The sequence below is a fragment of the Dromiciops gliroides genome, chromosome 1 (assembly GCF_019393635.1).
Source record: "Dromiciops gliroides isolate mDroGli1 chromosome 1, mDroGli1.pri, whole genome shotgun sequence".
In the NCBI taxonomy this organism is placed as follows: domain Eukaryota; kingdom Metazoa; phylum Chordata; class Mammalia; order Microbiotheria; family Microbiotheriidae; genus Dromiciops; species Dromiciops gliroides.
Window position 1 is genome coordinate 518,795,984 of NC_057861.1, and position 144,179 is coordinate 518,940,162.

The 144,179-nt window shown below is 36.5% G+C and overlaps 1 protein-coding gene and 1 pseudogene across 1 annotated transcript; both read right to left on the reverse strand.

The window, feature by feature from the left end:
- Positions 1-10,729: 10,729 nt before the first annotated feature.
- LOC122731679 (retinal dehydrogenase 1-like) lies at positions 10,730-80,139 on the reverse strand. The gene is made up of 13 exons (XM_043971935.1): positions 79,981-80,139; positions 66,391-66,495; positions 51,461-51,601; positions 47,813-47,942; positions 45,560-45,621; positions 43,471-43,599; positions 42,538-42,651; positions 36,548-36,650; positions 33,881-34,065; positions 28,163-28,327; positions 22,077-22,234; positions 17,970-18,044; positions 10,730-11,334 (listed from the first exon to the last, which is right to left on the reverse strand). The coding sequence occupies exons 1-13, from the start codon at positions 80,089-80,091 to the stop codon at positions 11,262-11,264; spliced, it is 1,551 nt and encodes a 516-aa protein (XP_043827870.1). The 5' UTR covers positions 80,092-80,139; the 3' UTR covers positions 10,730-11,261.
- On the reverse strand, positions 58,513-59,278 carry LOC122737305 (annotated as a pseudogene).
- Positions 80,140-144,179: the final 64,040 nt, after the last annotated feature.

Here is a 144,179-nt window from a genome sequence, read left to right on the forward strand (position 1 = left end):
TCCTTTCCCTTCCTTCCTTCCTTTCTGTTTCTCTAGGAATTTTTTCTAAGCCAATCAGCCAAGAAACATTTACTAAGCACTTACTATGTATGTGCTAATTACTGTGATAAGCACCAGGGAAACAAAGAAAAGCAAAAACAAGTCCCTTTCCCTCACAAATCACATTTGAATAAAAAACCAAATGTGTAAATAACTGGGTACATATAAGATCTATTTATTGACAGAGCTACATAGATATAGACACACGTGTCTATACAAATATATACACACAACACACATGTATGTATGTGTGTATGTGTGTGTATATGTGCATGTATATGTATGTATGTATAGTTCCAATAGGTGGGAGACCAGGAAAAGGCTCCTGCAGAAGGTGGGATTTGATTTGAGGCCGAGGTAAAAGGGGGAGAGCAATCGATGCCTCAAGAACAATCAACACAAAGAGGGATGGGAGAACAGAGCATCTTTTACAATGAACAGCAAAGTAGGACAGTGCTGTTTGATCATAGAATTCACAGAAGGGATTCAAGAGTAACCTGAATAGGTAGGAACAAAGTTGTGAAAAGTTTTAAATGGCAAACAGGACTTTATAGTTGTTCCTGAAAGATCCATTGTGGCCTTTTGCTTCTTGTTATATCAGTAAAGAATGATTTGTGACTAAAATAGGATTTATACTTAAACTTTTTTGAAGAAATAAAGTTCTTTTTGATTCATATCTAGAATTGTCAGACTGGGGTGATTTCCAATAAGGCATAATTCTTTTCTTCTTCGGTCACTTTACTTCTTGAAAATGATGTTTGATGTAGAAATCACTTCTTGAGAGGTGTCCATTTCTTTTAGCTTTGGTAATAATTTTTGGTTTTATAATAGCAGTAGGAAATAAGAACAACAACAACAATAACAAAAACCTGAGTCTCCTTCAGGCCCAGGGCCATTCCCCCTATAGACAATCTTCTTCAACTCAGAAATCATCCTTATCTTAAACTGCTACTTTGGGAATCCTTTGTCCTGGGGCCCACTTTTCCTCATTCCTGACTTCTCAAACCATCATTTTAGGAAGGACGCTTAGCCATATTTTATCTGACTCTCACCTGGACTCATCTTCCTGAGTTCAAATCCAGAGTCAGATACCTGGACAGGTCAATTAACCCTATTTACCTCAGCTCCTCATGTGTAAAAAGATTTGGAGAAGGAAATGATAAGCCACTCTAGTATCTTTGCCAAGAAAATCCAAAATGGAGTTATGAAGAATTGAGCAAGACTCAATCATGAAGAATTAAACAGGACTTGACAACAACTATGCCGACGATAAAGTCAGATTAAAGAGTTTATTGTTTCCTCTAGTATCAATACTCTTTCCCTCCTCTCTCCTTCCCTCCTTCCTCCCAGCTCTCTTCTCTTTCCCTTCCCTTTCCTGCCTTGATCTCCCTTCCCTTCTCCTCTTCCCTTCCCTTTTCTTCTTCCCTTCCCTTCCATTCAGTTCCCTTCCTTGTACTGGCCTGTGATTTCATTGGTGTAGCAAGATCTGAGGAAGAAATTGCCCCTATCACTGTATATGTCAGAAAATATTCTATAGCTTTGTTCTATTGGCTTGGAGCTCTGAAGCTGTCACTTACCAAGGGTCACATACTAGTATCTGTCAGAGGGCAGGACTCGAACCCAGGTCATTCTGACTTTGAGGTAAACTGCTGATTCACTCTGCTGTGATGTGGCATTTGTTGCTATTGTTAAAATATAGTGAAGTTTATTTGTTAGTTTTTATAATCAATAGACCTTTATAAATCAGCATCTTCATTATGTTACCTTTTGAGTACATCTACTACGTATAAAACTTTACTTAAAAGTGAAATATCATTTCTAGCTAAGAATAAAGACATAATGCAGGTGAGAACAGTCATTATCAAGTACCATGCCCCCTCCCCTCCCCCCACCCGGAGTTTTGTTTTTTTCTGATTCAGGTGCCTCTCTATTTCAGACTCATTTTATGTTAGAAAACAAAAAAGCTGCTCCTATGAACTCTAATCTCATACTGAGACCAGTTAAACTACATGGTGTATCTACTTTAATACTTTAAATTTTAATTAGTACTTTAACTCATTATCTCTTTTGTCTTATTTCAGTACTAAACAAAATCATGGATTTAGAGGTGGAAGGGATATTGGAGGTCATATAGTTCAATACAATAATTTTTACAGATCAGAAACCCGAGAGCATAGCTGTAAAGTTACTTATTTAAGGTTTCACAGGTAAGAAAGGGCATATTTGGGATTCAAATTTGGATTTACTGATTCCAAAGCCAATACATTTTAAATATTTTTTCCAGTTTCAAATTCTCTTCCTTCCCCTCCCCCACCTAATGAGAAGGCAAGGGGAAAAAAACCAAATCTATTGTAAATATGTATAGTCATGCAAAACACATTTTTACATTAGCCATGCCAATACATTTCCCATCATCTTACTGGATTGCCTCTGGGATTCATGATTTCATTGATGCCGTTGCTTTCTTCAGTGATGCAGATTGTAAACCCTCATACCTGAACAGTTGATTTTCTAGAGTTGTTGTGGTTTAATAAAAATTGTTTGATGCCCAAACTTTTCTGGTGATGGGCTATTTCTCTATGCTTCACACTTACCTGGTTAGACCTAAATAGACAGAGAACCTGTTTGCCAGATATTGAGCATGTACTACTCTACAATTTATACTCCACTGGGACAAATGTTATGAATTGTGGGTAACCCCCATGACATGCTAAAATAGCATGTTACAGGGAAGGATGTTTTTGTATTACACTCACCCGAATCATAGTTATTTCCTATCTAAAAATGCCATATCAGTTTCTGTTGAAACGTTTTTCTTGTCTTCACAGCAATGTAATTTATCACATCCTTTCCCTTTCCTTTCTTGCTTCCTTCCTCTTATTTTTTTTTGGGGGGGGGCAATGAGGGTTAAGTGACTTGCCCAGGGTCACAGCTAGTAAGTGTCAAGGGTCTGAGTCCGGATTTGAACTCAGGTCCTCCTGAATCTAGGGCCAGTGCTCTATTCACTGTACCACTTAGCTGTCCCTGAATTATGTTTTACAGAATTAAGTGCTACAATATATACCTAAGGCTTTTCAAACAGTAATGATACATAAATCTTAGCTATTAGTTTTATGTCCTGTTTCTCTTGATATCATCTATTTTATTGATTTTTAAAAAAAAATTACTTTCATTTCTGTACATATCTTCCTACTTCCCCTGCCTAGAGACGTTTTTTTAACAAAGAAAAAAGAAAGAAAAGACAGTTTAGAAAAACTAAGGACATCATCAATCAAGTCTAACATGGTATATTCTGCTTCCATAGTTCCCCCCTCCCCCCACTGTAAATAATGAAGGAGTATTTTTATATCATATTTCTTCTTTGGGGCCAAGCTAACTTGGTATAATTATATTGTAATTTATTACACATTATATATAATTATAGTTGGATCATATTTATAATTACACAGGTTTAAGTTTTTATTATTGCTATTGTTGTTGGAATTAATATCATTCTTACATATATTGCTTTCCTGGTCCTGCTTACTTCTCTTTATATTGGTTCCTATGATTTTTCCATTCATCTTTTCATAATTTCTTACAGCAAAGAAATAGTCCATTGAATACAACTTGGTCAGCAGTTCCCTAATTACTGAGCATCTACTTTCTTTCCAGTTCTTTGATACGAAAAAAAAAATGCTGCTCTAAATATTTTGATGGATGTGGAGACATAATCAGTGACATCCTTGAGTATATGCCTAGTAATGGGATCTCTGGGTCAAAGGGTATGGACAATTTAATCACTTTCTTAGCAGAATTGCAAGTTGTTTTCCAGAATGGTTGTACCAATCCACAACTACACCAACTCTATATTGATATATTTTTCTTTCCACAATGCCTCCAACATTCACTATTGCCATCTTTTGTCATTTTTGCCAATGTGCTGATTATAAGGAGAAACCTCAGACTTATTTGTATTTGTAGAAATTTCTCATTTGATTATTCTGAATTATTATTACTATTAGTAAATTAGTATTAATAAATAATGGGGACAAAACCAGGAGAGATGATGTGATCCGATGGGAAGAGTGATTAATTTAAAGTCAGAGGAGCTGCATTCAAATACTACTTACTCACTTACTACCTTTGTAAATTTGGCAAGTCATTTTAACTCTGGGACTAATTTCTCTGTATAACCAAAGGGCTAGATTAGTGAGGTCAAACTTAAGTAGAAAGAGGGACAGTAGTAATTCATATCTAAGGACTTCTGCTGGCTATATATTGACAGTGTTAAAATGTAATGTTATGTTTCGTTTATTTTTAAAATTTTATTTTGTGAAATATTTCCCAACTGCCTTTTAATCTGGTTCAGGTCACAATTAGGAGTATTAGGTGGACTGTGTCTTTGAGACCTCTGCAATGTCCTCAAAAGTCACAACAATTCTGTGAGGTAGGTGCTATTATTATCTATTTTGTTTTTTTAAGAATTGAAGAAATTGAGGTAGTGCAAATGTGACTTGCCTAGGGTCACACAGCTTAAGTGTTTGAAGACACAATTGAACTCAGGTCTTCCTGACTCCAGGCCCAGTACTCTATCCACTGTGACATATATAAGTGGAAATGGGCTGTCATAAAAGGCTCCTACTGCTTTTGCCTTTTAAGCTAGAAGAAAATATATATGGAAACTACATATGTATATTAGAATGTATTAGAATTTATCATCATTATAACTGTCAAAATTTGGTATCATATGATCCGAAGTATTGCCCACAGGCTTAATAAAACAAATGTAAAACATATTTTCTGCATAATCATTTAATGTCTTATACACTGATGCCTTTATTTTAAAAAATATTTATTTAAATATTTTTTTATTTTAAATATTTATTTAAATATTTTTATTTAAAAATATTTTTAAAAATATTTAGCTTGTTTCTGGTTTTTGTCTAGCTTATTCTCTGGCCAGGCCTCCTTGTTATACTTTTTGGGAGGCAACATTCTGGTTGGAACCCATAACAAGGGTATCTTACCCAGCCAGTAAATTATCTATTTTGTACATTATTCAAAACACTTGCCATAAAAGTGGGGCATGGTCTGGTCTGTGTGTTATCTATGCAGGAGTGGGAGGTATGGATCCTAAAACTGAAAACTTTTATCCCCAGACAAACTATTTTACTAAGTTCTAATGTTTGTTGTGGCTTCTTTTCTAGGTTTCTTAGTTCCTCAGAGTTCTTTCTTCAAAGTGATAATTAGCTTCAAATTATTGATAAGCCAATTCATTTTTAAAGTACTAATAATCCATGTATGTTTTTGAACTGGGACTTAATCTTTTTTCAGGGTCAAAAACCTAATTATTAGAATCTGTTCTTGGTATGTTTTGATGAAGCATTCATCCAGGGAAGACTGTGCAAAGCTCTAAGATTTGTGCCTCTCTAGGAGTCTGGGGTCATACAACATCATACTGAGTGACTGGAATGGACTTCAACACTATGGATATTATTCTTCCGAATGTTTTCGAACCCAAGAACCTTGCTTTTTTCTGTGTATCTCAAGTGCTTAGCACAAAGCTTATTACTGATTAAGCACTTGCTAACTCTTTATTTGACCAACTGTCATATGCCATTGTTCATTTTACTGCACTTGAGTTACAGAATCAAGAAGGGGCTAACAGACACTATTATCTCTGGTGTATTGGAGGATTAATGTGTTGGGCATATAAATATACAACATATTTATAATTTTGTCAGGCGGGTGAACTCCTGTTGTATGTACTCTCTCCAGTAATACAGAATACAGCTCATTTATGCCTAAGGAGAGGTTTTATGGTATTGCCTGAGAACAAGATGCTTAGTGACTTGTTGAAGATTACACAGATTGTGTCAGGGTTGAGATTTCAACGCATATCTTCCTGACTTCCAGGGCAGCATTCTATTCCCTAAACTTTGCTGCCTCTATCTGTACAAATTATTTTTGCAAAAAGTATTTGAAATCTTCTGGGGGTATTTAGGAGTTATTACTTCATTTTAAAATGTTTAGGTATATCTAGACCAATAGCTATACAAATTTTTTTTTCTGCTCTACAGACTTTATTGGGTCAAGAACTGGACAAGTCACAAGTGTACAAAATGGAGCTCACACTATCCCAAAGCAGGGGCTGAGGGGGAAGGAGGGGGCAGGAGGCAGTTACTGGCCTTTCAGGGAAGTGCAGAGACTAGGGGCTCTGGCAGCCTACCTCCCACTCCCCCACCACTGGGAGAGGGTCAGAGGCAGGGCCACCCAAGAGACCCCAGCCTAGCTTTGGTCACAAAACTCAAACAGAGACCAGAGCTGGGCTGGGACAGGCAAAATGAGGGTTTGAAGACCACTGTGTTCATCCCCTTCTTGGTAGGGTCGGTCCAGACCTAGTCTAGGGGCTTGTGCAGGGGGTGTGCAGTGATGCAGGATAGAGGAGACACCAACGGGGATGAGATGGGGCAGGTGGCCCAGCGTGGCTCCTTCCCAGGGGGCACCATGTTTTAAGCATCCATCACCCATTGTTGGTAAGCACAGAATACTGAGGGACAAGGCAGGCAGATGAAGACGTTGGCTTGTTCCCTGTTTCTGAAATCTCAAGAGCATAAGATTCTTGCACATATTCCTGGAGTAGAAGACATTGAGTGAGTGATCATTGAACTTCAGACTCAAAGTAGTCATCTCAAACATATGGAAGGAAAGAAATAAACATTTATAAATGCCATCTATATGTTAGACACTGTGCTCAGTGTTTTCTAAATATCATTTTTAATGTTATTATTTTTTGTTTTTCTTCTATTAGGTTGTCCTTTCCTTCTGTATATCTGCACTCCCAGTCTATTGTTCTTTATTTTGTTTCTTTGTTGAGGCTTGGCCTTGCAGATTCCAGTTTTTCTATTCTGCTCATTATTTTTGCTATGCAGGTCATAAATTTTGCTTTCATGATACTTATCTCTTTTAGGCCACTCAAAAACATTACGTTGTGTTTCCATGTTCTCCTCAAATTCCACAAAGTTCTCTATCTCGACAAGTATTATATCATTTTCTGTTACTTGGTAGTATTTATTTATAAATACTTGAACTAATTTACTAAATCTGGAGTCCATATTTCCTTTCATTGTTAAGGCTTTTTCTGTCAATTTATAGGTTTAAACTCAAAGTCTGATATATCTTCCTGAAATCTTTGGTACTTTCAAACTTTTTTTTCTCCCTTATTTTCCTTATCATTTACCTCCCTTTTGATTGTGGTTTCTGCTGGGGCTAGAACTCAAAGCATTTCAGCTTCTTCCCACACTGGACAATTCATAACCTAGGTCTCTGCCCCATTTTTTTTTTTTTTTGGCATGGGTAGAGCTGGATCCAGTTGTCTACTATGCTATTTTCCTCAGGTTGGTATGGCGCTACATTGTCACAGTGTCCTGTCTCATTCCCCTGTTTCTCCACTCTTTGGTCCAGTATCAATAGTTCAGAGTATGTTTTCCCTCGCACCAGCAGTTCTGAGCTTTACAGCACTGGTGCCTCCAGGTTGCAACCCCTGATGAGCTGATACTTCTGAAGGGCTATGGCCAAGCTGGCTGTCAAGGTATAAGCAAATTTCTGAACCCTAGAATTAGGGACTCCATGATGCTGGAATGAGGGAGTGGTTAGTAGGGTGTAGGAATAGGTTTTGTTGTTGTTTTTTGTTTGTTTGTTTGTCTTTTGCAGGGCAATGAGGGTTAAGTGACTTGCCCAGGGTCACACAGCTAGTAAGTGTCAAGTGTCTGAGGCTGGATTTGAACTCAGGTCCTCCTGAATCCAGGGCTGGTGCTTTATCCACTGTGCCACCTAGCTGCCCCCTAGGAATAGGTTTTAATGTAAGACTATGCCATGTCTTTGGGTCTGCTAGTGCAACCTCACCTCGAGTAGTGTGAAATATGGAGGAGGGTTGCGGAGTATTAGTTCTTGGGTTTCTGTTTTTACCTTTTGGGTTCTTGGTGTCTTAAACCATGGAAATAACTGAAATTTCTTTATTGTTGGATCTAATATGTTTTGGGGAGGTCTTAGATCTTGTGGAAATTGAAGAAAATGTAGTGGTGGCCTAGTAGGCCTGGGTCCAGTTAGGGATACTCTGGCTGTGAAGAGGACACTCTGACCATGAGAAATAATACAGTTGATCAGCTTGCTGGGGTGAGTTAGAGATTATTCTTTCCTTGGAAAAACAAAGTAGTTAATTAACCAGATAGTGGTTAGTCAAACAGGTAACAAAGCAGAAATGTCATAGATACCCAGAAAGTTGGGTGCCTTGAAATTTATAGAGTCTAATTGGGAGCCGGTTGTGTTTGCTATGTGATTAGGACCAGATAGTGACATAATCTCAAGTTAGGAATGTGGCATATTTACTATTTCATGTATCCCATGCCCCAGTAGCTACCATCCTCATTCCCCAAACAGCTGTAACTTTTCAGTCCTAAATCTCTCCCCTCACCCTCCTCTTCTCCCCTCTATAAAACTATCACCTTTTCCATTGTTCTGTGAGTTGAAGTTTAAACTTCTTCTCCCAGCCATACCTCTGTGTGCCAAATAATAAAAACTTTTACTTAAATTTTGATTGGCTCGTGTGTGCTAATAACTTTGATAGAGGGATATTTTCAGATCCAGTTTTGCAGTGGCAAAAATATATATTACACTATCTTGTTGCTCACATGACCTAGAAGCCCAAATAGAATCTTCTTTGATCCTTACAACAACCTTGGGAAAGAGGTATTATTATTATCCCTGTTTTATAGTTGGGCAAACTAAGGCAGAAGTTAAGTAACTTGCTTGGGTCCCACAGTTAGTATCTATAGTCAGATTGGAAGTCGGGTCTTCCTGACTCCACACTCAGTGCTCTATCTAGCTGCCTCACAAAGTAGCATTTTCACAATGAATGCTTACCGTAGACCTGTTACCATTACTGGAAAAGCATCCAATGTTCATCTGACAAGACATCAACTTCACATATGAAGGACAGCAAGGCATTCCAGTAATCACCCTTATGTCTACCTTGCTCCTTACACCTACATGGGTTTTTTTAAAGTTCCAGTTCACTGTGAATTCTGGGTCTCATACTAGGACCTTTATCCACAGAGAGCACTACTTTTCCCCCAATCCTTCTGTAAGCATAATAAAAGGGTTTCAAATAAAATAGCAGAGTTAAAATCTTTCATTATTATGCTTAGAGCTGCATATTTCAAGGTTGAAGGCATTAACATTTTTAATTGTCGACAAAGGTTTTCATGGTGTGTTGGGCATGACAGGAAAGATATGTGGCTGACAAAACTTTGGCAGTAACTTTTGTGTTAATATTTATTTTGACATCCTCTTTTGCATGTAAATTCTTTGGCTTCATTGGATGGAATATAATGAAATGGACTCTCTTCCTCTGAAATAAGCTTTAGTTAATGAGAATGAGCTAAGGCAGTTCATCTAGTTTCAAAAGAACTTTAATGTTTTGTTTCTTTTTCCCCCTCTGTTATTGTATTCATGTCTGATAAAAGAGCAGTTCCGGAAAATGTGAAGAGCTAAAATGCATGCTGTGCTAAGCAATGATATTCAAGGAAAACTAAATGCATCTAGTTTTAAATCTATGACTAGGAACAGAGATATCAGAATATGGTGGAAATGGCCCTGCTTGTGAAGTCAGAGCATCTGTGTTCAAATTCTGCTTCTGGGCAAATCACTTACCCTCTCCCTGCCTATGTTTTTTCATTACTAAAATAAGGGGGTTAAACTAGATGACTTATGGCATCCCTCCCAGCTCAAAATCTAGGATCTTGTGAATTCAGCCACTCTGTCTGCTTAAAGTTTAAGACTGAATTCTCAAGGTGTGATACTTCACATAGGATAAATACAAAGTTTTAACAATAAGAAGTTGTAGGTGTTTATAGGAAAACCTGTGGATAGGCAAGTAAGTGAAAGCTATGTGCACTACTGGTGCTCTGATGAGAGCTTCTCAATAATTCTATTTTAAAGTATTATCTAGGTTGGTATCTAATCCAGTTGATACCACCCTGTCTTTGTCCCCAGAATTTCTATAGATTTGGTATCAGGGTAAAGGGGGACAATGTGGAACCAGAGTATCCGGTTTAAAGTTATGTTACTTGCCACCTATGTGAATTTAATGACCACTTAATCTCCCTGCTTTATTTCTCCATCTTTAAAATGACTAAGTTGGGCTAAATTATTTCTGAAGTCCTTTCCAGCTCTAGATTTGTAAAAGTCTGGGTACCTATGAAGAATGTCAGTTTTATAACTTGCACTGTCAGCATCTCCAGTGCTATTTCTCCATGTTCCCCTCTCACCAGTTCCCCTCAACATTCTTCATTCTGGCAATCATAAGACTTAGGTAATTTTTTTTTTGGTTTTGCGGGGCAATGAGGGTTAAGTGATTTGCCCAGGGTCACAAAGCTAGTAAGTGTCAAGTGTCCGAGACTGGATTTGAACTCAGGTCCTCCTGAGTCCAGGGCCGGTGCTTTACCCACTGTGCCACCTAGCTGCCCCTGACTTAGGTAAAATTTAAAGAAATACTTCATGTGGAAAATCTTTGGGACCTGTGCGTTAGACTAAAATAAAACAAATCCAATTCCATCAAAAATGTCTTGAGTTACTTCCCACATAGATCTGTTCTTATAATTTCAACACATACAAAAGATTATGTAAGATTGTTTTTAATGGAGTTTATATTCAGATTACAGTTAACCAGTGCAGGCCTTAAATTACTTCATTAGGCATGGGTTTGATATCTAAGGAAACATCTGCAAAGACAAGAAAGAGTTCACAGCACAAGCAAACTAACTACATCTATTTGGTTGTTTAACATATGCAGAAAATGTCAAGTAAATCATTAATAGAAACAAAAAGCAAAACAACTGGTCCTCTCACATTTTTTTAATGGCTCAAACTCTATAAGAAGCATGTACTAAGGAAAACTCATGACTGTTCTAATACTTGAGAGATCTTGGGTCAAAATCTCCCAGCGTTAAGTGGAATGTGATTCACTGTGTTCACATAAGCATCAAAGGCAAAGGAGTCTTTCAGAATAAAGCACATATTCTAGATGTTACTTATTACTGCTAATGTGACTAAAGGTTTATTTTACTTTTTTTTCTTTTTGAAATGAGGAATATAATGATGCTGGGTGTGAAAAATTTCACAATGTTGGATAAGAGCTACTTGGCCACTGAAGATACACAGCTCCATCTCCTGCAGCATTCTTAGGAGTTCTTCTCGGAAATCTTGACTGTGACAGTCTTGACTTCAGTGTATTCATGGAGACCATATTCTCCCCTAGAGGCAAAATAATAGCATGTGAGATATCATTATCTATAAACTATAGTCAGTGTCTCAGTGTGAATTTGGCACTGTTCATTAGGGCAGGTATGAGACTAGGTGGGGTAATGACTAGAGGGTAAGTTTTAAGAGTCAGGAAGACCATGTTTCAAGCCTGCTTCTGACTCATGCTAGCTGGGCATCCATGTCCAAGTATACCCAAGCAAGCTTTAAGGGGAATAAATTACAAATGAGTTGATTATCTGAATCAGTAAACTATTTCTACATTGGGAGTTGCCCATTTTCACAAAAGTATAGGTATGAATAGAAAAGTATTATTATAAGTGATTTGAGAAGTAATTTATGTTCTCAGAAGCAACAAGTACTAGGTGTGCTATCTGACTTAATAGACCCTTTTGCAAAAAGCTATAGAGAAACCAGTTTGGAGTTTTTAAAGAGAAATTAAGGCTTAGAATTAGAAATTAGAAAACAGACACAACCAAGCACTACAGCTATTTGTACTTCACTGGATCCAAAATTGTCATTTTAGGAAATATTTTCAAAGTGAAATACAATGGCATAACTAGAAATTTTTGTCACCTATAGCCAAAATAATTGGCAGGACATAGCAAATGGGAGAGGGGTGAGATAATATTATGTACCAGAAGACAGTCAGGGATTGTTTAGCTGTATGTACTAAGAGCAGTATAACTGTAGATTGTTACATTGGGAGAATGTGTGGGCTGCTCTGTTGTGCTCATTCTAATTTCCTGGAGCATATAACCTAGCCTACACACAAACCCTTCGGAAGCAGGGGTACAGGCTGGGAGACTGTGTTACATGATGAGGTTTGGGGACAGCTCTCTGTAGACAAAGGGTTCTTAACATCTTTTTGTGTTGTGGACACCCCCCCCCCCCCCCGCAACTTTGACAGTCTGGTGAAGCCTAGAAATCTCTTCTCACAAGAATGTTTTTAAATGCATAAAATAAAATACAAAGGAAATAAGAGGTCAATGAAAACCAAGATACAATTTGTTTCCCATCCAAGTTTACAGACCTCCTGTATTTATCCATGCATCTCATGGAGGTCTATGGATCCAAGGTCAAGAAACCCTGCTCTAAACCATGGGGTGGGTATAAATGCACACTTCTGCTTATGTTGGTGCCTGGGGCAAATTCCCCAGCAAATTCCCTTGCTCTGGTCTCTGGACAAATGGAATTCTACAACAACAGAAAGCAAAGTACACATATTTTTAGGTGATTATTAAAGATGAGAAAGCTTGATTTTCACCATAACTGAGAAAACATTTTTAGTTATTTGTAAGTTATCATTAAGTCCTTGTTCAATAAAAGGTGACCATTCAAAAGAAAAATTTAATTGCAATGAGAATTAATTAATTTCCCATATTGGTTCAAAAAAACACTACAAAATGGAAACAGCAAAGCAGGAAGAACATCATAATTATAAAAAAGAAAATATTGTAAAAATAAGACAGGGGAAGGAAGCAATATTGGGCCAAATCTAGAAAATTAAATTTGAATAGGGATTAATACAGGTTGGCTTTTTTTTTAAATGAACTTCACAAAAATAAAATGGAGTGGGCATGGATAGCTAACAATTAGTCTGAGAAAGATCTGAGTTTTTATTGATAAAAAGCTCAATTGTAAGGAAATGTAGAAATATGGTAGGCAAAATTATTAACACCAGCTCTTAGGCTGCATCAAGTGAGATGTAGTTCCCAGCACTAAGCAACTGATAAACCCAATGGGCTTTGTGGGCTCTAGAAGTATTAAGATCTGGTATTATGTTTTGGTACCACATTTTAGGAAGAACATTGTTAAACTAGAGAGCACCTAGAGGTTGGTGACAAACGTGTTGGAAGGTCTCAAGATCATGCCAAATGAACTTGGCTGCTAAACCTTCCAAACTTGGTTCCCGGAGGAATTTACACAGTGGCACAGAAGCTTGAGTTTGAACCTAATTCATAGGAAGCTTTTCTCCTTTAAGTTCTTATTCAAGAAGTTGCTTAAAGCAACTTTTTTAGTTTTTCAAGAAACTCCTGATATGGATTGAAATGCTTTGGACTTTTGGTCTCTATTATTTGATTTTATTGTGCCTGGTCATTATGAATTAGCTAAATGGTACAACTGTGAATATTTCTGAAATGATGAGTTTATTCATATGCTAGTCTTTAGGTCCTTGGTATACTTATTTACCATTTTACATTCAGTATTTTCCAGATTTCTCATGTGAGATGAACCCAGAATCATAACACTTTAGAATTGGAAGGGACCATAAAGATGACCTCATCAAATCCCTTCATTTTAAAGATAAAGAAAGTGAAAGATACAATACAATCTGTTTTACTCTGTTATTTTATGATTATCCAATTAATCTAGAGGTCCAATCTGAAGAGTAGAGAGGGATAGTTTGAAAATGAACCCAAGAGGCAAAGCCAGGCCTTGAGCTAGATAATGCAAGTTTAGGGAGTGGCACATGGTGGGAGGAAAATATGGGACACAATAAGCAGTAATCATTATTCTTATTCTTATTATTTCTTATTATTAATTATTTACAGATGTATATATCCTTAATGCCCCCAAATCTTGATCTTCGTGGTGTATAGGTATTTGTTATATAAGTCAAATTTCATGTGTTTTAATAAAGGCTCAAAACTCCATCAGACAGTGACAAACAGAAGGTACGATTTTTAAGTGGGAGTAAAGGATTTGGGAGGAACAGGGGTTGGGATGGGCAATTTGAAAACTGTCTAAGGCACAGAAATATCTTCTTTCAACTTTGTTCAGAAGGTATATTAAATGATGTCTCACTGGATTTGGTCTGTGATGGTCTTCATTTTTTTTAAAATTTATTATTATTATTATTTTTTTAGTGAGGCAATTGGGGTTAAGTGACTTGCCCAGGGTCACATAGCTAGTTAAGTGTTAAGTGTCTGAGGTCAGATTTGAACTCAGGTCCTCCTGACTCCAGGGCTGGTGCTCTATCCACTGTGCCACCTAGCTGCCCCGTCTTCATTTTTTTTTAATGAACAACTCAAATATTGGTATTGAGGGCTTGTTAATTTAGATTTCAGATAAAACCTAGGTCAAAATTATAAGCAAGGTAGGACCAGAATTCACAAAGTACATTTCATATCTTTTAGACTGTTGGTTGAAGCAATTCACAAATGTGAGGACAAAGGGGATGAGATTGTTCTCACAATATAGTTCAAGGGATAGCTTTTTAAAAAAATTTTTAAATCATAGTTCCTTGAAAGGTAGGGGCTGTTTTCATTTTGGTCATTTTATTTCTAGCATCTAGAATAGTGCTTAGAGAATAGTTTGTGCTTAATAAATAATTGTTTGGTTGATTTGCATGACAGCTAAATGCATTAACTGGGGATTTGATATGCACAAGTCAATCCACTATACTTGGCTTTAAGTCATTTCACTTAAAAGTTAAATAAATATTTATTGGTAACTACGAGGTTTTCCATTTTATTACGTCTTTTCTTTTAAATCAAATGTTTTCTTTTAAATCAAAATCACATAACATTTATTATTTTAGAATGCCAGAAGGGACATTAGAGATCACCAAATACATGGCATAAATAGATATCCTAAGGCCTGGAAGGGTCACTTGACTTGCCTAAGGTCTTACAGTTCAGTGCCATAGCTGGAACTAGATGGCAATCTTCCTGTTCAAAGTACTTTCCTCGATAGCCCTGTACCATTCTACCTTCACGAAGATAAAAAATTTAATTATATTCCATTGATTTAGTAATTAGCTGGTGTTAATTGTAGAAGTGTGGTCCAGTGACTCCTAGGGGTGTGCGGGTGGGGAGTGGGGTTAGCATCAGAGTCAAGAAAGCCTGGATTCAAATCCAGCTGCAAATGGATATTGGTTATGTGATCTTGGGCAAGTCACTTAATTTCTCAGGGCCTCAGGAAGTTGTATAACTATTTCTAAGTTTACAAAGAAGATGCTTATTAATAGCAATGGATGGTAATTGTCGTCCTGAAGTTCCTTAGAAAAGGGCTTCTTAAAGTTTTCCTACTTGCAACCCCTTTTTTCCTGAGAAATTTTTATGCAACCCCAGGTATATAAGTATATTTTATATATATATATGTGTATATATATATATATATATATATATACACACACACACACACACACACACACACACACATATATATATATATATATACAATGTCTTACTGTTGCCAAATGTTTTGTGACCCTGACATTCAGTTATATAACTTCAGATAATGTTGCAACTCCCAGTTTAAGAAGCTAGGCCTTAGACTCGTGAAAGAGCCAGTTCTCTTTATTCCCCCACCCTCATTTCTCTCTCTCTCTCTCTCTCTCTCTCTCTCTCTCTCTGTATTTATATCCTGTCACCCCAACTAGGTTTTAATTTCCACAGAAGAAATGGTGTTTTATCACAACTTCTTTTGTGTTTCTACAGGGCTAACTACTTTGTTTACTATAAGGAAGCCACAGACAATACATTCCTTTTTTTAATTAATAAAGTATTGGTGTATGATAAACCTAAGGGGACTAGAGCAAATTGATTTCAATATTATGTTCATAATACAGGCAACTCTAAGAAGTTTTATCACACATAATTTACATCTCATGATATACCAATTAATTTTTACCATGATAATTTTCTATTTTTTGCAAGAATAAAATAATTTCTGATAAATTGAAACTGACTAAAGTCTGAGATAACTGAAGTGATTTTGTAATTAGTTTACTTTTAAAAGGTAGACATCATGGTTTGAGAAGGACCTAGGGTAAAATAAAGGGTAAAGTAGCTTGTGATAAATTCCTTTGAGAGAAGTACCAGTAATAGTAATAAAAGCTAGAATTTATATAGTACTTTAAGTTTTGAAAAGTAATTTGCAAATATTATCCTCACAACAAACCTGGGAGGTAGGTGCTATGAATAGCCTCATCTTAAAGATGAGGAAACTGAGGCAGAGAGGTTAAGCAACTTGTCTAGGGTCACACAGGTAAGTATCTCAGTTGGCTGTGAACTCACATCTTCCTGCTACCAGGTCTAGCACTCTGTCTACTGTGCTACCTAGCTACTTTATTGTATATGGCAAAGTAAGGCATTTTCATGGGTCAAATTATGATACAGATGAATAGATCTCCAAGGTTCATTCATCTAAGTTTTGTATTCATCTTTAATCAAAGCTATCACAGTGAATTCACTTTATGTGTGGGCATGTAAAACCCAACAAAATGAATAAACAAAAAAACCTCTCTGGCTCTAGAATTCAAGGAATTAGGTTCAGATTTGAGCTTTGCCATTCGAAAACAGTAGGGCCTTTGACAATTCTAAATTTTGGGGGCCTCATTTTCCTCATCTATAAAATGAAAGCATTGGATTAGATGTCCCCTAAGGTATCGTCTAATTCTAAATCTGTGATTCCATATATTTATAGCCCAAAATCAAATTTAGGATGAATAGGGAGTGGGGGAGATAATCAGAGGACAATATATTAAAAGAACTTTAGACATCAAGTCTGAACTATGTTTTTCATATGAAGAAACTGAGGCCGAGGGAGGTTTAAGTGACTTCTAAAAGGTAACAAAGGAAGTAAGTGATATATACCCATTATCTGAACCTAGATTCTTTGGGCACTCCAATTCCAGCAGGCTTTCTATGCAAACTCTCTGGAAAAATGTCACGAAGTCAATTATATCACATATACATGCATACATATCTCTGTGTGTATAACAGGCAAATATATATGTGTGTGTGTGTGTGTGTGTGTGTGTGTGTGTGTGTGTGAAAATGGTGTATCTTTCTTGTAATCATGAGTTTATATGGAAACAAAAATTGTATTTTTTGTTTTAATGAATATGAGTATTTAGTACCTATATTTGGTCCAAAAATATGTGTTTATGTATATAGCAGATAGGTGGCACAGTAGAGCTCTGAGCCTAGAGTCAAGAAACTCATTTTACTGAGTTCAAATTTGGTCTCAGACATTTACTAGCTGTGCAACCCTGGGCAAGTCACTTAAACCTGTTTGCCTCAGTTCCTCATTTTTAAAATGAGCTGGAGAAAGAAATAGCAAATCATTCTAATATCTTTGCCAAGAAAACCCCAAATGAGGTCATAGAGTCAGAAACAACTGAATAAAACTGAATGACAGATATATGTATATTGCATGTGTTTACATATGTGAATATGTATATATAATATCTAAATACATATATCTATATGCATGCATGTAAAATATAAGTGTTTTTATACTCCTTTTTATACTAAGGGGAGGAATCTAAAATTTCATGAGTTATTTTGAAAATGGATGAGAGATGGGGCAATTAGGTGGCACAGTGGATAGAGTACCAGTCCTGGAGTCAGGAGGACCTGAGTTCAAATCCGGCCTCAGATACTTGATACTTACTAGCTGTTTGACCCTGGGCAAGTCACTTAAACCCAATTGCCTCACCCCCCCCCCCCAAATGGATGAGAGATACAAGTACATGTGAAATTAATGACAAGATTTTTTCCTAAAAATCCAGGAACATGGGGATATCTACAGTAACATGGAGATAAATCTTCAATATGTATCATTAGAATTATTTGGAGATACCACAAAAAAAGAAATGCCAAAAAAACCTTACTTACAATTCTCGTCCATTCCCAGACATCTTGAATCCACCAAAAGGGCTTTGAGCAGAAACCACACTATAGCAGTTCACCCTGAAAAGGCAAGAATATTTTACACTTATTTCAACTGATCCAATAGTCATTTATTTGGTGTATCTTGAGATTGGTTTTACCCATCTATTCTCTCTCTCTCTGTGTCTCTCTGTCTCTGTCTCTCTCCATCTATCTATCTATCCATCCATCTATTAATTAATTCCTTTATTTATTTGGACTGGACTTGAGACTTCTTTGGTTACAAGTAGTGTCCTTGAACTCCCAAGTGAGGAAGCTCCTGCTTCCAATGCACATACTGACACATGTTTTGCAACTTAGAGTTTTAGAGAGTTGCCCGAGTCCCTGAAAGGTCAAGAGTTACACAGCAATTATGTCAGAGGAAAGACTTGAACCCAAGTTCTTTTGCAATTGCCCAATATGCCATAGAAAGTAGGATTCGGCTTTTAGAAAATCTGAGGTGATGTATGGGGATAGAGGTCCTTAATGCCTATAATATATAAACTATAGATATTAAAATATCCTTGATGTTTGAGTAACTGACCTGCTGGTACAAATTCTTTTGAGCCATTTCTCATGCATTTTGCAGTACAAAGAGTTTACTTTTCAATTACTTCATTCTTTGTAATTGCTAATTATATTAATCCCCCCATCCCCATCATATATACTTTGCACACATTAAAAAGCTCATCTCTACCAGAGATCCTGGTATGTTGAGAATAACAAAGGAGCTTGACTCAATTATTCAAAAAAGAAAAAAAATAAATTCTCTACCCTTTTTCCAGTTACTCTATGAAGTTACAATAGGTAGTTGACAGCAGGTTACAAGTAATTTTTGGGCCTCCCTAACAAATTATACACCCTTTTAAAAAGAATTGGACCATTCATAAATACTTGAATGGATATTGGGGATGTTCTTTCAGCTAAAACAAGTGGAAGGATTGTCTTAATTGTTACTGCTTTGAGTTCTACAGATACATCAACACTTTCTTTTGGCCATGTTTGTCTTCAGTTACCGGATTCACTTTAAAAGCAACTATCGGGGGCGGCTAGGTGGCGCAGTGGATAAAGCACCGGCCCTGGATTCAGGAGTTCCTGAGTTCAAATCCAGCCTCAGACACTTGACACTTACTAGCTGTGTGACCCTGGGCAAGTCACTTAACCCCCATTGCCCCACAAAAAAAAAAGCAACTGTCTATTCCACAGTTTTAAGACAGAGAAAGGGAATTCCCCAAAGAAGAAATGGTCAGCAACACCTTCGATCTCAAAGTCAGGAACTTTGTGTTTCTAGGGTTCTTCTTTACATCTCAGAGCTACATCTCCATTGTGATATACAAGAAATGAAATCAATGGGTAGAGATTAAACTACCAAGGCATGAAAGATTTGACTTCAAATGACAAAACAGTCTGTTTCTGAAAATAATATACATATACATATACATATATATACACATATACATATATCACTGAGTTTTTAATACTGTCAAATTATTTGACCAGGGATTTAAATGATATTAGGTATAGTTGATATTTTATATCACTCTGCTTTATCTGGCAGGCATATATTATCTCCTGTTATCAAAGATTGTATCATTTTAAGTTTGGCATCATTAATGAACAAAGGGGGAAAAAAGTATTCATTCCTACATCTGTGCCTCATGTCCGGGAGTCATGTTAGTATAGTCAGGTTAGAAACTTAGAAATGTTATAGAAGTTTGATTTGAACCCAGATCCTCTGGTTCCAAATACAGCACTCTTTGCACTGTAATATAAAAGAAAGGAAACATGGGGAGTCCACTGAGAAGGTAAAGGGTAAGGATGATTTTGAAACATTAAGAAGATGATGGAATCAAATGAAAAAAAATTCACTATGATGGAGAGACAACGTGTGTAATACTTTTCAAGGATAGAAAAATCTTTTGGTTCCAGGAACTCCTTAGCACAGGGATTTGAAAACTAGGAGTTGGTACTCTGACCAAGAAGGAAGTGAATTGTGGACTGCTGTTGTCACTGTATTTTTGTTGTTGTTGTCCTTGGATAGAAAGTCTTTCTGAAATGTGATGGGACATGATTGTGGAGGAGAGTATGAAGGCAATCTTCAGCATAAATAGGGACTCCTGAGATAAATGGCCACTTGTACTAGCCTAAGGCAAAATAGAAAATGAATATGCAGTAGGTCTTTTGAAATGGCAGTGAGATCTCAAAATCAGTACACTTGGTGAGAGTGGGCAAGTTGAACAAGAAACTGATCAAGCACATAATGTCACTGAATAATATGCTCTAGGAGTATAACTGAATTTCAAGTTACACGACCTTCCTTGAGATTTTGACTCTACTCTTTACAACCTGTGTAAACAGAACATCACTTTGCCTGTAGTCTGTAAAATGTAGGTGTTGGATTAGGTAATCCCTGAAGCCTGACACCTCTAAAAGACAAAGTAACCAGGAAGAAGAGAGTACAAGTCCTACCTTTTACATACTGGCTGTGACACTGAGAAAGTTATCTAATCTCTCACTGTTCTAGGCAATTCTCTTAAAAGTAGCAGTGAAGGGGGCAGCTAGGTAGTGCAGTGGATAAAGCACTGGCCCTGGATTCAGGAGGACCTGAGTTCAAATCCGACCTTAGACACTTGACACTTACTAGCAGTGTGACCCTGGACAAGTCACTTAATCCCCATTGTCCTGCAAAAAAAAAAAAGAAAAAAGAAAGACAGAAAGAAAGAAAGATAGAAAGAAAGACAGAAAGAAAGAGACAGAAAGAAAGAAAGATAGAAAAAGTTGCAGAGAAGGTGCCAGTCTATCTTGATAAAAGGAACTGCCTCAGTGGGAGTGCTTTATACCAATAAAATCACAAAAATTATATTTATTATGTATGTATATATATATGTGTGTGTGTGTGTGTATTTATATACATATACACATGTATGTGTATTTAATGTTATATAGAAGAAAGCTGCCTGAGCATAAGTACTGTGCCATATGTATTTTTTTCTTTAGTATTTTACTTTTTCCCAATTATATGTAAAAACAATTTTTAACATTCATTTTTAAAACTTTGAGTTCCAAATTCTCTCCCTTCCTCCCCCCTGCTTTGAGAAGGCAAGCAATTCAATATAGGTTATACACATGTAGTCATGCAAAACCTTTCCATAGTAGTCAGGATCTGAAAGAAAACAGACAAAAAATTCAAGAAAAATAAAGTTAAAAATATGCTTCAATCTGTGTTCAAACACCATCAAGTCTTTCTCTGGGGATAGCATTTTTCATCATGAGTCCTTCGGAGTTGTCTTAGACCATTGTATTGCCGAGAACAGCTAAGTCATTCACAGCTGTTCCTCTTATAACATCTCTGTTACTTTGTACATAGCACATTTCACTTTTTATCAGCTCATATAAGTCTTTCCAGGTTTTTCTGAAAGCATCCTGCTCGTTATTTCTTATAGCATAATAGTATTCTGTCATAATCACATACCACAATTTGTTCAGCCATTTCCAAATCTGTGCAACATATTTTGCTAATGCCTTCCACAACATTTAGCATAGTGCTAAGCATGTAATTGGTGCTCATAAATAACTGTTTGAGTTTTTTCTGGTTGTTCCAGGGCTGTGATTTCATCAGTTACAGACAACTCCCTTGTTTCGAATTGCCCTCTGCTGGTGGAGAAAGGCAACTCCTATTGTAACAAAATTTTAAAGTAGTTCTTGGGACATAAGAGGTTAATTGTCTTCCTACCCAGCTATTATTTGTCAGAGCCTGGTCTGGAGTCTCAGTCTTCCTGACTCCAAGGATGGATCTCTATCTATTAATACAATTCTGCTTCTCTAATAGTTGAAATTAAACAGCAAATTTCAGGAAAACATTTTCAAGAAATAAACCACACAGGGTGAACAGACCTCAATTTAATTATAACATGTTTCATCAATAAAATTATCAGTAGCTCAGAAAACACAGGAAGGCCACATTCTAGAATGCCACCTGGTCTGAAAGAGAAACAAATTCGATTCTATAAATGTCCAAGTTGTTCTGTTAATGTCATTTGATCCCAAAGGCCACATCAATAATGTTTGACTCACCAGACTGTTCCAGCTTGAAGGGCAGAGGAAACTGTGATGGCTTTATCCAGGTCTTTGGTGAAAATGCCTGCGGCTAAGCCATAGTTGGTGTGGTTGGCCCTCCTGATCACTTCATCAATATTTTTAAACTTCATAATTTGTTGGACTGGTCCGAAAATCTGCTCCAGGCAAAAGAGGAGAGATGAGGTGGGGAGGGCCTTAGAGGGAAGCTTTTGGTCTATGATCCTATACCTCAAATTTGCCGCATTTGCTTCAGAATTAAAATTTCGGTTGGAAATACATGTTCAAAACATTCCTTCTCTAAATTATTTTATAAGAGCTTCACAAATACAAACAAAAAGCCATGGAAAACAATGTCTGACCTCCTAGGAGAAGATATTCATTGAGGTGTCAAATTATTTTAACTATATAGCAACTATTTTTGCAATGATTTTAACTATTAGACTGAGCATGTTTTAGGATTAGGTAGCTAGCCTTGATCAGTAGCCATAGCCAGATGTCACATTGCCAGCTTTGTACCAAGGGAGGAGGAAGCTATTCAGGCAAAACCAAGGAGTGACTTGAATGTTTGGAGCTCAGCGCCACACCTCAATTCCCTATGGTTCATTAATTCCAAATTGTTTGCATGATCCAATCAGAAGGAATATTGACTTATGCTTACTAATCAGAATGATCATGGACAAATCAGTTCATCTCTCTAGGTCTCATTTCTTCACCTGTAAAATTAAAAGATGGGACTAGATAGATAGATAGATGGATAGATAGATTTTTTTTTTGCAGGGCAATGAAGGTTAAGTGACTTGCCCAGGGTCACACAGCTAGTTAAATGTCAAGTGTCTGAGTCTGGATTTGAACTCAGGTCCTCCTGAATCCAAGGCCAGTGCTTTATCCACTGTGCCATCTAGCTACCCCCATGAGGTATTATTTCAAAGGTGTTTGGAGGGAATGTTGGGAGAACACCTGTGACTAGATTATTAAAGGTACTTTCCAGTTATAAATCTTATGGTCACTATGATCATACCCTTGATGAGGTCTTTTTCTTCCGTTGATATTTGTTTTTTTAAATTTGATGGGTAATTATAATCAATAAATGTTAATGGTTAAAAAAAGCACTGGGACTTTTAGATACTTGCAGAAATTACTTTGAGCTGCCTCTTTGAGGTAACAAGTCATTTGCTCTGACAATGAACAGAATGAATCCTCAGGTATTTGTGGTCAGCCACAGGTTTTGAGGTTCTCCCTGTCTCTTATCTTTCAGGTGGGCTAAAACCATTCTGAACCAAGATATTAACCTTTTTTTCCTTTTCCTGCTGGAGTCAAGAAATGCGAATATACAATTGAGAAAGGAACAGACTGAGGAAGGAAAGGGATTTGTGAATTTTTACAAAATGGTCCAGTTTGTAACCCTTTCAAGTTGAGTCAGTAGTTGTTTTCTATAATTCAATCTACCCAACCCTTTCTGTGTTTTTCCATTTACTTTGTCCAGTTTGTTATAAAAGAGATGTGACAGCACGATTCCATGAATTAACAGTAAGGGGAAAATTCCCTGTGCAACTCAGAACATTTCCCATCCCATTCTCTCCCCTCTTTAGGCGCTGGGGCAGTGGGAGCATCTCCACTCTGCCACCCCCCATTCACACTGAGATATTTGTGATTATTCATTTTTGCCTTTAACAGTGGCCAAGCTCATCCAGTTCCATTCTGGTTAAAAAGAACCTGTTGTATGCCTTGATTGTTGGTGATTGTGAAATCTGTCTGTGGTGAGGGTATATGAGGGTTGCTCTCAGGAACAAGGGAGTTGCAGAATGATTTGGAAGAATTTTCCCAGTTGTAGCTTTTCTTTCCTCTGGCTCCAGGGGACTCCTAATCAGAGCTTTGTGATCTCAGGCATGAGTGAATAAGATGACTGTGTACAAATCTCCCTCTGCCCATGTGACCTTAAAAGATCAGTGTACCTCTTTATTTACCTTACCAGGAGATAGGGTGCAGAGAACGATGAGAACAGCCCTGACATGGATTCCTATAGAAGATTTTGGAAAACCTCCAATTTGGAACTAGAGTTAACCCTCCATTTGGTGGCATTAGAGAATCTTAAAAGCTATCAAGCACAGCCCCACCTGTTCTCACAGGAAATCCCTTCTGTGCATAATTGCCTCTTTATGGATTATCCATAGTATAATTTAAATCTTTGATTGGCTTTTCCTCACCACCAGATGAATTTCTGGATTACCTCTTAGAAACTTTTAATTGGTATTCATTCAGGTAACACAAGCACATCTTGGTACTTTTCCAAGAGAAAAAAAATAGTTTGGAAAGCAAATCTGCTGTGTGTGTGGCTGAGGCTGGGGGTGTGGGACTGATTAATGTGTCTGAGTTACCCTAGGCAACACTTGAGGAAGAGGGTTCATTTTCCTTATGTGAAAAGTAAGAAACAAAGGTCCACAAGTCTTGTATGTTGCATATGTTTTCAGATTTTTGTCAATGTATCGATCTGATGTTTTTCACCCCTTTCCTTCCTTCCTTTTTTTTTTTTTTTTGCTTTTAAACTATTACTTGTCATATGAGATGGTTCTGTGGGAGAGGAAGAGGAAGGATACTGGGGAAAATGAAGGTAATAAAAAATATATATATAAATACAAATTTGTTTTTAACAAATGTTAAAAATGTGAGTTAAATAGGTGATGTTGAAGGTAATTTTCAGCTCTAAAAGTAAACACGATGCTTTTGAATTATGCATTACACTGATCTCCTACGTTTGTTCAAAAATGGACAGAAGTTTTCAAACAACCATACCAAGGAAACAGTTGCTGACAATATGGGAGATTACAGAGACAGAATGTTGCATGTATTATCAGAAAATGATTTTATTAATTGAATTTGCTGGTTTTCCTTTGTAATAAGGGAGGGGTCAATGACCATGGTATTAAAAATAGGTATCAATAAAACAAAGAAAAATACATATTGTGGCCTCATTATATAATATGTAAAACACACATTATATAATATATTAATATATTATATTATGTACATACATATATCAAAATATAACTGAAATTGAAATGGTATGATAGAAAACTACTTCTAAAATTATGTATAGATATACGAACCATATAAAATATACTATATAGTGATAATTTATTATATATACAAATGACTTCTACAATAATACATAGATATAAAAACATAATTCATTATATAGAAACTACATTTAAAATGTTTGTAATATATTATATATAATGACTTCTAAAATTATATATAAAAGATATATATATAGCACAGATACTAATATATGCTATATTTTATATAATTAACAATATATGATATTTATATTGGTATTTATATTAATTCTAATATGCTACATATTATAATCTTATATAATTTACTATATTTAATGTAGTAAATTATATAAATGTATGTATACTATATAATATATATAAATTATACACATGTATATATACACATGTCTATGTATCTGTGTATATTTACTTATGTGTGTATATAAAACAGATTGCATATATATTTTACTATATATGCATATACACACTTGCTTTTAGAATTCGTTTTTTCTTTTTTTTTCTTTTTTATCACATCCTTCCAAATTCAGTTTAGGTCTGACCCACAAGTAAGAAAAAGCCAGGCTAATGATTCACAGGAATCTAAGCTTTCTTTGAACAAAGGTAAAGACCATCTATAGGGAAAAATGATCATCTCTGAAAGAGAAATGAACTTATTCAAAGGATTCACTAGAGTTGACTGCCACTGTAACAGAGAGAGCTATGATAGAGCCAAATTAAATGAACAGCAAAAGCAGTGTAGTCTAATAAAAAAAAGTCAGGAATGACTAGGTTCTCTTTCATACTGTCACCAATTATACATACATATATATATATATATATATACACATACATATATATGTTTATGTGCGTGTGTGTATGACTCTGGGCAAGTCACTTTGTCATCTCTAAGCCTTGGTTGTCTCATCTGCAAAAGAGACAATACCTAGTTTGCCTATCTAATAAGGGGACAAAAATATATGGAGAATTAGTCATTTTACCTGTTTTGAGAAGTATTAATAAACTTAAAGTTAATAAGTTCATTATGGTATGGATACTAGCTAGCCTCAAAGTCAGAAACATCTGATTTCAAATCTTGCTTATGATTTATTAGCTTTTGTAATGGACAAGTCCCTTAACTTTCATGTGTTTTAACCAACTCCCTAGGATGTACTTATGAAATTATAATAGACTGGTTCAGGTCTGCTTTGGTAGAGGGAATTCCTAACACTGGTAAAATCACAGGGGGCAGCTAGGTGGCATAGTGAATAGAGCACCAGCCCTGGACTCAGGAGGACCTGAGTTCAAATGCAGCCTTAGACACTTGACACTTATAGCTGTGTGATCTTGGGCAAGTCACTAAACCCTCATCCCCCCCCTCCAAAAAAAAAAGAATGTAAAGAATATAAAATCACAGAAACTTCATCAATTTTTGACAGCTTACTGGATAGGGAAACAGAGGGATATCACCACTTGACAGATAAATAGTTGAGACATAGGGATAGCAAAGTGAGTGGCACAAGGTAACCCAGTGTTAACAAGTTAAAACTGCACCAAGACTTTTGGAACGCCCAAAATAATTTCTAGTTATTATTTTTATATTTTTTTTAAATGAGAGTATTGGATACACTGACTTCTGAGTCTCTCTGCTCTAGATCTATCATCCTATGGTTTTAAGAGTGTGATAGGGCAGCTAGGTGGTGCAGTGGATAAAGCACCAGCCCTGGATTCAGGAATTCCTGAGTTCAAATCCGGCCTCAGACTCTCCAGCCTCAGATGCTTGACACTTACTAGCTGTGTGACCCTGGGCAAGTCACTTAACCCTCATTGCCCCACCAAAACAAAAAAAGAAAAAGAAAGAAAGAAGAGTGTGATAAAAGATAAGAGATAAAACAAATAATTCTTTGGGAAAAGAATGAGTAAATAAGACAAGGATGGTTATAGAGGAGAGAAAAGGAGGGGGTATTCTCCAAGGATTTTGGTGAATTTTACAAGGAAGATAAAACTAATGTTTTCTCTATATTCCTGTTAGATAAAACATGCAAGCTACTCTATAATCATTAGAGTGCTGTTACCCCATGATTATCATTTTTCTTATTAGATAGAATAAGAGGAAGGGCAAGCAGAAACTTTAGTTGGATAGATGGAAAAACCATTTGACATTTAGGGTGATGTGAACACTAGCCTAGTAAAGGCTGTGAAGTGTTCGTTATTACAGATGCTGCAGCCACAAACAAACAAGCAATTTGTTCTGGTTGGCTTAATTATCTGATAATCTGAAGTCAGTGCATTGGATGAGATGGCATCTCTAGGTTCAATGGGACTTTTTCTTAAAGGTCTAGAAATTTAGAGACAGAAGCTTCTCAGAACATTACACTTTTTTTTTTTTAAAGTGAGAAACAATCTTATTTATTCATTGGTACATTGCAAGTTGGAGAAACACTGCAGTGATGAAGAAAGTCAGTGTCGGATCAACCAAACTCCTTATTTTCACAATATCCATTTACAAGGAAATTATAATAATATTCAACACAGCCTAACACAACATTCTTGGTTTTCTGATTCTTAAATGGGTTTCTATGTTTCAAATGATACTTCACAAACTAAGGCCAAACCGGCAATTACCTTCCTGAAGGGAGGTGATTTAAAGGTTCCCCATTATTGAAAAGGAGGCAAATCCCTATGACATATATTACTTTTTGTGACTTCTTAAGTATTTTTTGGTTTTCTTTTAACAGGTGGAGAGTTCTCCTTTTTCTATTCTGCATATATATTTATATGCAAATCTGGGAATTGCCATATGACAATTAGTAATTATTGCCAGGTGGTTTGGGGGTGCCCTTGTTTCCCAGCCTAGATGACAATAGCTAAAACCACATCAATGACTAAGAGAAGCAAATTGAGGTGAAACAAGAAGTAGAGAGAAGCATCTACTAGGAAAGTTGTGCCTTGAAAATGGACCCTTTGTGTGCAAGGGTATAGTGAAAAGAGAAAAAAAAGTAATTTCAAGAACAGAATGTAACCAAGTCTTACCTCTTCTTTGGCAATGCGCATCTCATCAGTAACATTAGAGAAAACTGTGGGCTCAATGAAGTAACCTCTTTCTCCCCATGGTCCTCCTCCACACTCCAGTTTGGCCCCTTCCTTCTTCCCACTCTCAATGAGGTCAAGTATCTTGTTGTATTGTTCTTTATCAATCTTCATGAAAATATGAAGGGGTGGGACAGATTGAAGGTGAGAAAAGAAAAAGAAACAAACTAATAATTCAGTCCTTCCTTGAACTTGCAATTCAAAAAAGAAAATATTGTTAAATACTAAATGTTACATCAAAATAGTTTCCTTGTCCTGAAGTTTAACTTCTTTTATCCCTAGAATTAATTATAAATCTTAAACTACTACACAAAATATTAATTGTTAACATTGTTGATAACACAAATGTGAGTGTTGAGAAAATATATGGCTAAGTAATTAAAACTGGTCTGTGACGGAGAGTTAAACTAAGGGTGAAAAGATGCGTCGCATTTAAACATCCTTGTTTGGTTGGTCTTTAGTAAATATCTGAACGGAGCAGTTTTGGATTCTAGCCCATCTTATACTAAAATCCTAATGGAAACATAATGATATAATTCTTTCAAACTATAATTTAGCCAGAGTCTATTACAACAAGCTCAAAATGTGGAATAAGAAAAAAAATCAGTTATTCAGACTTTACTTTTATTTGGCACAAGAAAATTAGAGTAATTTTAACCTGGGACTACAATTTAGTTAGTTCCAAGGTGTTTCACTCCCCCTGTCCCTAGATGAGTTCATCTAATATTTCAATGAAAATGAATAAAATAACATTTATTCATTGACACATTTTTATTGTTTTCTATTTTAAATTCTAATTATTATAAATAGCAAGTGTGTATACACTATTTACTTGACAAATCACTTCATGTCTTTATAGCTGTTCATTTCAAGTCTCATGTAAAGATAAGTGGCAAGATCATATTTTAATATTTTTGAAAACTCAGGCATAATTCTATTTAGAATTTTCAGAATGTGTTTACTGATAAGAGCCAGTCAGTTTAGGAAGTTGAAAGTTTGTTTTCAAGAAGTTCACTTTATCAGGTACTTATTCAATACTTTCTTTACGGCATTAAAAACAATGAGGCCTGGGTGTGGTGATGCACTCTTGTTATCTCTGATAAAGTGGGAGGCTTAAGCCTCTGAACTGCTCTTAAATTGGGAGTTCTGAGGTGTTAGCACAGCTGAAGCTGAGTGTCTATACTGAGTCCATCACCAATATGATGAAGCCATAAGGTGGTAAGAGCACCAGCCTTCCCAAGAAAGGGCGAGCTGGCCTACATAGAAATGGAGTAGGTCAAAGCTTCACACTTATTGGCAGTGAGATCAGCCCCATCAGTGGCTAATACACTATTAGCCTGGGCAAAATAGACCCATCCCTCAAAAATCCCCACAAACAAACAACAACAACAATGACAAAAAAACCCACCCCCCCCAGCACAATAAAAATGCATTCAATATACATATCTTCATTATTTGTTCTTACTGTGGGAATAGAAATATATATTTTTTACATTATGTAATTCACGTCAATACATAAGATTGCAAGAGAGCCAAAGGATACATGGCAGGCTTCCCAAAGCAGGACCCTCATGGATCACTTTCTCCTTTCACTTTCTCTATTCCACCACCATTATTAGCATTCAGGAAAACACACAATAAACTCTATACCCATGAATACAACCTTGCATTTCCAGTTTGGATCTTTTGGTTATGCTCTACCACCATACTATCACTTTCCTACAGGATGTCACTTCACAATAAACAAGCAGAATCATTGGGGACATAAATTTAGAACTACAAAGAGCCAAGAAGGTTATGTAGTATTAGCCACTCATTTACAGTGGGGAAACCAAGACCAAGATAGGTCCAGTGTTATATGCAAGGTCACAAGTATAGTAAGTGGGAGAGCTGGGTATCAAGTCTAGTATGTTTTTGTTTTTCAAGTTTATGTGAAGTTTATTGTCACATGTAATAGCTAGAATGCATACATGTAGTCTGAATGCATTCATGCCGGTAGCCTGCATGAGACTACTAGGGGGCAGCTAGGTGGGGCAGTGGATAAAGCACCCACCCTGGATTCAGGAGGACCCAAGTTCAAATCTGACCCCAGACACTTGACACTTACTAGCTGTGTGACCCTCGGCAAGTCACTTAACTCTCATTGCCCTGCCTCCCCCCAAAAAAATAAAAAGGAAAAAAGGAAAAGAAGAGAAACTACTAAATTCCATTAAATTACCCATTTTTATACCTTTGATTAAATAATTCTGGCTTCTTGTCTTTATCAAACATTATTCCCCAATTGACATAATATGGACAAAAGTCCGTTTTCTTATTGTTGAAGACATTTTGTTTTTTCAAAAGCTCAGGTCCCCTGTAGAAACTATCTTGCAGTTTATCAGCAGCTCTATTTTCTCCTTTCACTGTTTTGTTACTTTGTGGTTTGGCACAAATTGTTTTGCTTTATACAATTCTGTTATGCGCAAAATTTTAAAATTTCAGAGCTTAAGTGGTTGGATCAGAGTCAGACAGTTATTTAAAATTTGAGGTAGGATTCAAACGTAGGCCCTTCCATTTCTAAGGTTTGCAAAGAATGAATGAATTGCAGTTTGTTTTCTAAACTGACATTACAGAATTGTGAGTTAATAGATTTGAAGCTGGAAGTAATCCTGGAGGTGATCTAGTCTAATCCTCTCATTTTCAATAAAGAATACTGAGGCTCCATGAGGTTAAATGACTTGCCCAATACCACGTGATAGTAGATCTGAAATTTGAACCCAGGTTCTCTGACTTTATACCCACCATTCTTTTCATTCTATTACACTGCTCCCTTCATTCTGCAGACTAGTTTTGTCAGTTGTATTTCAGTCATCGGTATTCTTTTATGGTCCCGGGCTATAAATATTGGAGACCTGTTTGAGTTTTTGCTTTTCTTCTTCCCCTCAGCTATTCTACAAAATGTCCTTCATATCTGGTCCTTCCTCTCCATCCCTGTTATCATTCTAGTCCAATCAGCTCAAACCTAGATTATTGCAACAGCCTTCTCTCTCTTCTCTAATCCATTCTGCATAAAAGGGAGCTTGTCATCCTAATCTTTGTAAAACACCACTTTCATCATCTTTACTGTTTACTTCATCAAGTAAAAAATCTTCATCTTGGCTTTTACTTTCAAACCCCTTCATAATCTTACCACACCCTTTATACATGACTTCAGTTCTCACCACTCCCCCTATAAGTACCCCCTTCTCCAGAAAGGCCAGCCTTTTTAATGACTCTTAAATATATACCAAGCTGTTTGGCACCTCTTTGTTATTGCTCATGATATTGCCCTTTCCTGGAATGGTCTTTCATGTGTTTTTGTCTTTACAAAGCCCATCATTCCGTGAGGCCCAGATCAAATCTATCTCTCTGACTAGTCCAGCCGAAATTGATCTCCTGATTTTCTGAATTAGATTATAGCCTCCTTGAGAACAGGAAGTAGAAATGAACACTGGACCTGTTCAAATCTGATCCCCCCAACTTGAGTCATGGAACAATTTCAGGATCTTCCATGAGTACAGACATGTCTGAGACATTTCAGCATGAGCTAGATCTGGGCAAGATCCCTCCTGAGGCTCAGGGACTCAGGTCCTCCTGATTCCAGGGCTGGTGCTCTATCCACTATGCCACCTAGCTGCCCCCGAGGGAGTCATTTTAGAATACTAGGATTGTGGGTAAGTGAATGGGCTATTGGATGTCTCATATAATTGACATTCCATATTCAGTTTCAGGTAGACATAGGCAATTCACAGTGCATTGTCTATCAAGGTCATTTGATTTTGCAATTTTTTTGTGGTCAGATGTAAAAACGAAACGATAAAATATTTATCTTTTGTTTGCACAGTGGAAAAGAGTCTTGAGAACTGACCCATCAAATAGGAGGATGAAGCAATAGGCCAAATGTTCCAGGTGAATGAAGTCTCTCTTTGTGATAAATTCTTTCCCACAAAAACAACAAAAGGTATTTTTAAAATGTGGGGAAGCCCTAGGGGTGTTTCAGGATCTTTTACTTTTTTTGGTCTCAGTATACTTATTGGTTTAAATGCAATTTATGATAAAATCTTTTCATTATTTTGGGGGATTAAGGTCTAATGAGCTGTTAAATCACCAGCCTATTGACAGACAAACTCTTTGTTTCTTAGTGAACTATATCTTCCTTTTGGAAGCAATAAAACATTTGAGTTATCTTCTTTTAATTCCTATGGATCTCCTAGTCTATCTGGTGGGGGGAGAAACATGTTATGGGTTCTACAGTCAGCTATCTTGGGCTTGATGCTTTAAGTTCGAGAAATTCTTTTTCATTTCCCCATATACATCTTTAAAATATATACTCTGAAGAAATCAAAGTTAAACAAATTCCATTGAAAATACAGATGACAGGGGGCAGCTAGGTGGCACAGTGGATAGAGCACCTGCCCTGGAGTCAGGAGGACCTGAGTTCAAATTTGGACTCAGACACTTGACAGGTACTGGCTGTGTGACCCTGGGCAAGACATTTAACTGCAATTGCCTCACAAAAACCCCACAAAAAAAACAAAAAAGAAAATACAGATGGCACTTTCTTCTGTTATTTGTCCTGATATAGTAGATCAAATCATAAAACACAATTAAGAAATACCTTGACTCTCTTATTTACCAGATTTGGTCAAATCAGTCAGCTCCCTTGAAAAGTGTTTCAGAAGCAACACAGTTGCAAAATGGCAGAGGTAAAATGGAAATAAATACTGTTTCATTGGAAACATTTGCATATGTTGGGACCATTAGTTTTCTATGTATAGACTCTACCAAATCCTAAGAGTTTCCTGTTGGATGACTTGATTGAAAAAGGAATAGTGGAAATGGGTCCTTGTTTTCCTCTTGGAATAGTAAAAAATAGAATAGCTAGATCTAAATGGACATGGAGGTGAAACTGAAGGGAGGAATGAAGGGAATTATTTCAGTGAAGGTCGGTGTGTCTTTAGAAATTGGATTACAGCATGGGCACAGGTGGAAGGGGGCAAACTACTCAATGTTTAGTATAGCCTCAATCTGAAGAAGATGAGTGATACAAATAGGAAAGGAAAGAGGTCTGAGACATATGAAAAGAAAGCAATTTTGCTAGCTTGCTACTACTAAATAGATTGGGGAAAAGGTTTAAACAAAGAAACTAACCTTCTGGAGAAAGGAGTTGGCTTTAGTAGTCGAAAGAAAAAGTATAAAGATTTATACCTTTCATGTGATGGAGGGGGGTGTTTAGGACATAGCCATCTTTAAGGATGATTGTGGGGTACTGAATTAGCTGGTCAGAGCAAGGGAGGAAAAACAAGATGCTGAGGAAGGAAAGAGTAACTTTCATTTGGTGTAGAGAGGAGGCAAAAGACACTGGTGAGAATTAGGGTGTTTTTCACCCACTGAATTTGGTGGGGTTTTTGAAAATCCAGTCTTAATTCTAAATTTGCAATAATTGATTTCAGAAATTAATATGGCATGGCAAGAAGAACGAGGTATGGAATTCTGAATATCATTCCAACTTGTTCCAGTCAGCTTTTGAAAGACATCAAGACAGGATCCAAGAAAGACTAGATAGATAGAGAGAAAACAGAAAAAATGAATACATTATATCGCTGTGTGGCTTCTATTGTATGTGCTTCCTTATTGACCAACCTGAGGGCCTTGTTGTACTCCTGGATTCAGAGGATCCCCAAGAGTGTATTTCTTGGCACGCTCTACACTTCGCTGGACAAACTCATCATAAATTGATTCTTCCACAAAGATCCTTGATGCTGCTATGCAGCACTGGCCTTGGTGATAGAACACACCATGGTGTGCAAATTCCACAGCATTATCCACTGTAAAGGAAATGTGAAATTGCAGATTAGTTAAAAGGAAAACCTCTTCTCTCTATAAAGGCAGGACTGAGTACAAATTCAGCCTCAGAAAATTAGTAACCACTTGACCCTAGCAAGTGACTTAACATCTTTTTACCTGTTTCTTCAAATGTAGGGACAAAAAGAACACCCACCTCTCAGGACTGTTGTGAGAATCAAATAAGATATTTATAAGGGGCTTAACACAGTGCTTTTGACCTAGTAGGTACTATATAAAAGTTTATTACCTAGGGCAGAGGAAGTACTTTTTAACCCTTAAAATACAGAGCACATAGCCTAAATGAATTTTGGGCTTGATTGTCACTGATTATTTGGTTGGGGCCTGCATTAAAACTGGATAATGGGGGGCAGCTGGGTGGCACAGTGGATAGAGCACCAGCCCTAGATTCAGGAGGACCTGAGTTCAAATTCGGCTTCAGACACTTAACACTTACTAGCTGTGTGGCCCTGGGCAAGTCACTTAACCCCAATTGCCTCACCAAAAAAACCAAAACCAAACCAAACAAAAAACCAAACAACAACAACAAAAAACCCCCAAACAAAAAAAACACACACACACACACACACAAACCCTGGATAATGGGGGGAAACTCAAAATGGCTGCATTTACATCTCCAAAGCATCACTGAAATGATTGAGGTAATTGACCTTTGATGTACAAACCTATTATAAAATTGACATCTGTGGCAGAACTGAAAGATTCCTTAATATTTGCAATCTTTTTATTCCTGCCTCCCAGCAAATGTCAAAATGCCTCAAATATATTACATTTCAATATAAAATCCTACCTGCCTATGCACTGTGGAGAAAATGGCACAGACATTTAAAAATACTATAATTAAACTTATTTATTCTTTTTATAAGTGTTACATTTATTTCTAAAAGTGAGAGGCAGCTTAACTTGGAGTTGGGAAAACCTGAATTTAAATCATGATTCAGATACTGGTTGTGTGTCCTTGGTTGTTAGTTACTTAGCCTCTCTTAGTTTTTTTCATTTGTTAATTGGGGATATTAGGAACACCTGTCTCATAGGGTTGCAAGCATCAAATGATACAGTATAAGTAATCTGTACACCTTAAAGCACTATATCACTGTTGGCTATTTCTATTAAACTCAAAAGACAACACAGTTGCCTTTAAATCCTAATTATCTAGGAAGCTGAAACTCAACTGTAGAGTAATTTTTTGGGGGGGGGGGCAGGGCAATGGGGGTTAAGTAACTTGCTCAGGGTCACACAGCTATTAAGTTTCAAGTGTCTGAAGTCAGATTTGAACTCAGGTCGTCCTGAATCCAGGGCAGGTGCTTCATCCACTGGGCCACCTAACTGCCCCATCTGTAGAGTCATTTATAATAGTTTTTAAAAATCGCTTTACTAAACTGCTAAGGTTAGCTTATTTCCTGCCCCAAAAGGAGTTGCATCTTATTCTGTCTTTGGTTTAGGAGCCTCTGTGGTAAGTCTACTTTATCACCCAATTTTACTTAGATTTTTTAAAAGCAAAAATAGGAACCATTTTCTCATGTGCTTAATAAAGTCCTTTTTGTAAAAAAAAAGCCTTTTCAAAACATTGCTGTTTTTTTCTTTTTTTTCTTTTTAGTGAGGCAATTGGGGTTAAGTGACTTGCCCAGGGTTACACAGTTAATAAGTGTTAAGTGTCTGAGGCCGGATTTGAACTCAGGTACTCCTGACTCTATCCACTGTGCCACCTAGCTGCCCCCGTTTTTTTCTTTTTTTTCTTTTCAAAACATTGTAACAAGACATCATCATTTAGAAATCTATACAGGTAAGTTATTGAGGGGAACGTGGTGGAGTGCAATGATTCCATGTGTCCTTTAGACTTGAGTTTAATAATCCTTCTGTTGATATCACAGTGTCACAATGTTCTTCATTTAGCTTAGTCTATCACTAACAGATAATATTTAATAATATTTAATCATAGAAAATAATGATTTGCGGTCAATAAGCACAAATAGGTTTTGGATTTTTTCTTTTTTGCATTCTGAAAGAGACCTTAGTAGAATGTGATCTCTCAGTTGCTGTGAGTTTTTTTTTAAACTTAAAATGAAAATGAGGCTGTCATATGTACATAGGAATGGCAGACACTTATGCTCCTGAACCCATGGAACATCAGAGCTGGATAGGATGTGAGAGTTATTTTGTCCCACACTATTTTTTAAAGCAGAGCAAATAGACACAGAGAGGCTATGACTTGCTGAACTTCTGCAGTTACTTAATGACAGAGCACAGACTCAGATTCAGGGTTTCTGGCTTTCAGGCAGGAATCATCCTTCAAATCCTTCTGACTTCCAGGCTTGTTAACCCTTCACAAGACTGTTAAGATGAATCGAAAGAGATCCACTCACCTAGAATTTAGCCGATTGGAAGGCATTTGTTAAAAAATGGAAACCAAGGGAAAAGAAAGATAAAAATATTAATTGTACTCACAGTCAGCATCAGCAAATATAATGCAAGGGCTCTTTCCCCCAAGTTCCAGGGTAACCCTCTTCAGATTGCTCTTCCCAGCAGCCTCTTTGATTAGCTTGCCAACCTGAAATGGAGTATAAAAATGAAGGTTATCTGAGTACTCCTCTTAAGAAGGAATGTTTATCTGAGATCTAGAGGGCCGGCGTGAGGGGGAGACCGGGAAGAGCACACGCGCCAGGGCGCGTGTGCCGGTGGGTGAGGGAGTCAGAGGGGACAGGGGGAAGAGGGCAGGCGTCAGGGGGAGACGGGGAAGAGCGCAGGCGTCAGGGGGAGACGGGGAAGAGGGCAGGCGTCAGGGAGACACGGGGAAGAGCACACGCGCCAGGGCGCGTGTGCCGGTGGGAGAGGGAGTCAGAGGGGACAGGGAGGAAGAGGGCCGGCTTGAGGGGGAGACGGGGAAGAGCACACGCGCCAGGGCGCGTGTGCCGGTGGGTGAGGGAGTCAGAGGGGACAGGGGGATAATATGAAGAGAATCAGATTTTATTTGAGAAAAATCATTAATCTGTCATATTAGAGAGTTGGTGTCTCACTTGCCATGTTAATCTATTTTTAGTTACAAAAGCTTTCTGTGCCTAAAGACACATGGTTTTAAGGAAGATTAGAAAAATGTGAAAGCAAAAAGCAGTTGAACAAAGGTGCAGAGGATGCTAAGAATCCCAAAGCACATAGGATTAAAAATTGGGGGATTCTTAGGTATTTTAGCATGTGCTTATATAAGTACCAGTGTTTAAGGGGTCAATGGGATATCACAATTAACCCTGAAGCTAAGGGAGCTATTTGGACATCAGAATACCTGGATTCAAATTCCAGCTTTGATACTTCTTAGAAGTATGAACACGCAGATTTTAGATGAATAAATCAAAGGTATCTATAGTCACATGAAAAAAATTCTCTAAATCACTATTGATTAGAGAAATGCAACAACTCTGAGGTACCACCTCACATCTATCAGATTGGCTCCTATTTCAGAAAAGGAAAATGATAAATGTTGGAGGGGATGTAGGAAAACTGGGATACTTAGGCACTGCTGGTAGAGTTGTGAACTGATCCAACCATTCTGGAGAGCAATTTGGAATTATGTCCAAACAGCTACAAAACTGTGCATACCCTTTAATCCAGCAATACCACTACTAGGTCTAAGAGATTTTTAAAAAGGAAGGAAGGAAGGACCTATTTGTACAAAAATACTTGTAGCTGCTCTTTTTGTGGTGGCTAGGAATTTGAAATTGAGAGGATGCCCATCAATTGGGGAAGGAATGAATAAATTGTGCTATGTGATTATAATGGAATATTACTGTGCTATAAGATATGTTAAGCAAGTAGATTTCAGAAAACCTGGAAAGACTTCTATGAATTGATGCAAAGTGAAATGAGTAGAACAAGGAGAGCAGTACACAGTAACAGCATTATTATATGATGAACAGCTGTCGATGACTTAGCTATGATCCAAGAAAATTCCAAAGGACCCATGAGGAAAAATACCATCCATCCCCAGAGACAGAACTGTTGGAATCTGAATGCAGATCAAAGCATATATTTTTCACTTTCTGTATTTTTTTGCATTTAAAAAAAATTGGGTCTGACTTCTTTCACAACATGACTAATATTATATGTGTTGTATGATTGTATATACATATAAACCTCTATTGTAAGGGGGTTTTAAAAGATCCCCCAGGTTCATTAAGCCCTGTACAGGCCACCAATCTGTAAGGGCCAAATTTAATATGGAAAGAGTTAATTGGGAGGCTCGCTGCAATATTGGGACTCAGAAAACAACGGGGAACCTCTAGGTCCCGAACCTCCCCTCTTTTCCACACTGACCTCTCCCCAACTGTTTTCTATCTCAGACTGATAAGAAACGAGATTAAAAAGCCTCTTTTCAGAAAAAGCAAAAAAGAACAGGGTTTATTGATGTGGGACAAATGTAGAAATAAGGACAAAGAAAAATAGAAAATACGACTTGTAAACTCACTCACTGGAGTCAGCTGCTGAAGCGCTTAAGTTTCTCTATCCTCCTGACAGTCTGCATTTAATTCTCTCTACCGCCCCCATGAACTCTTCTCTCTTTCTCCTAGTCTCCTTCCCCTTCCTTCTTCTCTACCCCCCAGAATAAAAAACCTTTCTCACAGGAAACCTTGGTGGACCACACACCCCAGGCTAATTTGTTGGCACCCCTAGGGGCAGCACCCAAGGCTGGCTGGGGCACAGGGTTTCCTTGCATACCCCCACTTGGTGGAGTGAGCCAGTGCTCGGGTTTTCCATGCATACCCTCATTGGGCAGAGGGAGCCATGTGGGGCATGCCCAAGGCTTCCTAATTTTAGCCAAAGATGGGGTCCCTAAATTGTAATCAATTTTTACACTATCAATTTTATCAGGGAGGGGAGAGGTGAGGAAGGGAGAGAGAAAATATGGAACTCAAAATTTGTTTAAAATGAATGTTAAAAATTATCTTTACATGTAACTGGGAAAATATATATTTTTTAAAAAATGTAGGGGGCAGCTAGGTGGCATAGTGGATAAAGCACTGGCCCTGGATTCAGGAGGACCCGAGTTCAAATCTGACCTCAGACATTTGACACTTACTAACTATGTGACCCTGGGCAAATCACTTAACCCTCATTGCCCCGCAAAAAAAAATGTGATAAATTCTTCAGTGGGGGCAGGAAGGAAGAGTTGGACTAGACAATCTTTAAGGGCATTTCAAAAAAAAAAAATCTATGGTGCCCTTTCCATCTCTAGCAACTCTCACCACGATACTATGCAAATCTTTTTTTTTTTTTTTTTTTTTTTTTTTGCGGGGCATTGAGGGTTAACGACTTGCCCAGGGTCACATAGCTAGTAAGTGTCAAGTATGTAAGGTTGGATTTGAACTCAGGTCTTCCTGAATCCAGGGCCAGTGCTTTATCCACTGAGCCACTTAGCTGCCCCACTATACAAATCTTTAATTGAAATCAAACTAGACCCCTCATCAGCCCACAAATCCTCTGTGGGCTTTTCCACCAATGTGCCTTTGCACCACTTTTTCCTCCTACCTAGAATGCCCAACACATACCCTCCATTTTTAACCTCCCAACCATAGTCAAAGTCCAAGTTACATACCAACTTCTCTGTGAAACTTTTCCTGATCATTCTAGCTGAAAATAATCCCCCCTCCTCTGAATTCCTCTATTACTTGCACTATATATTTGCCTTATAATGAAGGTATTTGTTTACAATAACCTAGTTCCATTCCCACATTTTCAGCCATCTGACATCTTACTCCCCAACACATAATCTTTGATCTAGTGACACTGGCTTTAAGGCTGTTTCCTGAACAAAGTATTCCATCTTTCAGCTCCAGGCATTTTCTCTACTAGTTCCCCCATTCTTGGAAAGCTCTGTCTCCTCTGACCTCCCTGGTTTCATTTAAATCACAGCTAAAGTCCCTCTGTTTACAGGAAGCCATCCCTAAGCCCTCTTAATTCCAGTGCTTTTTCTATTTTTATTATTTCCTAATTATATTCTTTTTAGCTTGCCTTGTATATATTTGATTGCATGTTGTTTCCCCCGTGAGATTGTCAGCTCTTTGAGAGCATGGACTGTTCTTTGACTTTCTGTATCCTTAGCACAGTATGGTGGATGTTTAATAAATGTTTATTGATTGATTGATTCATTAGTCAATTAGATGATAGGCTTACAGAGGGTCATGATTTCACCCTATAGCTGTTTCCCAAAGGAACTTATATGCTATATGCTTAATAAATGTTGATTAAATGATACCCTTTCCCTTCTCTCAAATGGAAATGTTGTAACAGAAGAGTTGGAAAAACCAGATAAATGCCTGTACCAAATACATGTCATTTGGCAACAAGTACCTTGGAAATCTACATTCTTGACAATCTTCCTCAGTGTTGAAAGCCTTTATTCAAAAAGTCTGCCTTTGTATATACTTTTTCCCATGCCTCATTTCCTATCTACTAGGATTCTTTTCTTGTGTGTACTTGAGGGTAGAGGGTTCCTCTTTGATGGTCTCCAAATATAGTTCTTGTACTTGTAAGTCTTGATCTTCTCAAGCCATTCCTCTATTAAAATGACATGTCAATTTTGGATAGAAGTTTGAACTAAATGATTTCTGATATCTGTTCTGGTTCCAAAACTGTATGATCCCCCTTCATTGTCTATTTCTTTATTCCCATCCCATTTTCTTTCACAGACTATGAATTGAAAACTGGAAAGAGATATTTGGTAGCCTATCAAGTAAGTCCAATAATATGTTTAATTTGACAATCACTTAAGAGAGATAGTAAACTATTCCTAATTGAATAATGGGCAGTCTGCATTGTATTTTGGAAAATGCGCATTGCTCTCACTGATCCTAAAATGTTTGCTCCTGAAATTGGTCCTTGCTGGCTCATCAATATTCTGAGAAAAAAATTAAACAACAAATAATCCAAAGGTCAATGGAAACACATGAGGTGCATGTAAGTAAGTTACAGAACAACAACAACAATGGCTCACCTAGAGGTAGGAAAGATAAAATGAAGGACATGGATGATCAGAAAAGAAGGCAACTGGAAGCAAGAATGAGAGGCAACAGCTGGGCTATCTACTTTGCACATGAATATACAGGAGATAACAAAACAAAAGTTTTTAGTGCTCTGAGTAGATTTTCTAAGGAAAACATACACAAGAAGTGGAAAGGCTTATAGGCTATAGGGGGCCTGTGATTTGTATCTTTGGAGGCAGCAAAACCAGTGCATACATCTATAAAAGTATATAACTGCCTGTTACAACTATTACAATAAATTACACTGAATCATTTTTAGTTTTGCTCAGAAATTTATGCAACTGTGTTCAGTAAATCCAGGAATACATAGTTTGGAGCCCATCTGAAATCCTTATCCCAATTTTCCTATGCGATACCTACACTTTTTTTTTTCATTTAAAAATTTTTTTTGAGGGGCAATGAGGGTTAAGTGACTTGCCCAGGGTCACACAGCTAGCAAGTGTCAAGTGTCCGAGTCTGGATTTGAACTCAGGCCCTCCTGAATCCAGGGCCATTGCTTTATCCACTGCCCCACCTAGCTGCCCCGCTGTTATATTTTAAAAGTTAAAAATGAAAACACAAATATAATATATAGATCAGGTATGGCATACACTTGTATTACTGAACTCACAGAATGTCAGAACAGGAGGGGAACTGAGAATTTATTTAGTCTCACTCCCTTATTTTGCAGCAGAGCAAACACAGAGAGGTTATGACTTGATGAATTTTTGGTAGTAACATAATGACAGGAATTGGACTCAAATCCAAGGTTTCTGACATGAAGACCTGAGCAAACTTTCATGAGATTGCTGCAAGAAAAGCATTTTGTAATCTCTAAAGCATTGTAAACATGTAATACCTTATGGCCCTGGCATATCTTTAACCACAGTTCCTCTGAAATGATACCCGAAAAGCTAGAGAGTACTCATTTCAAACTTCCAAGCTCCAGGTTTGATTCACCTGTCATCATAGTATCCATCATTATATTATGGCCTCATGCATCATCACCCAGTGAAGAACTTTGACCTTGACCCACTTGTAATTACAGTCAGCTTTCACACATCCACATGCTACTCATCCACAGCCACATGCAGAGCTCACCCTGGCCTCTTCAATCCTGTCAGTTGGTGTGTGCTTACTGAATTCAAGTCTCTTTTCATGCTTTTTTATTTATGACAAATGCAATAAGGAAGGATGGTCTCGTGCTGATCAGGAGGGTACCAGGCTTCTGTCAATCTATCAAGCATTTATTAAATGTCAATTATGTAAAAAAAGTCTATTATGTGTCTGACTCTGTGATAGACACCAAGAATATAAATACAAAAGTGAAAGAACTCTTGTGCTCAAGGAGCTTACATCCTCCCAGACCTGCTACATTAAGCATACCTCTAACCACTGGGCATGACAACACTTAAATTGTCTTACCTCTGTGGACCCTGTGAAGGCCACTTTATCTACATCCATGTGAGAAGAAATGGCTGCTCCTGCTGTAGGCCCATAACCTGGCACAATATTCACTACTCCTGGAGGAAATCCTGCCTAAGGAATGACAGAGCAACAAATTAATTGTAGAAAAGGATCTAAAACAACTATAAGTAGAAAAGCACCTTGAATAAATGAACAAATGATTACAAAAGCATTTGTTAAGCACTTGTGTGCCAAATGCTGCATTAAATGCTGGTGATAAAAATATAAAAGCAAGAAATCAATATCACCACATACATACATACATACATACATATGTACATACATTTATATATATTTGGAGGGCAACGAGGGTTAAGGGACTTGCCTAGGGTCAAAGAACCAGAGGAGTTTATATTCTAATGGGACAAACAACCCATATAGGGAGTCACTAGTGGCCAGTGAAGGGCATTATGGTCAGGTCAGTCACATAAATGGGGAGTAGAAATAATAGAACAGTTCACTGATAAACCCTTTGGGAAATGATCATTAGTCTCATAGAAAGCTGTGGAAGGGAGGGAGGGGTTAGGAGAATGGTAGCAGGAGAATACTCTGCAGAGTCTGAAAATTAGGGCATATGGTCCTAGGCATTGAAGAATAAAATGGTTTTGCTCTTCCCAGGTATATCTTTGTTGGTCAGTCAGCCCCTAAGCATGTATTAAGCACTAATTCTGTCAGGAGCTAGGAATACAAAGAAAGGTAAAAATACACACCCTGCCTTCAAGGAGATCACCTTCTAATGGCAAGAACACAATAAATATTTTTAAACTTCATTCATTTGGCTATATATGATCATTCTTAGCGAGGATGGTACTCTAGTTTTTTCCCCATTGTTTTTTTCCCCCCTCTAAATTGTAGATTTTTAGAGAGCACATTGTGACTTAGCAATCTTACCTCCTTGATCAGTGATGCTGTATAAAGAGCAGAGAGTGGGGTCTGCTCTGCTGGTTTGACAACCACAGTGTTTCCACAGCAAAGGGCAGGTCCAATTTTCCAAATGAACATAACCAGAGGGAAATTCCACTAGAAAGCAATGAATAAGAATCAATTTATTTGTTGATACTGAATTACCTTCTTTACTAAAACTGTACACTGATGGTTCATTGAGGCATGGGACTAATTCTGAGTTTTCAAAGGCTACACTGGTAGAATAAGAACTTCAGAAGGTTCTATCTAGCTAAAAAAACCCTCTTGGGTATGGGTTTGGGGTATATATCATTTGAATACTAGCATAGTAATTTTTAGAGCAGAAGGCTCATTAGTCACCAACTGGGGATTTTTTCTCTCATTCAAAGCAACTCATGTAGATCTGTTTATGTAAAGAGGTTATGATTAAGACCAGAGAAGAGAGGATCCACACTTAAGAAATCATGGATTATTAGATTTTCCACACATTTGAAATTTCCCAAATCTGAAAAAAGTAACAATTGCAGTAGAACAAACTTAATTTTTTTATGATCTTATTGGTTTAATTAAGAACAGTATCAAACATAAATCCTCAACTGTATAAAAAGTGATCTTTTTAGGATGTGATGGGAACAGATAGGGTCCTTTTCTCTTCTATCCTTTGAAATGCCTCTTTAGCCTGAAAAAAATAGCATGTTCATGGATTAAGAACCAAGTCTTCAGTGGGAAATACACTGGGGATCCACATTATATTTAAAGACTGAAAAAGCTCTTTGTTTTCAGGACAATTAGTCATTACTTACAATATTATCGCATTGCCTAACTAATATTTTTTAGGAATAAGTGGGTCACTAAAAGCATCTATCCAGCTGTTAGTGGTTTGTGCTTGCTACATGTGATTTTTAATAATGCATTTTAAAAGTAATTATAAGTGTCGTTTTTTGACTTTTAATATAACAAGAGGCATAGGAGATTCATTTCCAAATATAAGAGATAAAAGCAGTCTTTTAGACACTATGTTTATCATCAAAAGCAGCATGGCATCATGGGTATGAGAACTAGCCTCATTCAGGAAGTCTTGCCTTTGCCACAAGCTAATTGTATGAATCTGGGCAAGTCATTTAACTTTGCATTGCTCTAGGAAACTAACTTAAAAGAGTTGCTGAGGAGTTGCCCCTCCTTCTGCATAGGTAGAGGAAATCCTTCATCAAGAGTGCCAATGAAACCCTACGTTTTGGTCCAAAAAGATAAGTTATTTGGTTGGCATATTGGAAAATGTCAACAATAAATAATTTATGTAGTTGGTATTCAAGGAAATCACAGCAAGAATGACTTGATTTAAAAAAAATTGAGACGCGTCACCATTTATTTATAAATAAAATTGGAGTGTCATCATTTTAAGTCTGGAGAGAGATACAGTGTATGCCAAAATGCTACTGGCAGTCCTTTTTGAAATGTTGATACTTCAAAGGATTTTTTATCTCATTGGTAATAGAATTTCCCTCCACACTCAATCATCCCATATGATTCTTGTGCATGTTATACTTTAGAATAAATTCCTTTTAGAATTTTCACAGCCTGGAGATGGTGCTTCTCAGCAATTTTCTGGTCAGTGGATCAAAAAAGATGTTGAGCAATGGGGTGTGTTTTAATTACACTGAAATGATGTCCTCTGAAGCAAATTACTTTATCTCTCTTTATTCCATGCTCAAAAAACAAAATAGAACTTATGCAAACTGTATCACACTATAAAGGGACATAATAAAGAGCAATAAAAATAGAAAATCCATCTTTAAATTGGGTAAAATGCCTCATGACATTAATGAAAGGATATTTGATTCACTGACACTGCAACAATAGAAAATACTCTTGTGTCCTGAAAGGGCAAGAATTCTTAATTTGCAAATAGGAAGTAATATATCCACTGGGAAAATAAGGCTTCAGAGTGACTTGCTGCACAACACTTCCACAACTTTTGTATTTAATCCAATTCTAAATATGATTTTATGGGACGAAAAGCCCCTGGTTGATCCTTTAATCAGACAGTTCAAAAGTCTTATATGTTGAGGCAACTTACAGGAATGATTTGGCCACAGACACCAACAGGTTCATGTCTTGTGTAAGAGAAATACTTTCCATCTAAAACAAACAAAAAGCACAGTAAACTCAAAGTTACATTTGAAACAGATATGATGGATAAAACCAACTATTAAGTATATACAGAATGGATAATCACAACATGGTATAACATTTGACCTCAGTCCAAATCGACTATCTTGATCCCTGGGTATTAGATGTGCTCTAAAATGCTGTGTATTCCTGCCCCATAACTATTACAAATCATATTTGCAAATATTTCCACAAAAAGAAATGGCAAAATGGCAATGAATGGAGTGGTGGTGGGGAAATTTAGGTAAAGCACCAAAAAATACAGCATCGCAAGTTTTAGTGTGCTAAGATTTAATAGCAAAATAGAAATAAGGATTTCTATAAAATTCAGGCTCCATTCTCTTTCTTGGGGGTACAGCCTCCCTCAGGGATATGTCGCAATTAAAAAAACACACACACACACAAATAAAACCGCCAAGAAACCACAAACATCTCTTCAAATACTTCTTTTTTCTACCCCATCCTCACTAAAGACATCTGGTTTATGTCTGATTTTAGCTTCATTCCACACACTTAGAAATTTAATTTGGTCTTTTGTACTCAATTTTGTTTAAACTTCTGTAGATTCTAGATCCTCCAGGAATATAGTGACTTTTGGAAGATATGACTGTGTCCTATTTCCTTTTTGTATTCCATCAGAACCTAGTTAGGTTTTAGATTAATAATTGATTTATCTCCTACTTTTCCTGCTCAAACTTTGTTTTCGTTAACAACAATAAATGCAATTTATACCATTATGTCATTTTGAGCTCTCCTGTTCTGAAGTTGTTGAACCAAATTGCAATGTGTAAAGAATTAATTGTTATTTGAGGTTTTTATGACCCCATCTTTTGGCTAGAATTTTTTGAAAAAACCTTGGCACGCGCACTGGCCTCTGGGGCTCCACAAACAGCATGGTGCTCCACCCACTGGTTGTAGCCATCACCATGGCGCTGGCACCTCATATCATCACCACTTGCTGATGCCTACATGGGCCTGGCAAAATTATAATGATTGGAAGCCTGGTGAGGGCAGTCATGTGACTGTCAGAGCGGCCAGCCAATTAACTGGGGGCTGTCTGGGGTCTGCTGGGAAGAAGGAGGGAGGAGATTGGCCATTCTAGTTGGAAGCTGGAAGTCGACAGGACCTGCTGTGTATTTTCAGCTGATTCCTGGGAAGTGGTGTTATTCAGGTTATATAATTTCCCTTTCCCCATTTTATTTCTGATCCTATTTGTGTGTGTGTGTGTATGTGTATGTGTGTGTGTATGTGTATGTGTGTGTGTATGTGTGTGTGTTTAAATTCGTTCTTGTTAAATAAATCCTGCTCAGGGGTGGCTAGGTGGTGCAGTGGATAAAGCACCGGCCCTGGATTCAGGAGTTCCTGAGTTCAAATCTGGCCTTAGACACTTGACACTTACTGGCTGTGTGACCCTGGGCAAGTCACTTAACCCCCATTGCCCCGCAAAAAAAAAAAAAAAAATCCTGCTCTGTTTTGAGGGAGGCTGCCGGTCTCCTTCCTTGTCCCAATATTGTGGCGAGCCGCTTAGCTAATACTCCCCAATTAAAAATTGGTCCCCACAAATGGCAGTTCAAGTTATCCAAATTTCTTACTGTTTATCTTTACATGAAGTTACATGCAGGAAACATTTAAATACATACAGGCAGTTAATTCTTTAACATAGTTAAACTTGGTCACAGACTCATTTTCATCTTTCTTTGAGTTAATAAGCTTGTATGGGAACCTAAATCATCAATACAAAGCAAGACTAGGGGTAGATGATTGTGCTGATACCTTATTGGAGCATGGAGAGAATCCTAGCTAATTACTTGATACCTAAGCATAATTTATCATTGCAGATAAAAAGAAAAGAAAAAGAAAAGAAAAATGCCAAGCATCAGTTTGAAAAGTTTGACCCTTGGGAGAATAAAGCATACATTTTACTCTACTCAATAATTAGATCAATTGAAGGATATTTAATTCTTATCAAAATATTTCTAAGCCTGTTAGTGACATAATTTTACTGAATCTGTAATTAAAGAGGCTTTGATAAACATTAACAGACCCCCGCACCTGCCTAGGTAAAATTTTTCATTATCAAATAAAGTAATACTAGTATGAAGTACTTAGTCGTAGATAGATGTGTTTAATCTCTATTTTTTAGGAGCTCAAATTTACTTACCTATTGGGATTGTCCGACCCTGAATCTTATCTGCCCAGCTTGCAAAGTAGCGTAAAATCTTCACAGAGCCACCTAAATCCATCAGATATGCATTGGAAAAGACTTTTCCACCATTCACGGATTCTATTGTCTGGGGAAGAAAGATTAAGCTCAAACTGAGCTCAATATATTTGTCTTGAATTTAAAAGAAAATATTACACTATTACTTATTTAGATAACAATCATACTCTAATTTAAAGACAGTATGTATAGCAGATGAGTCCTAGGCTTGAAATTAGAGGGACATGGCTTCAAATTTTGCCTCTGTTACTTAATGTCTGTGCACCCTGGGCAAGCAAATCATTCTGTTTATACTTGTGACAACTCCCTAGGCTTATCTACTGAGTACACAGCAATATTTCGGGTAGAGAGAGTGAGACTACCAGAGCCCCTTCAAACCGATAAAATCACAAATCTTGGCTGCACTTACTCCAAAAATGTACTGAACTAAGTGAATCATCGACTTTTTTTGTCTGATTGCTTTTAGGTAGACCAGGAGTTTTAAAATCTCCGTCTTTCTGTCTGTCTGTCTTTGTCTCTCTGTCTTTCCCTGTCTCTGTCTGTCTGTCTGTCTGTCTTTCTCTGTGTGATGAACCCCTTTGGCAGTCTGCTGAAGCCTATGGATGTCTTTTCAGAATGTTTATTAAATATGTGCAATAAAATACATAAGACTACAAAGGAAACTCATTATACTGAAATATGTGTCAAAATATTTTTTAAAAGAGTTCATGGATACCAGGTTAAGAACCCTTGATGTAGATGATCATTAACTACTCACAGGCTGAAAGTACAATACATGGAAAGGAGTAGTATCAGATAAGTCTGAGAGAGTCTCATGACAACAGATGGTGCCATTCTGAATACCAGGTTTAAAATAATTGAAGAGTGGGGCAGCTAGGTGGTACAATGGATAAAGCACTGGCCCTGGATTCAGGAGGACCTGAGTTAAAATCTGACCTCAAACACTTGACACTTACTAGCTGTGTGACCTTGGACAAGTTACTTAACCCTCATTGTGCTGCCAAAAAAATAAATAAATAAATAAATAAATAATTGAAAAGCAATAGGAACCTTTAAGGAATTTTGGACAGAAGAGTGACAAGGTCTAGTCTATCAAGATGGAAGATTTAAATGTTACGTTTCTTTCCTCATCCCTCTCCTCCCCCACCCTAGACTGAAACTTGGTAGAGGCAGAGACTGTCTTAAAAACAGTATTGATGTGACTCCTTCAGTACCAAGCACAATGCATTGAATATAAGAGACACTTGGTAGATGGCCACATAATGAATACTTTGATAGCAATTCTGTAGGTCCATAATTAAATAAATGGTGATGTCTTTGATCCTAGCTAGCCTTGATAATGCAGGTAAAATTGTATGTTCCTTGTTGCTACTTATTTAGAATGTTGTAGATAATGCTGAAAGCGGGTATTTATATAGGGCTCTAAATGTTTTGGACTAATTTAACATCATTTCAATGGATCTTATATAATGTGAATTTCACAACACTGACAGGTGGTTGAGGTTTGTAAGGAAAACAAACAAAATCTTCCAAGCTTGGTATCACGTAGAGTAACCACAATATAGAAGGAATTACAGAAGTAGGTGCCCCCAAAATTCAGAGGAACAACAAGATGTCAGTAATAAAACCCACCACCTCAGATAACTATGTACTAATTCACAAAATATAGGTAATAATCAAAGTGAATTGGAGACTTGATAGGAACAGGTATATGACTGGAATATAAATCCAGAAGGGAAAACCTTATGTCGAAGGAATCAGATGGGTAAAGGGGGGGGCAAAGAGCACTGAAGATTAAGAAGATATGCTCATATTAGGGAATCTTGGAATGATGATGATGACGAAGATGATGATGGTGGTGGTAGCAGAATTTCCATATTACCTCCTATGTACTAGGTGCTTAGCTAAGCCCTTTACACATATTATGCCATCTTGTCCTCACAAAGACCCTGAGAGGGAGGTGCTATTATGAGCCCCATTTTACAGTTGGGGAAACTGAGATAAATAGAAGCTCAGTGACTTACCCAAGGTCACACAGCTAGTTAAGTGTTTGAAATGATATAAGAACTCAGGTTATCTTGACACCAAGCCCAGCTTCACCACCTAGCTGAGAGGGGTAAGCATGATGGAGAGAACTCTGGTGAAGAACAATGGAAGTAGAAACAAAAGTAACACTGTCAGATACTAGGGCTACAAAAATCAGCTTCTCAGGTAAAAAGCCAAATCAAATGAAGAAGCATTTATGAAGCATTTACTGTGTGCCAGGCACTGTGCTAAGATGTGAAAGCTATAGCTAAACAGCAGTTCTTTTTTTTTTTGCACGGCAATGAGAGTTAAGTGACTTGCTCAAGGTCACACAGCTAATAAGTGTCAAGAGTCTGAGGCCAGATTTGAACTCAGGTCCTCCTGAATCCAGGGCCAGTGCTTTATCCACTGTGCCATCTAGCTGCCCCAACAGCAGTTCTTCTTGAAAAAAATGTCTGGAGGTTTCATAGTGCTGAATATTTAATCTCTCTATGATATCTAGGCAGTTGTTCAGTGGGTAAAATACTGGGCCTAGAATCAGAAAAAAACCTGAGTTCAAATTCAGCTTCAGATACTTACTAGTTGTGTGACCCTAGGCAAGTCATTTTACCTCTGTCTATCTCAGTTTCTCAACTATAAAATGTGGATAATAATAAAACTTACCTACTAAGGTTGTTGTTAGGATCAGAAGAGATAATATCTGCAAAGGAATTGGCATAGTGCCTGGCATTTTCTCAGTAGGTCCTAAATAATAATTTCTTTCCCCTTCTGATAAGGCAGCCAAAAAGCTATTTCAAAGTTTTGAAGACTACCCTCATGGAAAAGGGACTTGAGTTTTTCTGATTGTAGGAATAACTGGAAGAAATTTCAAGGAGATAAATTTTGGGTTGATATAAAGAAATAATTCCTAATAATGGGAGCTATCCAAGCATGAAATACTCGGAAGCAGTGGCTTCCCCTTTACTGGGAGTCTTCAAGTAAAGATTAGATGACACTTGGGAGATAAATTCTAGACAGTTTGAACTAGATGCTCTCTGGAGACTTTCTGGCTCTCAGTCTCTATGATTCTGAGTGTTTTGCAGTCCTTTAAAAGTACTACAAAACATCGATATGTTTTTGAGAGGCAGCAGGGGATCCTGGCTAGAGAAATAGTCTGAAAGTATTGGATCTGAGACCTCACTCTAGGTATGTGACCCTCGGTAAGTCACTCAGTGCTCCAGGTGAATCACTGATGCTATAAATTGTAGGGAAGGAAAAGGAAAAGGCTGCCCTGCATTGATTAGAATTTCCTTGTCCATGCACTCTCTCTCCCATTAAAATCGCAAAATTATTATCCTATCTATGTTACTATTGTTTTTATTATTATTATATGCAAAAAGACTCCTTCAATAAGATGCTCTTCAACTCTTAGGAGAGAGAAGTAAAACAGCAGGTAAAGGAATTCCTTAAAACTTGGAAGATTTTTTTTTGAAGACGGCAACTCATTGCAAACAAAACCACCACATATCAAAGAATAAAATTGAGGCCTCTACCAATCCCTTGCTTCATCTGGTGCAAACTTACTGCCAATAGTAGACGATCTCTTTCAATTAAATCAGCCAGTTTGTTCAGGAGCCGTCCCCTCTCTGAAGCATCCATTGTCCGCCATGGGGAGCCAATCTGAAAAGCTTCCCTTGCTGCTTTTACTGCTTTGTCCACATCCTCCTAAAAAAAAAAATCAAAGAAAGCTAAATTCAGAAGAAGGATACTCAAGCAATATTTCCCAATCTGCTTTCAACATGGAACACTTTGGGGATCTAGATATACTGAGAGAACACATATGTATTGGTTTAAAATTATGAAACATTCCTGTAAAAAAGAAGAAGCTGGGGAAATTACATTAAAAAAAGAAGTAATTGAGTGGCAGCCAGGTGGCTCAGTGGATAAAGCATCAGCCTTGGATTCAGGAGGATGTGAGTTCAAATCTGATCTCAGACACTTGACACTTACTAGCTGTGGGACCTTGGGTAAGTCACTTAACCCTCATTGCCACACCAAAAAAATAGAAGGAATTATGGCTATTTTCATTTTTCCAAATGGTTTATCTAATTAAAGTGTTTTTATAGATTCTCTTTTTTTAATCTTAATAGTATTTTTCCAGTTACATGTAAGTTTTCAACATTTATTTTTATAAGATTTTGAGTTCCAAATTTCTCTCCCTCCCTTCCTTCCCTTCCCCCTCCCCAAGACAGAAAGCAATCTGATAGAGGTTATATATGTACAATCACATTAAACATATTTCTATATTAGTCATGTTGTAGAAGAAGAATCAGAACAAAAGGGATAAGCCTCAAAAAATCTCCCAAAGAATAGAAATAATGTGGTTCAATTATAGATTCCCTTTTAAAAACATACCTATTTGCACATGTGGGAAATCTAATAGGTTGCAAAGATGGAAAGCACTTTTAAGAGCACCTAGGCTGGGGCAGCTAGGTGGTGCAGTGGATAGAGCACCTGCCCTGGAGTCAGGAGTACCTGAGTTCAGGTCCGGCCTCAGACACTTAACACTCACTAGCTGTGTGACTCTGGGCAAGTCACTTAACCCCAATTGCCTCACTAAAAAAAAAAAAAAAAAGAAAAAAAAAGAAAAGAAAAAAAAAGAGCACCTAGGCCAACCCCCTTATTTTACACAGGAGGAAAATGGAAGCCCAGATAAGTGAACTGATTTGCCCAAATTCACACAAATAGCCCATTTGGGGTTTGATTGCAAGTCTTTTGACTAAATTCAATACTCTTCACTACACCAGGCTCATTCTTACTCCAAACACTATTCTTTTGATAAATTCATTGTTTAATACTGAACTTTTATTTTTTTTGGGGGGGGGATGAGGCAATTGGGGTTAAGTGACTTGCCCAGGGTCACACAGCTAATGTCAAGTGTCTGAGGCCAGATTTGAACTCAGGTCCTCTTGAATCCAGGGCCAATGATCTATCTACTGTACCGCCTAGCTGCCCCAATCTCAAACATTTCAGAGAGGAAAATAGTTGACATTGTCATTTTTCTCATAGAACTCACTCAAGTCCCACATCTTCCCTGGGATTTTCCTTAACTATTACAAGCTTTTATGGAAAGAAAGTATGACATAGTAGAAAGTGGGAAACCTGAACTCAGAAAACCCACCCTAAAACTCCAGTTTTAGTGTGATAGGTGAGCCATTTAAGACCCGTGAAACTTAATTTCCTCAATCTGTAAAATGGGCATAAACATCTTCTATTTCTTTACTGGGGTCTTGTGACCTTCACTTTTTAAACTCTAGGATGCCATATAAAGATGTTGTTATTTTGTTGATTTTTTTTTGGCAATTTTGTTATCATTTGCTTTTATATAACTTACAATTTCTAATATCCCTCCTTTCTTTTCCTAACAGTAACTTTCTTTATAACAAACAATTTGGGAAAAAAAGGAAAAGGAAGAGATAAAATTTAGCAAGATACGAATTGATCAATGCATTTTTAAAAAATCTGACATGATATGCAGTGTTCCACTCCTTCCACAAACTTTTGCAAAGGACCAGAGGTGGGTGTGGTGGAGAGGGGTACCTTGTCATATTTCTCTGGGGGCAAAACTTGTTCTTTGTAACTTCACATTTATTCTTCCACTGTTAAGTAGTGGTTGTTCTTTTCCATTTTCACGACTGTTGTCATTGTACATATTATTTTCCTGGTTCTGCATATTTCATTTCACATCAGTTCATTTTTCTTTCCTTGTCCCAACTGCATTTGTCAAGTTCATTGCTTTTTACAGCACTGTAATATTCTATGACATTAACTCACCATAATTTGTTTAGCCATTCTCCAGCAATGGGCCTCACTTTTGCTTCTACTTCTTTACTAGCACAGAACACACTACTCTATTTTGTTTTATATTGACCCTTTTGTTCCTGTCAGTGGTATCCTTGGGATATATATGTAGCAGAGGAATTTTGGTGTCAAAGAGCAAGGACATTTTAGTCACACTTTTACATAATGCCAAATTTCTTTCCAGGAATGATTATACCAATTAACTTTATGCACTAGTGCCTCTGCCTTTTTCACAACTTGAATATTTCCATCTTTGTCAATTTTCTGGATACAAAGTGAAAACTAAAGGTTGTTTTGAAGTGCATTTGTCTTTTTGTTAGTGATTCAGAACATCTATTCATAGTTTTAATGATAATTTGTAATTCTATTATTTTAATGCTTTTATTGATAGTTTATAATTCTTTTGAGAAAGATTTGTTCTTATCTTTTGACCACTTATCCATTCAGGACTTTCTTTTAGTCATATATTTCTTAGCTGTTAATATAGAATAAATATCAAACTCTTTAACTAGAAATATTTGGTATAAAATTTTTTCTCAGTACAAACTTCTCTTTTATTCTAAATATGCCAATATTATGTAAAAGCTTTGCAATTTCATATAACCAAAATTATCTATTTAATTTTTATCTCTATCCTTCTTTTGGCTAACAATGCCTCTCCTAAATACACCTGTGAAAGGCACATGATCTGCCTCTCATATTTTATAGTAGAATCTAATTTTTGTTGTTGCTGCTGCTGAATTGACACTTCTCTAAACTTTGCATCACTTAATTTGCATGATATTATTTGGTATCCAATTACATTCTGTCTACTTTTGTTTGTTATTGCTAGTCTTGTCTTCCCAAGATATAAACTCATACAGTATGGGGATCTTTTCTTATTTTTTTTTCCCTTTGCTTCCCCCAATATACCTAGAACATTGCTCTCTCTCTCTCTCTCTCTCTCTCTCTCTCTCTCTCTCTCTCTCTCTCTGTCTCTCTATTTCTGCGTGTGTGTGTGTGTGTGTGTGTGTGTGTGTATGTGTAAGAGAGACACCTTCAGATAGAGATAAAGGGAGGAAGAGATAGAGAAATGCTCGAATATAAACTTGTTTCATTCAACATTGAAGGTCCAATCATACAACTTCCCAGATTCATCAGCATTTGTTGTAATATTCTTATGCTTACCTTTATCATAAGGTGTTTTTTTTTTTTTTTGCAGGTCAATGAGGGTTAAATGACTTGCCCAGGGTTACACAGCTAGTAAGTGTCAAATGTCTGAGGCCAGATTTGAACTCAGGTCCTCTGCTCCTTATCATAAGGTGTTTTTGAGAAAGATACAAAGGCACTCCTTCCTTCTGCCTCATAGAATTTCTAGCTTTGAGGCTCAGTTCAGAGGCCAACTCTTACCTGAGTTCTTTTCTGAAAGTCTCCCTCATCTTTCTGTTGTTAACTTGCACGATCTGTGTACCTGTTGTACTTCTCGGTCAAATGTAAGCCACTTGAGGACAGGGAATGTTTTACTTTGTCCTCTCATTACCTCCCACAGTATTGTTGGTATAGTGGTTACTTAATAATTGTTTAATTGAATTAGCAGTTGAATATAATTTAGTGATAAGACTTTCAGAGGAAATGTAAAATGTTTCGTTATGTTAAGCAATTGTTCCATGTTCTACTAACATTTTAGAGGATAATTGACATTTACAGTTAAGACATAAATTTGGCCTCCACAGAGAGACATCAAAAACAGAAATTTAATGTAAGACTGATGGGAAAGCAATACATAAGAAGATAAACTTTAATCACATTGGCCTATTATATTGAGATCCAGCTTTATTTCACACATTTTGTTCTCTTTGTAAGTTAAATAAAAGGAGTCTGACCCTGCTGCTTTGAAATAAAGCAAATCTCCAAGACCAGGAAGGCTGTCTGCATGCTATCAGGAGAACACAACTTACACATTATATACTGACTGCCCTGTATTTAAACAAATCTGTGTGGTGCAATGTTCACATATGTGCTTCTGTTCAGTGTTCAGCCCATGGTTTTATCCATATATGGTTAACTATAGACATTCCGGCCTCCAAAAGAGAGGCCACATAGCCAAATGGATATGGAATTGAGCAGAAATCAGGCAATCTGGATTCTCTGTCTCTTGCCTACATCAGGCCTCCCATCACTTATGTTTAAAAAAGGCTTTAAGAACTAAGTATTTTGCTGGACTTGAATGTATCTACTTACATAGCAGATTGCTTGATCTCTAAGGCTAAAACCCCAAATGAAAAACAAAACAAATAAAAACCCTAAAGCTCTATCCTGTCAATATGACTTTAGGAACACAGCTCCCATGGACCCACATCTCTTCTGCTTATAGTAATTCATCATGACTGTATCATATGCTTGACTCAGATCACTCGAGTAAAACATCAATTTCTTCACCCCTGTCCTGTCTTTGCATTTACACAACTGTGACCCTTTTACTACCTTCTCTGACTCATTGATCCCATAGTGACCTGTTCCTTCTCTTATTTTCTATGAGACTTAGGTGCAGCAGTACAGGGGTTTAGACCCTAATTGTTCACTATTTATGCTCTCTCTCTGCAGATTATAAATTCCTTGAAGACAAGAATAATGTCTTGCACATTGTTTATATCCTTTCTGTTACCCTCTCCACTTAAGTGGAGCTTTAAGGTTTGTGAAATGCTTTGTATATGTTATTTCACTAGATCCTCACAACAACCCTTTGAGGTTGGCACTGTTATAAATCTTTTTTTATATATGGGGACACTGAGTCATAGAGATATAAAGTGACTTACCTAGGGTCATATAGCTAGTAAGTGTTTTAAGGCAAGATTTAAACTCAGGTCTTCCTGACTATAAACTTGAATGTCTCATTATGGCATGTTGCTGACCTAGTCTGAAGGCTGTGTCAAGAGAGCACAAGATCAGGCAGGTCCTATCTACCCACTAGGCCTGAAGTGTGAATCAATGCTTTAAAAAAATCCAGCATGAAAATTGACACAATCATCTCTAATTTACTTTTGTCAAACCTATGATTTCATTGGCATACGGAACTTGTAGTGAAAAGTTTCCCTCTGCCATTGAAGGTCCACACATCTTCTACATCTTATAGTCTCAGAGAGTTGCCCGAAGCACTTGAAATTAAGTCAGGGTAACAAAGCCAGGATCTGGCAAATTTATAATTCGAACCTTATCTTTGTGAGTCTGAGGATAGCTCTCTCTTCCATAGCTACACTGCTTCTCCTCTATGTGGGTACCTACACATGTGTGCATATGTGCATACATGCTCATGTGCTCACAGAATACCATATTTATGTTTGGAGAAGCTCGTTGCCAGAAAGCTACTACTGGGCAATCCATGTTTTTGTTGTTTTTTCATGAAAACAGTCTACCATGCTTCATCTGCCTTCTGCCTCCATGGCAGCTCCTTTCTCTCGCTGGTGAGTTCCTCCCAGAATCTCCATTTTTGTCAAGGACCCAGAACATCTGACCTTTATCCTGTGGACTTTACCTTCATACTACAATATAGATACCTTCCCCCATCTTCATTTTGTCATCTCCCACCATTAGAATAGGAGCTCCTGTTAAAAAAATTATTTTTACATGTAATTGGGGGGGAATTAAATATTAAATAAATACATATTTTTTTAATGTAAGCTAGTTGATAACTTGTTTTTATTTTTGCTTGTTTTTGTAATCCCAGTATGATCCCTGGCACATAGTGAGCACTTAATAAACATTTGTTGACATGTACGGGTTGAGGGACAGGAGTCCATAATGGTGAAATCTCAGATTTCCTGTAGTATTATACTGACCTATTCATTTGTCATCAGTTATAGAAAGTAGAGGAAATTAAATTATATGTCTATGCATAGAAATATAGTATATATATTTATGTGCATAACCAAATATTTCTTTGTCATCAGAGAAAGTAGAGTACAAATACTTATACATCCACACACAACTATATTATATTGTATAATATATTATAATACATCATAATATATCATATATATGGGTATATATGGGTATATATGGGTATATATGTGTGTATATATATATATATATATATATATATATGCACATATATATAATCTGATTAAAAGGCAAATATAGGGGGCAGCTAGGTGGCACAGTGGATAGAGCACCGGCCCTGGAGTCAGGAGTACCTGGGTTCAAATCCGGCCTCAGACACTTAACACTTACTAGCTGTGTGACCCTGGGCAAGTCACTTAACCCCAATTGCCTCACTAAAAAAAAAAAAAAGGCAAATATAATTTTGTCCAATTTAGCATTCCATTGTTTCCAAGTTTTTTTAGTCAGGTTACATTTGCCTCCACCCTGAATATAGTCTATTCTGGACCCATGATCCCTTTTTACCTTGTTCCTTCAACATTGCATATCCTGGTTCTATTAATCTAGACAGAACTTCCCTTACTTGCTTGTCCCCCAGGAAGTCAGTGTCCCTTGAGTGCCTGCCAATCTCATTCTCCCCAGACAGAAGCTTGATTACCCCTTCTTGGCTTACTGTGAAGCATATCCTCTTGCTAGTAGCTCACTTCTAATATTAACTCACATTTATATAGCACTTTACAATTTCAAAATTCCAACTACCCTTTGAAGAGCAGTCTGGTGTCACAATGGCTGCCTTTGAATCCTGGCTTTCTCCACAACCACTCTATTTTTTTTTTAACAGAACTACATGAGAGCTTCATTAGACTCTAACTAAAAACAGAAGAGAGGTGTGATTACTATTTCCAGGCAGTTTTCCCATCTCAACAGTCATGTAACAAACCAAGGCAATGTTGGTCTTGACCCAGGATCATGTCATGTAAAATGACATATTGGTTCCTCAGTTCTGATATGATGAGCTGAAGGCTGATATATTCCTTCTCATCACTCTCTGTCACTGTGCGTCGATAGTCCCACGTTGGGGGTATTTGGCTATTTTAGAAACCAATTTGAGTCTTGTAATGTAATATCTAGATATCTTGTCCAGATAAGTTACAGCTTCACTCTCCACAGTCCTTAGTTCTGCAACTGTCTCCTCCTGGATGGATACACCAAAGTTGTTCCCATTTTCTATCCTGGGGATGAGGAGCTAAACCCACATTTTGCCTGTGTTACATTTCTCAATCAGCAGCCAGATTTCAGGTTTCACCTTTTCAATGATGTCTACCAGCTGCTGGCAGCTTTTTAACATCCCATTTGGCATCACAAATACCTTGACGCCCTGGAAGGCCTTCTCACACTCATCCAACTTCCTTTTCTTCAAATTGGGACCATCCAATCCATCATAACTATTGCTAAGAAGGATGGGATCAGGACTGGGAGATCCATTTCAGAGTAGATCTGGGTTAAATCATGGCTGTTTAAGATAGGCTTCTTCAAAAAACTATCAAGTTCTAACAACTTCTTTGGGAAAAAATTTGCCACCAAGTCTTCTGCCTCACTTGTGATCCACTCCCTGAAAGAATCAACCTTGAGCTTCACTTCCCAATCCTCCTTTAGCAGCGAGGCTATGGCTGCAGCAGGCCACATCCAGGGCAGGCCACATTTACTCTGCTGGGGGCTCCGGGATGGGGAACTGGAGAACCTGGGCACAGGAGCAGACTTTGGCTTCCATTTGGGCCTCCACTGGCCTGTTTGGCTCCCTTGCTTCCTCAATGCCTGCCTCCCTGTTCCTTCATTCGCTTGCCTGCCAAGCTTTCTCCTCAACCTCTCTTTGAAGGAGAGAGTAGAAATAGGATGGTCGCCACTTAGAGATAAGGAAATTCAACCCCAAAGAGGAAAAACAATTTGCCCTAAGTCACACGTCTCTACCAAGAAGGAGAAGGTATGTTTTATCATTACATTTTGGAAAACAAAATTCTGAATTCTTTCAGACATGCTTCCCCTCCCATTATAATGGTCAGTGCAGACATTATTCTCATGGGCCTGTTAACTTCACTCTGTGCCAGCTCATACAAGTCTTCCCATATTTTTCTTTCTTTTTGTTTTTGTTTTCTTTTGCTGGGCAATGGGGGTTAAATGACTTGCCCAGGGTCACACAGCTAGTAAGTGTCAAGTGTCTGAGGCCGGATTTGAACTCAGGTACTCCTGAATCTAGGGCTGGTGCTCTATCCACTGTGCCACCTAACTGCCCCTTCCCATATTTTTCAATCTGTCACATTCTTTATCTCTTTTGCCACATCATGGCAGGGAGGTGACATTGGGCACGTGAATATGATGCCAAAGGAGAACTTCATGGACAGCTACATATGATGTCTGAAGACCGACCTGGATAAGTTCAGAGAAGTTCAGGGTCAGAACATTGGCTGCAGTGATGAATTTTATTAATTGTAAAAACTAACAAAGGCTGTCTGTTGTGTAAAAGAGATGTGATCTTTATCATCTATGGTCTGCTTGAAGAAAATACAAGTGGAAATGGAGAGGAAGCTGTTGTATCTCAGGAATTTTCTGCTATCTTGTTATGTATACTTATAGTTAGAGATATTTCACAATGGGGATTGATACCTACCAATTGCAAACACTTGATAGGTATCAAAGTGTAAGGGGACTGGCCGAAAATTGCCTTTCCACAACTATGAGCCTCTTACTACCTTCTCTGACTACTTGATCCCATAGTGATCTATTCCTTCTATTATCTTCTATGATACTTAGGTGCAACAGTACAGGCATTTAGCCCCTAGTTTTTCATTATTTATGTATTTATACCCTGTCTCCCCAGATTATAAATTCCTTGAAAACAAAAAGAAAGTCTTGTACACTGTTTATATCCTTTCTGTTACCTCCTTCACTCAAGTGGAACTTTAATGTTTGGAAAGTGCTTTGTATATGTTATTTCACTGGATCCTCACAACAACCCTGTGAGGTTGGCACTATTATTAATCTTATTTTATATATAAGAAAACTGAGGTGTAGAGATATAAAGTGACTTGTCCAGCGTAATATAGCTAGTAAGTGTTTTAAGGGAGGAACAAGCAAGCAGGGAGATTTTGCTGGATTGTAATTTTATGGGTAAATTAAATCAAATATGGACATTTACAAAGAGAGTGAGAAGTTTGTGGAAATAGTTTTGCACCATGTTTTCTTTTGCATCTATTTTTAATGGGCATTTACTTCAAATTTCAATGATTAATTTATAAGGTAAATATAATAATGCACTATGATTACAGTCTTCAATTAGTTGTCATAACCTGAAAGAACGACTAAACTGAAAAGAAAAACAATTTATATCCATATCTGTTTCTGTAATAAATAATTTCTACTTGGTCTCCCCTTCCCCTAACTCTTAATTAAAACAACAACAATATTTCAAATGGAAACATACAGACTTGCTGCTACTTCTATTCTACACAAAAATAAAATTCCTAAAACCTCTTGGTTCATTATCTAAAGAATTAATTCCTGAATATTAGATTTACAATGACTGTGTAATTTGTCATATTCGAATGTTTCACTAAGCAATGCAGTTAACAGCATTTGTCTTTACACATTTCTCTACAGAACTGTTGGACAGAAGGCAAACCTCTCAGCTAAACAGTAATCATTAACTTTTTCCCAATGAATTATTAAGACTGTTCATGAAGGGTGGAAATTGCAAGAAAAGGACTGACTATTAAGAGAACTGTCGCATTTCTGGAGAAATGTAATTGCAAAGTAATCCAGACCACTTGATATTGTGTATTTTTACATTCAAGAGTAAATAAGAAGTACATAGAGTGGTAACTAGGACTTTTGGCACCTGGGGCAAATTCAATGTGTGTGTGTGTGTGTGTGTGTGTGTGTGTGTGTGTGTGTGTGTGTGTGTGTGTGTATGTGTGTGTGTAGTGATGTCACCAATGACCTGAAGTTTAAAAAGACCACCTCCCATAGTGTGCACCCACATCACTGCCAATCCAGGAATTCTCCTTTAAAAGGGTGACAGGGGTCCCCAGGCCTATGTCTGGCAAGGTCCATGATACCTGATACCACCAACTCCAAGAAGGAGATAGAGGTATAAGAAGATGGCAGATATTGTGGGGTAGAAAGAAATCAGACCCTGAGAAAAGGGCACTGCTTCTCATTTCACCATCAAAGCTTCATTCTATGAAGGGTTTTAAAGATATTTTTAGTCTCTAAGATTACTCTAGTAATATGCAAATTTCTTTAAGAAATATCACCTCTTCAGGTTAAAAAATTATTGCCAGCCTATTTAAAAGACTTTGTAAATCATAAAGTGCTATAAAATATGAGTTGTAGTAGTAATAATAACAATAATAATGATTGCTACTATTATTACTCTAGGAAAGACTTTAGTAAATCTTCATGAAGTATGGTTCTGGGGATTGCTGAACCCTAGGGGGAAAGGAGATAAAGACTGCCATAGGCAGAGAAGTAGGCAGGTGTAAGACAAACTCAGCTGACTTCACAACTCTTGTCAAAATTCAACCTTGTGACTGTTCTTCCAGATTATACATTTAGAGTTGCAAGTAACAAAAAGCATAATTTAGTCTGATTCTGTTTATAGATGAGAAACTCCAAGTGAAATAATTGTCCATGGTCGCATGGGTAATAAACATTAGAGCTATGATTTGAACCCAATTCCTCTGACTCCAATTCACTCTACTATGCTGCTGGCTGCTGTTCCCAGGATTCCCGCTACTACCCATACATGGAACCGACTATGCTATAGCTAGAGCTTCCTGGTAGGCTTCCCCACCTTGAAGAGGTGTGTCCAGAGTGCAATGAATCTGTAGTATATAAGGAAAACATTGCCCTTCTACTGAGAGGTTTGTCAATTTCAACAGCAGACACATTCAATTCAGTTCAACAAGTACCTATCATGTGCTAGTGCTACGTGGAAAGCGGCACAAAGTTTTTTTTTTTTTTTTAAAGGCTTTGCTCTCATGGATCTTATGTTCTAATGATTTTATCATAGCAGGTCCACTTCATCTATTAAACCATGGTTATGAAGTAGTGGTTGAATGGAGCATGTCAATTTAAGAAGAAACTGATTCATTTAAATTGTAGACATGGTACATCATATGGGTTATCTGACTTCTGCTGGATCTCCATTCCTTTGAAAATATTTCCATTGGTAGATTTCAAATGAAACCAGCAAATATGTCTTGTTTATCAGGTGATGGAAGGATATGGCTACTTCAGTGCAGAAGTTAGGGTACAAGGAATATTTAAATTAAAATATGAAATGTCCTGAAATTGTACCATGTAATCATGCTTCTATAGACAGTGATAATCCCTTCATATTTTAAGACTACATATGAATTGATAACCAATGTGATCCACTGGAATTCTCATAATTCAAAGATAAAGGAAAAAAAGCCCCAAATATGTTAACTAGACCAAGCCTTCTTTTTTTTTTTCTTTTTTTCTTTTTTATTTTAGTGAGGCAATTGGGGTTAAGTGACTTGCCCAGGGTCACACAGCTAGTTAAGTGTTAAGTGTCTGAGGCCGGATTTGAACTCAGGTACTCCTGATTCCAGGGCCGGTGCTCTATCCACTGCGCCATCTAGCTGCCCCAAGACCAAGCCTTCTTAAAATGTGGGTCATGACCCCATATGGGTCACATAACTGAATTTGGGAATTGCAAAAAATTTGGCAACAGTAAATGGTTATGTATACCCATTTTATATACCTATTTACCTGGGGTTGTGTAAAAATTTATTGGGTGAAAAGGTCATGAGTAGAAAATGTTTAAGGAACCCTCTGTGGTCAACTTCTGGATGAAAAGTTATACACAGGCTTCAACTTACATCATTAGAGGGAACTTGCACAACAATTCAATCACAGATATGTCTTGGTAAGTAAAAAAAGCATATCAAAATATATCAAAACTTTTAGTATTTAAAGTGATGTATTTTAAAATATACCTCTTCTTATCAAATACACAAAATTTCTCAGATAAACAGCCAAGAGTGGCTGCTGTTGTAACACAAAGAACTGAGCAACAACAGGAAGTATTGGGATATGAAATACCATATGTGAAAAATCTTAGTTTTGCTTTCAATAGCTTAAAATATTACTTGTTCTAGATTCCATTTTCCTTAAGAGTTTAGTGACTTTGCTATACTTAGGGAGACAAAAGACTACATCAAATTTTCTAAAGGTTCAGTTGTTACACAGATAAAATAGAGAGCATGGTATGAAACCACTACTCTATCTATACCACTTAAAGACATTGCTTAAACCTAGTATATAAGGATGCTGAGTCATTACTGGTTGTTTTTGTATAGCATTCCCTTAACTGTCTTGTTGTATTAGAGTGTCCCAAACAAACTACTAAAGTTTAATCATTTACCTCCTCCCTGCAAACCCCCCTCCCCCAAAACAAAACAAAAAAGAACAAAAAAAACCCTCAAAAACATATTGCCTGGTGGAAATCTCATTTCATTGAATTTTCTAATTTAATAACCTATAATTCTACTTTGAGTATTTCATAATATAACTTAGAAGTTATGTAACCTTTCTACTCTATCCTTTACTGTTTTTCTGGTTTCTTCTTTCAGGGAACAAGCTTCTTGCCTGTTCTTGCTTGTTCTAACATATCCCAAAGGCCAAAGCCACATGGAGGTGACCCTGATTTTTCAAAGGCTGCTCCAGAGGGGCTCCCTTCCAGAAGGTTGGTTACATCTTCTCACAAAACCACTCACTAAGGCATGGGAAGAGTAAAATGTGTTTTTCTTAAGGGAGTACCCATGCACATGAAATCATGGCTCCTTGAATTCTTTTAAGGTCAATTTGAAGAAATGGGTTTACTCATTTTCTGGTGCATGGACCTACATACAAATTGGCAGATTAGATTTTCTAAGCACAGAGAGGTGGTACTTAAAAGACTCCAATAAATTTAATGTAAAACAGTTAATTTATTGACTTAAATAGCATTATATGCTAGAAAGAATATTGGAAAGTAAGTCAGAAAACATGACATATGCTCTATCTTTGCCACTTACTGATAACCTGACTTGGGCTTTCATGTTTTGGAACTACAATTTTCTTATAAAACCTTATTCATTCCTTCTTTAAAATTTTATATGGATCCAGGAACTAAATACATGGAGTAGCATTCAAATGGATTTAAAGAAAAATACTACGCTGTCACCACCATCACTTCATGTATAATTTTAGGGAGCAAATTATATTATTTAGGAGGTACAACCAATAAATTGCTAGATCTATTGTAAAATTTATATTTTGAACACTGCTAATTCAGAGTTTGTATTAAGTCATACACTCTGTATAAAGTCTGCTTTTACATTGTGGAGGGGAAAATAATTTATTAAGTTTGTTAATAGTGCAAAGGGGATGGAACAATTTGACCTCTCGATTCTCTTTAAGCTCTAAGCCAACATAAGCTCCTTAAGTTATTATTAAACAGACAAAAAATTTAGTGAAGTTTAAGAAAATAGGATGAAAAAATTTCTATTAATGTGTATTTGAAATATATTTAGAAAAACATGGGGGGCAGCTAGGTGGCGCAGTGGATAGAGCACTGGCCCTGGAGTCAGGAGTAACTGAGTTAAAATCCGGCCTCAAACACTTAACACTTACTAGCTGTGTGACCCTGTGCAAGTCACTTAACCCCAATTGCCTCACTAAAAACAAAACAAAACAAAACAAAACAAAACAGAAAAACCTGGAAAAACTTGCATGAAATAATGAAGAATGAAATGAGGATAACTAAGACAACAGTGACAGTAATAGAAATATTATTTTAAGAATGGCCTTAAGCAAATAAACTATTCTATCTATTATAAATACCCAAATTAATTATAAGGGACATAGGAAAAAAGATACATTCTGCATCCAGAGAAAAACTTGATAAATAGATGTATAGAATAATTTTACATATATAAATACCCATTTATATATAATGGTAGACATCTCTTGGTGGGGGGGAGAGAAAAAAAGAAATTTGCATGATGATTTTGTTGTATATTTGAAAGGAAAGCAAGCTGTGCATAGCAGATTTGCAGTTTCATGTATAATCATCTTTTTTTATTCTACTGTTATGGAAATCTTTGTTTTATTCCATAAATTAAAAATAAAATAATTTTTGTTTTATTGTCCTTTTACTCTAATATATGTGAAATATATGAAAATATACTTATATGCGGGTATATACATAAATATTCATTTTTAAGTCATGAGCCAAACTTCTTTCTTTGTATATGGTCAGGTTCTTTTTGCTAACTTACAGATGAGCAAACATTTTCAAATGGACCATTCCGTGCAAGTCAAGGAGGAAGAAAAGTATGGAGCATGATAAGAATTCAAATCATTTAACATAATCACCAATAATAATGTTTTTGAGAAACTCTCTATAAGGAAATATGGCCTGTGGCATTTTTTACATTCCTCTGTCCTCTATGAGACATCAGTAGTATCAGGAACTTATCTTGCAGTCAAAATATCTACATTTAAATCTTATACTTACTACTTGTGTGCCCCAGGAAAATAATTTATCCTGAACCTCATTTTTTTTATCTGTAAAACTAAGGGTGCTAGACTAGATAATCTCTATAGTCCCTATGCCAAATAAATTTTTAAAAATGAAATGTAGATTTGATTACATAATAGTTTGTAAACAAAGAATCAAGAGAAAACCCAACTGTCATTAGGTGAATGGGAAATCAGATGAGAAAACTTACCTTATCTCCTTCTTCCACCTCACAAATTTTTTCTTCATTTGCAGGGTTAAAGACCGGGAATTTTTTGCCACTCGATGAATTATGCCATTCGTTATTTATAAATATCTTGAGAAATATAAAAATAAATTAAAGTCATATACATAGTTCAGGGGTCTTTGAAACAATTTTTCACAATAATTGATCTTGTAACATTGGTAAAGACCCTTATTCATACTTCTTAATGGTACCATTTCCCTGCTAAAACCATGTGTTGTAAAGGTCATGTTGTAGAGGAGATTGCTATTCAAGTACAGGTTGGACTAGATGATTCACTACAACCCTTCTAACTGTGAAGATTCTTGATTCTACAAATAATCTCCTGCCTCCAGGTTATTTACGATAATATGAACCAGAGTACAATCTGAAAATGTCACTGGGAATGCAGGCCACTTCCGCAATAGTGAATTCAGGGGAACCATTGAAGGGAATGATTTCACCTAAAAGAGCCAATCTGATGCAAGAATTGGTTTTGTAGAGTTAATTGTCTCCATTTTCTACTTCAATTTGTGTGCTTAATCATAGCATTAGTGATTTGGCATTATAAAATATTTCTGTACTTGAAAGAGCTTTAGAACAACAATGGAAACATGTAATTTGTTTTTAGGAGCATCAAGAAAAATCTGGTTATGCAGCTTTCCTATGTATCTTAAAAAACAACAACCTTGAACTGTAAGACATATAGTATTTTCTTTGAACTTATTACATATACTTTGAGATCAACTAACCAGGTTTTAATTTTCCTTCAATGGACATATGTATGCAAAGGAAAATTAGAATAAAGAATAACAAACTACTTAATACAAAGATTAAAAAAGACGTACTTAAATAAACACTGGACACCAGAAATATGGGGTTCACTTTTCTATTTATGTTTTGGAAGGCTAAAATTATAAAGGAATGCTAATCTTGCACATGTATTTAAAAGTAGCAATTTAAAACTCTACTAAGACTTAGATTAGTGTTTCACTGAATATGAAACTAATAAAACAATGATGCCCCATTTATCTTTTAATGTAGCTAAGGTTTTTCCAAATGGCTCAATGGATAGAGCACTGGGCCTGGAGTCAGGAAGACCTGAGTTCAGATCCAGCCCCAGAGATTTATTAGCTGTGAGATTCTGAGCAAGTTACTTAACCTCTATTTGCCTTATTCCATTGGAGAAGAAAATGGCAAACTGCTCCATTTTTTTTCTTTACTACCCCCCCCCACCAAATGGGACCATGAAGAGTTGGACATGACTGAAAATGTCTGAAAAATAAAGGTTTCTGAAGCCCTTAGTTAAGAAACTGCTCTTTTATGATCAATAAAATAAAATTCATTAGACTTCTATTAAAACCTACAAAATTTTCCTCCTCCTCTCATTCACTGCCCCTTAAAATTTTTATATAGGTATAGCATCTAAACATAGATGTGACATTCCAAAGGATTTCTAACAAAATTCTAAGTAGTTCTCAAGGAATTATCATTTAAATTATAATTTTATAAGGTAAATCATTGTTTTAAGACATGACACAATTACATGCAGGATCTACAACAAAACCAGTATTTTAATTCAGAATTAATCATTTTATATTATATTCTACTAATTAATTTTATTATCATATTAAATTTGGGGGGGGGCTATGGGGGTTAAGTGACTTGCCCAGAGTCACACAGCTAGTAAGTGTCAAGTGTCTGAGGCCAGATTTGAACTCAGGTACTTCTGAATCCAAGGCCGGTGCTTTATCCACTGTGCCACCTAGCCACCCCTATCATATTAATTATTAATTAATTTACCATTAATTCAGAATTCATGTCAATTCAGAAAAACTAGATAAAATATGCCTTTATACTATGAAAAACTGTTAAGTTTATTAATAGTGCAAAGAATATGAATGAGTCAGAGAAAATGTTTTTACTTAAAAGAGGTAATTCTCAAGAATCCTTGAGTTCTTAGAAACACTTGACTTATAATGCTTTATATTAATTAAAAATTGTTTTTGTTTATTCACTAAATAGAGGCAGCATAAAATAAAGTCTAGAGTAGCAGCCCCAAAGTCAGGAAAACCTATGTGGTTCAAGTCTCACCTCTGATCTCGACTGGCTGTGAGACCCTGAGCAAGGAACCTAAGCTCTCCTAGCTCTAGGCAACCTTTTTGAGAGTATAAATTGCAGAGAAGATGGTGACTTGCTTAGGTAAAGGGAGTTTCCTCAACTGGGAGCTCCCTTTAACCAATGAAATCACAGGTTCAGTCCCTATGATATTCAACACCTCCCCCCCCCCCAAACTGGATTCTACTCAGCTACACTCAAAAAAAAAAAAAAGAAAAGAAAAGCTTTGTTACATTTATTTTACAAACATGAAAGTGAGAGAGGCAAGTTCTTTTTTTTTTTTTTACAATGTTATAATTTTTATTTCAATAGCTTAAAGTGGTATCTCAAAGAGTTATATAGGGTAAAAACAGCTAGAGTTGATATGCTCCTACAATAGCCTTCAAGAATGCAGGATCACCCTCCATATCATGATGACATATCAGGAAAGTGTGGTGAAGATTATTTCCTAGAGTAGAATATTGGTGTGATACAAACTGTATGTCATCTACCTTTGTCCAGGAACAAAGCCTTTTCAGTAGTTCTGCAAAGAAAAAATTCAGCTCCAGCAACATATTAGTTAACTATTAGTTTCATTTTACTGACCATTGTACCAACCTTTGTTTTTCCTTGACTGTATAAAAATAACCAATGTGAAATATCTTAAAGTTTTTTTAAGATTTTAATTTTATTATATCTTATGTATAAAGACTGTCTAGTCACTTCAGTGGAAGACAAGTGGGTCTCAACAATCCCACTTCTTGTAGTTAGGGAAGGAGTAATGAGGTGGAGATTAATGAGTTATAAAAAACTATGAAGTCCATTTTGAATCAGAAGCAATGGCATGAAGCTAAAATGAATCATAATCTTCTTTTGAATGTATTTTCCTTGAGCAAATTTGGAAAAAAGGGAGTTATCATGCTTATAGAAATAAAACTATTTGTCATGTTTTACCATGATAGTAGACACAGCAGCAATTATGAATCTATGGGCAAGGATGCGTCCTGAACCATAAATATTTACAGTAGCTATAATATGTTATTGCAACCTTATTATAGATTCCTCCTTTCTTACAGGATGCTAAACTAGTTTTTTTTCCAAATTCTAGCCTTCTCCCAGGCTAATAGTAATATTTTTTAACAATACAAATGTGTATACTTAGGTAACACAAACAAAAGAAAGTTGTGCTGTTTTTGGATTGCGGTCTTTTTGACGTAAAAAGCCAATCTATAGTAATCTTTAACAACCAATAAACAAAGTTGCCTATTAAGACCAAAAATTTAGTGTAAGGAGAGAAATTTTACTTTCTCTTAGAACCATAAACTTTTTCTGAGCCCTAATTTAATTTTCTATATTTATCCTCATAGCATATTTTTTAAAGAATTCTTTGATTTTCACTTATATTTTTTGGCTAAAAATGGACTAAATTTGGGTAGTAGGCAGATTTGTAATGGATGGTCTAATTCCCACAACTGTGGATTGTAGGCCAAACATAGAAGTTCTTCTCCAAGTAGACTTGATGGTAGGAAAATAGTTATAGTTTCCCCACAATATTGTACAGATGGCTGGAAGTTTTCATCCTACCCATCTCATTCTACATCTGGCTTCTGTCTATTCTCCCTCCAATATGTCTGATGCCATTGACGTCTCAACCCCACGCATCTGATTAAACCTGACTCAGTTTCCTCCAATATGTTGGGTGGCATGGATGTATATCCCATCCACCTATTTTAAGCCTGGCATACTACATGGGCTGTATATATTGTTCAAGGGCGACCACTCATTAGATATATTAGACAGTATAGCTAGAATTTTAGCCTCCTTTTCTTGGTCCTTCTTTTTTTAATCATTCCACAGGCATATCACAATACCCTACAGCTCCAGAATCAGGCTGAATAACTTGGAAGATATGTACCAGACAAGTGACCTATTTGTTCAGGGGAAAGTGGGCAATTTTACAGGCTCCCTGTCCATTCAATATAACTTAGGTGTGGCTTAATGTAATTTATAATACGATGTGTGACATGTCAAGGTGGCAGTGCACTAAAGCTTTGTATACACAGTATCAAAAAGATAACAGTAATTATCTGGTAAATTAAGATTGTATGGGCATTCAAAGTATATTTTTAGGCTAATATGGAGGTGACTTGAGAAGAATGTCCTTGTTAAAGTGAGAGCTTTCCCCTTAACAAGCCAAACTGAACAATTCTTTTTTTTTGTCTGTTTGTTTCTTTTTGTTTTGAGGGGCAATGAGAGTTAAGTGACTTGCCCAGGGTCACATAGCTAGTAAGTGTCAAGTGTCTGAGGTCAGATTTGAACTCAGGTCTTCCTGAATCCAGGGACAGTGCTTTATCTAATGAGCCACCTAGCTGCCCCCACTGAAAACAATTCTTTAAGAACCCTGGAAGAATTCTTTTAAAAACCATGGATAATGAGGAGATAGGAAAATGCTAAACCAGGAAGAAGCAAAAATAAGGGAAAAACTGAGCAAAAGAAATATAGGGGTTAAAAAATCAATGATTTTAAAAGTAGATCCCTAACAAGTAAAAATTGGGAACATCATACCTTCCTAGAGGCAGGATGAGGAATAGGCTGGGGAGGCAATCACTTAACTCAGTCTATTACAAGGAAAACATGTTACTCTTGGAATCAAAAAGAACCAAGTTGGAATTCTGCCTCCAGCACTTACAGCCATGGAACAGGGGCAAGGATCTTGCCCTTCATGAGCCTCTATTTCCTTGTTTGGAATATGAAGAATAATACCTGTAGGACCTAGCATGTGGGGTATTGTAGGCATCAAATAAGAGGTTGTAGGTCATATCCTCCTGCAAGTCTAAAAGGGCTTTATGAATGCCAGATATTATTGTTAGGGTACACATATTTTTATAACAGCAAATCTCAACTTCCAAGAAATGTAGTAACTTGTTTTGTGCCATTATGTTGTTTTTTATTATAGGGAACATACAAAGCTCATGGAGACACTATAAGGTTTCAAATTCAGGGAGCACAGATAACTTGTCCCACCTGGGATGCTGCCTCTCCTCCTATTAGCAGTCATGTATAGAGGCTTTAACTTTAGGGTGCATAGATAGACAGAGAGATAGATAGAGACATAAATATCTATCATGGGATTATATCATAGGAAGACCAGGAAATAAAATAATCTTATATATGATAGGATTATATCATTGGAAGGGACCTTTGTGACCATATAGTCCAAAGCTCCCAATAGGCCTGTTGTGTAGAAAATACTATAAATTATTATTAATTATTATTATTATTATTATTATTGCTGGGCAATGGGGGTTAAGTGACTTGCCCAAGGTCACACAGCCAGTAAATATCAAGTGTCCGAGGCCGGACTTGAACTCAGGTACTCCTGAATCCAGGGCCGGTGCTTTATACAGTGCGCCACCTAGCTGCCCCAATACTATAAATTATTAAGTGCTATATTTAAATATGCTCTTGTTTTAAATAAGGTCAATTATGAACATTCTTACTTTGTAGATCATAGATTTAGGACTGGAAGAGACCTTAGGGGTTATCTAGTTCAACTGATGTAATTTTATTGATGAGGAAACCATGGAAGTCAAGTGACCTGTTAAAGGTCACACAATGAATAAAGGGAATAACCAAGCTTTGAACCTAGGTTCCTCAACTCCAAATCTTACTACTTTTCCAATGTGTGTTACTGAAGTAAAATTCAAAGAAACTTCTCCAAATTCACTGTAATTATTGAATAATGAAGCTAATACTCGAGCCCAAGTCAGCATGATACTGTGAAAAGATATTGGATTTGTATTCAGTGTTACCTTAGTTAAATCTCTCTTTTGATTCCAACTAAATCTCTCTTTTGACATTTATTGTGTGACCTTGGACAAGTAACTCAACTTTCCTGGGTTCTAGTTTCCTAATCTGTAAAATGGGGTGGGGGGGGTTTGAACCAGATGATCTCTCAACTCTCTTCCAGCTCTACAAGCTTGGGATTGATTCTAAGGCCATTGTTCTTGCTACAATTTACTACCTTTCATGGAGTCAAGGCCTACAACAAAATCCATGAAAGGAAGAAATAGGATGACTCAGAGAAAACAGGAGGAAACAAAAAGCATGAAAAAGATGGAAACAGCCTGTCAATAAAATAATTAAAATAAGACAGAAGTGAAAGTGACTCCCTCAAAAAAAAGAGGATGGGAAAACATACTGACCATCATACAGGCAGATAAATATATTGTTTCTGGCTTGTATTGTATAGTCAGAGTTATAAAAAAGATTTCATGAATGAACTTTTATTAAAAAAATTAATGTTGACAATCCTTTCTACCTCGTTAACTCAGCAAGGAAAAAGAGGAGAGGTGCCAAAACATTTCTCCCTGGGGAGTCAAGATACATCACTCTCAGGCGTTAAATAAATAACTTGGTACCTGTTTCTATAAGCCAAATGTAAAGAGAGAAAATATGCAAACACTATAGAATCCTTTAAATATAATTTCTAACAAAATCTATGGCACTATAGCCCAAATGCTTGCAAAGTCTTAATCTCATCTTTCTAAATCATACTATATAGAATTTATGAACCATTTAATAGGTTTCCATTAACAGCCACACCGTTCAAATACAATTGTGAGATAAAGTGATTATAATAGTGCCCCAAACAAGTATAAACAACCTTCTGCACCTCCTTTATAAAGAATATATACTTGAAGCCATTACATCTCTTAATACAAGGGAGCAAGTCAAACACATGAAACCTTGTGTTTAATCAAATATTTGAGTTTCATAATTTGTTTTAGGAGTGTTTTTCAAATTGAAAAGCGTAATGACTTAAGCAATCTTATAACCTATCTAAATAACCAAGACCCTGTCTACACAGCTCTTTAAGCCTAGTCTTTTTTAGAGTGTACTATTAGCACTCCCTTTTTGTCCCCTAAGCACTTCAATTGGCAACTGGATGCACTGCCCTCTTTGGGCTGTCCAGGAGCTAGAAATGACCATGAAATAGAAACACTACCATGGATTTATGGATAATTCAATTGACCACAATGCTCGTGTTCTTGTAGACTGATTTTGCAAAGATTAAAGATTCTACATTGACTTAATTTTTTTTTTCATTTCAGATATGCTTTGTAAATTTCTGATTGGTCTTTCACTGAAAATACTTTGTAAAAGTATTCACTTTTAAAAGTTTCTGGGCTTTATTCTCTTTTTAAAAAATCAGGTAATATTCTACAAGTAGCTACTTATAGTCATTAAGAAACCTGCTATTTAAAGATATTGGATATTCTTCAAAGCTCAAAATAGCTTTTAAATTGGATTCACACACTATTAATTTATTTGTTTTGTAAGTTTGTATTTTTACACATCAGATTTTCTTGAAGTGAAATGCATACCTGTCATCAAAAAGAACCTCCATAATGTCAACTCGCTATATGCTGTGAATTGATAGAGATGTCATAAGACTTTTAAAATTTTTATTTACTTATTTACTTTTCTTTACAGGGCTATGAGGGTTAAGTGACTTGCCCAGGGTCACACAGCTAGTTAAGTGCCAAGTGTCTGAGGTCATATTTGAACTCGGTTCCTCCTGAATCCAGGGCTGGTGCTTTATCCACTGTGCCACCTAGCTGCCCCCTGTCATAAGGCTTTTACCTCGCAAATGGAATATATCCATGTATCATGTGGGATAGGGGTAGCAGTAGTTGGTAGTGCTAGATAATTTTTGCTTCCCGCTAAGAAGTATGTTTAAAATCAACTCACAATTTAATGTACTACTAGAGGGAAGGGGTTCTATGTAATTATAAAGAGTGGCTAGCTAATACCCTTCTCTGGTTTGTGCTTCAGCCTTGATCCTGTCTCTGGGTAGTGACATTATTTGTAGAGAGAAGAGAAATGATGCTGACTCAGATAAAGAATCTAACACTCTCCTCTCTGCCTTGGTAGGTGGTAAGTTCCCTCCTTCACACAGAGGTTTTGAAGTGAAGGCTGAATAAGCATTAATTGGGAATGTTATAGAAAAAAATTTTTTCTTCAGTTATAGTTTGAACCAGACAATTTCTGGGTTCTCCTCCCATGCTGAGATTCTATAATCCTATTTCCTCTGTGCCTTTATCTTAACTAGCTGTCACTGGAAGAAAGTGGCATGATAAACCCATTTACAGGAAGGTATGTACATGTGAGATAATTGCTTTGTTACTTTTGCATTTTAAAATAAGATGCTAGGTAATACAAAAGAATGATTCTACAATCTCAGAATTTCAGGTAGCATAAACAGTCTGTAAAACCTTCATTTGAGGGGCAACAGGTCATTCTTAGTGCTATCTCATAAGTGACTCTCTCCTCAGCTTATAGATAAAAGCCTGCCATATAGATAAAAGACAGAGGCAGAGAGTAAAATCAACTTTTAATAGCATGCTAGATATATGTATTGAAATGGACTTTACTCAGAGGGAGTGGAATATATCTATGTGTCAAAATCACTTTCTTTTTCTCCTTAAAGCCTAAAACTTGTAAAAAGTGATGTAATTTTTTTTTTCACTACAGGGCAATACATTGTCACTGGCCCAGGAGTTAAAATATGTGTATTTCTAATTCTTTCCTTCCCTATCATTTAGATGAGCAAGAGTTGGGATGCCAAGGGCATCAGGCTTCTAGTCAAGTGATAAAAAGTTACATCAACATACTACTGTGTTACAACAACTGATTCCTCTTTGGTAAGCTAGACAGAGCTTAGGCAAAATTGAATAGTCCCAGGTACAAAGGTACTTTTAGATTCCTGATGAAGAATCAAAGCTACTGCCAGGCACCTCTTTCTCTCCTGAAGAGGTAACACAAGGTATACAACCACATTGTAAATAATGCAGCAAGTACTTGCTTTTTTAGGAAAATAGTCAGAGACATCAGTAGTATACAATTGCATGAACTAAATACAATTTAATTTTCTCTTTAAACATATTCTAGTTTACAATTTGTATAAGAATAGATGAGGAAAGGGTTGTTTTTAAAAATAACTTGAAAAGTATTCAAACTTAATATCCTCTGTACTGTTGGGCCCCTTCACCCAGAAGCTCCAAATTATGAATGTCACAGTAATCTTGGTGTATTCACTCTTCCAGGACAGTAGGGGCACTATTTGTTAAATAGTGATAAAAACAGGAAGCCATCAGAGGTTTAAAAGAGCTGAAGTCTTTTCAAAAGTGTCTCTAAAATCAAAATTAAAAATCTCTGAATGTGATGTGAAACAAGTCATTTGTTTATGCTTTAGTCTCTTTGGCTGCAAAGTCAGGGATTTAGATGAGAAAACTTAAGGTTCTTTCTGGCACTAAAATTATGATAGGGATTTTATTTGTTCTAAATCTTGTTCTATACACCATCCTTTAGAGGTTCATCCACTTAGGTAGTCTCTCTCCCTGACTTTTTTTCCTAAAGAAGAGAAAAATGGTCAAATGCTATAAAAAAATCTCTGTTCTCTTAAGCCCTCCACAAATCTTGAGGACTTCACAATTTGGTTGTGATCCTGATCCACAGAACATGGCTATTGAAAACTACAAAAAAAAGCATCATAAGGGAAAATCAGGGAGAGAGGATAAAAAAGATGCAAAAGTAGAAAGCCATGAGATACCAAAAAATCAACATAAACAAGTCAGTTCCTATATATAAAGAAATAGTTTTTTTATTTCTTTCATTTTTATATCATCTACATTTCCCAAATTATTTCTCCTTTCTTCCATTCCCAGAGAACTATCCCATATGTCAAAGAACTAAAAAGAGGAATGGGAGAAAGACAGTTCAGCAAAACTAAAACAAAACATTGAAAAGGTCTGACAAAATCATCAATGTTCCTCAATCCCACCTCCACAAGGAAGAGAGATGCCAAAAAGATTTTCTGTTAAGAAAAAGACTATGGGGAAAAGATGAAAAGAAATGATTAAAAGTAATTTAAAAATTCAGACAGAAAATACTCCATGTGTGTATGTGTGTGCATGTGCGTGTGCATGTGTGTGTATGTGTGTGTAGAGACCCAGAGAGACAAAAACAGACATTGAGAAACAGTCAGACCAAGAGATCCATAGAGACAGTGAGAGAGAGAGGCAGAGAGACAGAGGCCCAGAGAGAGAAACAGACTAAGAAATGGAGAGAAAGAGACACAGAAACAGAGAGAGAGAGAGAGAGAGAGAGAGAGAGAGAGAGAGAGAGAGAGAGAGAGAGAGAAACAGAGGCAGAGACAAATAGAGAGGAGGAGGGACAGAGAAAAGTGAAAAGAGGAAGGAGAGTTTTATGTAAATTCCTTTTATATATGTGGCCTGAAATCCAAGTACTACCAAATCAATTCAGGAAGTACTTTGTAAATCCCTGTGTCCCATATGATCCAGATACACAATCTTGGAGCCTATCAGATCTCAATACAATTAAACAATGAGAAAAGATCAGAGTACATGGAAGGATAAATTTTAGAAATCATATACAAGTACTACATCAATACTACCATTGTAAAAAAAAAACACTCATTTTCATTAAGATACTTGCAAAGTCACTGCACTATCGTGATTATAATTATTTAAAAAAAATCTAACATATTACCTAGTGATAACATGAAAAGGATGTTCAAAGTTACAATAAATATTAAGCAAAAGATTTAGGCTAAGTTCTCTAAATGCCATAAGATGCATGTAGAACAATTGCATGATTGATTAATTTCTCAACTGAGGCAGGTAAATGACCATCCTTTTATTTCTATCTTAACCTTCAAATACTTTAGCTGCTTGTCATTAATTTAAGTTTGGAAAAGATTTTTGGTGGGGCAACTATACAAGAAGATGCAAAGTGTCAGGCGGTTTTGAAAGTTCACTCACTCATTCAGATTTAATTACATACATAACTGCAGTTCTTCCAAGTGTGAAAAGGCTTTGGCTAATAAACCAAATAATAAAATACTATTTTTAGGGAAGTAAATTCACACAGAACACCTCTGACTAAGAAAAACGATTTTATTACATTACTATTAACCAGATATGCCATAAACACCAACACAAAATACCTGTAGTCAGATTCACCTGCCTCTGAAATATTGACTTTATTTCACTCTTCTAAAGAATGTTCTCATAAAGGATTTGAAGTACAAAGGTCCTGAAAACAGTAGGCACTTACTAAAGGTCTGTTGAATCGAGTTGAATGCCAACTCTAAAACTTGCTTGTTATTTTTGGAACCAATAAATCTCAGGGTGTTTTTTGGCTTCACTGTTTGTCATACTAGATTCTAACCTCTATTAGACTTTAAACAGCAGATATATCTGAATATAAATTCATATATATATATATATATATATATATGTAAATTTAATGCTATCTTTTGAACATCCCCTTTGTGCAAGGAACTTTTCTAATGTTTTGTTTGGGGTTTTTGGTGAGATTAGAAGGTATTGCTGGTGTGGTTTATATATATGTGTATATGTATATATATATATATATGTGTGTATATATATATATATACACATACATACATACATATATATCTATATACATATATAAAATCTCACCAAAACCCCCAAACAAAACATTAGAAAAGTTCCTTGCACAAAGGGGATGTTCAAAAGATAGCATTAAATTCACATATATATGCACAAATGTATGTAAATATATATATACATACATATTTTAAAATTCATAAAGAAAATATTTTACACTGAAATTTTCCTTGAGATGTGTCTTAAGTAGAAAAATATTTTTATGAACTTTTTTCAGAACAAAACAGCAACAAAAAGTCACACAAATGTATTAAAAACTAAAAAAAGTCTTAGAAACCACAAATACCTCCCCCCCCACAATTAAGGAGGGTGAGTTCTCTATTTATTATTTTGGATTTAGAATATATGGTTTTAATAAAATATATTATTAAAAGCAACTTCAGATACCAACCCAGATATCTGAACCTTTTTCTGCTGCCAGAAAAGGAAAACAAGGCTGAAGGATCAAATGGGATATTTGTAAAGTGTTTTACAAATCATAAAGCACTATATAAATATTAACTACTAATGTCAGTTATTTGACTTTCTATATGTACTTATGGCAGATCACTATGGACGAATCATCTTAAATCAAACCCGTTATCTGGAACATCACATTTAAATTAATGTAATATTAGGGTGCCCACTTGGGGGTGGGGTAGGATGCCTCTAATGAACGATAACTTTGTAATGGAAGGAAGGGAAAACTGGTGGGAATTTTGTAGTTGTTTCAGTTGTACACTTTACTGAGTCCATTGTCTTCAAAAACTTGGTGTAGAATTATTTGCAATAAAATTATAAGCTATTTTGGTTTCTCTTCCAGTAAACTTTCTGAAAGGAATGCTTTGATGAATTTGACAGCTATTGGTCATTCATAATTTCTGGTGCAAACACACACTTTCCCATACTGATGCTTTGCAAAGAAGGGAGAAAAAATCACTCAGCTGACTGAGGCTGTCTCATGTACTGTGTTTATGAAAACAGAAACATCCTGAAACTTTATAAAGCCCAAATCATCCAGAGCTGTAAATATGGAGCCCCTTCCCCTCTCCTCTTCCAGTTAGGCTAATTAGGATTATTAGTTACTCTTTAGTTTGTTCAGCTAGCAAAATGGCCATGTACATATTTGCAACATGACAAGTCTTACTTTCTGCTCTGCCTTTAAGTTTACCTCAGAGTTATACATCAAACTACAAAACCATCACCATTACAACCTTAAAGAGTCTTTGAAGCTTCAAGAATTTAGCTTGCACACTTGTACAAAAAGCACAGAAACAATGTTAAAATTAATAACATAGGAATCTTTCACCAGTCTCAATGGGAATGTCTGAGACCTGGTCTAGTTCTCTGTTCCTCATAACAACTAGTTAGCCACTGTATCTCTGCTCCAACAGTAGTAAACTTATCCAGTGAGATAAATAAATTCATTTTTTTCCATCTGCACAAAGTATGCCAGTGATGCAACCTCCCCCCAAATTAGCTTTCATTCAATTTATAGCTGTGCAGCACGGTCAAGTTATACAATAACTACACATCTTAAAAAGTAAAACAAAACAAATAAAAAACTGTCATTATGCATGCCATATTATCCTAAATTTCCTATGAGTTTCTCCCTTAAATGTACTTAATGAATTATTTTTTTCCTAGTTTGAATAAATCCTGCTACCTCCACACATGCAGGTCTATGTAGTATAACTGACTAATAAACTTGCTAAGCAATATGCACTAGTTCTTATAAGAAGAAACAGGACAGTTTAAGAATCAGAATCCAAGAAATCTTAGTATAAGGTTATTTGTCCTATTTAATATCCTCTATTTTGAAAGATTCTTCATCTAGATCCTCACTATGCATGGTTTCCACTTGTATACTTATGTAAGACCCTTTAATAAAACTTGGTTGAAATTAACCTTTCCACTCTTTAAATAAGTGCATTTTTCACCTCCCCAAGGCAAGGTAACAGACATGCTGTCTAAGCCTACTAACCTTAGTATATTGAATTTTCCAGTCTTTGAGTGGAGCAGGTATGGTCTCCTGTGCATGCTTGGCTAGGGTCTGCTGCCCCTCTGGGGTCTGCTGCTCCTCAATTGTAGACATTTCTGACCTGGCCCCTGAAACACAGGTGAAGAGAAGTACTAGACAAGCTCAGCGATTTTGTCCAGATGGAGCACTTAGCTTTATTTGTTCCTTTTTATCTGAATGGACTGAGGATTATTTGCATACTGGGATGTGATTGGATGAACCAACTAGAAGCAAAAAGAAAATGACACTACTTATTTGTAACACCTAAGGTAGGAAGGCTCTGACTTTAAACTTAAATCCTAAGACACCATTTCTCTCCAGACCTGCAGCTGCACTGGGACTTAGTTTATTATTTGCAGATGAATTTATTTACAGAGCTAAAACCTGTGACAAGAGTATGCAGCTGCTTGAACTACTGTGGCACCCCCTCCCACATTTTCTTTTATGTTACTATGTAACTTTTATTTCTTTGACAGACTTAGGCAAAAGGAACAAGGCAGAAATCTTCGGGTGCTCCCATTTCTGGGAGCTAGAAGAAAGGAGAAAGATCCATATTCTTTTTTTTTTTTTTCAGTTAAAGGACTGCTTCATAGTCTACAATCATGACTGTACTTTACTGTTAGCAAAGCATTCTATATACGTTATCTTATCTATATCTCACAACTCTTTGAAGTGCTATTATTGTCCATCCTTTGCAGATAAAGAAACAGATTCAGTGGCCTGCCCTGGTAGCATCACTATAAAATGTCTGACTCAGGATTCTAACCCAAGAGCATCCTGGCTGGATACATTCCAAGGCACTGCCTCAGTTTAGCTAACTCCTTTGAAGGAGAGAGTGGGGCAGGACAATTTTTTCATTCTTTTCTACCTTGTTTGTTCTAAGCATTTTAGAGGAAGATAAGAGTGCTGGATACCTTGGCTCTAAGTGACAACAGCTAAATGTGAAGAATGGTAGCAGCTTAGTGTAGTTTAAAGAGTATGCTGGGGGCAGCTCGGTGGCACAGTGGATAAAGCACCAGCCCTGGATTCAGGAGGACCTGAGTTCAAATCCGGCCTCAGACACTTAACACTTACTAGCTGTGTGATCCTGGGCAAGTCATTTAACCCTCATTGCCCCGCAAAACCCAAAACAAAACAAAAAGAGTATGCTGGATGCTTGGTTTTCAATCCTGGCTTTAACATTCATTCCCTGGGTGATGGTTAAGCAAGTCACTTCTCCAGTTTTCTCATCTGTAATTTTTTTTTTTTTTGCGGGGCAATTGGGGTTAAGTGACTTGCCCAGGGTCACACAGCTAGTAAGTGTTAAGTGTCTGAGGCCAGCTTTGAACTCAAGTACTCCTGAATCCAACACTGGTGCTCTATTCACTGCGCCACCTAGCTGCCCCTGTAAATTGGTAATGGTAAAACTTTCATTTACTACCTCACATTATTGTTGGGAAGAAAGCTCATTGAGGGTTATAAAAATATGAGTCAGTATTGTTGATCAACAGGAGACAGCTCAATGGTAGGTATGAAGCTCAATTTCTTACTCACTAAATCTCTAGTCTACTTTCCCCATCTGATGTTTTAACACTTCAGTTCCTCTTCCATGAGAATATGCATACGTGCATGTATGTATGTATTTATGTAAATGTATGTATATTTATACTTTATATCTTGCCCTATTTTTGTTTTAGAAAAAATCAACTTTTCTACTGTTCACAAAATGTGTTCTTTATTAAATACACAATCACAGCAGCTGTTACTTAATTTGGCTAGATCCATGCCCTGGCAGCTGTGTTTTCTTGTGGCCCCTTGCTTGCTCACCACGTGGCAGTTGTCTGGGCATCCAAATACCAATTGGCTTGATGAAGAGGGGGTTAACAATGTGAGCCTCAAGCTAAATGCCTTCTAGCATACTTGGCTCACAACCTCATTTCTCACATTGTCTTCCTCTATCATGTTTACTGATGGAAGACAAGTCACTTTTTATTAACCTGTGCATTGTACTTGGCAAATCCACTACTGTAAACTAAAAACTGCATTGTCAAGCCTTGAAAATAAATGAGTACATTTCCCAATAGAGAAGTTTTCAAAGGATATGAACAAACAATTCTCAAATGTGTAATTGCAAACTACCAACAACCATATGAAAGAATGCTTGAAAACACTAATAAGAAGAGAATTGCAAATCAAAACAACCCTCAGGTTTTACCTCATCCTCAGCAAATTGGGAAAGATAAAAAAGAAGGGGATACTGTTGGAGGAGTTGGGGAAAGACAGGCATGTTAATACATTGTTGATAAAGCTAATTAGTCCAACCTTTCTGAAAATGAATTTGGAATGATGAAAAAACCCATACCCTTTGACTCAGGGATTCCACTGCTAGGCACGTACTTTAAGGACACAGAGGCTCCATATCCACCCAAATATTTGCAGTGGTGCTTTTGTGGCAGTAAAGAACTGGAAACAAAGTAAAGACCCATCAAATGGAGAATGACTAAATAAATTGTGCTACATAAATAGAATGGAATGGTAGTGTGTTACAGGAAACAATCTCAGTAATGTGGAAGAGCATGCAAAAGCATTAACTGATGCAAAGTGAATAAGCAGAACCAGGAAAATAATAGTATAAAATGATTACAGTGATGGAAAAGAAGATAATATCCACAGAACAATAAAAAGAGAATGTTTCAAAATTGTAAAGAAAAAGAATTTGCTCCAAGAAGAGATAGAGAAGACCCCCTTCCCCTTTGCAGACACGTGACACATGGATCAGTGGCGTGAAACACTGAATTATTACATCTGATTTTTTTAGATGTGAATTTTTTTTCTTTTGTAGATTCTTGATTGTAAGGCATGGCTTTCTGAGAGAGAAAAGGATGATACAGGGGAAAATATAGGCAATGTAAAAACAAAATATATCAATCCAAATGTTTTTAAAGAAAGAAAATAAATTAGTAATTCTACCTGGTTAAAAATGTGTCTTACCTGCCTTCCCATAATTATCTGCTGTTCTTTTTGTTCTTGCTTTTCCATTTCATTCAACAAGCATTTTTTTTTTAGTGAGGCAATTGGGGTTAAGTGACTTACCCAGGGTCACACAGCTAGTAAGTGTTAAGTGTCTAAGGCCGGATTTGAACTCAGGTACTCCTGACTCCGGGGCCGGTGCTCCATCCACTGTGCCACCTAGCTGCCCCATACAACAAGCATTTATTAATAGTTTCTATTTGCACCCTATGATCAAGGCACATGTGGCTTAGCAGGCATCTCAGGTCAAAGAAATTTCTGACCTCAAGGTGAGAAAAATTCTTTGAGAATGAATTTGTGTTTCACATTTGTCTTTTTAACCCGTATACCTAATCCAATGCCTTTTGCATGATAGGCATTTAATAAGTGCTTGTAAGATTGGATTTGGAAACAGAATATCTGGGTTCTAGTCCTAAAACCAGGTCTACTACTTGGTAACCAAGTGATGTTGGACAATTCCCTCCCCCTTTCTGAGCTTCAGTTTCCTTATCTGTACTTTGAGGGAGTTGGACTAAGAACTTTGGCTCTTAAACCTATAACCTATACACCAACACTGAGCAACTCCCAACGTTCGTTTTTCACATTCCTTTTTGCCAAGACACCAAGCCAAACTAAATGAATATATATTGAATCTGTACTGCTAATTTCAACTAGAACCTATGGCTATATGACAATCCTTTTATTCACTGAATTACAGAATTTCAGCTTTGGAAGGGAACATAGAAGCCACTTAGTTTCAATTCAAATTAAGAAACATTAAATTTCTGTTGTTTACAAGGAAGGGAGGAAGGAAGGAAAGGAGGAAGGGAGGAAGGAAGGGAGGTAGGGAGGAAAGAAGGAAAAGAAAGAAAGAGAGGTAAAAAAGATAGGTAGATAGAAAAAAGAAAGAAAACAACCCAGGCATACAAGAACCTTATATTATGTCTTTTAACTTGGACTGCACAACATACAAATTAACTTCAAAAGGCAAACAACACTAATAAGTGGTAAAAGGGGAAGAATTAGAGAAAAGTTCTCCTGTAGTTTGTAGCATCTAAACTCTGCTTTGGAAGGAGCTATGGATTTTTTAGTGCTGGAGGTGAGGAGAGTGTGCATTCTGGATATGGAAGGCCATCTGTGCAAAGACATGGAGGTGGGAGATTAGATGCCATGTTGCTGTTAGACCAGTTTGACTGGAACAGGAGGTGTGTCAGGGGAGTATATGAAATAATATTGCAAAGGGCCTCAGACCAACTCCTGTTCATCTCTCATTGACTTGCATTATATACCCTGCAAAAGCTCTTCCTCAGCTTCTTTTGACAACTCTCCAACTCTACTTTCATTTCTGTCTCTTAGCAGATGACCTGCCTTTGACTTCATCTCTTATTTAACTGAAAAGACCGTAGTCATGTGAGATCTTTTTCCTTTCCACCATAGCTCAAGATTTTTATTTAACTTTAACATTGTTCATCCTGCCTCCCATTTTTCTGATTCAGAGGAAAAAGTTGGACTACTTCTTACTAAAGCTTGAGGAGTCTCTTTTTGAATGCCCAGCACTTATCAGAGAGTCTGGCACATAGCAAGTGCTTTATCAATCTTTATTGACTGACTACTGACTGACAGGAACTGAAGTTAAAGAAAGGTGGTTATGATGTTCTGGAATAGGTGAGATGTAAGAATATGTGATTTCTGAGGGGAAGGAAAATTTTTCCTCCAGGTACCTGATTTAGTGATCACCCTTCTCTACTGTCTTCTTTCCCTTGGCCTAGAAGTATTTTTATGTCTCACCCATCCTACAATACCAACAGCATCATCTCAATCACTACCACCAACTTCTTTCTGCCCTACTGCCTCTTAAGATTATCTTACCATCTCTTTTTGCCTTCACTACTAAATCTAGAAAAAATGTATATACTTCATTGCTTTTACTTTCTTACCTTTCACTTACTCCTCAGTGCTTTATAATTTGGCTCCCACCTCTATCACTTTACTAGAACTTGACCAGCTAAAGGCACAATTACCCTGATTGCTAAATCCAATGGTATATTTTCTCAGAACTCATTCTCCTTGCTGTTTATGCACTGTTTGACTCCACTGCTTTTTGATACTCTTCCTTTTGGTTTCTCCTATGTCTTTGAGTATTCCTTTTTTGTGTTGTTTGGGTGAAGGGTTGAGAAGAATTGGAATATGTTTATTTATTGATGGAAAGGAGTCAGTAGGGAAGGACTATTTGAAGAAACCTGACAGAAGGGATGCTCACTATACCAGGGTCCATTACCAGAACCTCAACTGGTCCTTGCTCAATAGTACCACTTTACCCTTACTTGAAACTTATTTCATTCCTCATAGGGACTTTCAAATCTATTCTCTCACTACCAGTGGTGACCTAACTTCCCAAATATTTTGTATATGTGATGTCTGAGGGGAAGGAAAATTTTTCCTCCAGGAATTTGATTTAGTGATCATCTTTCTCTATTGTATTCTTTCCTTCTGCCTGCAAGTATTCGCATGTCTCAATACCAATACCAATACCTTCTTCCTATCCTACTGCCTCCTAATTCCTAGTTCCCAGTTCTTATTTCACTAAGAAAATTGGAAAATTAGGAGCAGCTAGGTGGTGCAGTGGATAAAGCATTGGCCCTGAATTCAGGAGGACCTGAGTTCAAATTTGTCCTCAGACACTTGGCACTCACTAGCTGTGTGACCCTAGGCAAGTCCCTTAACCCCCATTTCCCCACCAAGAAGAATTTGGAAAACTGATGCAACTTCTTTCAGATCCCCTTTATTTCTCATAGCTTTTGAGGATCATCATTTAATCAGTCTTCCATATAGTTTTCCTTTTCTTTGACTTCTCTGAAACTTTTAACACTATTGACCACACTTCATTCTACTAGATACTTTTTTCATAGTTTAACTTCTGAGAGCCTATATTCTTTTGGTTCTCTCTCCTCCTACTTTTGTTGTTTTTCTATGCTTTTGATACCATCCCCTGATGCCTCCATTGTGACCTTGGTGTAGTGAGCTTCCCTTCTGTCATGTATCTTCAAATATTTTTTCACTACCCACTCCTTTCCATTAGAAAATAAACATATTCCAGTTCTCCTCAATTCTAAACATGTCTATTGATAACCCTTTTAGCCCATGTGGCTAACATCCTCATTTTGTCTTTTCCATTTCACTATTAAACTTCTTACAAAAGTTATATACAACCAATGCTTTCACTACCCATTCATTGCTCAACTCACTGCAACTGAGCTTCTACTTCAAGTAGCCTACTGAAACTACTCTGTTCCAGGTTACCAATGATCTATTAATTTCCAAATGTAATATCTTGTCATACTGCTCATCCTCCTTGATTCCATTAATTTTTGGTGCTATTGACCATTCATCCTATTGAATACTTTATTATCTTTTGGATTTGGAGATACTTTAGCTCCTGGCTCCTGGTCATTCTCCTATACCTTTTACTTTTCCTTATCTTCCATTCAGTAGTTCCCTACATTCTTACTGACCCTTATCAAAGTTTTCCTCATCTAAGTTCTGTCTGGTAATCTTAGGCTCCTTTCTCTACTGGCATTTCCTTGTAAAACTCATTCATGTCATCCCTTCAACTATCTCTTATATGTAATTGAATTTTAGGACTATGTCTTTACTCTTGATCTTTCTTCTATGTAAAAGCCTAGACCCACATCTTTACATATAAGATCCACCTCTGCGTATGTCCCATTGGCTCCTCAAAATCAATATCCCCCAAACTGAAATAATTATATTGCTCAGTCACCCTGCCCCTCTTTAGTTCTAACTTTAATTTTTATGTCTGTGGTATTACCACTTAGAGCAGTCTCACATACAACATCAGGCTTGTTTTCTCCCCTCTCAAACCTCTCATTTCTAATAACTTACTAAGCCAAATAAATCACACTTGTGCAATATCTTTCACACCTATCACCTCTCGTCTTTGCCACTGCCTTAATTCAGACATTCATTACTCTCATTGTCACCTGCCTCAGTGATTAAATAGAAAGATCAGAAAGGGTCCAGGTCATGATATTTCGATGTTTGCCAGAGAGAAGTTTGAACAAAACTCATATAGGGTCTCTCAGTCTTACCTAGCCACAATAGTAGGTGATATTTTGCATAGAACTGAGGGGTTGCTGGAAAGAAGTTATACAATTTCCTTACCTATGTCTTTCAATCCCTTTTCCATTTAAGGAAATGGAGACCTAGGGAAGTTAACCTCAGGTTGGAGGTATTATAAATCCTATAAAAGAAAAATGAGATTATGACTATAAGTTAAGTGACAGTTGAATGGAAATACCCAGTACAACCAAGACAGTTTAAAAAGAGAACAGTTGAGAGCCTAGTTCAGTTCAGAGGTCAGATAAAGAAAAGCAGTTAACAGAAGGATTCTAAGAAGAGTTCAAGGCGGGGGGTAGAACTGATTTTAGCATATTTTTCTGTACCTTCTAGTTCAGACTGCCTTGGGAACAGAGAGGTTCACAGCTATTGGCTAATAAGAAACATGACTAAGAGAATTGAATCAAATTCCATAGCTATTGGCTGGGAATACTTACTGGGGACAGCTTCAGCCTTTAACTGAGACAGCTTTTAAGTTAGTTTCATGGTTATTGACTGAGAATGCTGATTGAGGAGAGTTATAAGATTTTCTGTAGGGAGAGGCTACTTAACTAAAGCATCCATTTCACAGCCTGCTCTGGCTAGGGCAGTTAAAAGAGCTATTATCATAGCATTTTTTTACATTTAATTTTTTTTGCAATCACATGTAAACAAAAACTTTTAACATTCGTCTTTTAAGATTTTGAGTTCCAAATTCTCCTTCTCCTTCTGTCCCCTCCCCCCTTCTGGGACAATAATTTCATATGAATTATACACGTATAGTCATGCAAAACATTTCCATATTAGTCATGTAAAAGAAAGCACAGACAATCCCTCTGGGATAATAAAGAACGTTTTAAAAATTATGCTTTAATTTGCATTCAGACTCCAAGAGTTATTTTTTCTCTAGAAGTAGATAAGATTTTTTTCATCTTGAATCCTTCAGAATTGTCTTAGATCGTTGTATTGCTGAGAATAGCTAAATCATTCAGTTTATTATAGTACAATACTGCTGTTACTATGTACATTGTTCTCCTGGTGCTGCTCATTTCATTTTGCATCAGTTAATGTAAGTCTTCTCAGATTTTCCTAAGAGCATTTTACTCATCACTTCTTATAGCACAATAGTATTCCGTCACTATCATATACCTCAACTTCTTCAGTCAAATCCTAATTGATGGGGATTCCCTCAATTTGAAATTCTTTGCCACCACACAAAAAAAACCCACCAACTACTATAAATATTTTTCTACATATAGGTCATTTTTCTTTTTCTTTGATCTCTTTGGGGGTATAGACCATTTTGTAAGGCCTTTGGGCATGGTTCCAAATTGTTCTCTAGAATGGTTGAACAGTTCCACCAACAATGCATTGGTGATCCAATTTTTTCCATATCCATTCCAGCCTTTGTCATTTTTCTTTTCTGTCACATTAGCCAATCTGATAAGTGTGAGATGGTACCTCTGAATTGTTTTAATTTGTATTTCTCTAATTAATCATGACAGAGCATTCTTTCATATGACTAGATATAGCTTTGATTTCTTCATTCTGATTTGATTTCTTTACCTGTTCATAGCCTTTGACCATTTTTTTTTTTTGCAGGGCAATGGGGGTTAAGTGACTTGCCCAGGGTCACACAGCTAGGTAAGTGTCAAGTGTCTGAGGCCAGATTTGAACTCAGGTACTCCTGAATCCAGGGCCAGTGCTTTATCCACTGCGCCACCTAGCTGCCCCCAGCCTTTGACCATTTTTGAACTAGGGAATGACTAATATAAATACTCAGTTACCTATATATTTGAGAAATAAAACCTTTATCAGATAAACTGTTTTAATTTTTTTCTAATATTGGCTGTATTGGTTTTGTTTTTGCAAAACCTTTTAAATTTGATGTAATAAAATTATTCATTTTACATCCTGTAACTCTATCTTTTGTTTGATCATAAATTCTCCCTATATCCATATATCTGACAGGTACGATATTTCATGATTCCCTAATTTGTTTATGATATTAACCCTTTCTGTCTAAATCATGTACCCATTTTGACTTTATCTTGGTAAATGGTATGAAATGTTGGTCTATACCTAGATTTGGCCAAACTGCTTTTTATTTTTTCTCAGCAATTTTTGTCAAATAGTGATTTCTTGTCCCCAAATCTTGGATCTTTGGGTTTATCAAACACTAAACTACTATGGTAATTTTGTACTGTTTATTATTGATGCTATCTATCCCACTGATCTACCACTCCATTTCTTAGCCAGTACCAGATTTTTTTGATGACTACTTCTTTGTGATACAATATGAGATCTGGTACTCCTAAGTCACCTTCCTTCATGTTTTTTTTTTCATTGATTATCTTCATATATTTGACCTTTTATTTTTCAGATGAATTTTGTTATTTTTTTCTAGCTCTATAAAATAAATTTTTGGTAACTTGACTGGTATGGAACTGAATAAAGTAATTTAAATAGAAACTGCCATTTTAGAAATATTGATTCAACCAACTCATGGGCAATTAATATATTTTCAATTGTTTAGATATGGCTTTGTGTGAAAAATGTTTTGTAATTGTGTTCATATAGTACCTGGGTTTATCTTTGGAGGCAGACTCTCAAGTATTTTATATTGTCTGCAGTGATTTTATTTATTTATTTATTTTTGCCTTTTTGTTTTTGTTTTTTTTTTTTTAAGCATAAAAGTATTTTATTATTTTCTGGTTACATGTAGAGATAGTTTTCGAACGTTTTTTGTTTTGTTTTGTTTTTGTGGGGCAATGAGGATTGTGACTTGCCCAGGGTCACACAGGTAGTAAGTGTCAAGTGTCTGAGGCCGGTCCTCCTGACTCCAGGGCTGGTGCTTTATTCACTATACTACCTCCCTGCCCTCAACATTTGTTTTTATAAGATTTCTAGTTCCAAATTTTTCTCCTTTTCTACTTTCCCTCCTCCCTCTCCAAGACAGTAAGCAATCTGATACAGGTTATATATGTACAATCCCCTTAAACATTTCTGCATTAGCTATGTTGTGAAAGAAGAATCAGAAGAAAAGGGGAAAACCTCAAAAAAGGAAAAACAAAAACAAAAACAAAAACAAAAAATGTAGAAACAGTATGGTTCAGTCTGCATCTAGATTCTACAGTTCTATTTTCAGGATGTGGTGAACATTTTCCATCATGAGTCCTTTGGAATTATCTTGCATCATTGTATTGCTTAGAAGAGTTAAGTCTGTTACAATTGATCATCACACAATGTTGTTGATACTGTGTACAATGTTATCCTGATTCTGCTCATTTCACTCAGTATCAGTTCATGTAAATCTTTCCATGTTTTTCTGAAATCTGCCTGCATCATTTCTTATAGCACAATAGTATTCCATTACATTTATATACCACAACTTGTTTAGCCATTCCCCAATTGATGGGCATACCCGCAATTTCCAATTCTTTGCCACCACAAAAAGAGCAGCTATAAATATTTTCATACATATGGGTCCTTTTCCCTTTTTTATGATCTTTTTGGGATAAAGACCTAATAGTGGTAGTGCTGGGTCAAAGGGTATGCACAGTTTTGTAACCCTTTGGGCGTAGTTCCAAATTGCTCTCCAGAATAGTTGGATCAGTTCACAGTTCCTCCAACAATGCATTAGTGTTCCAAATTTTCCACAGCTTCTCCAACCTTTATTATTTTCCTTTTTTTCATGTTAGCCAATCTGATAGGTGTGAGGTGGTACCTTAGAGTTGTTTTAACTTGAATTTCTCTAATGAGTGGTGATTTAGTGCATTTTTTATATGGCAATGGATAGCTTTGATTTCTTCATCTGAAGACCTGCAGTTATTTTAAATGGAATTTCTGTTTCTATCTCTTGTTGCTAGACTTTGTTGGTAATATATAGATTTATGTGGGTTTATTTTATATCTTGCAACTTTGCTGAAGTTATTAATTATCTCACCTAGTTTTTTAGTTGATCTTCTAGGGTTCTCTAAATATACTATCACATCCTTTCCAAAGAGCAATAATAGTTTTATTTCCCTGTTTCCTATTCTAATTACTTCATTTCTTTTTCTTCTCATTTCTATAGTTAGCATTTCTAGAACAAAAATTTAACAATTGTGATGACAATGGGTATCCTTGCTTCACCCTTGATCTTATTGAGAAGGCTTCTAGCTTATCCCTACCACATATCATGTTGCTGATGGTTTTAGGTAGATACTATTTATTCTTTTAAGGAAAGCTCTAATTATGCCTATGCTTTATAGAATTTTTAATAAGAATGAATTTTGTATTTTATCAAAAATTTTTTGGCATCTATTGAGATTATCATATGATTATTTTGGTTGATTTTGTTATTAATATGGTCAATTATACTGACAGTTTTCCTAATATTGAACCAGTCCTACATTCCCTTTTTAAACCTGGCCTCTGGTACCCTCCCAGTCTTACACTTTACTCTCTCCCACATACTCTGTAATCCAGTGACATTGCTTTTCCACCTTCCTTTCTACTTACCTTCCTTTCTTACACATTGTGCAGGTGAACCTTTACCTCCCAACTATTTTGCATTTTTTCACTCACTGTCCCCCCATGACTGAAATGTTCTCCCTCCTCACCTCACCTCTTGGCTTTCTTCAAGGCTCAGTTCAAATTCTACCTTCTACATGTTAACTTTCCTACCATCCACCTCCAATTACTTCCCTTTAACTTTATCATTTATACACAGAAACACACACATATACATGCTATATACATCTAGCATGTATGTAGTTTCTTACATGTTATCTCCCCACATATTGTGAGTTCTTTGAGGCTAGAGTGTTTTGTGTGTGTGTGTGTGTGTGTGTGTGTGTGTGTGTGTGTGTGTGTTTGTATTTTCAGCACTTAGCGTAGTGCCTGACACATAGTAATTGCTTAGTAAACACCTTTTGACTGACTATATTAATCACTTGTGTGATATAGTGCTCCCCAAAGTTAATGGGATCTTGGGCTGCATTGAAAGCCATAGTGTCAGGATTAGGGAGGTGATCATCTTGATTTATTTTGTATTGTTCAGTCCATATCTAGGGTACTATGTTCAGTTCTAAATGCTATAATTAAGGAATGATATTGATCAAAAAATATGGATGGCTTCCAGAGAAAGGTGACCAGGAATGGTATATTATCCTATATGACATCTGGTTAAAGGACATGGGGATGTTTAGCCTTAAGAAGAGAAATCTTAGGGGCAGAAATAGAAGATGGCCTTTGAGGTGCCTTCCAATGTTAGATATAGGTTCCTAAGTATTAGAAGGAACTATAGGATAATAGATTTAGAGCTGGAAGGGGTCTTAGTAGTTGTCTATATTGTTTTCCAGGGTCTACTAATTTCATTTTTCATCAGTTCATAAGTTTTTCCATGCCTCCTTGTATCTTCATATTTACTATTTCATATGAAGCAATAGGAAAGGATAGGTTGTTGTGAAGAGGCACAAGCATCAATTAAATGCCTACTATATACCAGTTACTGTGCTAAGTATTGTACAAACATTATCTCATTTTATCCTCATTACAACCCTGCAAGGTAGGTACTATTATTATCCACATTTTGTAGCTGAGGAAACTCGTATAGACACTGGTAAGTGATAGAGGCTGGGCTTGAACACTGGTCTTCCTAACTCCATGCCCAGCACTCTATCTACTGTGACATCTGGCTAAATGACAGATATACTGGAATAGGGAGAGACCTGAGGCAGGCAGACCCACCAGCAGCCTGTTGCAGTAATCTAGGCATAAGTGATGAAAGTCTGCACTAGGGTGGTGGCAGTGTCAGAGGAAAAAAGGGGGAAAAATCAAGAGATGTTGCAAAGGTAAAATTGACAGGCCTTGGCAACAGGATATGAGGGAGGGGAAGATAGTGAGAAGTCCAGAATGACCTCTATATTACAAGCCTGAGGGACTAGGAAGATGGAATTGCCTTCTACAGTGATAGGAAAGGGGGTATAGTTTTAAGGGCAAAAACATTGTTATGTTTTGGACATACTGAGTTTAAGATGTCTCCTTATCATCCCATTCAAGATGTCAAAAAAGCAGGTGGAGATGTGATATTGAAGGTTAGCATAGAGTTTTGGGCAGGTTGAGAGTCATCATCATTTAGAAAATAATTAAATCCATTGGAGCTGATGAGATTAACAGGTGAAATAGAAGAAATACAAGAGATGTAGGGGCCAAATTTATTATGGGGAGAGTTAATTGGGTGGCTTGCCATAATATTGGGGTTCAGAAAATAATGAGAGACCTCTAGGTTCAAAGTTTCCTCCCTTCCAAACTTCCTTTTTTAGGTATTTCTCCCAGGCTAAAAAGAAAGATTAATAGCCTCTTTCCCACAAACAAACCAGGTTTTATTAATGGGAATAAAATTTACAACAAAGGTGAAGTTAATAAAGCCAGGGACAAGAGAATAGGGGAGGAGAAAAACCTATAAACTCCCTGGCTCTAGCAAAGACTGACTCAATCCCCAAACTTGCTTCCAGTTCAGCTAGCTCAAAGAGCTGGCCTCGCTTCCACAAACTTACCACCTGGGGTCTGTAGTTTTTCAATGAGAGTCAGCTGTGCAGTCCCTCTCCAGTATGCTCCCAAGCTCACCAAAAGTAGAGAGAGTTTCTCTGAGTGAGCGTTCCCTTCTTATTTTCTCTCTCCCTCCCCCAAAGGGGAGGTCCTTCAGGCTGGTTGGCTAAGAGTGGTCCCCTGCTGATGTCAGTAGTACACCAACACATCATTCAGGGCCAGCCAGGTGTGGTCTCCTATCCAATCATCCCCAAGTAGGTACTTAGTCAGTTTCTCATTCTCACCTAATTCAAACAATACTAAGTCAATCAGGTGGGGCCCCTGGGCGTCTGCCAAATTCCATTATTTTATCACAGAGAAGAGGGCCCAGGACAGAATCTTAATGGCATCTATGGTTATAAGGAGTGATCTGGAAGATGATCCAACAAAAGAGACAGAGAAGACACAGATAGTGAGGAGGACAACCAAGAAAGAGCAGTGTCCTGAAAACCTAGAGAAAAGAAAGTAACCAGGAAGGGAGAGTGATCGACATTGTCAAAAGCTGCAGAGAAATCCAGGAGAATAAAGACTGAGAAAAGGCCATTGGATTAGACAACCAAGAGATCATTAGTAACTTTGGACAAAAGTTTATGTGGAATGATAAGGTTGGAAGCTCAATTGTAAAGGCTTAAAGAGAGAGTGAGAGGAGAGAAAGTGGAGGAGCCTATTGCGGATGGCCTTTTAGAGGAGTTTATCCACAAAGGGAGAAGATATAGAACAATAGTTAGCAGGGATGGAAAGATCAAGTGAATTTGTTGTTTGTTTGTTTGTTTTTTTCAGGATGGGGAAGACATGAGCATGTTGATAGGCAATGGGAAATGAGTAGTAGGTAGGACAAGATTGAAAGTGAAAGAGTGGGAATGTTAGAGAGAACAACTTTTGGAGGAGATGAGATGGAATGGGATCTCTTGAACAGACTAAACTCATTTACTTTCCTTTCTTTTTTTTTTGGCAAGGTTACCAGACTGGTAAATCAAGGAATAATCATAATCCATTCTATCCTTGGCTATCTATATGCCATTCTCCAGAATTCTGGCCTCTCCCTATACCTGCACTACAAAGTCCAGCTTCACCCCATTCCCCATACTGGTGAACATTCACCATAATTGATGGTCCTATGACTCTATTCATCTTTGTAACTCCCCAGAGCTACATTTCCATTTATCTAGGAGGGATATTGGTCATTCCCATTACAATATAAGTTCTTTGAGGGCAGGGACTGTCTTGATCTATATGTTTATATTTTTAGAGCTTATTGTTATTTTGTTTTTGTTGTTTAACAGGGCAATGAGGGTTATGACTTGCCCAGGGTCACACAGGTAGTAAGTGTCAAGTGTCTGAGGCCGGATTTGAACTCAGGTCCTCCTGAGTCCAGGGCTAGTGCTTTATCCACTGTGACACCTAGCTACCCCCTAGAGCTTATTGTAGTACCTGACAATTAGCCTTTTAAAAAGTTTATTCATTCTTTCACTCTTCAATACAGGAAACCGTTTTAGATTCCCTACATCTTTTAAAAATGTTTTTCTTCCTTGCTTTCCTCTTTAAGCATTCTTCCACTTTTTTTTGGTGGGGCAATTGGGGTTAAGTGACTTGCTCAGGGTCACACAGCTAGTAAGTGTCAAGTGTCTGAGGCTGGATTTGAACTTAGATCCTCCTGACTCCAAGGTTGATGCTCTATCACTGTGCCACCTAGCTTCTCTCCCCCACCCCATTTTCCACTTTCAAGAAACATTTAATTCTTCATTATTAGATGGCATTATAAAGGGCATTTCTCCAATCCATTCACCTTCTCCCCTGGAAGGTTGGTTGTTGTCCATTATTCCAGAAGATGACCAAAATAATATTACTATGTTGGGGTCAAGGTACAGTGTGTCTGACTGTGGCTGAGAGATGAAAGCTGAGAAGGATTTACCACAGCTCAGGCACAGATAGTCCATATTAATATTTGGAGTAGAGATGTCTCTAAATTTATGCATTCCGTATTTCATTTGAGCTACTGCAATTCTGTTTTTCTCATAGAACAAAACACCTTCTTTGATGCAGGCAAGCCATGCTAGGAGGTGCTGCACCAATATCTCCTATGTCTCACAATTGATTTTAAAGTTCTTCAGAGGGACCTTGAGAATGTCTTGGCATGAAGTCTTTTGACTTCCATGTGAATGTTTGCCTCATGTCAGTTTTCTGTAAAATAGTCTTTTAGGCAAACATATGTTTGGCATTTCAACAATGTGGCCAGCCCATTGGAGTTGTGCTCTCTGGAGTAGTTTGAATGCTTTGCAGTTCAGCTTAAGAAAAGATTTCAGTGTCTGGTACCTTATCTTGCCAGGTGATCTTCAGAAACTTCCTAAAACAATTCCCTTTTGTATTGTGTTAACATGAAAATTTTAACTGGAACTAGAGCAAGAATTCTTAACCTGGGGTCCATGGACTCCAGAGATATGGGGTGATATTAAGGTTGGGGGAATGAATTTACACGAGGGAAAAATTACATTTTAATTTCCAGTAATTTCTAACTGAAAATAAACATTCTTTCCATTATTGTTATCAAAATGCATAATCATATATTAATAATTGAGTGATAATATATGATATTATATACTACTGATAATTAATTTTCATAACAAAATTAAACGCTATTCCAAGAAAGGGTCCAACAATATAACCAGACTGACAAAGGGGTCCATGACCTAAAAAAATTAAGAATTTCTGCACTAGAAAAACATTAATATAGCTCAATCTCTACAAGTTACCGGGACTTTACCCTTATACTCTGCTTGTTTCAACTTAGATCCTCAGGTGATTGTAGCTACCTCCCAAGGCCAATTGAATAATTTCTCCATCTATTCACTATGCAGAGTTCTGCTGATTGGGCCCCCTGGGTGAAGCATTTATTAGGATGATTACTCTTTTGTCCCTGTTTTTCTGGGGCTCTCCTAACCTTTCTGGCCTTATCTGGCAGTACTTTATCAGATGGTAGCAGACTTCTCCCAATACCTTGATGCAAACACTAGCCCTCTTTGCTTTTATTATCAGTCTTTAGGGGTAAAAATATTCTAGCGACTTAACTCTTCCTATACTTTGTTTCTTTTGGTCCTGATTAGACTTATATCTGATATTTTCTATTTGCTATCTTGTCTCTTATCTTTGTTGCTGCACAATTGTGTAGCTATCTATGTATGTGGATATCTAAATGTCTATTTATCTAGTCATTCCCCTAGTCATTCAATTGATTTTGCTCCATGAGTTAAAAGAATCCTCTAAAATTATTTCTGCTTTTCTACTATCTTTAAATGGTGCTGCTTCTTTTATCCTCATTTTGACACTCACTGGTCTTTTGAAATTGATCTTAATGCATAGCTCTGTTCAGATTCCTCAGCTCAAGAACATTCAGGAGCTCCCCATTTATTGTATTTAGGTTTAAAATATAGACACTTTTGTTTGTGTCTTGGTATTTTAAGAATTTTGTTTTAGTCTTATTTTAATAAGTAAATTGTGTATCGCCTTCCCTTGTAAACTCTTCATTCTAGCCAAATTGATCTGTTTGCTGTTCCCCAGTCTTCTGCCTCCATAACTTTGAAGAAACTGTTCCCCATGCCAAAATATTTTCCCTTGTTATTCCTGTCTCTTGAGACCCCTTACTATCTTCCAGGCTCAGATCAAATGTTCCCAAGAGGCCTCTCCTTAATTCCTAAGTGTAAGGTTTGCCCTATTCCCAATCAATGAAAATTAAAAAAAAAAATAAAGCCTTTATTTACTTGTCTATGAATCTATATTTACCTAGTAGATTGGAAGTTCTATAAACATAAGGATGATCTTATTTTTATGTTTTATAGTAGCTAGCACAGTGCCTAGCTCACAGTAAGCATTTAATAAATATTTGACTAATTGATGAAAACATCTGTAGTTGCCAAGTATATTTTACCCATCCCATTTTACATTTCACTCCTGTTTTCCATTTGATTTCCCCATTTTCTCTTTTTTGTGCCCAGTGAAGCCTTGAAAAACTTTATTATAGACTTTAAATATATATATAAAGTATATATATGTATGTATTTATACACACACACACATACACACACACACACACACATACATATATATGCACATATATTTCTTCCCCTTCTTTTTTCTTTTTTTAGTGAGGCAATTGGGGTTGAGTGACTTGCCCAAGGTCACACAGCTAGTAAATGTTAAGTGTCTGAGGCCGGATTTGAACTCAGGTACTCCTGACTCCAGGGCCGGTGCTCTATCCACTGTGCCACCTAGCTGCCCCCCCCCTTCTTTTTAAAGTGAAATTTAGCTCTTCCCTGAAGATAGCACACCCTTCTTTACCCTGAAGACAGTTCATCTACTCCTACTCCTATTTCTAGTCAATTCGTTGAGATATAAAGTTGCCTTGGCTTCTTTCATCTTAAAATCCACTTTTAGACTATTGATAGAAACGTTACCCTTTCTGAGCTTCTTATACCCTATTTTATCCAAACTATCCCTCTGACACCTTTTAAAAAATTATTATCTGCATACTTATTTCTCCTTCCCCAAGATGTAATTACCCCTTTAAAATATTCAAAACTAGACACGAGTTCTGTTTGGTTTAGTTTCCTTGTTTATAAAATAGGGATAATAATAGCACCTAGCTCCCAGTGTTGTTGTTAGGGTCAAATAAGATAATATTTGCAAAGTTCTTAGTAAAGTGCCTGGCACACACCGAGTGCTAAAATGTTAACTCTTATTAGCTTTTATTATTGCTCCTTGGCAACTTCAATGCCCATGGTTGATGGTCCAAGTTACTGCCATCATATCATGTCTCTTTGATCTCAACTGTCTTTTGCCTCTTTTTGTATTCTCAGCATTTAGCACAGGGCCTGATACATGGTAGGTGCTTAATACATGTTGATTGATTGATTGATTGACTGTGCTGACTTTCACCTGTGCCACATATTAGCCAAGAGCCAGCAAAGCTCACATACACATAGATCTTATCACAATACGTAACTCCTCCTTTTTTTTCTTCCTCCAAGATATCAACATTCATATTGTTTCCCTATGACCAAAAACTTTTTTTTAAAATCTTTTATCTGCACTAAACCCCATACAATAAATAGGTTCTTGATCCTTTCTGAGACTTCCAATCATTTGACCTCAAACCCTCCAGTCCATAAGTCTTCAATTGCTACACATGATTTGCTAACCAGATTGGGTTCTCTGATCAGCTATTTCAGCATAGACAATGTGAACAGGATAGACTCTTTAACCAATGAAACTTTTTGACATAACTCATGCCAATCCCCAATCCCTGTATCACCAGGACTATACACTTTATTCATTCCTATTCCAAGCCTATAAAACATTGTTAGAGTTGATAATACCAATAAAATGACAGAACAGTTGTTTTCCACAAACTTTCCAAGGCTAAGAATTTATAATTAAAAATACACCAAAGGAATGGAAAGGAAAATAAAGAAATAAATATTTATTAAACATCTACAATGTGCCAGGCACCATGTTAAGCATTTTGATTCTTACAACAGCCTAAGGAGGTAGATATTATCACTCCCATTTTATAGGTGAAGAAACTTAGTCAGACAGAGTTTAAGTTACTTCAGCTAGTAAATATCTGAGAACATATTTGAACATTGGTTCTCCTGACTCGAGGCCCAGAAATCTCTGTACTGTGCCACCTGGGTAAGAATCATGTGTCAAATATGAAGTAAATAAAATCCGTAAGAAAGAATCTATAAGACAGACCACATGAGGGTTAAGCATCTCATGAAATAACATTAAAAGCTGAAATATGTAGGGTTCCCACTCAGCATCCCTACCTTCAAACTATACCATATGCTAGGCATAGCTGAAACAAGCTACCTCCCAGGTTTATCCTTGTTCCCCTTCCTGCAATGGCAGCTGCTCAGTATGAACATTTCAACCCAAAAGAGGCAACAGAGACATTATGTTTCTGTTATGTAAAGGCAAGTGGGAGCAACTAGATGGGGTAAAGGGAGTCAAGAAGTGGAAAATGGAACAATACAGAACTGAATAGAGACAGGAACTTCCATGCTTGAGGCTGAGGTGGCCAAAAACCCGTCTTGTGACCATTTCTCCAAAATCTACACTGGAAAATGAAAAGCCAGTCTCTCAAGACCCTCCAACATAAGGATAGTGAGGGTATCTCATCTAGGAGGATCAATGCAACAGTACATGGCAGAAGTGACAAGAGAGAGGGGGAAAGCCAGAAACGATTTGAAAGGCAAAAGGTAGAACACCTGTGTAAAACTCTAATTTGCAAATAGATAGCTCAATATAAGTAAAAATTCTAAGAACCCTTAAACAAGTACTATAATATGTAAAAAAAGAGGATGAGTAAACTGAGCAGACAATTACAAGGGTCTGAGGAAGATTAAAACAAGCATAGATAGGAAATTTTAAACATCAGAAGAGAAATAGATGAAAGTAAAAATAAACAGTATAGGAATGCTAAATAAAACAAAAATTTGGTTCTTTGAAAAGACCAAGAATGTTGATAAATCCTTAGATAACCTGATAGCCATATAAAACTTATCCAAATATCTCTTAGATTTTCCCAATATCCATTTGTTAAAAATGTCAGTATCTCTGAAGGAAAAGTTCACTAAAATTAGTCATATTTAATGAATCACCCTCCTTTCCAATGATTTTTATATTTTGCTTCCTTTTGCATCTGCTTCCTTTCTATTTTCACATTTAAAAGCTTCATTCATGTCTTTCTCCCCTCATGCCTAGGCTTTTAAAATATACTCACTGAGTAGTCTTCAGTTCTTTGATTTCTGTGCCCTCTAGTCCAGTTATTTGGAGGGCATGGAAACTCTATGCTAGATTAACTTCCCTACATTGCTCTTTGAGTAGGTCACTAATCTAATTTTTAGAAATGTCAGTATCTCTTAAATGTGTCCTTCCATGGAGGGATAGGAGATTAGTATCCTCAACTGACCTACATCATCTCCTCCTGAATTTTTTGACTATTTCTCAACCTCAAATTAATTGAATTTTCACCTAAGCTAAACCAGTCACTGTTACTTGCCTTCTAAGGACATGTTGCTCCTTCTTCTATCACCGAATCAAACAGAGACTTAGATTGGATGGAATTTAAAAAATAAAATCTAGCTTAATCCCCTCATTTTACAAATGGAGATAAACTACCCAATATATAAACACCAGCTACAATATACATGATAGATTGCCATACCACTTTTTCTTAGACATTTTCAATACCAGGAAACTCTCAAGTGGTCTATCCAATTTTTTTTTTTTTGGTTTATTTTATTTTATTTAGTTGTTTGGAATTTCCTCCCCTCTCATACTGAGCCAAAATCTTTCTCCTTGTAACTTCTACCCATTTGTCCTAATTATAACCTGGAAGAATTCATACATCATTTAATTGCTCTTTCTCCTGACAGAGGCAACTATTTTAAAGCAGCTATCACATTTCCCAATCCTTCATTAGGTTATATTTTCCTACTTTAATCCGTTGATTCTTTGGAACAACATGGTCAGTAGACTGAGTTTGAAGTCAGAAAACCTGTGTCCTAATCCTACTAGAGATACTTAATAATCATACGATCATGGGTGAATAATTTAATTTCTTAGAACTTCATCTACCTCACAGGGTTATTGGGAGGAAAGAGCTTTATAAACCCTGAAGTGTGTATGCACTAACATGAATTCTTACTCTATGACAGTGGTGAGTCCCTTCATCTTCTGGTTCTCTTTCTCCCTATGGATTTGAGTTTTTCAATGTCCTTTTTACATTGTGACATTCATCAATAAGCATAGATTAAGCACTTACTATGTGCTAACCACTTTGCCAATCCCAGGGGAAACAAATAAAATGTATACACACAAAACAGTACTTGCCCTCAATAGGCTTATATTCCTTTGGGGGAGATAACATGAAACTACAATAGATATATAAAAGTTAACCCCAATTGCCTCACCAAAAAACCAAAACCAAAACCAAAACAAAAACCCCTCTTTCTCTTTCTACAGCATCCATCTTTGGCAACCAATTCTTATATTAACTTTGTTTTGGGGTGTGTGTGTGTGTGTGTGTGTGTGTGTGTGTGTTTGTGGGGCAATGAGGGTTAAGTGACTCGCCCAGGTTCACACAGCTAGTAAGTGTTAAAGTATCTGAGGCTGGATTTGAACTCAGGTCCTTCTGAATCCAGGGCCAGTGCTCTATCCACTGTGCCACCTAGCTGCTCCTTCATTACATTTTAATGAATTTTAATGATTCTGTGAACTGCTAGAATGTCTCTTCCTTCAACTTTGTTGTTTTTTTTTGTTTGTTTGTTTTTTTGTTTTTCGGTAAGGCAGTTGGGGTTAAGTGACTTGCCCAGGGTCACACAGCTAGTAAGTGTTAAGTGTCTGAGGCCGGATTTGAACTTAGGTACTCCTGACTCCAGGGCCGGTGCTTTATCCACTGCACCACCTAGCTGCCCCTTCCTTCAACTTTAAAAACAACAATTTCATGAGTTCTGATTGAATCTTGCTGAAAATTTTAAAAAAAGAAGAAAAAAAAAGTTGTCTATAAAATGCTGACTCTATACTTTTATTAAAAATTACCACAATAAAGTTTTTACCTTCCAGTGACAACTATCCAATATTTCATTATATTAAGAGAAGTTACAAAGCAAATTAAAAAACATGGTAATTTAGTTCTTATTCATCTTCCTTGGGTCCCCAAAAATGTCCATGGTAGATTTCTGAAGCTAGTCCTCAAGAATATTATATACCGCAAGGTGGAAGAAGGGGGCCAAACAGGCCTGGAGACTTCAGGAACAGAAGTATTATGGGAATAACACTGCCACAATTGCCAGGCACCCTCCCTCTTTCTTTCCCTTGCTTTTTCCTCTCAGCCTTGTCTTGACCACATGATACAAGTAAAAGCAATAATTTTTTGTTTGTTTGTTTGTTTGTTTTTGCAGGGCAATGAGGGTTAAGTGACTTGCCCAGAGTCACACAACTAGTAAGTGTCAAGTGTCTGAGGCCAGATTTGAACTCAGGTCCTCCAGAATTCAAGGCCAGTGCTTTATCCACTGCACCACCTAGCTGCCCCCTAAAAGCAATAATTTTAAAGACAATTTGGTACTCGTTAAAAAGATAGGAAAGTCGATCGATAGAACAAATTGAACAAGATAATTATAAGACAGAGCTTTATGCAATGCCTGGGTCATATTTACTCATTATTTACATCATATTTACTCATTATTGACTGTTTATTTTTCAGTTGTGTCCAATTCTTTGTCATCTCAACTGAGGTTTTTTTGGCAAAGTACTGTGGTTGTTTGCCATTTCCTTCTCCAGCTCATTTTCTAGCTAAGGAAATTGAGGCAAATAAGGTTAAGGGATTTGCCCAGAGTCATACATCTAAAGTGTCTGAGGCCAGGTTTGAACTCATGAAGATTTGTCTTCTTAACTCCAGATTTGGTACTCTATCCACTGTGCCACCTAGTTGACTGTTTATTAACTAGATGAAATTGTGGATTCTGGTAGTAGGCTTCCGCCAATCTCAGACGACCATGGTTCAGCACCTTGAAGAGCCACAGGCCACAGTGTGGCTGTGCAGTACAGGAGCCGCAGCTCCTGCCACAACAAGGACATCTAAAAACTGCGCTCTCTGTTGCCCGTCGGGTCCTGAGTCTCATTTGTTTTTCTTCCTCCGAGCTTGAAGGCCCATCTCAGCTGCGCACAGGTTGCTCCTGAGTACTGAACTCCATCGGGTGCGGTCCTTGGCCATCTCCTTCCAGCTGCCGATGTCTATTCCCAGAGCCCTCAAGTCTTGCTTGCATACATCTCTGTAGTGAAGCTGGGGGCGTCCAGCAGGTCTTTGGCCTCGGGCTAACTCGCCATAGTATTCAATAAATCCAGGAACACTAAATATGGGGGAATGGTAAGAAATCTATTTGATTAAAAATTTCTGGGAAAATTAGAAAGCAGTATGGAAAAAAATAGACCATATACTGTAAAAACCTACAAATAAAATATAGCCTTAATAAAAATGTTATTTTTTAAGTTGAAGGACAAAGAGAAGGAGTAATGCCCTACTCAACTATGGCAATGATCATAAATATAAAAGTTGTTATAAAAGATAGCTTCTACTTGGGGGAAAGAGTCTTGGTAGGTAGTTATAGATATGGGGGAAAAAGAGCAACACATTCTAAAATAAATGGCATAGAGAAGGGAGAGGAGGAGCAGCAAGGTTCAAAATAGAGTAATTTGTTATCTACTTAAACTTTAAAGCACTTTAGAAATTCTTGACAGTTTTGAAGAATGAATTACCTTAGGAAATGACTTAGTTCATAGTTTCCAAGAAAGATAGTGCCAAACAAAACCGCACTCTTTAGGCCTTCTTGTCATTTTTGTTTATTTTGGATCAGAGCTATTAATTGGCAAAAGGACTCAATGGGAACATGAATTCTGAGCTGTAGTCATCTCTGGCTCCCCAAATCCCTGAACACATTGCATAGTATTTGCTTTTGATTGGAGCTGGCAGTCTCATGAAACAGTGGGAAAAACTATTCCATGATTGGTGGATACAGTGTTAATCTTTGTTGTTGCTACTCTGTTTTTATAAGAACAGTGATAGCTTTTCATGATATTACAGCTTTATCAGGGTTACAGTTCAGTCTAAAGCCCTGTGCCATTAAGCCCATTATTTCTTACACTCCTCTTACCTTGATGTAGTCAAGTACAAAGGCAAGCAGATGCAACAGAGTATCTGAATGAGAAGGTATTTTATCATTTCTAGCATTATGTCAGCAAAAGTCAGTCATGGACCTATTGACATTATAAAGCAATCCAATCATTAGTGAAGTGGAATATTCTAATAATAGGCAGTTCACTCTTTAAATAAGAAGAATCCATAAGAACTATCATCTGTTTTCCCCAAGAAAGTCTGCTACATCAGGGAATCCTTCTCTGGAAGGTTTGGGGTCTCGCATCTTGAACTTAAGAACTCTTAAGCTTGGCACTACCCACAGAAAATTTTCTAGGCTAGTGCTGTCCAAGAAATCTCCTTCTCTATGAAAACTAAAGTTTGAGATCCTGTAATCTATATAATCCCAAGTGCTCTCTTCCTCTACAAGAGAGGTAAAAGGTCAGGAATGATGTACTTGAGGTTACCTCATGGGTACATGATTTTCTCTTCATATATTTGAAGTTCTAACATGAAAGATAGATTAGCCTGTTCTTTTTGACTACAGAAAAAGAACTAGGACCAAATTGGTAGAAATTATTAGGAAACAGATTTTGGTTTTAATAAGAAAGAACTTCCTAACAATCATAGCTGTCTGGAAATGGAATGGGATGCCTCCTGAAATATTGAGTTCTTTGTCACTGGAAGTGTACATGGGGACGCAGGATGGTTACTTGCCAAGAATTTGTGGATAGGGATTGAAACATTCCTATGGATTGTGCTCAGTGACTTATGAGGTCTCTTCCAGATCTAAGATGTTAGAATTCTATGAACTGCAGCTTGAATTACTGCTCTGCTTTGGAAGGACTAGCATCAAAGATAAGGGTTTAAGTTTCTATCCCATTCACAGCAAAGTTGGGTACAGAATCAGGGTACAATGAATTATCTTCATTCTTTTGAAGGGACTCTGATGAGCTGGCACTTTTGACAGTCCTCAGGTTTTTATCCTAGGGAAAGGAAAATCAAGAACTTTGTTAATTAAAGACACCAGACTCTGGAATTTGACTCCTAGAGCATCAGATGAGCCAGGGAACAGAACATACAGAGGGAGATGCAAAGCTCATATCTCTTCATGTTGGCCTTCACTGGCTTGGAATGAGTCACATTGGTATCCTTGGATTATTACCAAGGGGAAAAGATAGTATTTTGTTTCTCAATTACATTATTTTGGGCTAAAAGAACTTCACTGTCCAATGACCTTGGGACTTTAGTGCATGGTACCATGGTAATAGTAAGATAAAGCCAAAAAAAAAGTATGGTTTTTTTTAACTGAGATCCTAAATTTCTGCTTCAAAAATGCTGTAGAAAGTTTAAGGTTCCCAAGAAAATGCCTTTCTTTAGCTGGTTTTCTGAAGAAAGTAAGCGTGCCAATGCAGTTGCTTAAGCATGTTGCTCAACAGGAAAAATCAGGATGGTAGAAAACCTTTGGCAGAGTAAGTTGGTACCTTATTTTCAATGCCTAATAGATCTTGTGGTTTGGAAGCTTCAAAAAGTGGACTGAAACATTATACAAAGGTCTTAGAGATTAAGGTTCTGAATAATGCAATATCAACATTTTTTTCCTACTGGGGTTTGAAGTACCAGGCATAATGATAATAGAAGTCAATGTTTATATAGTACTTTCCTCCCAACAAACCTGTGAGCTTGGTAGTTCAAGTTTTATTATTCTTATTTTAGTGATGAGAAGAATAGGGTTGAGAGAGGCAGAGCAATTTGTATTGGGGAACAAAAACTTTTAAGTGTCAGAATCAGATTTTGAACCCAAGCTTTCTGATTCTGAACACTGGGGACTGGACCATACTTTATCAGGTAGGTAGCTTCCTCTCTATGTCTTATTTTGTGATGAATAGATTTAGAGCTGAAAGAGACCTTAAAGATCAGTCATCTAGTCCAACCCACTCACTTTACAGGTGAGGCAACAGGTCCAGAAGTGATTTTCCTGAGGTCACACAAGTAGAGTTAAGATTTGAACCACGGTCCTCTGATTTCAAATCCAGTGTTCTTTCTGATATACCACACTACATATCTTACCTATCACTTTTAAATTCAGAAGTTTGAGCAAACAAAGATGTGATATTCATATGTGGTTTTTTTGTTTTTGTTTTTTTAGTGAGGCAATTGGAGTTATGTGACTTGCTCAGGGTCACACAGCTAGTAAGTGTTAATTGTCTGAGGCCGGATTTGAACTCAGGTTCTCCTGACTCCAAGGCCAGTGCTCTACCCACTGCACCACCTAGCTGCCCCCATATGTGTTTTAAAGAATATCGTTGTCTCTTCCATGATACTTCCCTCCTGAAATACATCTGCAGATTTGCTTTCATAGAATGAAAGACAGGTTAAGTGGGCTTCAAGTATTTTTACATGTAGATAAAAACATTATCAGGGGGAAGTTAGGTGCACAGTGGATAGAGTCAGTGCTGGAGTTAGGAAGACCTAGCTTCCTGAGTTCAAATCTGGCCTTAGACATTTACTAGCTGTGGGACCTTGGACAAATCATTTAACCCTGTTTACCTCAGTTTTCTTATCTGTAAAATGAGCTACAGAAGGAAATGTTAAATCACTCCAGTATATTTGCCAAGAACACCCCAAATTAGAACATGAAGAGTTGGACCCCACTGAAAAACAGCAATCAATTTGCTGAGCAGCTGGTCAAATCTTTGTTCAAACCTTGTGTCTGATACTTGCTCCCTATATGGCCTTGGGCAAGTCACTTAACTTCCCTGGCCCTCAATTTCCTCATATGGAAAATTAAGTGAGGTTGGATTAGAGGACCTCTCAGGTCTCCTCCAGTTGTAGAGCTAAGATCTCTTGTAGTAAGCCACGAACTGCTAAGTGTGAAAAATTCATAAATATGCCATTTTTTTCCTGAATTGTCTGACTTTTATCTTGAGGATCTTTTTTAATTAATTAAAATATTGTAAAACTTTATTTTTTGGTTTTATATCACCTAGATTTTCTAATGTATTTAACATAGCATTTATTTTCCCACAGATACCAGATGCCACAAAGTTCTTTTATTGTAATTGATCTGAAAAAGGCCAAGTCACAGTAATGAAGAGATCCTCAAACTGGTCAATCTACTTTGAAACTGACACTACAGCTAGTCTCCAAGAAGGGCAATACAAGTCTCGGTACTCATAAATCATGACTCATTAGAATTTTGGAAGACAGAATAAGAAAGCATCGGACCATGCTACTCAAACAGCAAACAACTAAGGACAAGCTTTGTGGAGAATGTATGGTATATACAATTTCCCATTATGGTAAAAGATGATGTCCTACCATGTTCATAGTGACAATGAGGTTCAGACCCATGGGTATATCACATGAAAAGATGGACTGTGAACTTTATTTTGTTCAGTTACAAAGCAGACATAATAGCTGCTGGCTCATGTTCCACTGATTGATATGCCATGAAGAATACAAACCTTGGGAGGCAGCTAGGTGGTGCAGTGGATAAAGCACCAGCCCTCCATTTAGGAGGACCTGAGTTCAAATCTGGCCTCAGGCATTGACATATTGAAATTTACTAGCTGTGTGGCCCTGGGCAAAGCACTTAATCCTCTTTGCCCCACGAAGAAGAAGAAGAAGAAGAAGAAGAAGAAGAAGAAGAAGAAGAAGAAGAAGAAGAAGAAGAAGAAGAAGAAGAAGAAGAAGAAACTTATTAAAATGCAACCTCTAGAGATTAAGGAGATGGTACATATTGTGTATGACTGGATTTGTGTAGCTTTGTGTGTTCTTGCTGTCTTTTAGAGTTTATTATTTAGTCTCAATGGATTAACTACCGTGACTCATCTGAAATTCTTTCTGTTTTGTATTCATTTCCTAAGAAATACTTTGTGTTAAAATTACCTATTTCTGTTCTTCATCCTTGAACCAAACATGTCTATTTGGATTTTATTTTCTTTGTTACTTCACTGGAAAGAACTATATTGCCAATTTTCTACTTGCCTTCCTTGTATATTTGGTTAATTCTGGGAGATGTTGATTTGTATTTTGGCTGTTGAATGATTATGTTTTCTGATAGAGTCTCATCTGTTAGTTCCTTGATGTTTAGTAAGAGTCTTCTTCAGTACCCATAGAGGCAGCCATTATCTGTATATCTTTTTTTCCTGAGAAGTGTGCTTTGAATAATTTTCCTTCTGTTCTCTGCTATTGCTTTGATCTCTGAGTTTTCTTGTTTGATTTTGTAACTAGTTTTAGCTGCTAATAGACACTATTCATTGCTTTCCTACAAATATTAATTAGGTTGTGTTTATGAATAACTGAAAGGTTTCCTTATTAATTGTTATGCTCTATACAATAGTCTTCCTATTTTAAAATTATTATTATAGTTAGCATAACACAGTATGACATAATGGAGAGATGCCTTTCTCAAGTCAGGAATTCTTGGGTTCAAGTGCCACCTCAGTCAGCTAGGTGATACAGTGGGTAGAGCACTGGGTCTGGAGTCAGACAAATCCCAGTTCAAATATGGCCTTGGACACTAACTAGCTGTGTGACCCTGAGCAAATCAGTTCACCTATGACTCAATTTCCCCAACTGTGAAAGTGGAATAATGATATCTACCTCCCAAAGTTGTTGTGGAGATCAAACTAAATATTTGTAAAATGCTTAGCATAGTGTCTGGTACATTGTTATTCTGTTCTTGAAGAGGACTATAACATCAAGAGGTGATTTCATGACTTGCACTGAATTGGATTTAAGTGATACTTATAAGAGTTGTGCAAGTTCACCAACCTCACTCTCTTCTCCAGAGCCATCTGTGCCTAGTGGAGAGATATACATCAGGATAACTGGAGATGGACCCGGATGTTTAAGACAATTGGAGTTGTGATTTGTCCAGGTCACACAGCTAGTAAGTGTCTGAGGTGAGATTGGAACTCAGGTCCTCCTGAATCTAGGAGCAGTGTTTTATCCACTGCACCACATAGCTGCCTGCCTGGGACATAGTAAGTACTATATAAATGTTAAACTCTTATTATAATAATAATGATGATAGGGGGCAGCTAGATGGAAAAGTGGATAAAACACCAGCCCTGGATTTAGGAGGACCTCAGTTCAAATCTGACCTCAGGCATTGACATTTACTAGCTGTGTGACCCTGAGCAAGTCACTTGACCCCCATTGCCCCGCAAAAAAGATGATGATGATATTCATGTGTCTGGGTGAATGACAACCTTTCACTGTTCTAGGAGACTCTCTAAAACTATAATAAGCAAAGCAGGCATGGATCTATAGTTATAGACGGTGTTTCTTCATTGAGAATTCCCTATAATCAAGAAAATAACTAGTCTTCTCCAACAAAAAAAAATATGAAGGGAGAGGTATAAGAAATAATTACAATGACAGTTTCTATGACATGTACACATTTATCATTTGCTGTCAATGATTTCAGTTGTCTATTGAATATGGTAACTGGTTGAGATATGTACTTAACTGAGGAAGGCTTTTATGGATGTCGGACTTCATAAGTGTCCACATTGGTGGGCTCCGTCTGGCATCAGTATCTTTATTTCTTGTTAGGAAGAAGTAGATTTGGAAGTTTTGTCTTATGTTTTTACATTTTAAATTGGTTCTTAGGAAACTCTAAGTCATGTAAATTAGTCAGGTTTGGGCAGGCCATGGGCAAAATTGTGAAGAATGTGAAATTTGTTTTCACTGATGTCACTCTCCTGAGCACAAAGAAGGCATTCATTGAATAAACATTTGTTGACAGACTACCTATTCTTGATTTGACCAAGATATCTCTTCAGCCCCATTCTTTTATCTCAAGTTAAGTCAATGAGAAATTTTTAAGTGCTTACTATATGCTGTTCAATGTGCTAAGTTTTGAGAATACAAATTAAGCCAAAAGACAGTCCCTGACCTTAAGGATCTTACATTCTAATAGGGTCAAACTATAAGTAAAAACTGAATGGAGGGGGCAGCTAGGTGGCCCATTGGCCCTGGATTCAGGAGTACCTGAGTTCAAATGTGGCCTCAGACACTTAACACTTACTAGCTGTGTGACCCTGGGCAAGTCACTTAACCCCAACTACCTCACCAAAAAAACAAAACAAAACAAAACAAAACCACCAAAGCCCCCCAAAAAATACTGAATGGAAAGAGGGATATATCTGAGTGGAAATATGGCAGAGAAAGTCTAAAGGGTCCATAATAAAGCCTGAAGAGGAATGAAGATATAGCTGTCCCGAGCATCCTCCTTAAAATAAAAGTTCTGGGAAGAATCAGTCAATCAGGAAGGGGCCACAAGATGGAGGGTACTACCAGTGTAAGATGTCCAAAGGTAGATGAATTTCCAGGATGAAGAGGTTTCTTTGGCATGCATGGTAAGAAAAATCTAGAGAAACAGGAATATATCCTGGAGACATTTTCTGTGAGTCCTAGTTTTTCTGGGTTTCTTCCTTTACCATCTCCCAGATTAGATATGAAGATAGGAAGTGTTAGTTTTCCTTTTTGCATCCGCAATGCCTGCCGTTGAATCTTGAACTAATATAGCCTGGCTGCTGCCCTTTATGACTGATCTCAATGAAGGGTACATGCCAAAGATGATGCCTGGAGATACATATGGTTGGGCTCTTGCAGTTTGTATCATGAACAGAAGAGGGATTGTGTATTAAAGGGACAGATTGCTTTAGCTCCTTGTCCTCAGAACTTCAGGAAAAAATTGTGAAAACTAACTATAAATTCTGGGAATTATAGTCCCAGAGATACACGTTTTTTTCTTCTTGGTTGGGGAGAGATTAGACTTATCTCAAGCTCTGGGAGAGGGGAGTTTTTGTCCCACTAAAATACAGGAACTTACCAAAACAAAACAAAAACAATTGGGTGACAGAGGTGAGGGAAATTGGACTTCAAAAGGGAGGAGCAAATGAGGCAGACTGTGAATGGAGAGTAGCCTGATTGCAGTCTCTTTGAATGGAGACTAACAATGGGATATTGACAGGGCTAGAACTTTCTTTGCTTGCCACTCTACTATTTAAAAATAATGAGATTGATTGGAATAAACTGAGATATTTCATGTCAACTTTATCTTTGAGAGATGATGTAAAAATTTCTAAAAGCACCTAGGTATCAAAATGGATAGATTGCTGGACCTGGAATCAGGAAGACCTGAGCTGAAATCTAGCCTCAAACATTTACTAGATGTACAACCATGGGCAAGTCACTTCTGCCTGCCTTAATTTCTTCAACTTTATCATGGAGATAAAAATAATAACACCACTTGCCATGTCATGTCAATAATGTTTGTAAGGTGCTTTGAAAAATCTTAAATCACTATATATGTAAATACATATATATACACAAACTATTATTACTAGTTATTTATCATTTATTAGTAGTATTATTATTGTTGTTTTTATTATATAATTCCTACCTCCGTGACTGTCATTGGCAGTTGTTTTCTATATTACTTTATCTATTTTGAGAAACTATTACTACTTCTGGCTCTTGATTTTTTTTATAAACTCCAATTTGACTAATATGGTAATGTTTTACATAATTTCACATGTATAACCTATATCTGATTGCTTACCACCTCAGGGAGCAGGGAGGGCAGGTAGGGAGGGAACGAGAGAGGGATAGAATCTGAAACTCAACACTTTAAATAAATAAAAATATTAAAAACTCTAATTGATCATAACTCCTTTGCTAACTATATCTAAAATGTAATTGTACACAGAGGGGAAGGTAACAAAGGATGCAATAGCTAGCTTTGTAGCTACAGAATCACAAGATTTAACCTCTTCCCAAACATTAGAGTATCTCCACCCCACAAAAAAGAGCTACAAGCAAGTTATAGAGAACCTCACTGATCTTTGATTAATAATTCTCAATAATGATAATTGGAAATAAGCTGAAATTAGATTTTGTTTTCTTTGCCCAAGACTAATATGAGTCATTGCAATCCAAGATCAGTTGTGAATCGGGACTCAGATAACTTCAAGAAAACTCTAGTCTCAAATGAAAAGGCTACCAAAGGAAAGTCACACTTTTCAGGCCCTCTTCTGGGGAGAATCTTACTGTTTACTGTTTCAATCTCTATCCTATGCCTCTAAATCTTTCCATATAAAGTCACAGATATATTAGTCACTTAATAATGGTTTGTTATTGAGTTGACTTTTTTTTTTTGGCTGGGCAATGAGGGTTAAGTGACTTGCCCAGGGTCACACAGCTAGTAAGTGTCAAGTGTCTGAGACTGGATTTGAACTCAGGTCCTCATGAATCCAGGGTCAGTGCTTTATCCACTGTGCCACCTACCTTCCCCTTGAGTTGACTCTTTTCAGCAACCTCTCCCTCCCATACTTTCTATATTCCTTCCCTTCATATGCTACAGTCTGGTTAACTGAAGATTTATATCACATAAAGTCACTTCTGAGATTATAGAATGGATGATCCTACCATGAGAGAGTAATAAATTTTGTTGCAAAATCTAGTTCCAGTGAATTCAACAAACATTTATGAAGTACAAAGCACAGAAGATATAAATATAAAAATGGCATTCTTCTTAAAGGCAGTTTTATATTTGATTAGAAGAGGAATGAGAAGGCATATAAACAGGTCCCTTCTAGGTCTAAATCTATGATTCTAAATTTGCCAGGTCCCTTCTCCAGTGATCCATTTGGTTTCTACAATGCACTCTGTGTTCTCTGGGAAATATAGTCCTCCCTTTAAGGAGAGACCTGACTTCAGATAGAATTCCTAACAATGCCTAATCCTGCAGCAGTCCTTCCTTCCATGGTGATGGTGAGAAAGGCACCATCAAGTTCTATCTTCCACATCGCCTTGATCCCTACTTATCTATTTCAAAAAGGCTCTTAGTGGCTGTCTATGGGGGTGTCTGTCACTCTATAGCCCAATAGTCAATCAAGTATAAACCACATTGGGAGCTTTTATCTGTAATGAAGTCTGCCTAGCAAATATAAATTATGTATGTATGTATATATGCATATACATATTTATAAATATATGTATATATTCTCTTTTTGTTTTGTTTTGTTTTTTGGTGGGTCAATGGGGGTTAGGTGACTTGCCCAGGGTCACACAGCTAGTAAGTGTCAAGTATCTGAGGCTGGATTTGAACTCAGGTCCTCCTGAATCCAGGGCCAGTGCTTTATCCACTGCGCCACCTAGCTGCCCCCTTTATATTCTCTTAAGAAGAAAAAAAAGGAAGAATGTTCTATAATGAGGACCTGAATCAAAACTAACCACCAATAATAACTAACATGATAATTCCTTAATAAGGGCATTCTTTTAAAAAATATGAATTAGTGTTGTGTTTATAGTTCACTTGTGAAGGATGAGAAATCATTTACTTAACTAAGTTCAAATAATTTCTCAAGAAGTTACTTTTAGGGGCAGCTAGATGGCACAGTGGATAGAGCACCGGCCCTGGAGTCAGGAGTACCTGAGTTCAAATCCGGCCTCAGACACTTAACACTTACTAGCTGTGTGACCCTAGGCAAGTCACTTAACCCCAATTGCCACACTAAAAAAAAAAAAAAAAAGAAGTTACTTTTGAAAATAATGAACTGAAAAGGAATCCCTGAAAAGAAACTCAAGGTGCTATGTGTAATACGCATATGGGATCCAAAACCACCACCACCACCAATAATAATTTTACAATAACTAATATATAATACTTTAAGATTTGTAAAACACTTTACAAATATTATCTCATTTTATCCTCACAACAACCCCAGGTTGTAGATACTATTATCATTCCAATTTTTCAGATGAAGAAACAGAGGCAGACAGAGTTCTGACATGGCTAGGATGCATCTGAGGTTGGATTTGAATTCTGGTCTTTCTGACTCCTCATTTAGGGCTCTATTCATAGCACTGTCTCACAGTATTGAGAAGAAATAATGATTAAAACAATAATAGCAACTGGAGATACTTCCTATCTAAACAAATGACAAATAGGCAAGTCAGTTAATTTCTTTATGTCTCAGGTTTAGCATCTGTAAAATGAGGAAAAAACTAGCACCTGCTTCACAGGATTGTTGTGAGGATCACAAGAGACAACCTATATAAAACTCTTTGCAACCTTAAAATGATGTGTAAACACTAACTATTTATTTTATTGACAACAAATATGTAAATATGATCAATTAAGTGACTATCACAATAGTCCAATCCATGAAACACCTAAAACCAAATGCACCCTATGACCTATCACTAATTATATTAAGATCTTACGTATGTAAGATAGAAAGATAGACCTGTCAGTCAGTCAGTCAGTCAGTCAGTGTATAAGCATCTATTAAGCAAGGGCCTCTTATGCACTGGCTCTGTGTTGTTATTCTTGTTCAGTCATATCCAACTTTTTGTGTTCCCATGGACCATGAAATGCCACATACTTGTATCTTTCACTATCTCCCAAAGTCTTTTCAAGCTCATGTTTGTTGTTTCCATGACACCATCTCATCCCATGCCATTCCTTTCTCCTTTTGCCTTCAATCTTTCTCAGCATTAGGGACTTTTCCATTGAGTCCTGTTTTCTCTTTATGTGGCCAAAGTATTTAAGCTTCAGGTTCAGTATTTTTTCTTCCAATGAAGAGTATGAATTAATTTCTTTAAATATTAACTGATTTGATCTCCTTGCTATCCAAGGGACTCTCAAAAGTCTTTTCCAGAACCACAATTCAAAAGCATCCATTATGCAGTGGTCAGGATTCCTTATAGTCTAACTCTCACAGCCATATTTTGCTGCTGGAAAAACCATACTTTTGACTATGTAAACCTTTGTTGGCAAGGTGACATCTTGGTCCTTTAGTATGCTGTCCAACTTTGCTTTAGCCTTCCTTCCAAGATACAAATGTCTTCTATTTTTCATGGCTGCAGCCACACCATTGCAGTGATTTTTTTAGCCCAAGAATATAAAATATGAAACCCATTCCTTTTCTCTTTGAGGACTTTCCATGTTTTGTTGTGATCTACACAGTCAAAGGATTTAGAGTAGTCAATGAAGCAGAAGTAGATTTTTTTTCATGGAATTTCCTTGCTTTCTCCATAATCCAGTGAATGTTAGATATTTGGTTTCTATCTTCTCTGCCTCTTTGAAAATCAGCCTATTCTGATAATGGTTGGTTCATATATTGTTGAAGCCTCACTTGCAGAATTTCAAGCATAACCTTGCTGAAGTGTGAAATGAGAGCAATGGTTCAGTAATTTGAACATTCTTTGGCATTTCCCTTCTTTAGGTTTGAGATGTAAACTGATCTTTTTCTATCCAATGGTGACTTTCAAGTTTTCCAAATTTGCTGGCATAATGAGTACAGCACTTTAACAGCATCATATTTTAGGATTTTAAATTACTTATCTGGAATTCCATCAGATCCACTAGCCTTATTGTTAGTAATTTTTCCCAAGGCACTAGTAGTTCAAAGAAAGGCATAACCCAGTTCTTGCTCTCAAGGAGCTTACAGTCTAATGGGAGAATCAATATGCAAACAACAATGTACAAAATAAGTTGGAGATGATAAACTGAAGGAAGGCACTAGCATCAAAGCCTCTTCTACTACTTTGGGCTTTTTTAGCTAAGGCTTTCAGGAAGCCAGAAAGCCAGAGAGAGGATGGAGAGAATTCTAGCCATGGGAAACAGCCAAGGAAAATATTTGGAATCGGGAGAATAAGTATATTTTCTGGGAGTAGCAGAGACCAGCATCACTGGATCTTATAGTATCTGGGGATATGTAATAGAAGATTGTCGGTGAGCTAGTCAATGAGCATGCATTAAACACATACCATGTGGCAGGAACTGTGCTAAGCTTTGAATACTAAAAGATTCTCTATATGATCCTGCAGGTTATAGGGAGCTGATGGAGCCAATGTAGATTAATGAATAGGAGTGGTGGTGGTTTTAAAGACATGGTCATATGTGTGTGTATGTATATATATATATATATATATTATATATGTATATATGTATACATATACACACATATATGTGTGTGTGTATATGTGTGTGTGTGTGTGTGTGTATGCTTTGAAATGGTCAAATTGACATCTGAGTGGAGGATGAGCTAGAGTGGGGAGAGACTTGTGGTAGGGAGACCAACTAACTGGTGATTTCAATGATCCAGCAGTGAGGTAATAAAGGCCTAGCCTAAGGCAGTGGCAGTATCTGAGGAGAGAAGGGGAGACAAGTGAGAGTTGTTAGGAAGGCAGGATATTTTTAATGAAATATTCTAAGAATATTCAATTTTTTTTAAATTTCAGAATCCTCTAGAAATTATCTATGAAATAAGTTGATAAAAAACTGGCAAGGCTACTACTGACTCCAGAGTTCTTCCTATTTAATAATAATAAATCCCTTTAATTTAGGTGTATGACTCTAAAAGGCAAAATTTACTGAATATAGTAGTTTGAAATTTTACCAAATAAGTTTATATGAACAGTCTATAGTACAGATTAGAGACAGGATTCTAAACATCCATATGAACTGTTAATAATATTTGCTGCCAAATTACTTTCAACATTTCCTTTAGGAGCCAGTTTCAAAGTCCTGTTTGATAGCCGAACTTTGTTTCCATGCAAGTGGCATAAAGTCAACATAAGTTTTTTAGAAAAGAAATTGTGTTTCACGCAGCAGCTTTATAGTTGATGTGAAAGAACCCTGTCCTTTTTAATGGTGTACACAGGTGAGAATTTATAAGATCAAAGGCTCATAGATTTAGAGTTGGAAAGGCCCAATCAATGGTAATATATTCCTCCCCCTCTCCATGACCCTAGCTTAGGAAATTTATGTCCAATATTCATTTCTATTAGATAATTATTGAGGTTTCTTTGGGGTCAATTGCTTACTTTGGTGCTGAAGTTCATAGATAAGGTTGCTTTTCAGTGTTATCTTTTAAGCTATGGCATTCTTATCATTATATAGATATTTTCAATGCCCTAAAAGAATCACAATTGCAGGTGGCCCAAAAGGAAAGGTACAGTGGCTATAAACAGGCTGTAGTCAACAGACTACATATAGACCAACATAACTGATACACAAGAAGTAGCCCACAAAATGTCAAGGAAATTTGTGACTGGGAAATCAGGTAGAACAATTACCATGGTATTGTGGAAATAGTACTGATTATGGAGTCCATGGACTTGGGTTCAGATATGTTCTCTGTTACATGCAAGGTTATTTGTGTGACCCTGGACAAGTCACATAATTTCCTTGTCTTAATTTTCTCATCTTTAAAATGAAGGGGACTTTCACCATCCCTCCTGCCACCAGCTTTTAAATCTATAGATCAAGAAAAAGGGAAAGCCTATGGTGGCACAAATATTTTATTGATTCTTACAAAGCATTAAAACAATCAGAAGACCTTTTTAGTCTTTTTACACCCAACTTCCTCTTTAGCTCCTGAATTCCCTAACACTTACACTATGATACAGTGGCATTGGCATTCTTAAATAGGGCACTCTATCTCCTAACTCTGGAGATATATATATATATATATATTTATTGCGGGACAATGAGAATTAAGTGACTTGCTCAGGGTGACATAGCTAGTAAGTGTCAAGTGTCTGAGGCTGGATTTGAACTCAGGTCCTCTCGAATCCTGGGCCAGTGCTTTATCCACTGTGCCACCTAGCTGCCCCCAACTCTGGGTATTTTTTTGGGGCAGGGCAATGAGGGTTAAGTGACTTGCCCAAGGTCACACAGCTAGTAAGTGTCAAATGTCTGAGGCTGGATTTGAACTCATGTCCTCCTGAATCCGGGGACAGTGCTTTATCCACTGTGCCACCTAGCTGCCCCCAACTCTGGGTATTTTTACTGATGGCCATCTATGCCTGGAATTCTCTACCTTCTTATTTACATCTCCTGGATTTCCTGCCTTCTTTCAAGTCTTTGCTAAAATCCTCCTTTCTGCTAGAAGCCTTTCCAGATCCTCATTAATGCTAATGCTTTTCCTCTCTTGATTATCTCCAATTTATCCCATATATATTTTATTTGTGCATAATTGCTTGCATGTTGTCTCCCTTATTAGACTGTGAATTTCTTGAGAGCAGGACATATGTTTTATCTTTCTTTATATCTGCCACATTATGTTTTTGCTTGCCAGGCATGGTACCTGTCACATAATAGGTGTCTAATCAATTCTTATTGACTGACTGATTGAAGGCCATCAGTGTATATATAACGCCTGGCCAACAGGGTATAGTCTATAGTTGTTGGTTTTTGTAGAGAAATATGGACAAGAATTGCATAGGATGAAAAAGCATGAAGGGTTGTTAGTTACCCTAATTGAGAGAATAAGAATAGTAATAATAATAACTAGCATTTATATCATGATTAAACATTTGCAAAGCACTTTATAAATATTATCTTATAAGTCTTTGTGGTAGTGGTATCACTGAAATCATGAATCCTTTGAAATATTGAAGTCATGCAATTTTTCCCAGGATCACAGTTTTAGAGCTAGAAGCAACCTTAGGGGTCCTCAAGTCCAATGTCCTCATTTTGCAAGTGAGATCCCTGAGGCAGCATTCAAACCCAGGTCTTCCTGACTCTCAGTCTGGTGCTCTATCCATTTTTTCTTGCATTTAGCTATGACTATGTGCCCTTCCATGAGAACTGAGAGGGCAGGTTTTATAAACTATGTCCTGCTGGTAGCTTTATGAATGCCTGACTGGACTAAGAGGCTGCCATAATGAAGACTTTACAACACCTACAGTACATGCCAATCTTATCTGACTTGGCACCACAGTAGACATGAGCTAGAGTTATTTTGATTGGAGTTCTGATTCTGTTAAAAACCTCTTGGTAAATGATACTGTGGGCACATGTAGGTAAGTATTTTAATTAAGCATCTACTCTTGGCTTGACTTAAAAAAAAAACAGAAGCATATTTCCATAGAGAGAGGGAAGGGAAATTATTATACAAGTATTATGAACAGTTTTGATTCCAAAAATCATTTTCATGATACCAAACCATTCATTCAATTAGCTCATACAGGTTTTTATTTATTGTAATCCAAATTAAGCAATTGTCCATATAACTCCCTGAAGCTAGAACTCTATGGTGCCATTTTGGGGGTGCAATGAGGGTTAAATGACTTGCCCAGGGTCACAAAGCTAGTACATGTCAAGTATCTGAGGCTGGATTTGAACTCAGGTCCTCCTGAATCTAGGGCTGGTGCTTTATCCATTGAGTCATGTAGCTGTCCCCTCTATGGTGCCATTTCAAAGATAAAAAGGCATGAAAGCCTAAAAAGTAAGAATGGTGTGCTTGCTATCTTACAAATGTGTATCTATGAAGGTTCTTGGGAAGTTTATTCCCAGAATATTTTGTTTGCTTATTTTGTTTGTTTTCATAAAACCACTTTGCCTGGGAACTCAGTCTCTTCTCTAACCATCACAACCTGCAAAATTGGGTTTAGAAGATCTGACAGCAAGTTTTTTCTAAGGTTAAAATAAAAGTCAATTTGGTTCTTATTTAAAAACAAAAACAACCACTTTTGTTGATCATAGTTCTTTAAGTTAATTCTGGAAATATGAAATACTGCAACCTTCAAATAAAGCCTAGCAGACTCATAGAAAGCTTGGTCTTGAGTCTTGGAGTGCATCTTGGTGCTGGAGGGAACAGTAGATGGTTCAGCCCAACCCTCAATTTTCAAGCATGCTGACGTGATAAAATTTTAAATAACCTGTTCAAGGTCACACTGAACTATTTAATACCAGAGAAAGTATTAGACCTTAGGTTTTGGGGGCGGCTAGGTGGCACAGTAGATAAAGCACCGGGCCTGGATTCAGGAGGATCTAAGTTCAAATCCAGCCTCAGACACTTGACACTTACTAGCTGTGTGACCCTGGGCAAATCACTTAACCCTCATTGCCCCACAAAAAAGAAATTTTTAACAAAAGAACTTAGGTTTTCTGGCTCTTGACCCATTCCCTGCACCCCACCCTCCTTACCTCATAGTGGGCATCATTTAAGGATCCGGGAAAGGACTCCATTCTTCCACCTGCACTTCAGTAGAGAACATATACTTTCATTCCCAAATTAGAGATGATCCCAAAATACATATATTCCTCTCAGGAATGACTGTGATTTACATCCATGTAAGTGGTAAAGGATTGTTAGAGGCCTTGTGGAACCCATATATGTTGGAGAAGGGAGGAGGGTGAAAAAGGAATCCATATGATACAGTGGAAAGAGCATTCATTTTGGTGTCAGAAGACCTGGCTTCAAATCCTGCCTCTAATGCTTACTAGCTACTCTTATGTGCCTTTGAGCAAGTCCCTTAATCTCCCTGGGTGTCAGTTTCTCATGTGTAAAATAAGCTGTTTGCACTACATGACACTTCTTCTAGCTCTAGAATGATCCTAAGGCTACTAGGTTATCATGAGTAGATGAAACAAGTTCCTCATATGGATGAAGAAAGGAAGGACAAACTGCTAAAATGCTCTAATTAAAACAGCTTCCAGCAGGTTCACCCCTAATTCTAGCCTTTTATTCCTTATTTTACCATTTTCTTTAGTTGTTTTTTTCCCTACAATGAGCCACATTTGAATTATCTAAAACCCAAAGCCAACTTCTATCATACGCATTATTTTAAAAACACTGTATATTTTAAAGAAAAGGATAGGCTGAAATTCTTTTAATTAATTCCTGCCTCATTGGTTTTAGAGGCAGAAGTAGAGGACAAGATGATTACTCTAGTGCCTTTCCAGAGCTAAATTACTACCTGGTAGTACATTAGGCACTGCTTAAAGCTTGCTTCATTGAATTGCGAGAATGTGACCCAACAAGGGTCTGTTGTATTTATTTTTTTAGGGTAGCTAAGAGAACATTAGGACATACTTAAATTATTAAACAGAATAGTTCAAAAGGACTACCTGTATTTGACTTCAAGAAAACCTTTTATAGCTTAATAAGTAAAGGTCTTCTTCCTTACCATTTCATTAGAAGTTTGGGGAAATTGTTTAATGTAGAGGGTGCATTCTCCTAAAGGAAATAGTTGACTCTAACTATAAAGAGTAATTATGGTTCCATTTTTAGGCACCGTCTTTAAGTCCTGAATGCTGCCTAGTACATGCTGTCTCTTGCTTTGAAGCAGGAGATAGTGTTACATCATCTGTATTCTCTTTCATTCCCTTGATTATTTATGTAATCCCTCTTGCTATGGGCCTATCACTTTACAGACCAGCTTTAAAAAAATCCCATCGTGAATACTCTAAGTCATATACTTGGCTGAATAATAAAAAATGTGCCTTATATGGATTATGTTTGGCAGCCTAAAACCTTGAGTGATGATGGTAATCTAATTGTATTTAACACAAAGTCTCTACAAGCTGTAGATGAAATAAAAGATTGAAGTATGGGACAGGGAGGGGAAGGCTTTTAAAGAGCTAACTGTCCTGAAAATTGGGGCTCATTTTCGGGGACATAAATGGTTCAATGAAAAGGTTTTGAAATCAGCTACCTTGGAGTAAATAAGCATTATAGTAGGCAAGGGTCATAAACCATGTGTGTGTGTGTGTGTGTGTGTGTGTGTGTGTGTGTGTGTGTGTGTGTGTGTGTGAGAGAGAGAGAGAGAGAGAGAGAGAGAGAGAGAACAGTTTGATGAAACATGAAATAGGATTATAAAGGAAACCAGTTATACTGAAATACAATTATCAATATACATTTTTTTAAATGCACTGCAATGGCAACAAGGTTACAGACCTCAGGTTAAGAATTTCTGAGCTAGACTTTAGATAATATAACAACAGATTTTTTGAATTCTGAAGATAAGACTGTGACCCATGGTCTATTTTAGGAGATCAAACAATATAATAGCTATAAAATATGTAAGTTTCTAAGGAAGGTGAATATTGGTTAAAAGTAAAAGGCTATAAATAAATTCAGACAAAAAGAAAAGTTAGCACTTTATAAAGGAAGAAAATGAGATAGAATAATAACTGAAAAGGGGAAAAAACAACAATAATGATAGCAGCAAGAGTCCTTTTTAGTATTCACAGCTTGGCTGAGGAAAAAAAAATAGCCAACAACTGCAAGTTTCAAAAGGGAAATAAATGTCTCTTATATGGGAGGTTAAAGAGTTGTCCTTTTAGGTGTCTTGAAAGATTCATGGAATCTGGAAACAATTTCATTTGTATATTTTGCTATTAAAATGAATTTTCTATTAATTTTATTCTATTTAGTTTTTATAAAAAAATTTAAGAGAAGATAAAATTGTAGAATGATGGATCTGGATAGGGAGGTGTTTCTCTTTAAATAGAAGTTGATGAAGTTCAATGTCACATGGTCAGAATATCTCTAAGAGTTAGGGAACTTGTATCAAGAATCCTCAATTTTGAATCTAAATTGATTAATCTAAATACTTAATTTAATCTATCTAAATTAAATTTCAATTCTGAGAAAATACTCAGAGATTGATCATACCCCTTTTGACATTTCATAAAGGAATGTTTAATGTAAGCTAATTTATTATGATTATTCATATTCAATATTAGTGATCTCTTTGATACCAATGATTGGAAGTGTTCATTGTCATGAGTATTCTTGATATGGGATGACAATTTGGTCATTTAAGCAAAGCCTCATGAAAGATCCTATGTGTTTTCCAAATAATAAATGTTAAATATGAATATAATCTTTCTCCATTGGGGCACTGTTACAAATTTCTTCAGCCACAATTGGCAGTGGCTGACCTGAAGGGGCATACCCAGAGTTACAGTAAGAAGGGCTCACTGGTATCTAAGAGCACGTAATAGCTTTCATCATGTGCTACAAACTATGAACAACTAAAAAAATGAAATATAAGAAATAGTTCCACTCAAGCACAAGGTAATTGATATTGGTATTTAATAGATCTCTTTCCCCATTGAGGCAGCGAATCTCTGTGTAAGTATAAGTAGTACCAGGGAAATGGCAAAGGTGAACTCTTCCAAATACACTTCAGCATGTATGACCTAGAGAAAATAGCTCTGTGCTAAGTTTTAGGGAACATGTTTTTTTGTTTGCAGCACATGAAGGAGCCACAGCCACAGCCACAGCTAAGAGAAAGCTGCATTGACAAGTAGAAGACTTGAGTCTTAGCCCTTTGGGATAATTCAATCTTAAGAATAGCTTCCTAGTCTTTTAGGGACAAAAAATAGTCTAACTGCCATGGGATGGGAGTGAGGCCTTTCACACTCTACTGCACTTGTGTACATCCCCATAATCAGGACCTCTCATCTTCTCTCACTGCATGTAAAACAAGAAAGGGCACACATGTCAACAATCTTTTTTTTTTTTAAAGAGGTGTGGGAAAGGCAATGATTTTTATGTTCCTTCAATTTCCTTCCCCACCCCAATGTTGCAGAATAGTTAGAGATGCAGTTTGGAAGTTAGGAAGATCTGAGTTCACGTTAGAGAACATTTATTTTCAATTGTTTGGTTTTCCATTGTTGTTTTATTGTTACTGATACTGCTTTCACGATTGTTAAAATTAAACATTAAAATACTAATATACTAACCATTCTCTCTGTCTCTCCCTCTCCTTCCTCTTTTTTGCTCTCAAACTTGGAGTTAATCAAATTTGTCATTTTCAAATCTTGCCTCTGAGGTGATAGATCTCTAGATTGACACATACACATGCACACACATATAATACATTGAATAGATTTATATATAAGCTTATAGAGATATAGCTATGCATCAATTTAAAATAAATATAATTATAACAGTGTGGCACAATCTTTTATTTACAAAAATAGTGGTGAAGATGATGTTGTTTATGAAGATATGCCAAATCTACCTAGTGGAGGGAAGAAAGGAAGGTCTCTGTCTGGATAACACAGGCAGAAAACAAGATGATAATGATTGTTGTTTTGTTATAGACCACACTGATCATATACCTTTCTTTCATGAGGTGCATCTAATAAACAGACATTTGGGCAATTCCTATAGTCATGAGCAGAGCAAAGATCTATTTCTAAGAGGAAATTAATCTAGGATTTTGACCATATAACCCAAAGTATTGCAAGAGCGGCTTAACTCATAGAATAGTGAACTCAAGGAAAGAAAGAAAAAAAAGAAAGGAGAGAAAAAAGGAAGGAAGGAAGAAAGAATGGATAAAAAACCCAAAATAAAACTAAAGACATAAGGAAGGAGGAGGGGAAAAGAAATAAAACAAAGAAACAGATATACCAGAATCTATAACAGTGGAAAGAGGCTTGAACTTAAGCGTCAGGAGATCTAAATTCTAATTTTTGCTTTTCTATTGGTAAGTTGTGTGAACCTGGGCATGTCATTTAATCCAGTTGGAGCACCAATTTCCTCATATAGAAAATATGTGTGTGTATGTGTATGTATATATACACATACATACAGATATACATATATATCATATTGATCTAGAGACTTGTTCTATCTAAATTCTCTTCCATATATGCTTCACAAACTTTCTATTTTGAGTGAAAGCAAGTATACTTTATTTTTAGAGAAAAACCAACCATGTTCTCCACATCAAACAATGAGTTTTTGGTTTTAGAACTAAACATTGAAATTTTTTTTTTATACTTAGGAGCATGGTTAATAGTTAATTGAGTGACTTTTTAAAATAACTAAAATGTTTTAATGTCAAATGACAGACTAATGTTTAAAGACACACCAAGGTAAGACACAGTTTGATATTCTTTTATTATTTATATATCTATATCTACATATACATCAATTATATTTTAGGAATAATGTATTTTAAACGGTAAAAATTAAAATTTAAATGAACAAAGTTGATATATGCTGTTGTATTTGGTTTAAATACTACAAAAAGAAATTAGCTACAATTTTCTGGATACAAGGGGACCCTGATGAGAACATTTTCAAGATAATTCCTCCATATCCCTTTTGAAAGGGCATTAGCAGTTCCTTAGTCAATGTAGATTTCTTAAGTAGCTGATATTTATTTAAGTTTCTCACCACCTGATCTTGGTCCCTTAAAATCTGTTTTTCATTTACTTTCATATTTATTCATTTTCTAAGGTTTTCCTCTTCTGTACATTTAGATTCTTCCTAAATGTTGAGACTCTCTTTCTACATATAGATATGTGTACCACATATAGTTTATGTAGGCTCATACTTTAAAGATTTCTAGCTCACCAAGTTTTTATTAAAATCATTTTCATGCTCCATTCTTTAATTTTTTAACCATTTCATTAAAATCAATGAGTGCAATTAAATCCAGTGGAGGACATACATAATAGTTTAACAAAATTGAATTGCACACTTTTACTTAAGTATTTTTATATGTTTATCATGTTGTATGTGTGCCAAAATTCAAACTATAACCTCTATCAATTTTCAATAATTTAGTGCCTTACCTTTCCAATGTTAGCTTGGTTTTCAAATCTGTTCTACTCAACTTGTATATCAGACTGTCCCATAAGGTCTACAATTCCCAAGCTAGGGTCCCCGTTCCAAACACGATGTCCCTCTGCATATGTAAATAGTAATATAATCAATTATAGATCATTTAGATTTTTTAATCTTATTTTCATTAAATGGCAGTTCTTTTTTTAAAAGCTTTCAATCTTTCAAGCTGACACTAAATCCCTATACATTGGAGAGAGGATCTTCACGATACATTAGAAAATGAATGGACTGTACAACTAAGCAGTGCAAACACCCACAATAATCACATGTACGACTCATTGTATTAATCACTTAATACAAATTGTCATTTTGACATGTAGACCATTTCTCTTCTTCCATCACCTTCATATACATCCACTTCACTCATTCTGGATTTGAGTGATGAGATAGGAGGGGGTTGGGTAGAAACTTCAAATGGCCCATATCCATCATCTCTATTTACAAGACATTCAAAAGACAAAGAAATTAACCATTAGGAAGATGTTAATTTAATAAGGGAAGCTCCACTGGCTTTCTGTCTCCCCAAAACAATGAAATAGCATAATTATGTCTCTTTTCAGTTCTGTTTTAACTCAACTGACTGAAGAATGACTACCAATTCTAATTAACACCAGTGAAACTATTGTGAGGAATGGTTAATGGTGAGACACCAAAGGAAGTGCAGCACAACATGGAAAATAAGCTCTAATGTGAACCTATAACAGATTGAAAATAGCAAATTGGTAGTGAATGGCAAAAGAAAAACTGGGTTATTACTTCACAAAATGTCAGTTAAGAGAAATAAATGATGGAATGAATCCACAATTGAAGTAAAATTTCTGGCTTTGTACCAGAAAACATTTCAGCACCTACACAAGAACAGCTCAGATTATAAAATCAAGATTCTACTGACAGTATTATAATACTCACTTGTGCTTTTATAATTATTGGAGAGAGGGGTAATAATGAGATGGGGAGAAAAGAAGTGACTTGATAATATTTTAAAATTTGTACTCAGTAAATTACTGAAAAGTATAAAGGAATTAGATAATAGTTAATAATTAGATAGTAGTATCCTTAAGAAATTTGGGGAAAAAAGTAAAAGATGAATGAGAGATCTATTTCTATTCTTGTTATTGGAGAGAAATATTTTTTAAACATTTTATATTTTCCAGTTTCCATTTTCCTACAATTTATAATGCAATATATTTCTTAAGATGTTAGCATTAAAATCACTCTTAAGAATTTTTGGTGTCTGTTTCTTTGTCATAAAAATGAGACATGTCAATAAAATCTAAGCCATGATAAAAAATAATAAAATATTTAAATAACATTTATATCCTGCTATTAAGGTTCAGTGAACAAAAACACTGAAAAGGACCTGGGGTCAAATTTTGATCCTGCCACTTTACTAACTACAAACTTGAACAAGTCACAACCTCTTTGGGTCTTCATTTTCTCATGAGCAAAGTAATGAGATTGGACTGGAAGATATCAAATTAACATCCTACCACTAAATTTATGATGTAATGATCTAATATCACTTTTTTTGTTTTTATATACCAAGTTCTAAAGTAGTTGAATTATCAGAATTTTCACTAAATTTCCTGTAATTTACTTTCATTTCTCTGGAATTTCCATTGTTTTCTGTGAAATTAAATTTAGAATAATCAGATAAACTGGTAGAATAAGAGATCAGCACTTTCTTAAGGATAAATGAACTCCTTAAAATGTCTCAGTCATAGCAGTTCTTATTATGTCATTAATAAGTGATTAGAAATGTGTCTTGGGCTAACTTCCAGGATTTGGGCTATTCCACCTAAGAAGGCTTTGTGTTTGCTTATAATGTACAATGTCTGAAAGGGCCATTTTTATTCAGTGTTTGTAATAGGTTTTATTACAAAATACCTTAAAAAATTAATTAGCAGCATCCTATTTTATATATTATTTATGAATAATTCCTTATATTTCTATATTCAACAAATAATAAATACATTGTGATATTATATTGTTGACACCTGTCAGTATATTGGGTGACTTCAAATAGGGAGGCTACTATAAAATTTTAGCAAAGCTTTCCCATTCTATTTCTAAACTCCATTAAGGATATCCTCAAGGGGCATATGTAGATCATTCTGATATTTTGTTAATTTGGAAAAGCAGGTATATCCATTAAATTATTTTGGCTGTTTGTTGTTGTTGTTGTTGTTAGTGTAATAATGAGATCCATGTCCCTCCCTATCCCTCAAGCATTTGTTATCTTTCCCTCTTTCAGATACCTTGAGAATTAGCAATGTAATGTTTTCAAAATTGTCACCTCAACATGGAGATTTGTGTATAGTGGATAAGTCTAATTGAACTTCGCATCTTTGTTTTCTTTAGTGCCACTTCCACTTTTTCATGTAGTACATGAGGGACAGTGATGTTTGAGTAATTGATATGATAGTACCTCTGTTACTGAGGCAGAATGGATTTTTTTAGAGAATCTTTGATGGAGAACCTTTTCCATTTTTGTCTATTTGTCTTCCTTCCATTATCATCAGTAGAATGTCTAGAGGTAATTTGACATCTCTATATCTCAACAAAAATTTTGTAATCTTATTTTCCTCTCCACTCCTCATTGTTTTGTGAGTACTACTCATAATTATCTCTTGTCCTTTCCCACAAAATTTTGCAAATAAGCTGGTATTATTTATAAGCCAATGTGTCTCTGTGTGGCACTACTTAGCTCTCAAATTAATAAAGAAGTCAAGTGTTGACTGAGGGTAGAGGTTTCTAGGTTCTTTTGGTGTTTTAAATATGGAAATTAACTCACATCAGTTAAATTTCCTTAGGAAGTGACATACTCTGTTTCAATGTCAATCTTTATCCATTTGCCATTTTAATGTATTAATCACTCATTTAAATATATCAAGTTGGTGTTGTCTCAATTATGCACCACATCATCTTGCTTTTATACTTTGTCCTACCTTGATATAAATTTTGGTGTTTTCTCTAATAAGTCAGTGGTATGTCAGAGTACATACAGCTAATCCAGTAATGATTCCTTCAGTAACAAATCTTTACTACATGTTAAAATATAACCATTTTCTTTTTTGGGTTGTGATGTTATTTAGTGCTTACCATGTCCAATGGCTTCTAATTCTCCTCTTGATGATATATTCAAAATATGTAGTTATGAGCCTTCTGAATAGTCTACCTATAGAAATGTCAAACACATGGCCCATAGGCCACATGCTGCATATGGAATGTTGTATTCCTGAGTATAGCCCAAACAAGACTAAAATATTAAAATGTAGTTGGAAAATATTTAACAAAATAAATAACATACCATAAAACATATATAATATTAATATCTGCTTTTCTAAGCCAATAAGCAGCCCACAGAGATCTTTAATGTTTATTGGCCCCTGTTTTGATGAGTTTAACAGAACTGGTTTACAAGGTTTTGGCCTCTCATTTGTTGTTCATAAACCATGTTTTAAAACTTTTATTTTTACTGTCTGTACAAGAGCCCTTGATTTGGTAGAGAAAATGGCACATTAAAGGCTCTTCTCCAATATATTTCTAATGCATGCAGTGGGACAAAATCAAGCTTTTCAAGATTCCTTGAAAGATATAAAATTGATAACTAGGTAAATGACTTTTGTTCAGTGACATGACATTATGTAAGCACTCACCAAAGATGTGTGCCATTATCATGGAATACACAATATAAAATTGTGCTACTGTTTCCAGAAGACCTTGTGCTGATCTCATCAAGCACTGGAACATTCAAGAGCCTCTTAAATGAGATCTATAATTGCTCAAAAGAATTCACCTTAACCAGATACAGAGGAAGAAATAACAACATTAAGAGAATGAGGAATGTCCATTAGGAAATATACCTTTGACAGAAACTACACAATGAATGAATGGGTGATGAGCTGGACTCAAAATTGAATAGGAGGAGAGTGGGCTGGATTACATTGGAGAAATAGCATAGTTCTTCTGAGGTCCACAGATGATACTTATCTAAAATAACCCCCCCCCCCACTCTCTCTGTCTGTCTCTGGAACCAAGATCTACATGTACTATAATTGTTTAGGACATATATTAAGTCATATTTCAAAATGTTTAGGGAAGAAGAAACACACAACAAAAATGGGAGTGTTAGCTTCTGGAGCCCCAGTAATACAGGTTTGACATTCCTTTTTGTAAACTTCTATATTTTATTCAAACAAATATTTATTATTGGGGGCAGCTAGGTGGCGCAGTGGATAGAGCACCAGCCCTGGAGTCAGGAGTACCTGGGTTCAAATCCGGCCTCAGACACTTAACACTTACTAGCTGTGTGACCCTGGGCAAGTCACTTAACCCCAATTGCCTCATTTAAAAAAAATTATTAGACAATAAAAAAGAAAACCCTAATGGCAAATATTCATAGTAAAATGAAATGAATTCTCAAATTCTCAAGACACAAAATAAATTAATCATTCAGCATTTTAAGTCCATCACTTTTTCTGGTAGGAGATAGGCAGTGTGCTTTATCTTTGATCCTCTAGAATCATGGTTTATTATCACATTGATTAGAATTCTAAAGTCTTTCAAAGTTGTTTTTCTTTATAAAGTTGCCATTGTATAAATTGTTCTAGTTTTGTTAATTTCATTCTTCATCAGTTCATAGACATCTTCTGAATTTCCTCTGAAATTGTCCATTTTGCCATTTCTCATCAAGCAATAAAATTCCATTATATTCACATGCTGTGATTTGTTTAGCCATTCCCGAAAAGGTGGGCACCCCTTTAATTTCTAGTGTTTTGCTATTATGTAAAGAACTGTTAAAATGTTTTTGTATATATGGGCAATTTTTATTTTTCTTTGACCTCTGTATGTTCAGGCCTCCTAGCAGTATTACTAGGTCAAAGGGTATGTATAGTTTAGTGAGTTTTTAGGAATAGTTCCAAACTACTTTCCAGAATGGCAGTATAGCTAAATCTTTAATAGTTCAAACAATGAAGCCCTTGAAGTGGTCACATTATTTGAATTTGCAATACCAGTTTCCATTGGATTGAAACCAATTATCTTATTTTATGTAATTATAATTTTGAATAATGTGAATTTAAATAAATGTGATTACTTCAGGGAAATTAATTATTTGCACTAATTAGAACCTAGCTATACCAATTCACATTTCTACTAATAGTTCATTAATGTGCTTCATCCCCTTCACTCTTTATCATTTTTCTCTTTTGTTATCTTTCCCAAACTGATGGGTGTGAGGCAGAATCTTAGAGTTGCTTTCATTTTTATTCCCTTGACATTAATGATTTAGAGCATTTTCCATATTACTGATAGCTTGGAATTCTTCTCCAAAAAGAGCCTTTTCATATCCATTGGCCATTAATATTTTTTCAATAATGACCCTTAATCTTATTAATTTGAATTAACTCTTTTTTTTTTTTGGTGAGGCAATTGGGGTTAAGTGACTTGCCCAGGGTCACACAGCTAGTAAGTGTTAAGTGTCTGAGGCTGGATTTGAACTCAGGTCCTCCTGACTTCAGGGCCGGTGCTCTATCCACTGCGCCACCTAGCTGTCCCTGAATTAACTCTTTATATCTTGAATATGAGACTTTTATCAAAGAAGCTTGCTGAAAATATTTTACCTCATTACCTGTTTCTCTTTTGATTTTAACTTCAATCACTTTTGTGAAAAAAAATCTTTTAAACTTTATATTGAAACATCTACTTTATATTTTGGGATCCTCTCTATCCCTTGTCTGATTTTGAATTCTTCCCCCAGCCATATGTGTGTGAGGAAATTTCTCTTTTCCTTGTCTTATATTTCCTATCATGTCCTTTTATTTAAGTCTAGGTCATGTATTTACCTGGGTATACTATATGAAATTTCTCTCTCTCTCTCTCTCTCTCTCTCTCTCTCTCTCTCTCTCTCTCTCTCTCTCCTCTTTCTCTCATATACACACACACACACACACACATATAAATGTATTATATATGAACACCCATATATGTTACTATATAAACTGATATACATATATAAAACAACCAAGAGATATATCCTTATGTATAATATATTTATATATGCACATATATATGTGGGTATACATACAAACATATAATATTCCTTTGGTAGTTTGACTCACTGAATCAGACCTTTTTTTTAATTTTTAGTGAGGCAGTTGGGGTTAAGTGACTTGCCCAGGGTCACACAGCTAGTAAGTGTTAAGTGTCTGAGCCCGGATTTGAACTTAGGTCCTCCTGAATCCAGGGCCGGGGCTCTATCCACTGTACCATCTAGCTGTCCCTAAGACCTATCTTTTTAAACATTTTTAAAACAACAACATTCTTCTTTTGATAAGAAGAAGTATGATATAGCAAAGAGAATGCTAGTCTTGGAGTCAGAAAAACCTAAGTTCACATTCTGTCTTTGAAACCTACTAGCTGTGCAACCAACCATAGGCAAGTCATATAACCTTTACATGCCTTAAACAACTATCTACTATAAGTTGTAGAAGAGTCAGAAGCTAGATTGTGCAGTGTTGATCATGGAGTCAGGAAGACCTGAGTTCAAATCCATACTTAGACACTAACTAGCTGTGGGACCTTGGGCAGGTTATTTAACCTCTGTGTTTGTCTCAGTTTCCTCAACAATAAGATGAGGATAATAATAGTACCTATTTTCCAGAGATACTGTGAGGATCAAATTTGTCAAGCACTCAGTACAGTTCCTGGTACATAGTGGGTGCTATATAAATGCTAGCTGTGATGGTGATGATGATGATGATGACTTGAAACAGTGGAGAGATTTTCCATACCGAGTTCCTAAAACAAATTAAGTCAAAAGTGTGGGTCAAAGTAGTAAAAGCAGAAGCAGCAGCAGCAGCAGCAGTAGTAGAAGAAAATTTTGGTGATGTTTTATGGCTTTAATTAATTGAATACCAGTCTCTAAATAATTAAAGTTGGGGATCAGTAACAGGTCAAAATAGAGGTTCAATACAACAAACTACTAACAAAGAATTATTCAGTAATGGTAGAACCAATTCAATTAAAGTACATAGATTCATACATTCAGAACTAACAGGATTGTAGAGGCCATGTGGTCCACATGCACAATTTTATAGATGAGCAGCTGAGGTTGAGAGAGATGAAATAATCTCCTTTTGGCCCCAGAACTATTCCAAATTCACCAATATTCCCATTGTACCATGTTGCTTTCATCCAAAAGTTAGATTATTTAGTAAACATTGCACCGAAGTATATTTTTCGTTTATAGCATAGGCTAATAGAACAGTAGATCTAATGTCAGAAGGGACCTCTGTTAAGGGCTAAAATTCTAGCTAGTCTGTCTAAAACATCTAACGAGTGGTCGCCAATAAATTATAAGCTTTAGCAAGAGTTAGACTTTTAGACATTTATTAAGGAGAATAAGAATTTGGTAAAGAGAGAGAAAGGCCTACATTCATCTATCTATTAAAGGGAGAGCAGGTTTCTAGCTCCGCTCTCCACCAGTCCCCCAGGAAAGAGAGTGAGACTGAGCTACCAGTCTCTTCTTTCCTCCTCCCACTAGCCCGCGTCACTTCCTGACGCCAAAGAAAAGACTCCTGGTTTTGCCCTCAAAGACGGAACTCTTCTACATTAAGTCTCCAGCAGGTGGCGTCATTCCAATCATTACACCTCAGAGACCCAGTCCAATCCATCCTCCACAAAACTGAAGAAATTATTTACTAAAGTGTAATGACCATGTCATTCCCCTATTCAATAAACTCCTGTAGTTCTCTATTACCTCTAGGATAAAATACAAAGCCCCGTGTTTAGCAGTTAAAGCCATGGAACCTTCCTCTCTTTCCAATCTTCTTATATACTACTCCCTCCTATGTATTCCATGATCCTGCCATACTGGGTTACATATAATGCTTTGTTTCTATTCTCCATGCCTTGGCACTGGATATACTCTATGAGTTTAATGTTTTACCTACTTACTTCCACATCTTACAATTTCTTCAAGATTTCAAGACTCAGTTTAAGCATCACTTTTTAGCAGCCTTTTTTCCAAGTCCATGAGTACTTTTCCCATAAGGTTGAGTTGCATTTACTTCATATGTATCTTATACAAAATATCTACATATTTTCCTCCTTACAAAGTAGACCCCTAGAAAGCTGGGACTTTTAGGGTTTTTTTGTAAATAGTATGCACTTAATAAATCTTGATTGATCTAGTCCAAACTCCTCATATTATGAATTAAAAAATGGCAAATAAACCAAGGGCCACAGAGACCTTAGTTTATTCAGGGTCACAAAGGTAGTTAATATAATGACTGGGATTTTAACCAAGGTCTTCTGACTCGAGTCAGTGTTTTTCCATTGTGCCTTCCTAGCTTTCAGGTTTTTGTGCCTAAATTACCTCAATTCATTTAGTCAGTACAGACTCAGCCTTCAGGTTTACTTGTAGACATCCAGTCCAATTTGGTCCACTTGGTACTAATATGGATACAATAATTTGTTATAAATTTATGTAAGATATGGCTGGTTTTTCACCTCTAGAGAGGTGAATGAATATATAGGACCCCAAATCTCCAAATTTCTTACATATATTATCTCACTTGAGATAAAATGTGTCTATGTTTAGGCAGTGATGAGGCTCTATTCTAGTATATTCAGGCATGATTCTTATGTCTATTAATATATGAAGAGCTAGAAAAGAGGTTCATATCCTCTTCTGCCTCAGAGAATACTTGGTTCTTATCAAATCCTTCCTCTGACAGTTTCCATTTGTATGAATTTGGGCAAAGCCCCTTTCTGGGCCTTAGTTTGCCCTTTTGTAAATGAAAGGGTTGGATTAGGTGACCTGTGAGTTCCCTCTAGCTCTTGATCTGTTATCTAGTGATCTTCCCAGGGCAAAAAAGGGGGACTTAATCACAGAATTAAGTGATCTATTTGTAATAATGTCTTGTATTCCAACATAGGTATAATTTAATTTTCTTCAGAGAGAAGGAATGGATGGATGTCAAAATGAGAGAACACATTAGATACACATAAATGAAGAATAGTATCATTTTGGGGAAGTACAAGGTGGAAAAATAGAAGAATTAAATAGGTTATAGCTCTACAAATTAAGGAAAATATGGTGGAAGGTCCAGGAGTATGGAAACATCAGTAGCACAGAAGGTTGACATTCTTTATGGAAGTAGGGAAATTTTTGCCTTAGGTAAATCATAGCCTTAAAGCCCCTGACCAGAGGCCTCTATTCCTGTCTTTCTCCCTCTATGACATGACCTTGACTGAAGTTAATAAAAACCTTGCCCCATTCTGCCAAACCTGAAGGGATTTGACAGGTAACCAAAAGAGAAACAGCCAGCTGTCTTTGACCAATCTAGGTTATTTGTGCCTAACGAAGCTAACTTGTTACCCGGCTCTTTGGAGATGAAATGAAGCGATGGGCTGATGCTGGGCAAAAGAGGCGCCATGGCCTGACAGGCCAAGGTGTGATCTGATAAATCTTAACCATGCCAGACATCTTCAGAAGAACAAGTCAACTGGGAGATGGCACTTGGGGCGGGCAAGGTCGGAGGGGGAAGGAGAGCTATACAGGGCCTAAAGAGAGCAGAAGTAGAAAGGGCAAGTGAGATTACAGGTCATCTGGTTTCTCAGCTCCTTACACAAAGCAAATTTAAAGCACAACAGCAAATACAGCTTCTCAGCACTAGTCCCTCTGAAGAGACTATTTGCTAAGCACTTTGCTGCTTGATCCTCCCTGACTAGGGTAAAAGTCCGATTTATTGGGGGGGTGTAGGGGGAGGGAGAGGTTGTTGTCTATTGTTTTGGTTTCTCCAAATATGTATATGTATGAGTTTATACATCTGAGAGTGGGAATCTGAGACTCTTTGAAATAATTAATGATAATAATAATAATAATAATAATAATAATAATAAACTTGAAATTTTTCTCTAGTCCTAAAAGAATACTGATGGATTTAAAAATTAATTCCCTTATCCCATCTTGTATTTATACTTTCCTATTGCTTAAAAATTCATTTTAAAAATCAATGTTTATTATAGCAAAGAAAAATAAGCTTCTATCTGGCTACCATTATCCAAGATTCCCAAATACTTTAAAATTAGAAAAGAACTTGTTTCTTTTCTGCAAAAAGAAGAAGGGAGACACATGAAATGTATGTTTTGAATCATATAGTAAAAAATACAGGAAGGAATAAAAATAAAAAATTCATATATAATATAGTATTCATTTTTGAAATGTATTTTTAGTATGACACATAGTAATGCTAACTCTGATTAATTCTATAGATTGTACTTTCTTCTTACTAAAACTAGCCTATGGAGTAATGTCTATTGGTTTTCCCTACCAGCCTGGGATGTTTTAATTTACCAAATTCAATTTCTCTTTCAACAATAAACTAGTCAAAAAAGAATTAAAAAAGGCTTTTAACAAAATATTAAACAACATGAGTAATATTTTAAAAAATAACATAATGACCTTATAATTTTATTTATAAGAGAAAATGCTTGGTCTCATATAAATACAGTGGAATAAATTAAAGGCTGGAGGGAGGAGCAATTATCTTAATAATGTAATGTGCTTTTAATTTTGTTTATAAGAGAAAGGGCTTGTATCCTTATAAACAATACCATAAATCAGAGAATAAGGAGTGAGAATTAATGCTATAATGTCCCTTAAATTTTATTTATGGGCTTTAGAAGTGTCAATTAAATGCATTAGTGAAGAAAATTTTGTTTTATTTAAAGGAAGTTATAGAATATTAAAAAATGACTTGACAGATTTGACGTATATTAAAAAAATAACTAAAGGACTACAGACTCAAAGGGGTGAAAACTTTACATGATGAAAATATTTAAAAATGACAAATTCATTTGAAAAATTATAAAACTTGTATTCAGAGATAGTTATTAGGTTAATCATATATTAGCAAATAGGGATCCCTGGAAAGAAGATTTATTAGAAAACTAATTATAGAGCTAAAAAGTGTAGAGTTAGAAGCCCCAAAAGTTATCTAGTCCAACCCTTCATTTCACAAAGGAGGAAAATGAAATGCTAACCCTGCACCTTTTTGCTCTCAATACCATGAATTCAGGTTCTTGTAGGCAATAATTATTCATTACATATAACTGAATGCTTAAATATGTGTTTCTTAAGTAGGTTAAATATAATGCCCACCCTTCTGCCACACATTAATTTATACAGAATTTTTAGTAGAATTGCAGAGCTAAACCTTAATCCAAACTTCATCCAAGCTTTTATCATAGATTCTGAATTTGCTCATCAGATTAATATTTGTTGTATTTGATTTTTAATTCCTTTGAAATTACATTTCTCTTCTTGGTGTGAATAAAACCATATAGCATATACTTGTTGTACCACCTTTCTTCTAGTAAAAAGTCATTCTCACCTTAAAAAATTATAGGCCATGTAATATAAACCTCAAATGAGGGAAGATAATGAAAATACAATAAAAGTAACTTACAGTCTTTCTAACAACAACAAAATATGAGAAGATATTGGTAGTTAACTCACATGAATGTTGTATTATTGCTTCAAATGGTCCAGGCATGCATTGAGGGTGTCCTTGATGAAAACATGATAAGAAAATAACATTTTAAAGATTGCATTTTCATAACAATGGACTAAAAGCTATAAAGGACATATTATCTGTTTCTATTGTTTATTGATTTTAAAACAACAAACATTTGACTCACCAAACAAATTGGTGTCTTAAACATTGCTTAAGGTATCTTTCAAACATTCTAAAAATATAAAAGATTGACAGGTGGTAACTAAGATTGTTTATTTTATTTAAAAAAATAATTAATTATGTCAAACAAGTTGAAAAACAGGAGGAAGATATATACTAACCCTAAACGATCATTGGTGTCCTAGAAAATGTTTTATGTAGGTTTCAGACCAAAGATAGCTAGGTTTTCCAGATTCTCCTAATGCAGATTCTCCTAATCACAGATATCATTGTACTGATTCCAACTATATTCCCCTTACCAAAAACCTTCTTGTTATAATCCAAGGTAATGAAAAAGAAATCTATCAATCTTAGAAAAAAAAATGGATTAAAAAAGCATACTGTTCAAATAATAAGATGCAGTTAGATGGATTGCCTCAGAACAGAGGAAGAGAAGGATATTGGGTGAAATCACATTTAAGAAATGGAACAGTGCTTTCAATTGTGGTAAACTGCTCACTGGCATGTGAATACCACAAGGAAAACTCATAAGCACCAATTTTCTCCTGGTGATGCCATAATGGCTATAAGTCATGGAAAACCACAATCTTTGAAGAATTATTGCAAGCAACACAAGGGAGTAGATAATCTCACATGGTGATGAGATTATGGCTATGTGAGATTATCTACTGAAAGTCATCCATAAACTGCAGCATATCAGTAAGAACCTTTGATTCACAGTCTTATTTACCCCACCGATGTCAAGATGTCTAAGCCCCCTTTGGGCCCATCTGTATACTTTCCCCCCTAAAAAGACTAAAAAGTTTAGGAAAAAATACACACATATACATATCTACACATATACATGTATATTATATATATATATATACATAACACATTAATATTTAGATACTAAGATATGGAATCTGACTGAGCTTTCTCATTGCCATTTCCCCAATAGTGTGATTGTTGTGTGTGCAGGGGAACCAAGACCAAGAACATGACTCTCAATGCCCACACTTTCATTCATACCAATCCCCATGGACCCTTGAAGTGTGTTTCAAAGCTCAGTTCAAATGCCACCTTCTTCAAGATTTTCTAGTCCCCTCCAATTGTGCCCTGGGGGGTTGCTAGTGCCTTCTACCACAAAAAGTACTTTTTATTTATTTTGCATGTATTTAGATTTGTGTATTTTGTCTCTCCAGATAGACTGGCAGTTCCTCAAGAACACAGACTTTTAAAAATTTTTTGTCATTGTAGAGTAGTAAGGAATGGAATGACTGGCTTTGAGAGAGGTATCAGCCCATTTTGATTTATACCAACCAAATGCTGACTTTTCCACATTTATATGAACAGCTACAGGAAGAAGTAACATGGTAAATCCTATAGGATTTCATACTTTGGATTTAGAAATCTCACTTTAACAATACCTATGCCAAGAGTAACATGATTATTGTACTTAAGGGAAGATTGTGTGTGTGCTTTTCTGCATGTGGGAAAAGAAAGAGCCAGAATGAGACTCGAAGATATAGATAGAAAGACAGAAAGAGAGAGAGAGAGAGAGAGAGAGAGAGAGAGAGAGAGAGAGAGAGAGAGAGAGAGAGAGAGAGAGAGAAACTGACAGAACATGGTAAAGTCTATAGGATTTCATATTTTCATATTCTGGATTTCTCAGTCCCACTTTAACAATACCCAGGACTGTAGTATGATTAATGCTTTTAAGGGAACACTGTATGTGTGCTTGTGTGTGAGAGACAGAGACAGAGAGATAGAGACAGAGACAGAGTGACAGAAACACAGAGAGACAGAAAAAGACAGACACACACACAAAAGAGAGACAGACAGGCAGACAGACAGAGCAATGGTGGCACAATTAGAAATAGTGGGAAAGGGGGCAGCTAGGTGGCACAGTGGATAAAGCACTGGCCCTGGATTCAGGAGGACCTGAGTTCAAAGCCAGCCTCAGACACTTGACACTTACTAGCTGTGTGACCCTGGGCAAGTCACTTAACCCTCATTGCCCTGCCAAAAGAAAAAAGAAAAGAAAAGAAATAGTGGGAAAGACAAACATCCCAAAAGGAATTTAAGTTAACACCTAATAGGATCAGTTGTCTTATTCTTTTGAGTATATTTATTTGCTTGTTTTTCTTTATTATGGAAATTACTGCTTCTAGTTTATTTCTTTGAAAAGAAAAAAAATGAAACCCTTAGAACCATCTGGGCTGCTTCTGAAGATCTTTTCTTGGAATTTAGTGAAGCCAAAATGAAACTCTCTGTACCATGGGAGTATGCGGTGATGTTGCCAAGCAACATCTCTGATCTTATAATTCTCATACCCTAACTACCATAACAAATTTGGCTAGAAGCGTGTGCCCAAATCAGAAGAAAAGAGTGAGTCATCAATCATCTGGAGAGGTGTGGTAAGAGGAAATTTAGAGAAATCTAATTCAACCCACAGTAAATGACGGTCTCAGGCTGTTTTGCTTTTCCTCCACAATGCAAAGCCATACATTTGGAATCACTGAAAACCAGATGAGATTCCCTCAAGAAGCCAAAATATATAAAATTCCTCATAGGGGGATTCAAGGTGGCATGAGTCGACCGGCTATTTATGCAGATGCCAGGAGACAGCAGAGGTATTCAGAGGCTGGGGTCCTGTGGCAAGAGTCCATCAGCAGTGAAGTAAATTCAGCACCCAGATCTCCACATCAGCAGAATGAAATGGATGAAAATGATCATGTGTGCATCTGCTCTTGTTCCTGGAAATGTATGATTTAGGCTTAGTTTCCCACACCCTCTCCTTTCTGCCCTTCAGGTTTGGTTTCATCTGTACCTTTATTATAATTTAGCCTGTTTTGATGAGGAACTAGGCAAGTCAAGGAGATTCATCCTTCTTTCCAGAGGAGTTTAGCCCACATGGAGATTCCTGGGACTTATGGATGTGATTCAAAGTTGTTGCAAGGCTTTGATCTGCCCTGTTGGAGGGCCAATTTTATGTCAGAGACAAAAGAATTTAAACTTTGCTTCCCTATGGTATTAAACATGGCCTTTTCTTGTGGAACAGATGAGACTGCCTGGAATAGAAAGTGTTTCTTTTGTAAGGAGACAGCATGTCTGAAGATCTGTTCTTTTTCTTCTTTTGTATGAATGCACCTTGCCTAAGTGTATTGGAATGAATTCTAAAGTGATGGCACCTATTAACTGTTTGGGTGAAAGACCTCAGCTGGATTTAAACTGACTGAATTTGCTGTTTTATCTGTTGGAAGGAACTAATACGTTGAAAGCGAATTTTTAGGTTTTTATGAAGATGGGTCCTTCTAATTTCTACTAATGTTGAATCGTTTGGAAACAACTATTTTCTACCCTGGAAATTGGTGACCTTTTCTCAGATGTTAACAAGGATTTCTTATTTTAAATATGAATACTTTAATGCTAATAATCGAATATAGATAATTTGTTCTATCAATGGCAAATCTATAAACGTTTGTACCTTCTCTATGATTAATATAGGCAATGTTATGTCATAGATAGTGTACTGGGTTTGGAATCAGAGAACCTGTATGTGAACTCCAGCTCTCTTCTCTACCTGTGAGATATTAGAAAAGTCACTTTAAATTGTTATGTTTTGGTTTCCTCTTTTAAAAATGAGCTTGAAATCGGCGAACTTTAAGGTCGCTTCTCACTCTAAATGTTTGGTCTTATGAATATTATTTTCAACAATTTAAAATTTTTTCCCCAAAAAATGTTTCATGGTATATTCTATAAAGGAGGTACTGTGAATATTTCACTGAAAGTAATGAGCTGTTAAAAATTGTTATTTATCTGGGTTTAGTAGTGCTTTACCTGTAATGCCTGCTACTAGGAGAGGTAAGGCTGGTGGATCCTTTAAATTCTAGAATTCTGAGCTGCCATAGGGCTAAATAAAGTAGGTCAGATGTCTACACTAACCCTGGCACGAGGTAAAATGGCCCAAGTCAGATATGGAGTCAGTCAAAGTTTCTGTGCTGATTAGCGGTGGGCTGAGATTGTGAATGGCAACTGCCCTTCCACCCTGGGAAAAATAGTAAGATGCAGACTCAGAAAAGAAAAAAAAAGTTATTCAGTTACTACTAATCTTTAAATTAGAAGGAAAGTAATACCAAGCCACTTAGAATATGAGTGGACTGTTTTAAATAGCCAAATAACTTTACTTAACTCTCCTCTAAAGTGTATTCTATTTTTCTTACATAGCTATCATCTATCTATCTATCTATCTATCTATCTATCTATCTATCTATCTATCTATCTATCTATCTATCTATCTATCTATCATCTATCTTACAGACATATACACATAGATAGCATATATATTTTATATATATGACTACATATATAATTTCTTTGCCTAAAGAAGAAACCAATTTGTGTAAGGTTTTATAGAAGTCATTTATGTCTTTAAGTGAATTTTTGAGAATCCCTTTGTAATGAAATAATCAGAATTTCAATACTAGAGGAATGTGTCTGGATTCCAGTTTCAGTCTTTTGCATTTCCTGTTATTATTCATGAAACTGATAATCTACTCTTCAAAAGGGAATGCAAAAGATACCTCAGCCTTGAAATCATACACATGGCCCAACCTTCATTTATAATTGTAGTTCTTTTTAAGAAACCTGCTTCTCTTCCTTTGGAAAATGTTAGTTATTTTCCTCTCCAGGATGGAAGTGTAATCAAGAAGATGGGCAATCATCCAAAATCTGCCTTCACTGGGGCTGTTTTAGCTTCCTTTATACATTTGTTGTTTTTCTTTCTTTTGGAATATGAAATTAATCATTCTTCAGGAAGTAAAAGAAACTGATTCTGATAGGAAACTGTGTAGTAGGAGAAGAATTATCTCTTCTAAAGAGTACAGGCCTCATTGTTTGGGGAGCTTTTCAAAATATGCTTTTAAAAACTTGTAATGTTTATGAATGTGTGTTTATTTTTGCAAAAAAGGCAAGTATGAGGTCCATTTTGATGGGAATTTAGCTAGACAGAAACCTGGGTTGAGGGATTGACTGGACAATATTGTTGAAATTCGCTAAAATCATTATGGTTGTTAATACAATCTCTCTGTTAATACAATCAAGGAGACCAATGAAGAAATGAGATAGTTGAATAATTTTATCTTTAACCAAATGTACCTTTCTAATATCACTGGCCCACTATGCTAATGCCAAGAACTAGTACTGAGTGTGGATATTCAGTTTATCCATGAATCTGCCCCAGGGAGTAAATCTAGGCTTTGAAATAATCCTCAACATCCTTTAGGATGGAATGCATTTCTCAAGGTACTTCCTAAGGATGGGTGCTAACATCAGCCAATTAATCTATCAACAAATATTTCTTGAGTTTTTATTTATTATTTCCCCCCTTATCTAGAGGCCATCTGGAAGTTATCTTCCTCTTCAAGTCTCTCATAGCTTTTCTTTAGACTTCTCCTTTACATTTAAAATAATCTCCTGATTGACTTTCCATAGTTGCCAAATTAGTCATCTTAAAACACAAAATCTGACCATATCATTCACCTATTCAAAAATCTTCAGTGGCTCCCTATTGTTTACATGATAAAATATCAACTCCTTAGTTTAAAGCCCTTCACAATCTGTTTGCCACTTACCGTTCCAGACTTATTTTATACTAGTCACCTTCATAGGGGCAGCTAGGTGGCACAGTGGATAGAGCACCAGGCCTGGAATCAGGAAGATGAGTCTCCCTGAGTTCAAATCTGGCCTCAGATGACCCTGGGCAAGTCACTTGACCCTGTCTGCCTTAGTTCCTTATCTGAAAAAAAATTATTTGGAGGGGAAAAAAAGTCAAACCATTCAGAAAATCCCAAATGGTGTCATGAAGATTGGATATGATTCAACAAGAACATCACCTTCAAAAACTCAGCATTGCCTAAATTTGACATACTATCACCCATCTTCTATCCCTTTACATAGCTTGTGTGACTCATAATTGGAAAGTATTATTCCCTTACTTACTTTGCCTCTTAGAATCCTTGACTTCTTTAAAGGATGAGCTTTATCTTTTTTTTTTTTTGTAAAAAATTTATTGATCTCTCATTCCAACTTCTTAGTATTCCCTCCCTTCTGCAATTTGTATAAACAAGGGTTTGCTAGACCCAACTCTCACTGGCTTGTGAGTCTATTTCAATTTCAAGTATGAACATTTACACTTTAGGAATAGTCAATCTGTACAAAGCAGGGCTGGGTTTATTGTTTTATTGATTGCCTTAAAACTTAAGACTTAAGAAAGTATTAATAATGTAGATTAGGCTTAAAAGTTTATATGCGTACATTTTCCCACCTATTCAGTTGTTGAACACTTTCCAGAATGGCCCTCTATTGCTTGAGCTCAGCAGGAATGAAGTGAAATGCTCAAGGTGTGAAGTCAAGTCTCGTGACTATAGATAACAACAACAACAAAAATAACAACAATGAAGACAGTGACCACCACCACCGCAACTACCACAATTGGCATTTATAATAGGGCTTGAAGGTTCACCTCTTGATGAAAGTGAAAGAAGAGTATAAAAGCTGGCTTGAAACTTAACATTAAAATAACTAAGATCATGATAACAGGTCCCATCCCTTCCTGGCAAATAAAGGGAGAAGAAATGGAAGCAAGGTCAGATTTTATATTCTTCAACTCAAAGATCACTGCAGATGGTGACTGTAGCTATG

Coding starts and splice junctions, on each gene's coding strand:
- LOC122731679 (XM_043971935.1), bottom strand. CDS start 80,091: ATGTCTACAATTGAGGAGCAGCAGACCCCAGAGGGGCAGCAGACCCTA. Junction 28,328..33,880: donor GAGTACAACAAGGCCCTCAG/GTTGGTCAATAA, acceptor ATTTTCATGAAG/ATTGATAAAGAACAATACAA. Junction 18,045..22,076: donor CTTCAAGCTGGAACAGTCTG/GTGAGTCAAACA, acceptor TTGCCTTTTCAG/GGTGAACTGCTATAGTGTGG.